Consider the following 144,179-nt stretch of genomic DNA (forward strand, 5'->3'; position numbering starts at 1 on the left):
TAAAAACAGAGAAAAATGGGTGCCTTTTACAGATTTTTTTTAAGAGTAGGAAACAAAAAGAAGTCACAAAGAGCCAAACCTGGACTGTAAGGTGGATGCCTAATGATTTCCCATTTAAACTCTTGCAAAATTGCCCTTTTTGAAGAAGCAGTAGCATTGTGGTTGTGGAAAAGGACTCTCTGGTGAATCTTTCCCAGGTGGTTTTCCACTAAAGCTCTGGCTAACTTTCCCCAAACAATCTCATAATAGGCAGATATTATCATTGTTTAGCCCTCCAGAAAGCCAGCACAGAAAATGCCTTGAGAATTCCAAAAAAAAACTGTTGTCATGAACTTTACTCTTGACTGGTCCACTTTTGCTTTGATTAGACCACTTCGACCATTTGGTAGCCACGGCTTTGTTGTCCTTTCTCTTCTGGATCATACTGGTAAAGCCTTTTTTCATTTCCTGTTACAATTCTTCAAAGAAATGCTTTAGATCAAGAAATTTGATCACACTTGTCTAAAATTTCCATTGAGAGATCTGCACATGTGTGCAGATGATCTGAATGCAACAGTTTTGGCACCCACCAAAAAGAAAATTTGCTCAATTCTAATTTGTCTTAGAATTATGTAAGCTGACCTGATTACAATGTCTATGGTGTTGGCTATTGTTTCAGTTGTTAATCATCGATCCTCTTCAATTAGGGCCCAAGCAAGATTAATTTTTTCCTTGCAAATTGATGTAGATGGTCTGCCACTGTAGGCTTTATCTTCAACATCACCTTATCCCTTCTTAAAATTAGTTATCCATGTGTAAACTGCTGATTTCTTTTGGGCATTGTCCTCATAAACTTTTCATAAAGCATCAATGATTTTGTCTTTCTTCCACCCATGTTTCACCATAAATTTAATATTTGTTCTTGCTTCAATTTTAGCAAAATTTATGCTGCTCTGATAGGGGTTCTTTTCAAACTAATGTCGTCTTCTTCTTAGTCCCTCAAACTAGATCCTGCTCATACAAGTTAGTTATGAACAGGATCTAATTTGTTATAACAAGTTAGTGTTAGTTTATTTTGATGCAAAAACAAAATTGAAACCCATGCATAGTTTTTTCACGATATACATTTTTCACAAACTATTTGAAGGCCTCTTGTAAAATCAGAAGTGAAAGTGGAGACATTACAATAGATGTCTAAGAAATAAAAAGTAGTGTAAAGGACTGTTATAGGCCAATGAATTTTATAACCTAAAGGAAATGGATAAATTTCTAGAAAAATATAACCTACCAAGGTTGAATCAGGAAGAAATTGAAAGCCTGAGCAGACTAATAACAAATGAAGAGACTGAACTAGTAATTTAAAACCTCCCAACAAGAAAGTCCAGGATTATATGGCTTAACAGCTGAATTCTACCAAACTTTCAAAGAATTAATACCAGTGCTTTTTCAACTCTTCTGAAAAATACAGCTGGAGAAAATACTTCTAACACATTTTACAAGGCCAACATCATGTTGATGACAAGAAAGACAAAGACACCACAAGAAAAGAAAACTGAGGCCAATATCATTGATAAATATTGATGCAAAAATCTACAACAAAATATAAAATCAAATTCAGCATGTCTCAAAAATTTATCCATCATGATCAAATGGGATCTATCCCTGGCATGCAAGTCTTGCTTAACATATGCAAGTCAGTGTGATACATCACATTAACAGACTGAAAGCCAAAAACCACAAGATCATATCAATTGACCCAGAAAAAGATTTCAACTGTAGTGGGTTAGAAATCTTGATTCTCCTTTTATCTTAGAACAGGATTTTTAGGTAATGCATTAATGAGCCAAAAGGCTCTTGAGTAGGGGACAATAGTCCACAGATAAGTTTGGCAAAAGCCATCTAATCAATTCTAATCACTGTTTAGGGATGGGATTGTATACTTGGACTGTTTTAGGTTGCTGGTTTGATTCCGGCTTGAATGACTATTGACTATTTAACCTAATGATTGTTCTTAGGATATGTAAAGGAACTGCTTGAATGCTGTTTAAATATGCTAAAGAAATCACTGTAGAAAGTATGTGGAAAAGAAAATGTTTACTAAGGGCAAGCTGTTTGTTGGTGGATCAACTTAGCTTTTTACAAATTGCATTCTGGAATGTCACATTGTTAATTTTACTGCTATTACTAGTTTTAGTTGTTTAAAGCTATACTTAGCTATAATTCCCTTCTGTAACACTACCTGTTTTTATGTCCTTCTTTGATGATTGAATCAACTGATTTTTCTTGTGAAACTTCTTTGTCTTGCTAATTTTAGATCAGGGCTGCAGCTCCCCTGATGGGCGGCAGTCCCTCCAGGCCTCATTGATGGTACTTTGAGTGAATTTTCTCTTTCTCTTTTTTCCATCTCGGTTACATAGAGGGAAGTATAACATTCAACAAAGCTCAACATCCTTTCTTGATAAAAACTCTTAACAGTTTAGGTATATGAGGAAAGTTCCTCAATATAATGAAAGCCATTTACAAAAACCCCACAGCTAACATCATAATCAATGGGCAGAAATTGAAAGCTGTGTTCTAACATTTGGCACAAGGCAAAAATTCCCACTCTCACCACTCCTACTCAAAACAGTACTGTCAGTGCTATCAAAAGCAATTGGACAGGCCAAAGAAATAAAAGGTATTCAAATTGGGAAGAAAAAGATAAAATTATCTGTATTTGCAGACAATATAAGGCAATATGTGAAAACCCTAAAGACCACCAAAATACTGTTATTTCTTTTTTTGTGTGTGACCAGTAAGGGGATCATAACCCTTGGCTTGGTGTCAGCCACACCGCGCTCAGCCAGTGAGCACACCAGCCATCCCTATATAGGATCCGAACCCGCAGCCTCCGGGCTCCCAGCGCTGCAGTCTCCCGAGTGAGCCACGGGGTTGGCCCAAAATACTGTTATTTCTAATAAATAAATTAAGCAAAGTTTCAGGATATAAGGTCAACATACAAAAATCTGTGGTATTTCTATACACAAATAACAACCAAGCCAAAAAAGAAATCAAGAAAACAATCCCGTCTATAATACCATCAAAAAATTCTGAGGAATAAATTTAACCAAGGAGGTGAAAGAGCTGTACACTGAAAACTATAAAACATTGATGAAAGAAATTGAAGAGGACACAAATAAATGGAAAGATATTCCATGCTCATGGACTGGAAGAATTTATATTGTTAAAATGTTTATACTACCTAAAGCAATATGTAGATTTGATGCAGTCCTATAAAAACCTCTATTCTTCACAGAAATAGAAAAAATAATTCTAAAATTCATATGGAACCACAAAAGACCCCAAATAGTCAAAGAAATTCTGAGGGGGAAAAGATACAAAGTTGGAGGCATCACACATCCACATTTAAATTATATTACAAAGTATTGTGCTGGCATAAAAATAGACACAAAAACCAGTGGAACAAAATAGAGGACCCAGAAATAAATCCAATAAGTCCAAACATATATGGTCAACTAATTTTCAGCAACGGCACCAAAAAGGCACAATGAGAAAAAACTAGATTTTCACATGCACCAAAAAGGCACAATGAGAAAAGGACAGTCTCTTCAAAAAACAACACTGGGAAAACTAGATTTTCACAAGCAAAAGAATGAAATTGGACTCTTATCGTACACCATACACAAAAATCAACTCAAAATGCATTAAAGACTTAAACATAAGACCCGAAGCCGTAAAACTCCTAGGAAAAAACATAAGGGAATAGTTTCTTGGCAATGATTTTTTAGATATCACACCAAAAGCTCAGGCTACAAAAGCAAAAATAAATAAATGGTACTACATCAAACTACAACCTTCTGCAGAGCAAAGGAAACAAACCAATGCAAAGGCAATCTTCAGACTGGTAAAAAATATTTTCAAAGCACATATCAGATAAGGGGTTAATATCCAAGGTTTATAAGAACTCATACGACTGAATAACAAGAAGATATATAACCCAATTTTTTAAATGGGAAAAGAATTTCAATAGACATTTCTCCAAAGATGACATAAAAATGGTCAGCAGGTACATTAAAAGGTTCTCGATATCACTAATCATCAGGAAAATGCAAATTAAAACCACTATTAGATACCACCTCATACCTATTAGGATACTAAGTATTAAAAAGACATGAGATGAGTGTTGGTGAGAGTGTGGAGAAAAGGGAGACCCTTGTACACTTCTGATGGAAATGCAGATTGGTGTAGCGATTATGAAAAATAATATGGTGGTTCCTAAAGAAAAATATGACAGAGCAACCCCACTTCTGGGCATATACCCAAAGGAAATAAAATCACCACCTACTAGAGACATCTGCACTTCCATCTTCATTGCAGCATTATTCACAATAGCCAAAATATGAAAACAACATATGTGTCCATCAATGGATGAATGGATAAAGAAACTGTGGTACGTATATACAATGGAATATTATTCAGCCTTTAAAAATTAGGAAATTCTGCCAATTGCCACAACATAGATGAACCCAGAGGACATTATGCTAAGTGAAATAAGCCAGACACAGAAAGAAAAATATTGCATGATCTCAGTTATATGTGGAATATAAAAAGAAGAAAAGAAAAAGATGACAGTGAAATATATAGAAACAGATAATAAAACAATGGTTGCTAAGGTTGTAGTGGAGAGAGGAAATGGAGAGATCTAGGGCAAAGGATACAAAGTAGCAAATATGTGTGATGAACAAATCAAAAGATCTAATGTACAACATGAGGACTATATTTAATAATAAAGTATTGTACTAATGATTTCTGCTGGATGAGTAGATTATAACTGCTCTTTTCACAGGGGAGAAGTGGGCAACTATGTGAGATAAATAGATATGTTAATTTGTTCTACTATAGTAACCATTTTACTTTATGTGTGTATCTTGTAGCATTATGTTGTATTCCATAAATATACACAATAAAAATATTTTAATGCACTCTTTTTAGCTATTTTGAAATATGCAATACATTACTATGTCTTTTGAGTGGAGAATCTAATCAATTTACATTCAATGTAACTATTTTCCTTCAGCACTTTGAAAATATCATTCCACTCTCTCCTAGCCTGTAAGGCTTGTGCTGAGAAATCCTCTGCTAGACTTATTGGAACTCCCTTATATGCCTCTGGTAAGCATTATCCTACTCTCAACTTCTATCAGAACCACTTAATTTATTTATTTGTTTGTTTATTTATTTATTTATTTATTTTTGATTCTACATATGAGTCAGATCATGTATTTTAATTACTCATTTAAATAATTATATTCATGGAAGAAAATTTGATTAAATTTCAGATAGTTGGTTTGGGATGCTTTTAGTATTAAGATACCCTGTTTGCTGACTATTCTAGTAGTTTGTGAGTAAGACCATGCAGTATTTGTCTTTTGTACCTGACTTACTTCACTTAATATGATGATTTCCAGTTCCATCCGTGTTGCTGCAAATAATAGGATATCATCACTTTTTATAGCTGAATAGTATTGCATTGTGTATATATATCAGGTTTTTGTTTGTTTGTTTTATCCATTCCTCCGTTGATGGGCACTGAGTTTGATTCCATCTCTTGATTATTGAGACTACAGTTGCAATGAACATGAGAGTACAGGTGTCTTGGGAGTGCAGACATATCAATTTCACTTCCCTTGGATATATACCCAGTAGTGGAATAGCTGGGTTATAAGGTAGATCTTTTTTCAGTTCTCTAAGGATCCTCCATACTGTTTTCCACAATGGCTATATCAATTTATATTCCCACTAACAATGTAGGAGGGCTCCCTTTTCTCTGCATCCTTGTCAGTATTTGTTATTTTCTGTCTTGTTGAAAACAGTCATTCTAAATGAGATGAGATGATATCTCATTGTGGTTTTAACTTGCGTTTACCTGATGATTAGTGATTTTGAGCATTTTTTTCATGCAATTGTTTGCCATTTGTATGTCTTCTTTTGAAAAATGGCTAGTCAGGTCCTTTATCCATATTTTAATTAGATTATTTTGGGATTTTACTGTTGAGTTGTTTGAGTTCCTTTTATTTTCTAGATATTAGCTTCTTGTGTGATGTGTAGTTTGCAAACTCTTTCTCTTGTTCTGTAGATTGTTTCTTAACTTTGTTGATACTGTCCCTTGCTGTGCAGAAGCTTTCTAGTTTGATGTACTCCCATTTGTGTATTTTTCCTTCAGTGGCCTGGACCTTTGTGGTCTTGTTCAAAAAATTTCTGCCACTCGCGTTTCGTGTAACATTCCCCCTAGTTTATGTTTTTTTCTAATACTTTCATATTTTCAGATCTTAAGTTTAGGTCTTTAATCCACTTTGAGTTTATTTTTGTGTATGGTGAGAGATAGGGGTCTAGTTTCAGTCTTCTGCATGTGGATATCCAATTTTCCTAGCACCATTTTTTGAAGAGACTTTCTTTCCCCACTATATTCTTGGCACCTTTGTTGAAAATCAGTTGGCTGTAAGTGCATGAGTATTTTTCTGGGCTCTCTATTCTATTCATTCCATTGGCCTATTTGTCTATTTTTATGATAGTAACATGCTGTTTGGGTTACTGTAGCTTTATAGTATAATTTGAAGTCAAGAAGTATGTTGCCTCCAACTTTGTTCTTTTTGTTCAAGATTGCTTTAACTATATGGAGTCTTTTGTGGTTCCATACGAATTGTAAGATTGTTTTTTCTATTTCTGTGAAGAACATTCCTGGTATTTTGACAGGGGTTGTGTTAAATGTGTAGGTTGTTTTGGGTAATATGAACATTTTGATGATGTTAATTCTTCCAAACCATGAACATGGTATATGTTTCCACTTATTTGTATCCTTGCCAATCATTTTCACCAGTGTTTTATAGTTTTCATTGTAGAGGTCTTTCACCTCCTTGGTTAAATTTACTGCTAAGCATTTCATTTTTTTGGTGACTATTGTGAATAGCATTACTTTCTTGATTTCTTCTTTAGCTGTTTCATTATTGGCATACATGAAGGCTATTGATGAATTTTTTTAGTACTTTAAAAAAATTTTTTTATTATTGGTTATGAATATTCATGGGGGACAAAGCTAATTGTCACCAGTCATGCGCAAGATGTGATGGCCAGATCCATACTGGCAGCGTGCCCATTACCACAAATTGTGGTTATACCGTGTCCCCCACCCAATTATCCTCCCAATTAGCCCCGACCTCCCTCCCCATCACCCTTTCCCCACTCCACTTTGTATCCCTAGGTATGTTCTCTCATTCTGCAAGTCCAACACACCACTGTGGTCTTTCTTTCCTTCCTTCTTTCTCTCTTAGCTTCCACATGAGTGAGTACATATGGTATTTATCCTTCTGTGCTTTGCTTATTGCACTCAACATAAGTTTCTCCAGGCTCATCCATGTTGTTGCAAATGGGAGAATTTCATTCTTTTTTATGAGGGAGTAGTATTCCATGGTGTGTGTGTGTGTGTGTGTGTGTGTGTTTGTGTGTACCACAGTTTCCTTATCCAATTATCCATTGATGGACATTTAGGTTGGTTCCATGTCTTGGCTATTGTAAACAGAGCTGCAATGAACATGTGAGTGCAGGTATCCCTTCAACATGATGATTTCCATTCCTTTGGATATATACCCAGAAGTGGGATTGCTGGATTGTATGGAAGATTTACCTGTAGTTTGGGAAACCTCCATACTGTTTTCCATAACGGTTGTACGAATTTACAGTCTCACCAACACTGTAGGAGCATTCCCTTCTCTCCACACCCTCGTCAGCATTTGTTATTCTCTGTCATTTTGATTACAGCCAGGGTGAGATGATATCTCAATGTGGTTTTAATTTGCATCTCCCTGATGACCAGGGATGTTCAGCATTTTTTCATGTACCTGTTGGCCATTTCTATGTCTTCCTGTGAAAAATATCTATTCAGTTCCTGTGCCCATTTTTTAATTGTTTTTTGGGGTTTTTTTTTTACTGTGTAATTGCTTGAATTCCTTGTATTTATGGATATTAATCCCTTGTCAGATGCATAGTTAGCAAAAATTTCCTCCCACTCTGGAGGTTATCATTTCACTCTGTTGTTTCTGTTGCTGTGCAGAAGCTTTTTAGTTTGATATAGTCCCATTTGTTTATTATTTCTTTTGTTGCTTGTGCTTTCGGGCCCATGTTCATATAGTCTGTGCTCAGACCTAGTTCCTCAAGTGTTTCACCTGTATTTTCCCTTAGTAATTTTACAGTTTTGGGTCTTATATTTAAGTCTTTAATCCGCTTTGAGGTGATTTTGGTATATGGTGAGAGGTGCATGTCTAGTTTCATTCTTCTGCATATGGATATCCAATTTTCCCAGCACCACTTATTGAAGAGGCAGTATTTTCCACAATGTTTTTGTTGCCTTTGTAAAATATCAGTAAGCCTGAGGGATGATTTCTGGGCTCTCTATTCTGCTCCACTGGTCTGAGTGTCTATTTTTATTCAAGTACCATGCTGTTTTGGTTACTATAGCTTAGTAGTATAATTTGAAGTCAGGTAGTGTTATGCCTCCACCTTTATTTATTTATTTGATCAGTATTGCTTTGGCTATTCAGGGTCTTTTGTTGTTCCATATGAATTTGAGATTGCTTTTTCCATTTCTGTGAAGAATGTCATTGGTATATTGATGGGGATTGCACTGAATCTGTAGATTGCTTTGGGTACTATAGACATTTTCACAATGTTAATTCTTCCAATCTAAGAGCATGGAATGTTTTTCCATCTTTTTGTGTCTTCTTTAATTTCTTTCAGTAGTGGTTTGTAGTTCTCATTGTAGAGATCTTTCACATCCTTGGTTAAATTGATACCTAGATATTTTGTGTGTGTGTCTGACTGTTGTAAATGGGCTTACTTTCTTGATTTCTCTTTCTGTTAGCTCATTATTGGAGAATATAAATGCAACTGATTTGGGGGCATTTATTTTGTATTCTGCAATGTTACTGAAATTATTAACCAGCTCTAGGAATTTTTTGATAGAGTCTTTACGTTTTTCTGTTTATACTATCATATCATCTGCAAATAGGGATAGTTTGACTTCATCTTTTCCAATCTGGATGCCCTTTATTTCTTTCTCTTGCCTGATTGCTCTGGCTAGTACCACCAGTACTATGTTAAATAGAAGTGGTGAGAGTGGGCATTACTGTTTTGGTAGAATTCTTAAGGGGAAAGCCATCAGTTTTTACCCATTCAGAATGATAGTGGTGGTGGGCTTGTCATATACGGCTTCTATTATGTTGAGATACTTTCCTTCTGTACCTAGATTGTTGAGAGTCTTTATCATGAAGGGATGTTGAATATTGTCAAATGCCTTTTCAGGGTCTAATGAGATAATCATATATTTTTTGTCCTTTAGTTTATTGATGTAATGTATCACATTTATTGACTTTTGTCTGTTGAACAATCCTTCCATCCTTGGGATGAATCCCACTTGATCACGGTGTATAATTTTTTTGATGTATTGCTCTATTGTGATTGCTAATATTTTGTTGAGGATTTTTGCATCTATGTTCATCAAGGATATTGGCCTGTAGTTTTTGTTGTTGTTGTGTATTTATCTGGTTTTTGGTATCAAAGTTATGTTGGCCTCATAGAATGAATTTGGGAGAATGGCTTCTGTTTCAATTTTTTGGAATAGTTTGAGGCGAATTGGTAGTATTTCTTCTTTAAAGGTTTGGTAGAATTCAACTGTAAAGCCATCTAGACCTGGGCTTTTCTTTGTTGGAAGAGTGCTGATTACTGCTCAATCTCACTGCTTGTTATTGATCTGTTCAGATTTTCTATCTCTTCTTGGTTCAGTCTGGGTAGTTTTTATATGTCCAGAAACTTATCCACATCTGCCAGGTTTTCATATTTGTTGTCATACAGTTGTTTATATTAGTCTCTAATGCTTCTTTGTATTTCTGTGGTATTAGTTGTAATGTCTCCCTCTTCATTTTGGATTTTTGTTATTTGGGTCTTTTCTCTTCTTTTTGTTTTTGGTTAACCTAGATAATGGTTTGTCTATTTTATTTATCTTCTCAAAGAACAACTTCTTGTTTATTGATCTTTTCTATCTTTTTCAGGGTCTCTATTTCATTTAGTTCTGCTCTGATCTTAATTATTTCTTTCTGTCTACTACCTTTAGGATTGGATTGTTGTTGTTTTTCAAATTCTTTCAGGTGTAATGTCATTTATTTGAAGTCTTTTCATTCTTTTGATATAAGTGTTTATTGCAATAAATTTGCCTCAGTACTACTTTCACAGTATCTCACAGGTTATGGTATGATATGTCTTTATTTTCATTAGTTTCAAGAAATGTTTTGATTTCCTGTTTAATTTCTTCTTGGATCCATAGGTCATTCAAGAGCCTATTCTTTAGTTTCCATGTATTTTTATAGTTTCCAGCATTTTGCTTGTTATTGATTTCCAGTGTTAGTCCATTGTGGTCTGAAAAGATACTTGGAATGATTTCAATTTTTTTAAATTTGCTGAGACTAGATTTGGGGCCTAATATGTGGTCTCTCCTGGAGAATGTTCCATGTGCTGATGAGAAGAAAGTATATTCTTTAGTTGTTGGGTGAAATGTTCTGTATATATCTGCCAGATACAGTTGGTCTAAGGTGTAATTTAAATCTTGTGTCTCTGTTGATTTGTTACATGGAAGATCTGTCCCCTACTGAGAGAGGAGTATTCAGGTTATCCACTATTAACGTATTAGCGCCTATTTCTTTCTTTAGGCCTATGAGTGTTTGCTTTATATATCTGGTTGCTCCAGTATTGGGTGCATACATATTTATGATTGTTATTTTTTCTAGCTGGATAGATCCTTTTATCATTATATAGTGGCCTTCTTTGTCTCTTTTTATGTTTTTTGGTATGAAGTCTATTTTATCCAATATAAGAATAGCTATTCCTACTCATTTTTGGTTTCCATTTGCATGGTATATCTTTTTCCATCCCTTCACTTTAGTCTGTGTGCATCTCTACAGGTGAGATCGGTCTCTTGAAGACAGCATATACTTGGGTCTAGCTTTTTAATCCAATCAGTGAATCTGTGCCTTTTGAATGGGGAGTTTAATCCAATCACCTTTTCGGTAGTTATTAACAGGTATTGTTTAATTCCTGTCATTTAATTGCTTTTTATTTAGGTGTTTTAATTATCCTTTGATCATTACTTCCCCTTTTATTTCTCTTCTTCAATGCTAGTTGGAAATTTGAGGTGGCATAATTTAGCTTCTTTCTCTTTCTCAATTCCTTTTGTATTTTAATGGCAGGTTTTGCTCTTTCTTGTGTATCCATGATAGTGATTATCATTATTCAGATTCCAGATGCAAGATTCCCTTGAGAATTTCTTGCAGGGCTGGTTGTGTCATAGTGAACTCCCACAATTTTTGTTTGTCTGGGAAATACACTATTTCTCTCTCATTTCTGAAGGAGAGCCTTGCTGGGTAAAGAATTCTTGGCTGGCAATTTTTTTCTTTTAGTGTTTTGAATATATCATTCCCCTTTCCTTTGGCATGTAAGGTTTCAATTGAGAAGTCTGCTGTTAGTCTGATGGGCATTCCCTTGTAGGTGACTTGATGCTTTTCTCTTGCTTCTTTTAGAATTCTCTCTTTGTCTTTGAGCTTTCCAAATTTGACTATAATGTGTCTTGGAGAGGATCTTTTTGGATTGAATCTGTTTGGGGTCTTTGAGCTTCCTGGACCTGAAGGTCTGCAAATAGGGATAATCTGACTTCTTCCTTTGTGATTTGGATGCCCTTTATTGTTTTCTCTTGCCCTATTTTGCTGGCCAGAATTTCTAATACTATGTTGAATGAGAGTGGGAAAAGTGGGCATCCTTGTCCTGTTCCAGATCTTAGAGGTGAAGCCTCCAGTTTTTGCATCTCTCCCCGCACCTGGCAAGTTTTCTGTTCTTATTTTCTTGACTAGGTTTTCAATACCCTTTCCTTTATCCTCCCCTTCTGGAATACCCACAATTCAGATGTTAGAGCACTTGAAGTTGTCTGCTATCTCTCTTAGATTTTCTTCATTATTTTTAATTCTTTGTTCCTTTTTTGTTGTTGTTGTTGTTGCTGTTGTCTGCCTGGGTTATTTTGAAAAGACCATCTTCGAGATCTGAAATTCTTTCTTTCACTTGCTCTAGTCTGCTGCTCAAGCTCTCTGTTGTGTTTTTTGTTTCATTCAGTGAAACTTCATTTCTAGGAGTTCTGCTACACTCTTTTTTAAGGTATTAATCTCTTTGTAAATTTCCTCCTTCATATTCTGGATATTTTTTCTTGTTTCTTTGTGTTCTCTAATTGATTCTTCTTTTATTTCTTTGAGCTTTCTTAAGATCATTGCTTGGAATTCCCTTTCAGACTTTTCAAGGATTCCCTGTTCTATGGGGTCTGGAATTTGAGCATTACTGTATTCCTTTGGTGGTGTCATATCTTCTTGTTTGTTTGTAGTTCTAGCATTTTTTTTTGTTGATGTTTGGTCATCTTGTGGAGGACTTGCTTCTTCTGTTACTGTGCAGTTGGCTATGAAGATAAAGATTTCCTCCTCTATTTGCAGGCTCTACTGGTGACTCTTCTTATATCAAGGTAGTCTAGTGAGTAGCAGGTTGCTTGTAGAGTGGCCCTGGCTGCTACTGTGGTGGTGAACTGTCCTTGTGGTGACAGAAGATGTGGCAGTGTCTGTATTATACCACGTTGGCTCCTGTTCCAGCTTTCCGTGGCCATAGACTGAGCTCCTGGTGTAGAGTAGGTCTCAGCTCACTTTGGCGGCTGCTGGGCTGTGGGCACTTCCCTTCCCCTAGAGCCTTACACTGAGCCCTGGTGCCACAAGGGTCTCAGCTCACCTTGGCAGCTGCTGCAACTGTGGGCACTTCCCTCCGGGCCTTAGACTGAGCCCCAGTGCCACATGGGTTTTGGCTCACCTTGGCAGCTGCTGTGACTGTGTGTGCTTCACTGTGGGCCTTAGATTCAAGGCTGTTGATTGTTGTGCATTGATTTGGTATCCTGCCACTGAAATCATTTATCAGTTCTGGTGATGTTTTAGTATAAGAGTGTTTAGGGATTTTTATGTATATGATCATGTCATCTGCAAATAGGGATAATTTGACTTCTTCCTTTGTGATTTGGATGCCCTTTATTGTTTTCTCTTGCCTTATTTGCTGGCCAGAATTTCTAATACTATGTGGAATGAGAGTGGGAAAAGTGGGCATCCTTGTTCTGTTCCAGATCTTAGAGGTAAAGCCTCCAATTTTTGTTCATTCAGTATGATATTAGCTGGGGACTTGTCACATATGGTCTTTATTATGGCGGGGTGCATTCCTTCTATACCCAGTTTGTTGTTTTTATCATGAAGGGGTGTTGGATTTTATCAAATGCTTTTTCTGCAGCTATTGAAATGATCACATGTTTTGCCCCCCTTCATTCTGTTTATGTGATGTATTTTGTTTATTGATTTGCATATTTTGAATCAACCTTGCATCCCTGGGATGAATCCCAGTTGATCATGGTGAATGATCTTCTTAATGTGTTGTTGGATTCTGTTTGCTAGTATTTTGCTGAGGATCTTCACATCTGTGTTCATTAGGAACATTGATTTGTAGCTTTCTTTTTTGCTTTGTGTCTGTCCAGTTTGGGTATGAGATTGTTGGCCTCATAGAATGAGTTTAGAAGTATTCCCTCCTGTTTAAGTTTTTGGAGGAGTTTAGGAAGAATTGGTATTATTTCTTCTTCAAATATTTGGTAGAATTCTGCAGTAAAGCCATTTGGTCCTGGGGGGGTTTTTTTGGGAGAATTTTTATTACTGCTTCAATCTCATTAATGAGTATTGGTCTGTTTAGGTTTTCTTGTTCTTCATTATCCAACCTTGGTGAGTTGTATGTGTTCAGATATCTATCCATTTCTTCTAGGTTTTCCACTTATTCACATATACTTGTTCATAGTAGTCCTTTTATGATCCTGTGTATTTCTGTGATAGCAGTTATAAAGTCTTTTTTCTCACTTCTAATTTTATTTGAATCTTCTCTTTTTCCTTCATTAGTCTAGCTAAAGGTTAAACAATTTTGTTTATCTTTTTGAAAAGCCAACTGTTTGTTTCATTGATTCTTGCTTGTTTGTTTGTTTGTTTTTAGTGTCTTTTCACTTATTTCTGATCATTGTTATTTCTCTTCTACTGATTTTGGGTTTGGTTTGTCCTTGTATTTCTAGTTCCTTGAGGTGTAATGTTAGGTTGTTTATTTGAAGTCTTTCTTCTTTTTTGGTGTAGGCACTTATTGCTATAAACTTCCCTCTTAGAACTGCTTTTACTGTAGCCCATAGGTTCTGGTATTTTGTGTTTTCATTTTCATTTGTCTCCAGGAATTTTTTAATTTTCTTTTTTATTTCTTCTTTTATCTATTCAATTGTTTAGGAGCATGTTGTTTAATTTCTGTGTATTTTTATTTTTTCTGGTGTGCCTTTTGTTGTTGATTTCTAGTTTTATTCCATTGTGATCAGACAAGGTAGTTGACATGATTTCAATTTTCTTAAATTTGTTGAGAATTGTTTTGTGACCTAAGATATGGTCTGTTCTAGAAAATGTTCCATGTGCTGCTAAGAAGGATGTGTATTCTGCAGCTGTTGGATGAAATGTTCTATATATGTCCATTACTTCCAGTCAGTCTAGTGTAGAGATTAATTCTGATGTTTCCTAGTTAATTTTCTGTTTGGATGATCTGTCCTTTGCTGAAAGTAGGGTCTCAAAATCCCCAACTACTATTATGTTGGAATGTATTTCTCCCATTAGGTCTATTAGTAATTGTTTGACAGAAGTGGGTGCTCCAGAGTTGGGTGTTATATCAACTATTTATAATTGAGAATTGCTATATCCTGTTGTTGAATTGATCCCCTTATCATTATACAATTCCCTTCCTTTTCTTTTTTTCTTTCCTTGGTTTGATGTCTATTTTATCTTATGTGAGTATAGCTACTCCTGCTCTTTTTTGGTTTCCATTTGCATAAAATACTTTTTTATTCTTTCGTTTTCAGTTGGTGTGGGTCTTTATAGGTGAAGTGAATTTTTTGTAGGCAGCATATTGTTGGTTCTTGTTTTATAATCCATTGAGCCACTCTGTGTCTTTTAATTGGGGCATTTAATCCATTTACATTTAGAGTTGTTAGTGGTATAGGAACTGGTTACTGCCATTTTGTTACTTTTTTCTGGTTATTTTTTGATCCTTTTTTCTTTTATCTGATCTTATTGTCTTCCTTTGTGATTGAGTGGTTTTTCTCTAGCAGTGTATTTTGATTTATTTTTAGTATATCTTTTATGAGGCTTTGTGTTATGGTTACTATGAGGCTTACAAAAAACATGTTATAGTTATAACAGATTATTTTAAACTAGTAACAACTTAACTTTGATATCTTGGGGAAAAATAACAAAAGCCAACTCTGCACTTTAGCACCATTTGCACACACATTTTCTAACATTGCTTTTTCAAGCTATATCTTTTAATATAGCCTATCTCTTATACAGTTGTGTTTTTCATTGTCTTGTTAGGTTTGTCTTTTACTCTTCATGCAAAGTATGTAAGCAGTTTATTCACTACCCTTATGACATTGAAGTATTCTGTTTGTCTGTAAACTTACTTTACTAATGAATGATGTATGTTCAAATGTTTTCTTGCTGCTCCTTATCATAGCCTTCTTTCAGGCTGATGAACTCCCTTTGGAATTTCTTGTAAGGCAGGTCTAGTGTTGGTGAATTCCCTTAGCATTTGTTTGTCTGGGAAAGACTTTATTTCTCTTTCAAGTTTGAAGGTTAGTTTTGCTGGATACAGAATTCTTGGCTGACAGTCTTTTTCCTTCTGCACTCTTAATATATCATCCCATTCTCTTCTGGACTGTAGGGTTTCTACTAAAACATCCACTGAGAGATGTATTGGGACTCCATTGAATGTTATGTGTTTCTTTTTTCTTGCTGCTATCAGTATCCTTTCTTTGTCTTTGGTTTTTGATAATTTTATTATGCCTTGGAGTATTCTCCCTTGAATTGAATTTGATTGGTGGCCTCTGAGCTTCCTGAACCTAGATGCTGTCTTCTTTCTCCATACTTGGGAAATTTTCAGCCATTATATCCTCGTATATGCCTTCTACATATCTTCCTTTTTCTTTTTCTTCAGGTATGCCAATTATGTGAGGTTATTTTGCTTGATGGAGTCCCATATTTGTTGTATTTCTGGTTTATTTTTCTCTTATTCTTTTTCTTGCTCCTCTGATTTGATAATTTCATGTATTTTACCTTCAAGCTCACTGATTCTTTCCTCAATTTGATTGTTAGCTGTTGGTGCTTTCTATCAAGTTTTTCAGTTTAGGTAATGTAGTTTTTTATTTCTGTAATTCCTAATTTTCAGTTGACTCAATTCCTTTGTCAAGTTTCTCATTCTGCTCCTGGATTGTTTTCCAGATGCCATTTAATTTTCTATCTGTATTGTCATGTGACTCCTTGAACATCCTTAAGAGAGTATTCTGAATTCTCATTTTATAAATCCACTGTTCCCCTGGGCCCACTGCTGGTACTTGGTTTCTTTCCTTTCATGGTGTCTTAATTTTTTGCTCTTTTTCAGTCTTTGTATCTTCACATTGATGCCTGGGTATTTGAGGGGACTGCTACCTCTTCTAGGTTTTATAGGTGTGTTCTTTGGTGGTGTTAGATCTTTACAGGTTAATATCAGAGCCTTGTCTCTGATCTGTTGGGGGGGGGGTGTCTCTATGTTTTGGGGGTTTTTTTGTTTCTGTTTTTGTTTTTTCCATTGTGTGTTGTATTTTTAGCTACCACCACCACTTAAACTCTGTACTGGAACTAATTTGTCATCCTTTGGTTAATTCCAAAATTCAGAGAACTTCCTGTGGTGACCAAGCACTTGAGACCTATGGTTGAGCTAAATCATTGCTTTGTTGCTGAATCACTGGAGAAGGCTTTTTGTGTGGCTCAGGTTTTAATTGTTGGCCTTTTAATCACTTCAAGGTCTTGTGAGGTCACATACACCTGGGTTGTGTGGAAATTCTGGCCTGGGATTGAGTCTTTCCAACAAACTACACCCCCTATATTTCTGTCTCCCCTACCAGCTGCCTCTGAGTGGGCCTGTACCAATCAGAAGGCAGGTCAGTTGCCCAGGCTGTGCCCCAGTGTTCCCCTGATGGGCCAGCCTCCCCTGTACTCCAAATACTTCCCATGGGGTGGGCCAGGCACTGATCCCTCATGATGACTCACTGGCCTCTGAGTGGTTTTTTCCCACAGTCAGCTATAGCCCTTCACTCCTATGTGCCTCCACAGGAACCCTGTCAGTGGTCTCACTGGCCTGGAGGCTAGTGTGGTGCACTCCAAGGCCATCTTCTTCCCTGTAGACTGCCAGCAACTTCATGCAAAGGGCACAGCTACAGCTTTTGTTGGCTCCTGCTCTATGTGCCACAAATTCTTCCTGCCCTTTACCAGGGCTGGCTCTGAAGCAGCCAGGGCTTAAAAAGGTCAGAGTGGTCCCATTTTTCTCTCATTGCAGCTTCTCCTGCCTTCATGAACTCTGTGGGTCTCTCCTCCTTTTCACCCAAGTCCAGCAGTCCTAGGTTGTCAGTCTTTGCTTTTTAATAGTTGTAAATTCATTGGTTGTGGGAGAGAGTGATGCTGGGGACTGTCTGTTCTGCCATGTTGATGCCATTGTATTGTGTTCTTTTGGTAATATGTCTCTGTGGTTTTTTGTGATACTTGTTGCCTTACATTGATATCTGCACCTTTAGTAGAGCAGTCATCTCTTTCAGACTTTATGGGCTAGTTTCAGTGTACAGAGACCTTCTCCAATAGGGTTGATGTGAGGATGCTGGCTGATGGGGTGCAGTGGTTCTGGTGACGGTGTAGCTATATAGTCTCCATGCAGCTCTGTCAGCTGAGGTCAGTGTTGACAAAAATTGCAGGGACTTTTAGCAGCCAGGGCTGTGAATGTCCACAAGGTGATGAGGGTTGTTGAGCTTTTCAGTGGCAGTGGCTGCTAAGGTCCTCCCAGTCTTTTTCTGCCCACCATGGAAGTTGTGGCTGAAGGGATTCCTCTTGGCACTGGGTTCAACTTTCAGGTCCTTTCACGGTGACAATGGCACCAGTATCTGATGAGTGGCACCCATGGAGCAGCTATGGAGCTGAGTCCTAAAATATGGGCACAAATGGAGTGATTACAGATCTGGGTTTTGGGGTGGTAATGGCACAGGGGTTAGGCACCCCCACTGCCATGTTGGTAACAGTATGCAAGGCACAGGTGCTTGTAAAGCATCTGGGGAGCCAAGAATGGGAGCACAGGCATGCAGAGAGTTTTAGTGGCTCTGAGGTTGGGGCAGGGGCTTGATCTCTATGGCAGCTGAACTGGCACCTGGAGCACCAGCGTGCTCAGAGAGGTCTTCGCTCTGGGGCCTGATGTGCGAAACTAGCTCACTATGGCAATGGCTCCACTGTCTGAGATGTGGGTGGGGCAGTACACCCACAGAGTACAGGTCTGGAGTATGGGCACTTGTGGGGCAGTTGTAGCTTGGGGGTCAGGGCACAGGGAGTTGGGTGAGATGGAGGGGTACAGGTGCAGATATGTCTACTTCTTGTAGTTCCCAGGTGGGAGTGGCTGTTGGTTACCTTAGTGGCAAAAGATGCTGGCGTCCCATGAAAAGCAGGCTGCTGGGGACCACTGTGCTGTGTGGCTGATAACAATAGCCTTTGCCTTTCTTCTTTACTCCTAGACATCTCCTGGCATCTCAGGTACACTGATCTCACCAGTGATCCTTTCTGTATGGATATTCTCCACCTTATTTTGCTCCACTGTGTTGCTGAAGATTCTTTAGTGGGCTCTTGAGCCCTTTCAAGGCTATTTTGGTTTGTGGATAGCTGTCTATATTGGGATTTTGCAAGAGGATGAAGGCTTCAATCTCCTAGTCCACTGTCTTGGTGACATCACTCCCTCAACCTATGTTGTTTTTAAACCTATGGAATGTATCCTTCTGAATATTATTTTTTTCACTCAACATTATACTTTTGATATCTTTTTTAATGCATGTAGTTTCAAAAGTCTAACAAAATCAAGTTTGCTGGTCTGGGGGATTCAGGAAGTACCTTGACTTTTAAAAACTCTTTATTATGAAAATTTAAAATATGTACAAAGTAAACAGAACAGTATAAAGAATCCCCATGTACTACATTACCCAGCTTCAATGACTATTATTACTTTGTCACTCTTCTTTCACCTGTATCTCCTACTACTTGCTATATACCTATATCACTATGTATACATTTATGTTATAAATACATGTTTTATATATATATTTATCCTCTTACCCTCACCCTATGATGACAATGAAAATGATGATGATGCTGTTTACAATTTTTGAGATAAAATTAATGTACCTTAAAATGCACAAATATTACGTATACATTTCTGACAAATGGGTACACACCTTTATCATGATGTCACTGATGTGTCATCACTGTTCACTTGAGAACAGGAAGAGAGTGAATACATAATATGCACAGCATCAACCTTATAGGTAAGATTTCTGGCAGTATTTGATGTTTAATTTCAACACAATATTTCAACAGAAACATTATAACAGAATTCTGTAAGGTCTTTCTTTGCCCTTAGATGATAGCCTACACTGATGGGAAGGATAAGAAACATTCAAATAAAAGAGAAATGCAGCTGTGCCTGTTAAAATGGGTTTATGCTTAGAAATACACAGCAGTAAAAATATATCCATGTCTTGGTCAGAAGAAATAACACTCTTTATTGAACGCATTGCGACTCAGAAGTGTTTCCAATAGATTTCCATGAAGCTGTATGAGTGAGCAGCTAGAAGCAAGTGAAAGGGGTGTGAGCAAGCATCTCCTGTGTGAGGGCTTCAGGAGGGGAGATTAGGTGGGGCCAGAGAAGAGCTTGGAGGCAGGTGCTTATTCCTGTTGTTCTGATTTCCTGTCCCATCCACAGCACACCTTTCCCCCAACCATGACCAATGAAATACTTGTGATTTTTCCTTTCCCTGAAATACTCCTACTCTAGTAGGAAATTGACGTGTGCTTGAATGGCTGACGTCTCTGCTTGGGAGACCTTATGAAAGTCTGAAACTGAGAACCCCTTTTGCCTGCCTACTCATATGTTTTAGCTACTTCAGAGGTTGCAATAGTTGCTTCAGATGTTCACAATAGTTCACCAATGACTTGTCCTAAACTTCCAGTTCAGAGAAGATGACCAGCTGGAAGGTCCATTCAGTGTTCTGTGTTTTCCACAGCTATTGAATTCAAGAGACACAACTATCCATAGGTACAAGCTTTATCCAAACCCCAGGTGTCTTTTTGTTATCTCTAGTTTGATATAGGTAGCATCAATTGGGCTGCTTTCAAAATTCTTAGTTCCTTGAAGATGAAAATTAAAACATTGTCGTGGCCAAATTTCCTCTGGAGTATTTTAAGATGTGAAATTGTCGGGTATCTCAGAACCCATATTGGGTTTCTCACACATCTTTTTTCAAAATCACCTTGGTGGCTAAAATTGATGCTACCTTCAGCTCAAGTTAAATCTTCATCAGAAGTAAATTAATGGTGTGGGAATGGTTGGAAAAGAAGGAAAACAGTCACCTGTATTCCTCAAAGCCTGACCATATTACCCTGACATTATCTTGACAGCTTTTCATATGCCTCCCTTATCACATTTCAATGTCAACCAATATCTCTAACCCATTGACTTTCACATATATTAAACCGCTACTTCCTTACCATTTTTTGAAACCTTCACCAATCTACCATCCTAGATTTCCAGTCCTTCCCAGGACGCAATTTCATGTAACACATCCTGAACTCTGTTCTCCTGATACCAAATTACATGTCTAAACCAGCTCAGGGTCAGGGTCTACCTCTGCCTCATGTGCAGACAGAGAAGATCCACAGAATGCTGTTGACTGCAGATGAAGTCCACCAAGAAAAAAACTAACCAAGGTTAGCACTCCATCATTCAACCCCATGACACTTATGGATTGAGAAATTGTGGACCAGAAATGTCATCCAAACCTCAGACTCAGTGATGCCATTGAGTCCTCATCAGTGGGATATAGATTTCCAGTTGCTTTTATCAATAGTCATGATGCATTTGTGCTGCCCCAGCCATACTTCTTATTGTCATTTGATTAGCCACCAGAGAAAAAAGTTAACACAGCAAAATAAACTAGCCTGCGAGGGGATCCCAATGGTCCCTGGAGTGGGGGTGGGGGGTTAGCTGCCCCAAACAATCCAGTAGCTGAACCCTGGCAGCTATTCTTGGGTGTCTACTGTCAGAGGCATTTGAGTCAGCTCCATTCCTTCATGAAGTTCTATTTTTGCCTGCTTCTTATTTTCTAGACCTCTCTCACTGCCCCTTGCCCCCAGCCACTCAGGCCTCCTAGTGTACCTGCAACCCAGGTACTGCTCCAGTCATCAGAAATCCCAGGACTGACCCAAAGTTACCAACAGAAAAATCAGCAAAGATACTAGTCAGCCCTGAAGAAAATACTAGAAACTTCTATCTGGGAATTGGACAGTTGGTGGTATACAAGGTATTCCTGAAATCTTCTGTGGTATCCACAAGGCCAAACATAAGGGAGCATTTCCAACCCTCTCACAGAATAGACACACTTCAAGGTCAAGAGACACTGCAATGCCTGAGAGTAACAGGTTTTATTTAACAATATTTTCCCAGCAAGAGTTTCTTTCTTACCCAGAATGGTGGAGCAGAAAAAGAATCTGGGTTCTGGCTAGTGTCTTTAGAATACCTCATTTGAACATTCATTTATTAAAATTGTTGAAGTCTATAAAATATATTATGAATTTCAGGTGGGTCATATTTAGATTATATTGGTTGTGGATTATTTTTGCAATCTGAGTCTGTTCCTTCCCCATCTTCTTCTAACCCATGTCCTTCTAACCCCACCCTAGGACACTTCCTATGGCTCTGAGACTGGAAATATGTGATAATTTTTAAAATTACTTTTGATTTTGACTTTGTCACTTGAAAAGAATCCTGCTAGGAATACCAAACACAAAGGTTTTAGTACAAATTACAATTACCAGATGAAAAACTTTAGGTAAATCACAAAGGGCCTCTATCTTCTCAACTGTAATGGGGGCTTAGATGAGACAATTTCAAAGGGTCTTCCTTCCCTCTTTAACATTTTTGACTATTACTTCAGTATTTGTCATTAAAACTGCTTTGAGTAGCTTATGGGCACTGCTATAGTCTTTACGAAGTGTAATAGGTACCACACCCTAAATAACCTTCAATGTTACCACAAACACAAACTGAGTTGGGTGGAATACCATATAAACTTGATTTATTTGTAATTTTAGACCTTGATACATTATTTTTGTTTTAACTGGGAGAACATTTCTCTCATTTAAATATGAATTTAAAACATTTAAAACACTTAGGTATTGCAATGTCATAAACTGCATTTTTGCTATTATAAAGTGATTTCCAAGAAGGATCTTTCTGCTGCAGAGAATTTCTGGACCCATATTTATATCTTTAACTATAACCTACACTACACATACAACTAGAGGAGTCTCTGCATTGCTTTGGCTGAGCCAGCAGTGTCTTGGGAAGAGGACAGCCACATGGAGTGGGGTTAAGATTTTTTTCCCCAACTTTGTTTCTAATCACACAAAGACATTGGGTGAGAATACCATTATTTTAATCTCTAAATTCTTGTTCATAATAAGATCTTAGTTTCTTATCCTCTTAATATGCTTCCTTATATTTATTTCCTCATTCTTCTTGTAATATTATAAAAATTTTGGATGATTATAAGCTAGCTGAACAAAGACTGGATAAGGGTCAGTTTGGAAATGTCAGATGTCTAGTTGGTAATACAGGCTTCATAATAATAATGTGTATACAAGAATAAAACTAACATAATGACTAAGAAATAAATTAAGAGCATCATAGCAGAAATGTTTGTACTTTCAATAAAAAGGGTACTGTATTAACAAAGGGAAAGCTTTAGATAATCAGCAACACATTCAAGGACAATTGGAAGATGTTTTAATTTTTAATTTGTAATTGCACCACAAAGCCATTATTTAATAGTTCTGTTTTGACTTTTGCCTCACTAATACCACAGATCTAAAGGAGCCCCACCCCATTTTCCCAATCATTCTCTTAACCTCCTGTGTTGTTCCCAATGAAGCATGTGTCACCATCAGAAATGATCTTGTTTATCTGTTGCCCTCCATAGTTCTTCCACCTCTCACTAGAACATATTCCTCTGCCAGGATGTAGGGGCCTTGGCTACTCATTCACTGATGTAGCTCCCAGACCTACAACAGTGCCTGGCAAATAACAGGTATTAATAAATATCTTTGGAATTAGTGTATTATATGTAGAATTTGCATCTGGAGAAATAGGTGTACATAGGAGTATTTTATGAGTAGAGGTCCTAATGAGTCTAAATAATGAGTCCTAATCAAACTCCCCCTCCTTCCCACCTCTCTTGCAACTATGTCCTGAGTCAGTATTTGAACGTTGTTACCTTTTCTCTTTCACAGCTATTCTTTGCATGCTACAAATGAGTCAAGGCCTAAACTTTTCAAGGCCCTTTAGAGCACAGACACTGGAGCCAAACTGTTTAGATTCAAATCCAAGCTCTGCCCTTGTATGACCCTGGGCAACTAATTTAACCTTCCTGTGCTTCAGTTTCCACCTTCACAATGTGATGCATGCCTCATGGAATTGCTGAGATGATTACAGGAATACATATGAAACACTCAGCCAAAGTAAGTGCAATATATGTGTTAGTCATTAATATTAGCTATTTTCTGTCATGTGGGAAGAAGACACAATTGACAAATCCAAATAATAGGAGCATCTGTGGGAGACAAATGTGATATGAAAAGCAGCAGGACATTTGATTCCAGGAATCCAAAACATATAATTTATTAATTTTATACTTAGATATTTGTAAAGCACACAGAGGTACAGGAAATCTGAAAGTTGTTTGGATTAACTTCATGATTTTGTGTTGAATGTTATAAATTTTATTTTTAAATAGCTCAACAAAACATGTTGCATTTTAATATCTTAAAATAAAATCTGTTATATCAAAATCTCAAACATTTTAAAAAATTATAAAAACCATGATTCAAGCCAATAATTCCGTGCTTTCAGATTTGGTGGGTAAGCATAATTTCATTTGTCTATGAAGAATTTACTCTGTTCCCTTCTGGCTTTTTCAAGGCTTTCAAAAGTGATCATTTCTCCTGGCAGCTGCAACTTACTCTTTTCTCTTTCCAGTATGTCCTCAGCTTCACCTTAAATAAAGTACAGAAATATACAAGGTGACAAAGGGGCCATCAGCATTTTGTGAGAAGGCCTAATTGCTATATTCCAGTGACAAGCTGTAACACTTAGTGGAGCCATGTTTCCAAATCTCACAGTTAAACATTTCACCCATTTTTCTCAGGAGAAGTAATGTAACTCTCAGGGGAAAAAGTGACGAATTCTGAAAATTCATAGACAAATCAGATGCTATAGATTTTTTTTTTTTACAGAAGACAGCATTTTAAAACACAGAGGAGAAAGAACACTAAGATAAGTAATTTTTTTTTCCTTAACAAAGTCAGTATGATCACAATTAATTGTGTTTGGAGGGGTTTGGTGGAAAAACCACATACAGATCTTTGTATTACCCTTTAATACATCATAAGTGACAAGAGAAAAAATAAAGTTTACTATAAATTCCAGTTTTTCAAGAAAACAAATCTTTGACCTAAAATCACTTGTAAATACCCAAAATAATATTAAATGTTGTTTAGTCTGTATACATACATATACACACATATATACATTTTAATAAATAATTTCTCTTTCAAACAACAGCTAGCAATGCAGTAATTTCTTGGTCCCAGTGACATTTGCCACATTGTTGAAGACTAATTAACAAAATTATTTTTTAAGTTATAATCACATTGTTGACATTCCATAAACCTGCTCTGAAAGTGAAGGCTAATGCTTTCTATAAGTACTCCTCTTTTAACACAGTAAATTATACCTCAAACCCAACAGAGCAGGCTATAATTTTAAAGTTATAAGAATATTTTGACCATCTGCAAACATCTTCTTTTTTTGCCTCAGTCTTAAATAATAAGTTGAAATCATTATAAAATTACATATAATTAGGTGGGCCATTAATGACAGATTAGGTGTTTTCCACATGAGAGTGCCTTGCATGTGATATATTTTCGGTATATGTTTACAGAATGGCTGATGATAAATTCAGTCAAACAGGGATTGTATATTTTGGGTCATCACTATTAACAGGGAAAAACCTATAGCCTAAACTTTCTAATGTAGTAAGTTTCCTGATGGATTCTGAAGTTTCGGGAGTTTTATTACAGGAAATTCCCACAACATGCTTGAAAGTATAAAATTTTATATTCTGTAGATGCTGATGGATTTGTAATAAAATTACTTTCCCAAAATATAGTCAATCTTTCCTAGAAAATAAACTTTAGTAATATGTTCAAATGAATGCTGTGTAATAGAGTTGACATTTTTGAATTCTATATATTAATTTTTAGGAGGCACTGAGAATTCTAATCTCCACAAAAACAATGAGACATAGTTGAGCTCAGACTAATCAATTCTTAAGCAGATGAGTAAAGTGAAACAGGTTGTTGAAATGAGTTTAACATTAGTAAATCAACTGTATACAGTTAGTTTCCAGCTTAAAATGGGTTTGTACTACAAAAGTTAATTTGTAGATCAGTGTTTTGGAACATAGAATACATTTTCCTATAATAATAATAATACTGTAAATAAATTTCTAGGTCATCAACCAAAAAACTGTTTAGCCCACAATATAGCTGAACCAATATTACTGATATCAGAAATACCTGACCCCAAGTGGATATTTTAACATAGTGTTTATGTGAAAGATGCATTTCCACTTTCAAATGGGATTTTTTTTGGCGGTGGGGGCAGGAGGAGCAGGTGGCTGATATGGGGATCCAAATCCTTGACCATGCTCTAACCAACTGAGCTACCTGGCCAGCCCTCAAATGGGAATTTTTAAGAACATATGATCCCTCTGTGTCCCTAGGCCTGGGAATGACATGTTCTAGTCCCTATTCCCAATATCTGGAGAGAGGTCTGCACCATCTCCTTTCCCATACCAAAACAGTCCCCACAGAGCTTCCTCAGGGATGATAAGCCCATCATCCAGGAGAGGACAAGATAGCAAAGATGAAGGCCTGGGAAACCACTGTTTCCAATATGATCTGGGTTGAAGGCTTGAGAAACAGGGACATAGGGATCCTCATGAGAGTGTAGCTCCCAGAAAAGTGGTAGGAATTTGGAAGACATGGATGTCTTAAACTAAGAGACAACTCTCATCTCCCTGAGACAGAAAGAGCTTCTGTGGAAGTAGTGCCATCTCCCCGGTCAATAAGAGCCAGGATTCTGTGACAGCAGTGTTATGCTGGTGAATATTTAACAACCAGCTCTCTGGGGGAAAAAAGTACCTAAATTTATTATGTATATAAGTTTTGTATAAATTTTACTAATATAAAATATTTATAGCACATAACAAAACATACAATACTTTAAATCTTAAATTCCATATGGCGAATTGATTCTCCTAGGATGCTTTCATTGATTTTTGCTGCTCTTGAATCCATAGCCAATCTGTGAAGTTGATGAGACAGTATAACTCCAGCACGAATGATGGCTGGTCTTTTCATTCATATTAATGAGTAGGACTAAAGTAAAACAATGATGACATATAAGAGGTCTTCAAAAAATTCATGGAAAGGTTCGTATTATCTTTTAATTCAATTTTTCTACGAACTTTTTGAAGTATCCTCGTATGTTGGGCCTTCACTTGTTTGAGAATGATGTGAAAGACAACTCTGCTGAATAGGATAATAGTTTTTAAATACTGAAAAACATTTCCTCAAATTTTTATGCTACTCACAATATAATGGCTACAGACACAGCACACTTTTAAGCTAAATCTGCATTATTAGCATTTTCTTCACCAATTTCTTATGTCTAGATCATGGGTTGGCAAACTTTCTTAAAGGGTCAGACAGTAAATGTTCTAGGTTCATGGGGTCTTAAGTCTTTGTTTTAGTGACTCAGCTCTGTCCTGGTAATAGGAAAGCAGACAGACATCAACAATACACAGATGAATGGGCATGGCTGTGTTCCAATAAAACTTTAAGAAACAGGTGACTGGCCCACAGGCCATAGTTTGCCAACTCCTGGTCTGGACAGTCAACAAAATAAGAAGTCAAGCCCTGATTTGGCATTTGCAGATTTCCATATTTAAATTTTTCCATAAATTTAAATAATAAATTTAAGTACATTTTTTCCTCAAAAAGTTGGTTGTTAAATATTCACCAGCATACCCACCATGACCATCTTCAAGCTACCAGTGAGATGTCACTAAAGTTGAAATTGTAGCTGTATTTTGTTGTGTCTGTATATTGTATCTGCATTTCTATCATACAGATACAATTGATATAAATAGACTGAAAGTATAGATACTGTAATAGTAAAATAGAAATGGATGAGTTCTGAGTATATATTACCTTTGTTTTTAATATAACTTAATAATATTTAATTATAATCTACTTAATTATAACTTTACATATCAACTTTTCATAGAATATAAATGACTGTGTCTAACAACCAGCTTATAAAATTCCTGAAAATCTAACAACTGGTTCTTGTGAGCTGGTCTGAGCTGGCTCCAGCATACCAATGTGTGAGATGGAGCAGAAATGTTAGTTATCAGAGGCTTGAAGAGAGGGTCTTGTTGGAATCTTCATAAGTCAAGGGGTGATAAGAAGAGAACCCTTAAATAAGAAAATGAATCAAGAAATAGAAACTCTGGTTTATCAAAGACTTACTTTTCATTCTTTGTAAAAGGTTTCCATAGCCCAAGTCATACTGGTAGGAGAAGATAAAGCTTAATGGAACAATAGGGAGGATGAAGGCTGGCTTCTTTCTTTTTATTGCTCTAAGCCAAGAACAAAAAAGAACCAATATCAAAAACAAAACAAAACAAAACAAAAACCTGTAAATACACATCTCTATACTTGAAGGAAAACATTTTACCTGCTTTTTGGAAGACTATCCTCTATTTCAGAAATTACTTAATTCATTGGAGTCTTCTATGGAAATAAAATTTTCTTACCCAATACCCCTCACCAGATTCTGCAGTTTTTGAGGGCAGGGTCTATGACTTGCTCATCTTTATTTGACATTGAGGCTCAGATTCCTCATTTTAAAATGGTAAGGATTGATATCTACCACTTGGGGATTGTAAAGATAAACTTGTACAGGCCTCCTATCTCAGTGTCAAGTCAATTCTCTCTCTAACTTATAAAGTGGAGAAAAGGACAGAATAAATATAAGAAACTAAAGGTAGAATTAACTATTACGACTGTGATTCTACAGAATTACCCCCAAGGACTAAACTACAAGAGGTAACTTTGTTTACATATACACTATCTAGACCAAAGTGCTATCTTGGTCAACTTAATGTAATAATATGATAATGGTAAAGACAAAAAGAATAAATTATTTATGAAAATTTTAAAGTAAATAGCAAACATACCCCGCTGTCAAGGAGATGGTTGCAATGCCAAAAAACGTTCCAAAATATTTGAGGAATTCCCGAGACCAAGCAACCTGCATGGCCATTTGTCTTTCCCTCATTTCATTCTGCATTATCAGCTGCCTTTCCAGCTGAGGACAAAACGAAAGACAAAGCATGGTTATTTGTCTTTTGAATCTGAACACAGAGTTAATAATCTGCTTTTCCAGTGGATTTTCATTCTTCAATTGCTTTGATTCTGTTTTTATTGTTATTTCAATAGACTTTGACTAAAGTCTCTCTGGACAGCCATCCCCAACTCTTATCTTGGCAGTGAAATCTTCCTGGAATATAACAGTATAGATACCAATATTCTGTTTCTGCATCCTGACATATTTGCAGCATGTGGTCTAGAGCTTCTAGCCAAGCCTCAAATACATGTCGAGTTTTTCCATTACATGTGAGGAAATATCTGTGGGTCTTTAAATACAAATGCATCTTATTGGCCTTTGTTATTACCACTTGCACTGAAATCATTTTGCTTTCCAAATACATCCAACTTCAAACTGAAATTCATTTGTAGTGGATTCATGATATGGATCACATCATGATATATAGTAGAGGGGTGCTATCTTGAGATATCAATAGAGATTTTTCTTTGCTACATTTTTCCTGTTGCCTCAAGCCCTTTGCCACTTTATTCAGTGCCTTTCACTACTTTGGAGCAGAAGGCAAATACAGCCTAGAACACAGAAGGAGACTGAGACTGAATTTCTGAATGGATTTTTAGAAAATACACGGGGGTGGGGAAGGGGGGGGATGCTGGTCAGTTAGCTCACTCAGTAGCGCATGGTGCTGATAACACCAAGATCAAGAGTTCAGATCTGCATACCAGCCAGATGCCAAAAAAAGAAAAAAAGAAAATCCACAGGAGAGGCAACAGTCTAAAAGCCCAAGCCCGTTTTTTGAAGAGAGTCAGATTCTTGAGAGAGAAAAGTATTGTTGCTCTTAAATTTTAAAGTCTTGGCACTGAATATCAGCAAAGCTAGAGAGCATCAAGCATAGAATCCATGATACAAATCTTAAGGTGGGGAAGAAAGACTAATAATGTGACTCAGTTTCCCCTCCATGACCTCTTTCTACCATGGGAAGGAACTGGGAGAAGAGAATGAGAGTTTAGATATAAAGATGGGGCTCAGCTCCTTGTCCCCTCTTGGCAGTTGAAGCCCTGGGGGATGTGATGAAAACCCCAGATAGGCCTTGAGAATACCCGGACAGAAAAGACTTGTGGCCCTGCCTCCTGTTGAGAAGGCAGCTATTGCAGAGCAGAAATTGTTGCAGGGCAGATCTAGGCACAGAGCAGGCCTGAGAAAGCCCACTTAAGTCTCCCACGGCTTACAAGGGGTGTGAAGAAAGTCTGCAAGATTCTCATGTCACCTGGAGAGGGGCACAGAAGGTAGCTGAAAATTGAAAGCAGGTGTTCTACCAAAGTCAAAAACCCTAGGATCAGGGAACCCCATAAAAGACATTTGAGTAGTGAACATAAGCCAGCGACTGGGTGGGGAAGGTGGCTGGATCTGCAAAGATCAGCAGTACGGAGATGATGGCCAAGCCATCTGGAACATGGTCAAACACCATCAGAGCAAATCACCTAGCACTGCCCAGGTTCATCCAACAGAAAACAGCAGAAAAGCCTCCTCCAACAAGATGTGCCTTCCCTAATGCCTGTGCCGCCTAAGATCACCTGGACCCAAACCTAGATCATTCCAAGGAAAAAATGAACAGAGAAAGGGAGAGAGTGAAGCTGAATTCAACTACTTACTCCCAAAGAAATGAGTTTTAAACCCAAAGTAATAAGTCATTTGTCAATATTAAATCTGCCATCGCCAGTAGAAATTGAGGTTCATTTTGAGTTCAGTTAGAGAGTGAACAATAAGTTGTGTTTTTGCACACACGATTACTTAGTGTGTGAAATTCACCCTTGCTACATTACATATTCGCAAAATTTACACGATAATTCATAATATCCCCCAAAGTGATCTAAATGCAGCAATTAATCATTTGTGTCTTTATCAAGAGGCATGGATTCAAACAAGACACAGAGGAGCCCAAAATCAGTGTTTCTAAACATCGGCTGCACACTGTGAGCACCTGGGGAGCTTTTCAAAGTCACAGTGTCCAGACTCACCCCAGACTGATTAAACCAGGTGGGACCAATTAAATCAGAATTTGGAGGTAGGATTGGGCATCAGTATTTTTTTTTCCAAAATGACAATAAATCATTTAATTTTATGACATATCTGGTGTTAGCATTTGTAGCTCAATAGAACATATGTTAACTCCCTAAGAAAACCTCAGTGATGCTGTATCTGTCACCTCTTTCTGCACTGGGAAGTAGTGCACAAGGTATTACCTCAAAAACAGTTGTTCCCATCTCCTGAGGCACTAGCATTTTTTAAGCATTTCCAGGTAGTTCCAGTGTGCAGTCAGGATGGAGAACCACTACCTGAGATGAAAGAAGTCACAGCCTACATTTTTTTCCACCAAAAATCAAGGTGAGATAGTTTGAAAGTGGATCCCCTGGGAACTCTCAAAATATTGTAAGCAGAGGGCTATTTAAGGGCAGTGGAATTAATCTGCATGGTTAACTGTTGTGGTGGATACATGACACCCTGCATTTGTCAAAACCCATAAAAATTTACAGTGCAGAGTGAAACTTAATGTAAACAAATTTTATGAATCAGCCAAGAGGTCAGGGGATGCACAAGATGAAGTGCAGACTGTAACAAAATAATCTGATTGCATTACAAATGTGTGATATAACCTCGCTGAAGGGCATGGAGGAAAGGGACTTATCTAACTAACTTTGGAAAATGGCATTTTGACTGGAAACTGTAAAACTAAAGACAGAAAGAGCTGTATGTAAACACTACTCTAGTTGGTAAAGCTGTTTCTCACAGGGTAAAGGTTAACAATTTTGAATCTGCCTAACATGTCTACCGGAGATGAACAAACAAGTAAATTGATGGCAGATGGTGGGAGCCAGGTTTCTAACTATTAGAGAGAGAAGTTACAAACAAGCAAGGGGAAAAGATTAGAATGAACTGGTACTAGAGTAGAGTCAATGACATCAGTATGAACTCATGTTTAGCTTAATATAGATACAGATGGGCAAAGGTAAATTCATAGATATGCATGTATATGCATATCTGTATGCATGCATGCACATGTATGTTATGTAAGTATATACATGTTACTAACGTGTAAGTACATACATTTCCACTGAGAGGGCAAAGAGGTGATGCCAGCCTCTTGTAAACAAGCACAGCCAGCACCCAGACCATGGTTTCCAATACTACTACTCTCCAATAAAGGGAAGCAGGGCTCCTTGGAGAAATGGCTGACCTGGGACTGGGGAAAGGAATTATACAAAATGAGTCTAGGGTATCTTGTTATGCCAGAAAGCCAAAAAATGCTCAAAAATCATATAATGGAGTATATCAAAGGGACACAGGAGCCTATGCCAATGAGTTCTCAATGACCAAAGCTGGAAAAAATTGATCAGCAAAATAAATAACAATATTGGATTATAACCCAAACTACAAAATAAATATCCATGAGTCCATACTAAGATAAATGGAGAAGAGACAAATATCTGGTACAGAAGAATTACAAATCATTTATGTACATACTCCTCCACCCCCCTTCAGAGATGGAACTTAACTCCTCACCACTTGGTTGTGGGCTTTCCTTAGTTACTTGCTTCCAATGAGTAGAGTATGAAAGGGCAGTGGGAGGGAGAGGGAAGCTAAAGAGACAAGAAGACTAAGTGTAATGTGGTATCCTGGATGGGATTCTGGAACAGAAAAAGAACATTTGAGAAAAACTAATGAAATCTGAATATGAAATTTATTGACTAGTAATGCACAAATGTTAGTTTCTTAGTTGTGATAAATGTACCAAGGTAATGTAAGACGTTAACAGTAGAGTATATTGAGTGTAGGGTATCCAAGGAACTTTATACATCTTTTCTGTAATTCTAAAACTATTCTCAAATTGAAGTTTATTTTAAAATATGGTCATAAGCAAATCTTATACTCTGGATCTCTGCTCTCCTACTAAGAATAGAGGCAATTATCTCAATATGTAATAGACAAATTGTAAAAATCAGCACGACTGTTTATCTGCAATAAACTCTGAAACTAGAGTTTAACAAAATCCATGCAGACCCTTTCCATGAGCAAAAAATCTTGATGAAGGATATCACTGAGCTGTATGTTAGTTATCAATTAAATTTTTTTAATTATCCCATACCTCATAATATTATGTTTAAAGTCACAAGTTAGGTCCATATATGTTTTAAAAATCAAATCAATAAACTTGGCCACCAAATTTTCAATAGCCATAAAGGGATAATTACATTAATGCAACTATTGATTTACCAATAATAGACATCCTTTAACTAAATGTACATTCATTTTCACCTTTCTCTTCCAAATACTGATGCTAACAACAACTAATGAAAGCAAAACATGTACAGTAAGTTCTCTTAACAGTTTTTAACCCAAATCATAAATATGAAATTATTTATCCTACATTAAAAGAATTATAGACCTTTTTATAATAATAATTTTCTTATCTCTGTTTCTTTTGATATTGCTTTATAGAACAATTTGAAATTAAAATGTTCCTGATTATGATTTCACACTCTGATAATCTCACAGGCTTATCTGATGCTAGTTTAACAATTAGAGAACCGCAATTAATTTTAAAGAGAACATGATACAAGCGAGCTAGCTTATTAGAAATAATTGTACATAGTAAGAGTAATCATTCTAAGTAAACATTCTAACCATCTTCATAAAACTGCTGCATCTGCTCTTTCCTGTGTATTTTCATTCTTCAATTTCTTTGTTTAAAAAATATTAAGGACAGCTACAAAATTACTGACCTCAGTAATTTGCCAATCTTTTGAGTTTCCAGAGAGGCAATTATGTAAAGGTCCACAGACCACTTAATACAATTTTCCTCTTATTAAAATATTAAAATGATTAAATATCATTTAAATGCATAAAACAATCACACGAAGGCAGCAATGACATTGTCCTACAAATCATCCTCACTGTAGTTTTAATTTTGTTTTAATTGAAGCCTTCCTTATTTTTGAGTAATAATTAGGCCACCCCTGAGAAAAAAATCAGTTTACTTCTGTGGTTTTAGTTTCTAATGGTCTTTTAACTTATGCATAATATATTCACATGTGATAGAAAAGTTGTCTTTTCATTTGCTTAATTGGGCAACACCAAAAAGTTATTCTACATGTCCCGCCAAAAAGCAGGATTTTTTGGGGGGGGAGATCAGAAATTAGAATATTTTATATTTGCCTATGCCTTTGTTAAATGATTAGAGACATTATTACTACCTTTTAAACCAAAGGCAAAATTGTTTCAGATAAAACAAAATATAAACAAACATTTTTCAAATAAAGCAGCCATAATGAAGACTGTGATAAGTGGCATTTAACCTTAACTTGCTCCACAGATATTTTCTTTATTTATTTTTTTAAAGATTTAGAAACATTTTTTATTGTTTTTTGAAATATCTTGCCTAATTTGCAAAGGCATTTTTAACGGGCACCCTTCTGCATGATGAGTGAACGAGAAGAGAACACAAATGCTGATTGTGTGGCTAAAACTCCACTCCACTGTTCCCTTTACTAGAATGGCTAATGAGCCACAGTCAAAATGATTAAAAAATAAAATAAAATAAAATAGGTGTATTTCAAAGCCATCAGGTAGTTATTCTTAAGACTTTCATTTGAATTAAATGACAAAGCAACAGACCAAAAAACAACAACAACAAAAACACAACCAACCAAACAAAAGCTACTACTCAGGTCTGTTCAGGGTCTATTTCCTTCCCTGATTTTAGTTCACTCTGGATTATCTGAAAGATTATTATTATTTTTGGATTATGAAAGCTAATAGTTCTCAAACTTTACCACACTTAAAAGTCCATCTAAAGCCTGTTAGAAATGTAGATTCCTGAGCTCCACCTTGAGGTATTCTGATCCAATTGGCCTGAAGTAGGGCCCAGGAATATGCATTTTAACAGGCACTTTGAGAAGCCTTGATCCAAATACTTTAAAGATTTTTTTCAGCTATTGCCTAAAACCCCATCCATTGGGAAATCTTGTTGCCCTACTGACCAAGAATGGGCATAGAGCTGCAACTGAGATCAACAATTCGACTATTTTCTATCGATGATTGACATTTTGTGGCTCTGGCTGTAAAGCAATGGCCACACTTATGAATAATGGGTATGATATTTTAGAAATCATTTAATGTATTTTTTATTCCCCTTAAATCGAGATGCCATATGGCTCCCCATCCTTTTAATCAATGAGTTTCAGTGCTTCAAGGGTAGGGTAGTCACCGGCTGGAACACCAAAGTCATCACTCAGCTTTGACTGTCAAATGAAGCCTTTTATGTCCTGTATCCCCAGGGAGAAAGTGCTGTTGAAAGCTAGGCTGCATCAAGAGAGAAAAGGAATTCCTAATTTTCCGAAGTTCCCTTTATGAAGCTCCCTATATCATTTATTTCTAATCTTATTGGATTCTTTTTAGAGAATGAGGTCTGTAAAATCTCTACTTTTCATATTTTCTTGAGGTTTTCTTTGCAGCCAAGTACATGATTTTGTAATATGTCTCTCCTTCAATGGATATCAAGTTCTTCAGCTATTAAAACAAGTGAGTTGATTGTAATGTTCAGTTCCTCTGTGTCTGTATTCTTTGTCTCCTAGATCTCACTTATTTGAAAGAAGTGTATTAGACTCTCCCACTCTGTATTTTATTTGTCCTTTTTGAATATTGAATATTCTTTTTAAAAAATTTTTATTGGTTACAAATATTCATGAGATACAAAGCTGATTGTCACCCCTCGTGCCCAAGATGTGAAGGCCAGATCCATAGTGGCAGCATGCACCTTACCACAAATTGTGTTTATACCCCATGTCCCCCACCCAATTATTCCCCACCTCCCTCCCCCTCCCCCTTTCCCCCCACTCTGCTTTGTATCCACAGATATTTTAAACGCTCAATGTACATTAAGTAATTTAGGAAGAATCTGGATGAGAAAAATGAGTAGGAAATTGAAGCCTTTTTTTTTTACTGTCATTTTTTACTAATGATATAAAATAATTGAATGTAAACAGAATTCTAGTATTATTTAGAGCTGTAAAAGCTTGGTGACAGCATCTTGCTATATATGATCCAATAAAGATTACAATATAATTATATCCATTCTTACTCTCAGATGTAAACATCTTCTTATAAACAATAAGGTTGCCATAAGCAAAACTAAGAATTTCTGTTTGGCAAAAACCTTTTATATTAAGTTATAGATTTTGAAATATTTGGACATTTTTCAACAAGATCATAAGATGCCAACAAGTTGAGCACATGCAGAGCCTGGGAAGGAAACAATGAAAGACCATGAGCTTCTCAACCATTATCTAAAATTCTCTAAAGCCATAGCTCCTTACAGTGTCTGGTATGTTATGAGAACTGTTAACTGAAGTTGAAGACAGTTCCAGAACTTAAATAAAAACAATGATATTTCATTTATCCTGGATTTCCTTATTTTAAAGAATACACATTTCTTAGTTTGATAATTAATTTTCCACTATGTCAGTCCTAACAGTACACAAAGCTAATACTTCTACTGTTCAATACTTGGACCTAAGAATCGTAGAACCAAGATATGCTTCAAAAGAATAAATTCAGAAAATCCTTCAGAAACTGAAGGATGCTTGTTTCTACTTTACTGTGGCAGCTGATACCCCAATAAAAATAATAACATGGCTTACCATGTGCTGTGTTAAGTACTATACATAGTAACTAGACTTTCTCCCCAAATCCTATGTATTAGTCAGTGAGTTACAGACGAGTGTACTCTAACCAGTAGTTTAAACAGAAAAATAATTATTGCAGGGCATTTGGCAGCTTAAACATTTCTGGAGGAGCCATGGAAGTAAGTTTGCCTCCTACATTATATAGAACAACACAGCCAGGAGAAATGTTCGGCCAGAACATGAGACATTCCTAGGGGAACCCCACAGCTTCTGCCTCCTGACACAGATGATCAGGACCAAATACTGAAACTCCATCTCCAAGATCTCTAAAATACCAGTCACCTCCACTACAGTGCTTACAAGAAGATCCAATGTCTTCTAGAAGCTTTACACCGCCCACTTTCACCTCCCAAGTCTCCTTCAGGGGTGCCTACTTGGCAGAACCAGGTCAGATGTGAAACTCAGCTGCAAGGGGGTCTGGCAAATTTGTGCTTGGCTTTCCAGCCTCTTGTGTGTAGGCAGGCATGCTATAAGGGAATTGGAATGAAATGGAAGTTGATTAATCCAATCAGTATTACCTGCCACCAAAGGTATCATCACAGTTTACTGTTGAAGAAACTGAGAATCAGAGTTTGAGTGATTTACTCTGTGGTCACAGTTATTAAGCGGCAGATCTAAGATTCAAACCCAGGCCTGCCTGTTCCAAAGCCCAGCCTTGCAGTCTACTATAAGTAAATGTGTAATAATCAAGTCAATATGGAAAATAGGGGTAGAATGGACAGAAAGCCTCTAGCTTTCTATATAATTAATACAAGAATTTTACAAAGACAAACATAATGGACTCTAAATTGACCTGCAGTGCAGACTAACCTGAATTATTGTTAATGTCTCTTTGAAAGAGCCTGTACACTCACTGCCTCCAATTTCTCACCAGCATTTCATGTCCCTATCCCCTGTAGTGTGATTTCAGTGACCACCACTCTCTGAAACGAAGCCTCCCAAGGCCCCTGCGATCTTTTTCCTTTCCATATCTAATTCCTCAGAGAACTAACTGGGAGCAAGCACAACATCCAAATAATGACCATGTCCTGCAGACTCAACATTCTAAATATTTCTTGAGGTCCGGCCTTCTTTACCTTGCTGCACGAGTGTGGGTTTGGGGCTCTAAGCCAAGGACCCTGGGAGAGATTAGGCCCAGGCTTTGGCTCTATAAAAACTTAGGGTCTGTGCTCAGTGAGGGTGTGGAATAGGAAGCTAGGAAGTTCTGAAAGATAAGGTCTTGTTCCCTTCCCACAACTGCTACTCAAACGAGAACGATAACTCCTAGGAATAGCCAGACGGGGTCCTTCTTCAAACTCTACATTTGTTCACTTCCCCCAAAATTTCCTTCTCAGACATTTTCTCCTCTTGGTCTTCTCAGTTCCTGGTAATGTCATCCCCTTCCAGGCTTCAACTGCCACGTCTTGCTGATGACTTCTAAACCTAAATCTCCATCTTAGAAGAACTCTTTTCAGTGGTAGATTCCTATCTCCAGCTGCCTTCTGGACATCTCCACTGGGAGAGGGATTGCCAAACCTTACCAAAATGTCTCTGCATTTCTTGTGAACCCAGTCTCCCTCCTGCTGCCCGTGCTCCAATTCAGATCATCATTACCCAGTAATAGAACCACTGAAATTATCAGCAACTTGCACTCTCTGTTCTTGGCTTCCTCTCCCTCTAATCCACTTTTTACACTCCTGCCAGATTCCTCTCTCTAGAATTGATCCAATATTACTTTCCTTAAAAACTTTCAGTGGTTCTTTAACTCCAGGATGTGACATGGCCTTTAAAAGTCCTGTCCTAATTCACCTCTCCAGCTGCGTGTCCTGCCAGTCGTCCCCTTGACCAAGCCTCCAATCCTCACCAAGGCCACTCACTCTCCTTTACACACCTTTTTGCTTACTTACAGAAAAAGCACAGACTGTAGAGTTGCATGGACTTGGGTTTAAATTCTACTTCTGTCATGTGATTGTGGTCAAGGCCCCAATTTTAAGCAAGACTTAAATTAGAAATTTCTTTTTTTAAAACTGATTTTAATACACAAATAAAAGAAGATTGTGGAAAGAATTTATTACTAAGTTTTCATTTCTGGGAAATAATTCTTCCAACATTTACGTTCCCATATAGTCTCAAAAATAATACATCATCTCATTATTACTAGAAAATAGCCATTAATTCCTGAAAAGGAAAAACAATTATTTTATTTTGTCATGTTCTGATTTGTATGGGTCTAAGAGCTATATAGAAAGGTCAGCCTGACTCAGTCATAACCAATAAATATTAGATTTGCTGCTGTTTAATTCCTGTAGTGACACTCATTCCCTCTTCAATACAATGTAAAATAAGAACCCAAACTAAATAGCCACAGATAGGAAAAGAGGTAAAATTGAGAAGTATAAACATAAATGTAATTAAAATTCTATACCACAAAACTTTCTTTTTTAATCCACATGCAAGCTAAGATATGAAGTATTGAAAGCAATAATGGTTCAGTATCAGCCCTGTGTGTGTGGAGTTCAGAGGCAGACAGAAAAGACAATGTGGTGGAAAGGAAGATGCTTGAGCTTTCAGGAATGACCCTGGCATCACTGGCTTTCAGTCTAGAAGAAGACCACCAATAGCTAGAAAAGAGGATCTAGACATTAATCACCACAAAGAAAAGATAAATGTTCAGGTGATAAGTATGCTATCTACCCTAAGCAAATCATTGCACAATATATGCATGTATTGAAACAACACACTGTACCCAACAAATATGTACAACTAAAAATTTTAAAAAATAGGAAATGAATTCCTGATGAATCAAAGCCCTAAATGCACCAAATGAAATGTAAATATAAGTAAAATTTGGAAACTGCCATATAACCTTAAGGAAGCAAAGACCTTTTTCAAGAAACGCGGGAAACATAAAAGACTGACAAAGGTTATTACACATTAAATATGAAAAACTCACCACTTCACAGCCATTAAGATGGCTATTATCCAAAACAATCAAACAAAACACCATTAAATATAATAAAATAAAAACAAAAGAAGAAAATAACCACTGCTGGCAAGGACGTGCTGCTGGTGGGAATATAAAATGATGCAGACACTATGGAAAATGGTATGGCAATTGCTCAAAAAATTAAACATAGAACTAACATATAATCAAGCAATTCCACTTCTAGGTACATACCAAAAAGCAATGAATGCAGGAAGTTGAACACATTTTTGTACACCCATGTTTATAGAAGCATTATAGTAGCCAAAAGGTGGAAGCAACCCAAGTATGTATCAATGCATCAACTGACTGGATAAACAAAATATGGCATAAACATACAATGGGATATTATCCAGCCTTAAAAATTCTGACGCATGGTGTGACATGGATAAACCTTGAAGACATTATGCTAAGTGAAATAAATCATCACAAAAAACCAAATATGATATAATTTTACCTACATGAAGTACCTAGAGTAGTCAAATTCATAGAAACAGAAAGTAGAATAGTGGTTTCCAGGGGCTGGGGAGAGAGAGGAGTTGGTGTTCAGTGGATACAGAGTTTCCACTGGGGAAGGTGGAAGCGTTCTGGAGATGGGCAGTGGTGATGGTTTCACAGGGCAGCACAAGGGACAGACACAGTGAAGGGGCTGAATGTGGGCCTTGCAACCAGACTGCCTGTGTTTGCCTCCTGACACTACCACTTATTAGCTTTGGCAAGTCCCTTAATCTGTCTGTACCTCAGTTTCCTCATCTGTAAAATATGGATAATAATAGTAGCTACCTCATGGATTGTTTTGAGGACTTTATTATTAATGAGAATAGCATGTAGAAGTAGTACAACACTGTGGTTAAATTTAGAAACATCTGGTGAAATTTAAAATGCACCTACTCTTTGATCTAGTAACTCCACTTTGTAAAAGAGTCAGCACTCAATAATACTAATTGTATTTCCTTTTCTTCTTCTTCTTATCATCATCGTCATCATTCCTATGCAGCTATATGTTCTGATGTGGAAAAAATCTGTAAGGTGTTGTTAAATAGAAAAAGCAAGGTGTGGAAGAGGGTATAGTATGTTACCATTTATCATTTGTGTGTATACACACATACATACATACATATATATTTATATTTATGTTCACATATGCCTAACTATGTATAGATTATCTTTGAAAGACTGTTCAAGAAACTAGTAATAGTGGTTTCATCTGAGGAGATGAACCAGGTGGCTGGAAACAGGGGCAGAAGAAAGTTTGCAATCTATACCCTCTTGTTCTTTCAGAATTTTGATTCATGCACACATATTAACTATTCAAAAAATTTTATGTTTTTTAATAAAGAAATAAAGACTGCCTGTTCAGTAAATGGTGCTGGGAAAATTGGACATCCATATGCAGAAAAATGAAACTGGAATTGTACCTCTCACCATATACCAAAATCAACTCAAAATGGATTAAAGTCTTAAATATAAGACCTGAAACCATTAAATTACTAAAGGAAAACATAGGGGAAAGACTTCAAGAAGTAGGACTGGGCAAAGACTTCATGAATAAGACCCCAAAAGCATAAGCAACAAAAGAAAAAATAAATGGGATTATATCAAACTAAAAAGCTTCTGCACAGCAAAGGAAATAATCAACAGGGCAGAAAGACAACCTACAGAATGGGAGAAAATATTTGCAAACTATATATCTGACAAAAGATTAATATCTAGAATATACAAAGAACTCAAACAACTATACAGTAAAAAAACAAATAATCCAATTAAAAAATGAGCGAAGGAGATGAATAGACATTTTTCAAAAGAAGAGATACAAGTGGCCAACAGGTACATGAAAAAATGCTCAGCATCACTAGTCATCAGAAATGCAAATCAAAACAACAATGAGATATCATCTCATCCCAGTTATACTGGCCGTTATTAAAAAGACCAAGAATAACAAATGCTGGCGAGGATGCAGGACTCTGCTACACTGTTGGTGGGACTGTAAATTAGCATAGACATTATGGAAAACGGTATGGAGTTTTCTCAGACAACTACAGATGGAGCTACCATATGATCCAGCAATCCCACTACTGGATATACATCCAAAGGAATGGAAATCAACATGTCAAAGGGATACCTGCATTCCCATGTTCATTGCAGCTCTATTTACAATCGCCAAAATATGGAACCAACCTAAATGTCCATTGACAGATCACTAGATAAAGAAAAGGTGGTATATATACACAGTGAAATACTACTCAGCCATAAAAAAGAATGAAATTCTGCCATTTGCAGCAACATGAATGAGTCTGGAGAAAATTATGTTAAGTGAAATAAGCCAGACAAAGAAAGAGAAAAACTGCATATTCTCACTCATAACTGGCTGCTAAGAAGGGAGGGAAGGAGAGAGGAAGAAAGGAATAAAGGAAAGAAGGAAAAGACCACAACAATACGTTGAACTTTTTGAAAGAGAGAACAAACCTAAGGATACTAGAGATTGAGAGATGGGGGGATGAGGGAGAGAGTTTGGAAAGTGATTGGGTAAAGGGCATAAAGAACTATCATGACTTGTAAAAATGAATATGCTAATAATAAATAATAAAAATTTAAAAAGAAAGAAAGGAAGAAAGAAAACAAAGCCCTTAAGCCTTTGTTTCAGAATGGAAATGTACGTAAGCTGCTTGGGATCTTAGATGTCTATTTTCCTGCCCAACAAGAGGGGAATGAATAAGGAGATAATGAAATATTCATTCAATGAAATATCCTACAGCCTTTACAATTACCATCTACATTGTGAAGGCCATTCACAATACTGGAAAATGTTTAGACAAAATTTTTATAGTGAGTATGATAGCAAACTGAAAACATATAGCCCAAGAAAAAAAGGCTAGAAGAAATGTTAAACATGGTTGTGTTAGGGTGGTAGCACTATGATAATCTTTTTGTCTATCTATGCATATGTATTACATAATTTTGTTTATGAGTTCTTTCATTACTTTCATTTTAAAAATATTTTTAAAAAGGAAAAATGTAAGTAGGGATTACTGGGTAGTGAGATTATAGACTATTCATTTTTTTCTGACTTGTACTCAATTACATAACAAATAAACTAATAACATTTTTTATAAAGAATAAATCCATAATAGTGCTGGAAAACCAGAAAGAGTGGCATCAGCAAGAGAGAAGCTCTGAGGAATTTCTGAAAGAGAGAAAGCAGATGGGATCAAAATGATGGTAAAACCAGAGTAGAAGAACCTGCGACTTAAAATAGACTTCAGGGAAGATCATACTGCTTTTAAGAATACTGGAGAAGCTCCAACTTGGGAAGTAATTAAATAACTAACTGTGTAATGACAAATGGTACTCCTCCCCTCCAACACACACAGAGGTTGAGGTGTTTGTCCCCAGCCAAATTTCCTCTAAATGGGAAATCTCGTGGGGGAAGCTCCTATTCTGAGGGATGAGGCCAGAGAAAAAAGAGCTAATATTGAGGCAATTCTGGACTTCAGTAAGAGGCAAGGAAGAAGAAAAAAAGAGAATGGCCTGAAATATGACACCATGCTCCACCCCAGAGTAAAGCTTTGTTCTTTGTAATTGTGGGGTTCTTAAGCCTGCTTCTTGCTCATCCAACCTAAGAGATGCTCTTGTGTTGGCACACCTTGTCCACTCCAAAAAGCCCACAACTGCAGAGAAAATCCACACTAGCTACTTCCATTAATCAGCCTACTGCATCATACATAAGAAGACAACCAAGGGCCACCAGACATTTGATGGAAACCAAGAGCATAACAGAGGAGGATCAAAGCACATAAAGAAAATGCCTGGAATGGGAGATAGAAGAGATAATTCAGGACAGAAGAAAATAATGTAGTCCATGCAATTACAATCTTCTTTCCCTATTTCCGGATGTGTCTCTGAAGAGGAACTGCTGGCATGGTTTCTCTAGTTGACTTGCAGTTTTAGGTCCTGCTAGGTTGACCAGAGAGGGTGATGGCACTGAATACAATATGAATGAATCTCACAATTCTAAAGTTGAACAAAAGAAGCCAGACGCAAAATTGTACAAACCATAGGATTCCAGTGACAGAAAGATCAAAATTAGACACAAAAAGCCTGTGCTGTTGGAAGTCAGGATAGTGGCTTTCCTTCGTTGGGGGTGGGGGGCTTAAGAAATATGTTTAGTAAGTGCAAATTAATTGAGCTGTACATTTTAACACTGACAAAAGGCATAGAATACTGAATCAAGGAGATGTAACAGTTATGAACCTTTTGTACATCAGACAATATAACTTTAGAATATATAAAGCAAAACTGCTACAAAACAAGGAAATTTTTACAAATTGTAAACAATAATGGTAGGATTTAACCACCCCCTTCAGAGGTTTACAAATCTAACAGGGAAAATGTAGGGATAATTAAAGATTGAGGTAATTAAATTAATAAGCTTAACAATGTAGACATGTGAATAGTCAATAAACATAAAAAAACTTTATGGGAGTTTCAAGATGGCGGCGGCTGCGGCGGCTGGCGCGGAGTAGCTGAGGTGGAAAAGGTGGCCACTGGGCCTCAGGCAGCAGGGAAACTTGTGGACCTTCCTCTGGCCATCTCTTAAGGGAGGACTGCTGCTGCTGGCCAGTCGTGGGGGCTCAACGCCACTTTGCTCCCGGCAGGAGAGGCTGCCTCATTTACAGGCAACAGCTTTGAAGTGTGGAGCAGGAAAAGAACTGATTCTTAGCTACAAAAGCGAGTCTTGAAACAGGGAACACGGCGCCAGGGCTGCTGTGGATGCAGCCAGGATCCCGGAGGCTGGGGCCGCACTGAAGGCGGCCAGCTGCCCTATTCAGGATTCGAGGTTTCAGGCCGGCATTAAAGAAGATTCCTGGGAGCGCCCGAGCGGCGCCGCGACTGAACAGCCCGAGGCGGCAGCGCCGAGAACACGGAAGGCAACAAACCAGAGACAGAGCGAGCGCCCGACCTGGCACAGCACTGTGAGTGATCCCTGGCACAGCTCTGTTCGGGGGGTGGATGCCCACGCGGCTCCCGCCTGCACCACCAGGCCACTCACTGCCACGGTGCTGCCTACATTTTCCCAGGTGCGGGCAGCTCCGCCCTACTCGGACATCACTGAGCCCATTTGCTTGGCCTGGCGCGGGGCTTTCCGGACCCTGCGGGCCGACCTCCTCTCCCACTCCCTCCGCGGTTCTCTGGCAGGGCTGGGGGTGTGGGGCGTCCCGACCAGTTTTGGGAGGGCTAGGAAGTACGGGCGGGCCGACTGTCACTCCACCACACCCTGGACTCCGTCCCGGTAAACTTCCTGTTACTGGGAGACAGATACCATCTCTGCGACCACCAGTTTGGAAAAAAGCCTAACGAATTTCTGGTTGGGAATAGTGTGGTAGGAGAGTTCCCAGGTCCGCTTGAACCTGCCGGAGAGCAGGCTGCAGGCGGGCACTAGACTCGGTTTATACCGGGGGGATACAAAGGTGAACAAGACCCGAGAAAGATCTACACAGTGCTACAAAGGCACCCAGAGAGACCGGTCGTCTGTGCCTAGCAGAAACCTGGTAGACTTCCTGGGCGAGGCGGTGCTGAGCAGGGTCTTGAAGGCCCAGCTGATAGACGAGGGGTGCAGAAGACACGCCCCAGCCCAGCACAGTGTGCACAGAGGGGGGAGACGTGCGGCCAGGGAGGCGGAGACTCGACAGAAACCACACACCCGGTGGGGTCGCCACTGCACGATCTAACAGCCTGGGCCAGAGCACACGGAACGGGGAGAAGTCCTGTACAGAAAGTGAAAGCTCAACAGAGATCACACACCCTGTGGTACGTGATCCACCAGCCCAGCAGAGTACAAGCTGACCAGAAAGGTGGATCCCCGGAGAAGCCCAAGACCCGAGGCAACCACACACACAAGACACTAGAGGCCAACTGAGCAGTCACGGCGGGAGCCATACCAAATTGGCAACCACAGCAACATCCTAGTTAGTCATTAGTCTTAAACCGGTGGACTGTGAAACCCCCTGCCACAATGAATAAACACCAAAAAAAAGACACCAGAAATACAAAAAATCAAGAAAGTACACCACCAAAAGTTAATAAATCTCATACTCTAGATCCTATAGAACAAGAAGCCCTTGAAATAACTGACAAGGAATTTCGAGTGATAATTCTAAGGAAACTGAATGAGATACAAGAAAACTCAGCTAGACATCATGATGAAATGAGGAAAAGTATACAGGATCTGAAAGAGGAAATATACAAGGAAATCAATGTCCTGAAAAAAAATGTAGCAGAACTTGCTGAAATGAAGAAGTTATTCAGCGAAATAAAAAACACAACGGAGAGTTTAACCAGCAGGCTTGTCGAAGTTGAAGAGAGAACCTCTGAACTTGAAGATGGGCTGTTTGAAATAACACAAGCAGACAAAAAGAAAGAAAAAAGAATCAAGGACATGGAAGAAAATCTGAGAGAGATATCAGACAACCTCAAGCGCTCAAATATCCGAGTCATGGGTATTCCAGAAGGGGAGGAAAATGGAGATTCCATTGAAAACATATTCAACAAAATAGTGGCAGAAAACTTCCCAGGTATAGGAAAAATCACAGATCTTCAGATCCAGGAAGCTCAACGATCTCCAAACGTATTCAACCCAAAAAGGCCTTCTCCAAGACATGTCATAGTCAAATTGGCAAAACTCAGAGACAAAGAGAGAATCTTAAAAGCTGCAAGAGAGAAGCGTCAAATCACCTATAAGGGAGCCCCAATCAGGTTAACATCAGACTTTTCATCACAAACCCTAAAAGCTAGAAAGGAATGGGATGATATTTTCAAAATACTAAAAGACAAAGATTGCCAGCCAAGAATACTCTACCCTGCAAGGCTATCCTTCCGAAATGAGGGGCAAATAGTATATTTCTCAGACAAACAAAAACTGTGGGAGTTCACTACCACAAGACCACCCTTACAAGAAATCCTCAAGGGAGTACTGGGTTTGGTTCCTGAAAAATAACTACCACTGCCATAAAAACCTAAGAAAAATCTAAACCCGCTAGTACAATAAAAATGGCAATCATGAAGAGAAAACAAGCTAACAAAAACACTATCTACAACCTAAGGAACCAACAAACACAGAAACCAAACAGTAAATCAGAAAGCAAGGAACAAAAGACACCTAAGACAACCAAACAACCAATAAAATGCTAGGAATAAATCAACACCTTTCAATAACAACTCTTAATGTTAAAGGCTTAAATTCCCCAATTAAAAGACACAGACTGGCTGACTGGATCAAAAAGCAGGACCCAACTATATGCTGCCTACAAGAGACCCACCTCACCCATAAAGATTCACACAGACTAAGAGTGAAAGGATGGAAAAAGATTTACCATGCAAACAGAAAAGAAAAACGAGCTGGAGTGGCTATTCTTATATCTGACAAAATAGACTTTAAACTAAAAACCATAAAAAGAGACAATGAGGGACACTACTTAATGATAAAAGGACTGATCCATCAAGAAGACATAACAATCATAAATATGTACGCACCCAATGTTGGAGCAGCCAGATTTATAAAACAAACTCTATTAGACCTAAAGAAGGAAATAGACACTAATACCATAATAGCAGGGGACCTGAACACTCCACTGTCAATATTAGACAGATCATCTAGGCAAAGAATCAGTAGAGAAACACAAGATCTAAACAAGACTCTAGACCAATTGGAATTGGCAGATATCTACAGAACATTCCACCCAACAACCTCAGAATATTCATTCTTCTCATCAGCACATGGATCATTCTCCAGGATAGATCACATATTAGGTCACAAATCAAGTCTCAATAAATTCAAAAAAATTGGAATTATCCCATGTATCTTCTCAGACCACAATGGATTAAAACTAGAAATTAATAACAAACAAAACTCTGGAAACTATACAAACACATGGAAATTAAACAGCATTCTACTTAATGACATATGGGTCCAAGAAGAAATCAAGCAGGAAATCAAAAAGTTTATTGAAACTAATGAAAACAATGATACATCATACCAAAACCTGTGGGATACTGCAAAAGCAGTATTGAGGGGAAAATTTATTGCATTAAATGCTCACTTCAGAAGAATGGAAAGATGGCAAGTGAACAACCTAACACTTCACCTTAAAGAACTAGAAAAACAAGAACAATCCAATCCTAAAGTTAGCAGACGGAAAGAAATCATTAAGATCAGAGCAGAACTGAATGAAATTGAAAACCAAAACACAATTCAAAAGATCAACGAATCAAAAAGTTGGTTTTTTGAAAAGATAAATAAAATTGACAAACCATTAGCATGGCTAACAAAAAAAAGAAGAGAGAAGACTCAAATAACAAAAATTAGAAATGAAAAAGGCGATATTACAACTGATTCATCTGAAATACAAGGAATCATTCGAGACTACTATAAACAACTATACGCCAACAAATTTGAAAATCTGGAGGAAATGGATAAATTTCTGGACACACACAAGCTCCCAAAACTGAACCGTGAAGACGTAGAAAATTTGAACAGACCAATAACAATAAAGGAGATTGAAGCTGTTATCAGAAGGCTCCCAACAAAGAAAAGCCCAGGACCAGATGGATTCACAGCAGAATTTTACCAAACATTCAAAGAGGAATTGACACCGATTCTTTACAAACTATTCCAAAAGATTGAAACGGACGCAAATCTCCCAAACTCATTCTATGAAGCAAACATCATCCTGATACCAAAACCAGGTAAAGATATAACCAAAAAAGAAAACTACAGGCCGATATCCTTGATGAATATAGATGCAAAAATCCTCACTAAAATACTAGCAAACAGAATACAGCAACACATACGAAAAATTATTCATCACGATCAAGTGGGATTCATCCCAGGGATGCAAGGTTGGTTCAACATACGCAAATCAATAAATGTGATACACCATATTAATAAACTCAAACACAAGGACCATATGATCATCTCTATAGATGCTGAAAAAGCATTTGATAAAGTTCAGCACTCGTTCATGACAAAGACCCTCTATAAGTTAGGTATAGAGGGAAAGTATCTCAACATAATTAAAGCCATATATGACAAACCCACTGCCAATATCATCCTGAATGGGGAAAAGCTGAAAGCTTTTCCTTTAAGAACAGGCACTAGACAAGGATGCCCACTCTCACCACTCCTATTCAACATAGTGTTGGAAGTACTAGCCAGAGCAATCAGAGAAGAGAAGGAAATAAAGGGCATCCAGATTGGAAAAGATGAAGTCAAACTGTCCCTGTTTGCAGATGACATGATCCTATATATCGAACAGCCTAAAACCTCTACAAAAAAACTCTTGGAATTGATAAATGATTTCAGCACAGTAGCAGGATACAAAATCAACACACAAAAATCAGTAGCATTTCTTTTCTCCAATAGTGAACATGCAGAAGGAGAAATCAAGAAAGCCTGCCCATTTACAATAGCCACCAAAAAAATAAAATACTTAGGAATTGAGTTAACCAAGGAGGTGAAAAATCTCTATAATGAGAACTACAAACCACTGCTGAGAGAAATTAGAGAGGATACAAGAAGATGGAAAGATATTCCATGCTCTTGGATTGGAAGAATCAACATAGTGAAAATGTCCATACTACCCAAAGTGATATACAAATTCAATGCAATCCCCATCAAAATTCCAAAGACATTTTTCTCAGAAATGGAAAAAACTATTCAGACATTTATATGGAACAATAAAAGACCACGAATAGCCAAAGCAATGCTGAGCCAAAAAAATAAAGCTGGAGGCATAACACTACCTGACTTTAAGCTATACTACAAAGCTATAATAACCAAAACAGTATGGTACTGGCATAAAAACAGACACACTGACCAATGGAATAGAATAGAGAATCCAGAAATCAACCCACACACTTACTGCCATCTGATCTTTGACAAAGGCACCAAGCCTATTCACTGGGGAAGGGTCTGCCTCTTCAGCAAGTGGTGCTGGGATAACTGGATATCGATATGCAGGAGAATGAAACTAGATCCATACCTCTCACCGTATACTAAAATCAACTCAAAATGGATTAAGGATTTAAATATACACCCTGAGACAATAAAACTTCTTAAAGAAAACATAGGGGAAACACTTCAGGAAATAGGACTGGGCACAGACTTCATGAATACGACCCCCAAAGCACGGGCAACCAAAGGAAAAATAAACAAATGGGATTATATCAAACTAAAAAGCTTCTGCACAGCAAAAGAAACAATTAAAAGAGTTAAAAGACAACCAACAGAGTGGGAGAAAATATTTGCAAAATATACATCTGACAAAGGATTAATATCCAGAATATATAAGGAACTCAAACAACTTTACAAGAAGAAAACAAGCAACCCAATTAAAAAATGGGCAAAAGAGCTAAGTAGGCATTTCTCTAAGGAAGATATCCAAATGGCCAACAGACATATGAAAAAATGCTCAACATCACTCAGCATCCGGGAAATGCAAATCAAAACCACATTGAGATACCATCTAACCCCAGTTAGGATGGCTAAAATCCAAAAGACTATGAACGATAAATGCTGGCGAGGCTGCGGAGAAAAAGGAACTCTCATACATTGTTGGTGGGACTGCAAAATGGTGCAGCCTCTATGGAAAATGGTATGGAGGTTCCTTAAACAATTGCAAATAGATCTACCATACAACCCAGCCATCCCACTGTTGGGAATATACCCAGAGGAATGGAAATCATCAAGTCGAAGGTATACCTGTTCCCCAATGTTCATCGCAGCACTCTTTACAATAGCCAAGAGTTGGAACCAGCCCAAATGCCCATCATCAGATGAGTGGATACGGAAAATGTGGTACATCTACACAATGGAATACTACTCAGCTATAAAAACGAATGAAATACTGCCATTTGCAACAACATGGATGGACCTTGAGAGAATTATATTAAGTGAAACAAGTCAGGCACAGAAAGAGAAATACCACATGTTCTCACTTATTGGAGGGAGCTAAAAATTAATATATAAATTCACACACACACATACACACATACACACACAAACCGGGGGGGGGGGGGGAAGAAGATATAACAACCACAATTATTTGAAGTTGATACAACAAACAAACAGAAAGGACATTGTTGGGGGGGAGGGGGGGAGGGAGAAGGGAGGGAGGTTTTGGTGATGGGGAGCATTAATCAGCTACAATGTATATCGACAAAATAAAATTAAAAAAAAAAAAAAAGAAAAATAAAGAATAAAATAGATACATAAAAAAATAAATAAATAAATAAATAATAAAAAATAAAAAAACTTTATGAATATTCAGGGCAGGGAACATTGTATTATGCCACAATAAAATATCACAATAAATTCCTCAAAGTAGAAATCACATAGGCTATTCATATATATTATATATATATATTTTTTTTAACCACATGTAGTAAAAGTAGAAATAAAAACAGGTTAATGATTGTCTATGTTTAAAATTCAAGAAAATAAACTGAAAAAAACTATTAGACTCAACAAGATAATTTAGCAGAATGGCTGGTTATAAGATCAACACACAAAATTTAAAGATTTTCTGTATGCCAGAAACCACTAAAAATTATTCACAATATTACAAATATTATATAATACCCAAGAAAATCCTAATCGGAATACTAATCAGGAATTATTTTAGTGAACTTGACAAGCTCATTGCAAAATTTACTTGGAGGGAAAATATGCAAGAAGAGAAAAGACATACCAATACTTAGCCACTCTGGAGACAGTGTACTTCTTTAGACTGAATCATCTGTGTAAGAAAAATCAAACTGCATAGATGTAAGATGAAGAAAGACTGGCCATGTATAAGCACAACATGAGAAAGATCTAAGGTCATGATGGATTAAATTGAAACACAAGTTAGATATTCAGAGCTACCTCTTAACTATCCACACAAAAACCACGGTGAGAAGACGTATCACAAAAACCCAGCATAAGCCCTAGCACACAAAAGGTGCTGAATTAATGTGAATTTCTTCCCCATCTCCCAAAGTCTCTAGCACTAAAATTCATAAATGAATTGTGATATATGATTTAATTTTCCTCTGATATTTGGCATTGTTCACACCTTTACTTAACAAGAACAACTACGACAGTCAAGTTGAGGAAAGATGAGATCAGAAATGAGGACACAGAGGTGAGATAAGGTCAGATGGGGGCAGGAAGGAACAGATTATGTGGACCCTATAGGCCATTATAAGTGCTTCAGATTTTATTCCCAATTGTTGGGAAAATATAAAAAATTCGTCAGGGCCACTCCGATGTTCAGAGTCTTGCCAAGCATCCGTTGTGTGTGTGCGTGCGCCCGGGTGCTCCTTGGTAATGTGGTTGCGCGTGCACGTACGGGTGTTTTGGGTTATGGACTAAAGTACAAAGAACTAAGGGCTCTGATTCGCGGAGCTTTTTCGAGATGCTCTGGGAAGCTACTAAGGCGGCTGCTCCTATCTCAGAGTAAAGCCTGTTAATTCTTCACCCACGGCTCCCAGGACCTTTTCCTATTACTGAGCTCGTAGACCTGCGTGTGGACGGTTTGTGACCCAGTCTGGACAATGGGCTCGAGGGGTCTGTGAGCCCCAGCTCTACACCAGTGATAAGGAAAGCCTGTGAAAGGTTTTGAGAAAAAATATGATACAGTATGATTAATTATTATTTCAAAAGCAGTACACGGTTATGTCTCAATGTTTTTAAAATCCATTAAAATTTAAAAAGCAGACACAAATGTACTATATGATCCCATATATAAAAAGCATTAAAAGAGGCAAAAATAATTTATGAGGATAGAGTTCTGAATGTGGTTGCCTTTAGCAGTGGAAGAGGTAGAAGGAAGCTTCCTGGGGGGCTGGAAATGTTCTAAATATTGATTTAGGTGGTAATTATACAGGTATAAACACCTATAGAAATTCATCAAGCTGTACACTTAAGATTTGCACACTTCACTCTGTCTGTGTTATACTTTAACATTAGAAGAAAAGAAGAGGAAGTTGTAGAAGAGCAAGGGAGCACAGTAAAGAGGCTATAGCACTCATCCGGGCAAGAGATGGGGATTTGGAGTAGAGTGATAGCTGTGGAAGTAGTTGGAAGTGGTGGGGTTCTGGATGTACTTGGAATTTAGAGCTGAAAATGATTTCCTGAAGGACTGGATAGAGGGTGTGAGAGACAGGGAAGAGTTAAGAGATGACTCCCAGGTTTCCAGCCTGAGCACAGCATGATGGTGCCATTTACAGAGAAGAAGACGACGCAGGATGAGCAGATCTGATGGGATGAGAATGAGGGATTGAGTTTTGGACACGTCAGTTTGACATGTTTACAGACATCCAGGTGGATGTGGCAAGTAGGCAGTTTGATATACCTGTCTGTAGTTAATGGCCAAAGTCAGGGAGGATTATTAATTGGAAGGCATCAGTTATATAGGTGGTATTTGAAATTATGAAACTGGACAAGATTCCCTAGGAGGCAGGTATAGATGGTGAAGAGAAGATAATGCAGTATGAGCCAGGACCACTCCAGGAATGTGTAGGGAGAAGAGGAGGCAAAAGGAGACAGGGACGGCACAGTCAGGGAGGTAAGAGAACTAAAAAAGATCGCTTTCCAGAAACAACTGAGGAATGTTTTTCAAGAAGGGAGTGATCAGTGATAAACTGATCACATGTTGCTGAGAAATTGGGTGAGATGAGCACTGAGATACTATGCTTAGAGCTGATAAGTAAACATCTAAAATTGTGCCTGTCACAGAAAAAGCATGCAGTAAATATCATAGGATATATGGAGAATATGCATAAAAATCTATATAAAGTCATTGTTCTTGGCAAGAGATTACATTTTTGTGTTGAATAAAATAAAAGTTCTTCACAAACTAGCTCACCCTGTCACTCTTTCCCAAGCCTTTGAGGTTTTGACTTAAAATGAGCAAAAATAGAGTATCTTCTCCCCGTTCAGAACAGCCCCAGGGAAAGAGGCTAGCCCTCAGTCACCCCGGTCCTAAAGATCATGGAGAAATGAAGTGTTCTCTTGGCCTGTTCTGTAATTTAAAGACTGTCCAAACTTGTCATACAATGTGTCTCTTCAAAGAAACAGGACTGCCACTTATTCAACCTCTCTGTATTTCAGTTTTCTCATCTACAAATTGGGAATGATAACCGTGCTAATTGTCACAACAATCCCAAGTGTTATTATATGCAAAAAGCTTACAACAGTGCCTGATATATAGTAAATGATAAGAAAGCATCAGATTATTATATCATCATGGTATTGCCAATGTCCTTCAGTAAAAGACACCAAGAACATACCTATAGTTGAAAAAGTTGGAAAAAGTTGGGTTTATTAACTTGTTGCATTGAAGGTCACACACAGCATGGGAAACTGTGGGGCATCTCAGTAAGAGGGTATTAGACAGAATTTATAGGTTGTAGCTAGTGTTAGGTGATTTGGGAGAGGGGTCAAAGATGATCTGTATTAGGAGCTGTAAGGAAGTAGCAGTGATTCTGTAACTGGAAATCTTAAGACTTATCTAGAAGCAGGAGGAACAAAGACAAAAATGATAAATAGTAAAGATGCAGCTTCACTCATTAGTCAGCATGGAGAGACGCTTCATCATTTTTGTGCTTTGAACAACATTCATGTTGTTGTCTGACATGACTACAGAATGGTGTTGTTTTTTGTCTTGCTCCATCATGGTCACAGCATGCACTTGTCTGACAGTCATCATCTATGAAATTGCTTATATTTTATAGGAGACCATTATGACCTAGCTGATAGCAACAGGTCAGCTTCCAGCTGTCAGGAGTATGTTATCCTTTTTCACTATGTATAAAAATGTCACATGCTTTGAGGGGGTGATTAGAAGACTTCAGAAAGACTTTCACCATTTCCTCTACCACCACCTGAGTAATGAATCATCAGACATAACCTGGGCAGGTGTGCAGAGAGGATAAATTGATCTGGGAAAACCCTAATTGCTTAGTCCTAGACATGTCCATCATCTCTGCTTTGCAGGTTCATTCTCTGGAAGCTCTCAGAAAGGGCTGGGAATTTCAGAGTGACCCAAAGTGAGACCAGAAAGAAAACAGGAAGAGATAGAAGTTTGCTTCTGGCTCCTGGAGGGAAGTGATCCTGGCTCACATTCTAGGATAGGATGGTTTTCTCCCTAGTGGCAGAAGGCCATCACAAAGACAAAGTGGAGAAACCACCCAGTTTCATAGTAGGTGAAACTGACCTTCACTGAAGGACAGAGCCCATGAAAACTCCCAGCCAGAAGGTGCGTCAGGAAAATGGAACTGCCAGGAGAAATATGGAGGAGTGAGAGTAAGGATGAGGTTTCCAGCGGCCTGATATGTAAAATACCCAGAAAGGTGGGTGTGGCACGGCCAGAAGCCCTAGGAAGGTGTCTTTGGGGCCAGATATTCATTGAGGAAACCTAGTGGAGTCAGAGAAACCAATGCAGTAGTCTAGAAGGTTCTGAAACCCAGGTGCCAACCCTTGTCTGCCTCAGGCTGGGAGGGTGTTTTTGTTGAAGATCACAGCAATTGCCAACCCTGTACCTAGTTCAGTCCTTGCTTATATTCTGTTTGCCTTTCTTCATGTAAATTTAGCTCTGCAAAACCGTGGGACTTCAGGGGAAGACCTGGACATGATGACACCTTTATCAGAAATGATCAAGGTGTCCTGACGCTAGACCAATTTTGAAATCTGAAAGATCACAGGAGGGGCCAGACAGAGTGGCCTTAGGCAGAGAGAGACAAAGAGGCCAGTGATGGGGCCTGGAGACACTTCCTGCTTGGGCTCTGTCCCCACAAGTTCCAAAGACAGAAGGCGAATGCTATTACATCATCCTCACCTTTCCTCTACAAACAATTCTCCTTGGCATTCCATAATTCACCAAATCAAGTTGCAGTTTGCACCTTTGGAGCCAGAATAATGCAGATCTTGAACTCAGGCTCCTTTGTGTACTAGCCACCTGATCTCAACCATGATACTTCTTTTTTTTTTTTTTCTATTGAATGGTAAGGGGATCGTAACTCCTGGCTCAATGCTGTCTGCACCACACTCAGCCAGTGAGCGCAACCCATGGTACTCCTTTAAGATGCCGCTTCCTCCACCTGTAAAATGCACCCAGTAATACCTACCTTGCAAGATTGTTGTGAAGCTTCACGTGTGTTAAAATGAAAGGCCAGATGTAACCAACAAAGAGGGATGGTGCTGAGTCAAATCTACATCTGTGCTGATTTCCACATCTTAAGTCAAGTGGGGATGCTCGAGGGGAGAATTTTTAAAATGTCTTCGAAATAGAAAATGACTAAATCTTTTATTTTAAAAGTTATTTTTACTAACATAATGCTCAAACTGTCAGAAAATTTTAACAAAGGGGACATTTGACTTTTTTTTTTTTTGCACTATTAGATCTCTCCACCCTAAATATCAAAGCAGCAGGATTTTCTAAGAACAACAACTAAAGGATACATAGCACATCCCAATAGCCAGAAAAAAACTTTGCTGAATTGATGTTGTCCACACAAGACCTTAAAGTTTTGACTCAAATGGTTAAATTTATGTGTGTGCTTAAAGCAACCTTAACTTTATCTAATATCATTGGATTTGAGGCAACTTTGGATGGTGCAATGTGGTTTTGATTTGTGCTAAATCAAAATAAGATTACTTATCTTTGAATCAATTGCAATTTATGGCTTTTGTTTTCTCAGGGTGCAATAGAAAACCACCAAGATGTCCAAAAACATTTCATAAAAGCTAAGATAAGAGAAGGAAGTCATAAACTGTTGCAATACTAATTTCATCTAGATTATTATATTTCTCCTGAGAATAGCACACTTTGGTTTCATATCAGAAAATTCTACAAAACTAGTTTGTCAACTGTAATGAGCTATGCTCTTGGGTACAAAGATGATGCCACATTGGCCATTTCTTTGGTCAGAAGCAGCAATAAACTGGTGTAGATCCAGCTCTGCTTTCTCCACATTCGCCCTGTGATAGTGGCACACAGTTTGAAGATGTGAAAGGCAGGGTGTGTGGCCTTGAAGCAAGACTAAGGCTGGCCCTTCAGCATGGCTGAACCAAGAAACAAAGCAGGCAGCTCCACGGGTGTCTGGCTAGGCTATGGCCTGGAATCCTCACAGCACCAATTGTCTAGCTCTTAATCCTGTTCGTGACGCCAATTGTAAAGCTACTCGACCACGACTATGCCAGTTGTGGTGCTCTTTTACCTGCTGGTAATTCTGTACCAACTGGGCTGATTGTCGAGCTAAGGCTGGGTCTGGAGCCCACAGACCCCTCAAGCCCATTCACAGTCTGGGTCACAAACCCTTCACATGCCAGGCTGGGTCCCTAGACCCCTCACACACCAGGCTGGGTCACCAGACCCCCTCACGCAGGTCTATGAGCTAGGTAACCAGCCAAAAGGTCCTTGGAAGCCATTGGTTTGGAAAAGCATGGCCACACAGGGCGGACGCCCAAGGCCAACGTCCGCCGGCCTGCTTCACTGAAACTCCTCTCTCTCTCTCTCTCTCTCTGAAGAAGAACACAAGAATAGCAACAAAACTAAAAAGATACATTGGCGAGCATGCGCACTAACTACACACACACGCACACACACACACACACACACACACACAATTTGCTTACAAAGATTGTTGAACTACACCCAACTGGACCCAAGGTGAGGGCCCTGACCAAACTATTCTATTTTCCCAACAACGAGTGTCCTGATATGTTCAATCCTATTCATGTATTCATGCTTTGTCTAGTTCAGCTGTCCTCAAACTTTTAGCAAGCCAAGACACCCTGAAGCAGGTGACTGATTAAATTCACTGTAAAATTTGAGGGAAAGCATTGGTTGAAAGAGCCTCACAGGTAATTTGGATGCACCTCCCCTCCCCCACTGCTACCATACAGAAAGGAAAGGGGCATGTTCCTCTCAGTTAGGCAATCCTAGGATGATTTCCTTAGCTGCAAGGATGCACAGAGGTGAGGAGTTGGCCTGGCCTGGGCGGCACTGAGCTCACCTCTTAGAGCTTTGACATTTGTACTATGAAATCTAGAGGGGGAAATTGTGTGAGCAGCAAATCTCTTAGAACAGCAATGCTGGGGAGATAGTGTTTAATCAAAATGAGGTGTAACATGCTGAACACTTTGGGACAAATTTCTAGATTTTTCTGTGCCTTTGGATTTTTCCTTTTAAATTTTAGACACTGTAATAACAGTTATAACATCTGATCTCCTCAGGGCTGCTCCAGGGATAGTATAAAGTGATACTCATCAAGTTGCTCTAGATGCTCACAATAAAGATCCTATCACAATTCTGACTAATTGCTTAATGTTAATATACTCATATAAATGAGTTGCCATTGACAATCAGTCCCAGAAAAGTATATTTCTTATTTCCACAGCTTATTCTAAACTTTTTCTTAATATCTTACTCATACTTCTTGTTCATTATATCATTACTGTGCAATTATTATAGTTATTCATCAGCCAAATTGTTTAAAGTTAACTCACATTCTTATATTAGCTAATGCCTCAACTTTTGTATATGTTTTATGAATAAATCTTTGAAGCAGAAAGAGATAAGTATTCAAAAGCTAAAGTCAAACTCCCTGGTTTGAATCTGGACTACACAATATACTAGTTGTGTGATTTTAGCAAGATACTTTACCTCTTCAGATTTCAGTTACCTGTAAAATGGGAATAATAATTGGATCTCCTTATTGGGTTATCAAGAAATGAAATAAGAGAATACATAAAATGCTCAAAGTAGTGATTGACATTTAATAAACACTCAGTAAAAAATAGCTATTATTAATAGTATTGTTTATATGTCGCTTTATTAAAACAGTTTCTGGATGTTGAAAACTATTTGCAACATTATAATAAGAAAAGTTCACCCTGTCATTTTCATTTTCTCCCTCATTGATTGGAGTATGGGTGAACATCCTCTTTTTTTTCCCTCTAACATCTACACAATAACAGGAAACAGCTAGTTTGAACAATGGATACCTCATGTGGAGTATACTAACATTTATAAAGCAAATGTATTTCACAGGGCCTAGTTTCCAAAGCCCTGTAGTTTCAGGTATAACCTAACCTTTTAAAATTACACGTAGAAATGTTAAGCTTGCAAAAGTCAAGAAACTTTCCCCAGGCTAATGTCTCTGTTGTGGATAAGAATTGTGACACAGCAAAATTGCTGGCTCTAAGGACAGATGCCCTTGGTGCAATTAAACCTAATGACTGTTGCCATGACAATTATCTTACTGTTCTTTTTGTAACCACCTATGTTACTTTTCTGTAATTTTCTGGCCTGAAGAATAAATCCTGAGAGAAGACCCCAGTTCATTGTTAATTTTCCAAGGAGGAATGCCTCTCTCTTAAGGGTTCATGGAAATTAACCCCTTCGGGGCTTCTCACTGCTCAGAAGACATGGGCTTTGAGTAATCTTTTTGCATCTCCGTCACCCTGGGGGAGAGATGACAACCTCATAATAATATGAAATAAATAAAAAAGTCTTCTGTATATTTTTATACCTCCTGTTGATCTGTAGCAAGGTTACTGTGAAAGTTGTGGGGTTTTTAAAAAGTAGCAATAGCAGTTAAATAATGTTGCTGTAAAATCTCAATAAGGCAAATGTAGATAATTCTAACATTACTTTCTCACCACCATACCTCTCAAAGCAATTTCTTCTATAACTGAATAAGATCTCCCAACATTAATCTGACTTCTTACTTAGGAACAGATGATATGTGCTTTCTCAAAGGGAATCGTAGAGCAATAGAATCAACATTTTTATTTATTTTTTTAAAATCTATTATTTTCTTTACTAGTCAGTAGAGAATCCAGAGATTTGGTCACTAGTTTGTAATTCATACTCAGGTTTATTTTATTTTTTTCAGGTTTATATTTCTTTAACAAGTTGATAATAAGGACCAGTGCACTCAAGGAATCAAACAATTTCCTTTTAAATATTATTAGAAGGATACAATATTTAACCATTTGCTGATTTAAAGTAAAACTAGGTTTTTTCTGAGTAGGTTCCAAAGAGAACAGATTTCCATTTTAAAGTTTTCTAAGATTGAGGGCTGGCGGGTTAGCTCAGTTGGTTAGAACGTGATGTTGAAAACATCAGGTTCCAGGGTTTGATCCCCGTTACCAGGCAACCAGCAAAAAAAATTATTTTTTTCTCTAAGATTGGTAATAACAAAAAGGCTAATTAAACACAAGTCTGTGCCTTCACGGAAATGACCGTTAAAAACTGAGTTGTGATAACTATACAAAGATGTTTCATAATTTGGGAAGAAAAGCATCTTACATTTTACTGAGATGCATTCTCCTTTGACTGGCGAATCTATAAAAATGAACATCTCCCTAGCCCAACATGCTATTTAGTGTTGCTATTTTTATTATTAATACCAGGTATCACATACTTCCCTTTCCTAACTATGAACACATTAGTTATAAGTTACCTTTGTGAAGTGAAATTTTCAAAGGTCTAAAAATCTAAATTTATTGATGTAGTGACTGAGATTTTTTTTTAATTCCCAGAAAATAAAAACAGGAAGCCTACATGACCTGCTGATCAATTGAGGGTGGGAGGAGAAGGTTGGGGAGGCAAGATACATTTGCCAGTTTCTCAACATAGCCATTAAGAAAAGTACAAGATGAATGGTCCAGATGTAGGAAAATAAAGAATGAGGGGGAAATCATGGGTGGTAATATAACTGAGTGAAACTTCCCAATATGGGGACTCTTTCATGAGCTTTTTTTTTAAGGAACTTTCCATTTAGGAAAAAGATCAAATATTGAACAGTATAAACAAAATTCACCATCAGTTCCCTGTAGCACTGATTTAAGTATTGTTTTTCATCAACTCTCTTTTTGCCTGACATAGAACCTACAGTTGAGCTATTTCCAAACAGCAATCTGGGGTGTAGCTGGCTGGAATAGGTGCCTCTTCGAACACAATGACTGTACAGAGGGTGGGGCAGGGGGGCAGAGGCTTCTCTGTTCTGCAAGGCTTTGCAGCAAGGCTACCAAGCTATCTTGAAAGATTCAGACATTTTTATTTTATAAATGATTTTGTTAGTAAGCATTGTAACAATAAAACACGATACTGAAAGCACTACACTTAATTTTTCCCAGCTGTGAAAAAACATTGCTGAAAAAAAATGAAAGATTATCTTCAAATGGGTGCAATATACAATATTTTCATGAGAAGTATTCAAGAACTAATGGTAAAGTCCATGTACAAACACATTAAGCTAATAGACTTCTCTTAAGTGTTGGGTAAAGTTACTCATATAAGCTATAGAAACATGAAACTTAAAAAGGAACCTTCTCTGACTATGTGATCATTACTCTGAGGCATGACAGTTTATTTATAATTATTGGCAAGAGAGCAACCCAGTTAATTACTTAGTCCAGAAGTCACTGAAAGGCAGTAGTTCTGACCATCTCTCTACATAGATAACTTTGCAGAATCATAGAGCAAGGTTCATTAGGAAATAAGAGCAACATTCATTGGCAAAAAGGACAGTATGAACTCACAGAGAAATAATATACCAGAGAAAATAATATAACACCAGGTGATAGAAACATTAAACTTACAATCATCTTTAAACAGTACACATTCCTTTGTATAATGATCACTATTCACTTTGGGCATTGCATTTTCTTTTGTACGTCGATCTCTGTGACAGCATTATAATTTGGAAGCCTGTCTTGTGGAATAGGCAGTAAGAACCAAATGGAGATGGAATTTCTTACTCCTAATTTGCATGGTTTTCATTTAAACACTGACCAAAAAAAGGTGGATTTTTCATTTGGTCAGATACTATTGAGAAATGCATTGGGATGCTTTCTTTAACATAACAATTTTAATCGTACTTTACAATTCTAAAAGAATCTATCTGGTGGATTATGGGCGCTAAGGACACAAAAAAGTATTTAAATAAAAAACATTTTTACATATGAAAGGCTATTTTTAGTATTGCATTTAAAGGCTCTTTATATTCAGAGGGTATTTTGAAATATTAAATAAAGACTTTTTTAGGGACAAAAACCTAGCAGAAAAATAGTTTTGCCCTCTGGGTATTCTGTGCTGTGGAAGACTGTGTAGAAATAAGTATTATTTTGTTGCATTTTATCATTATGGTCTAAATGTAACAAATGAAAGACAGCAAGATTGAAACAATTTATTTCATCAAAATTAGACTATTTTATAGTGGATTAAGGGATCACAAAATGATTCTCACGTTAAAATTGTAAATTTCAAAGTGACATACTTCATAGTAAGAATAAAGAAAAATAAGAATATTCTATTAAGCAGAACTTTTAAAAATCAGTTTTAATCAAAAGTTTAAAATTAAATTTCCATCTTATTTTCTCTTATGAGTACACTTCTACCCTGGAATTAAATGTCTTAGTGCTGAGAGTGAATGTGAGGCCTACAAAACAATATCGTGGGCTAACTATTAGTGGCAACAAGTGAACTAACCCATCAGTAAATGAGCTCGTGTGCTTTCTTCCAGGTAAGACAAATGAAGCAGCTGTGCTTACTGTCTCTTCACCTGGCACATGGTTTTTCTCAGGTAAAGACCTCACTTTACTCAGGTCTCCCCTCAAATAACCTCCTCCTCAAAGACAGCTCTCTCCTGACCCCCCACATCCTGTTTTAGATTTCTTCATAGTGCTTATTCTACCCAACATTAGAGATTTCTTTGCGTATTCTATCTTCCCTTTTAAAATGTAGGCTCTATATGGGCAGTGACTCTGTTCATTGCTGTATCCCTATAACCTTAAATAGGTGTTCAATAAATATTTGTGGAATGAATGAATACATGAATAGATAAACGAAGAAATAAAGTAATGGTCAGGCAGTTAGGGGCTTGGGAGTATCTCCCTTAACAAGTCCATTGTGGCTCCAGTAGAAGGAGGAAGTGCAGTCACTGCAGGCAGTTGTCCCAGATGCTGCCCTGAGGTTGCTGAATTCATGGGGTGTAAAGACACAGCATCAGCTGGCCCTGGTGTCAGCTGTACTCAGCACACTCTCTCAGGTTTGTGAGCTCCTTCCCCATCTCTATCCCTATATCTGAGGCAGACCTGAGGATCCCTGGTCACTTCCTTCTCCACCTTACTTCCATTTATTTAAAAAAAATAGAACTGGGAGACATAGAACTTGAAAGAAGACATAGTTGATACCTGTAGAACTTTGTATCTTGGTGCCCAAATCTGAATGGGTGTGCAGACCACAGCCTGGACCATATCATCTAAGGACATGTAACAGGGAGATTAGATTATCCAGAGGACTGGGAGCAGAATGGGAGCAGAAAATGAATAAGGTCCCTTCCAAGCGTGAGGTTCTTTGACTCTGGGTAAGCTGGTGGAGCTGCAGCTGCATTCCTGCCCCCTCCCCACAAAGGGGGAAAACCAAGGCAGGTTATCATCCAGCAATGCTTTGCTGTTTAGATTTAGAAAGAATGAGAAACCTACTGCCCAGCCATGGGACTTCAGCATGCCAGGGACCCTCCAGAAGTAATATGCTTTGAATCACAGAGGAGATGTAGATACTGAACCACCTAAAAATATCAAGTCAAGTGATTCAAGGAGAAAAAATAATTCTTTTAACCCACAGAATTTGCACATGGCTTCCACTGGAGGAAGGAAAACAGAGATGTGAGCAATGATTTTTCCTCTCTATGGCAACTGCTTCAAGTCCCCTTGGTGAAGGAAGTCCAGAGATGACAATTTGATTTCTAAGTGGCTAATATTTAGATTCTTTAAGTTTTCATAAAACTGTCAACAAAGCTATGAACATACTGCCATTTCTCCCCCACTGTGCCCCACCTCATGTAGAATGTGAGGGGCGTAAAGCAGGGATCCTCTCACTGGAGAGGTCCACATCTGAGATACCTCATTTTACATCATAACGCTTTGAAGAAATTAGATTTAAACATTTTTTTTAAAAAAGCACTATGTGATATGATGTTGGGTGGCAGGTTTTCTTCTTTTACAAAATGTATGAAAAGGACAAACCCACTGCCATTATCATTTTACTTTATATCCCTTGTATCTGAAGATTACTTGTTCTTCCTGATATCTATTACAAAAGGTAGATTTTTTTTTTCCTTTTCTTAATTGTTTTTGAGTTTGGGTATCCAGTTCTTGCAAGTAACAGCTCTTGACAATGAAATTTCTAACTGTGCTATTTATCAAAGGGGCATATAAACAAAGTACTATTTAGAAATGAAATAATATTAAAAGGTTTTTACAACTCTAACTGAATAAAGTTTCCTTTGCTTCTTAGTGTCCTAAAGTCATTAAATACACAAATATTTAAATACTAAAAGTGTGAGAAAAATATTGAATTAAAATATACATTGCCAATTAGATCATATGGTGGTTTTAATTTTTATTATAATATGAGCAGGAAATAGTTCACCAAAAGCCTTTGGGCAGACTAGCAGTTGCTGATGTTAAGCTTTGGGGTCTACAAGTGCAGCTCTCACTGTGCCTTTTGTTTGTTTGTTTGTTTGTGTTCATTACAATGATAACATATAATTGCAGAAAGCTTTTCAAGAGAGGAAAATCACTCATAACCCCCTACGCCAATATTGCTTTTAAAACATTGAGGTCTTTGTGTTCAAAATTTCTTCACGACTAACATGGTTTCAAATTAATATTTTCCTTTTACATAATTAAAAATAATTATTTTATAATAAAAATTGGTGTCTAAGCCATAGACAATAATTTAGAGCTCAAGTGGATATGCCAACATATAACAAAAATTCACATCCTAAATGATATATTTATATTACCATAATGAAATAAATACCTAATATAATGGTCCACATATTTCCAAATTATTTTCAATAAATAATATTTGAAATGAACCAGTAAACCTAAAACTAACATCATTAATTTGCCAAATGGATTCAAAGAGAAAACAAAATTTTTGTTTACTGAACATGATCCAAATGTTTCTTTTTCCAAGAAAAGAACTATGTAAAATAATTTGAAACATTTCAGAACATGTAAATATTATAAAAGTATTCGACCTGGTCTTTTCATCTTTATATGCTCATTGATTAGCATGGGGCCTGGAATACTATCAGTACTTAATAAGCAATGAGTAAATAAGTCAGTATTAGAATATCCTCTTTGGAGTTCTATTCTTTACATGGTCATTAGTAGAAGAAGCAAATCAAAATGCTAACATGTTTAATTACACTGCTAGGTAGCAGTATAATGTCATTCTAATATTTTTTCCCGGAAATATTCTAAGGAATTTCTTTTAAAATTCTTGCCTAAATTTAAGGACAAGTGTAGGAAAGGTGAAGAAATTTCACCCTCAGAAATACTAGAAAACAAGTAGATAAGATGATAAAATAATTAGCTTTAAAATAATATAGTATTTTGACTTTAAAACTTTTCTTAAGCAAGAAAAATTGCTATTGCTGGCCTTAATTGTGCCTGTTATTTTTTATTTTATTTTTTGTGTATGTGACTGAAGTGAGTGTTTAAGACTATCATTTCCAAGTATAAAAGTTTATGTTTTCTTCTGTAATCTGTGCAATTGACATTGCTATAAGCTTAAGACGCAGAAATTAACAGAAGACACCAAAGATATACACAAATCATAATTAAGGCAATAACTAGTTTAAATGTAGGAAGGGCTGAAATGTAGGAAGGGCTGAAAAAATTGTGTTTTAGATTATGCTTCTCTATAAAAATACATTAATTTGTTCACACTGAAACTTTTCCTAACACTATTGTCTGTTGTGTGGCTCTTGGAATAAAGCAGATCCACAGCAGAAAATTGAGTAGTTCACCTCTTGCACAGTTCTAGTTTCATTCTAGAACATGGGCCTAGTTTCATTCTTCTGCATATGGATATCCAGCCTTCCCACCACCATTTATTGAAGAGGCATCCTTTCTTTTTCTTTCTTCCTTTTTTATCTGCCTATGTTATTTAGAAAAGACCATATTCAAGATCAGAAATTCTTTCTTATGCTTGCTCTAACATGCTGCTTAAGCTCTTGGTTGCATTTTTTATTTCATTGAGTGAATACTTCAATTTCAGGAGTTCTGCTACATTCTTTATTAAGGTATTAATCTCCTTATAAACGTCCTCCCTTATATCATGGATACTTTTTCTCATTACATTGTGTTGTCTAATTGTGTCTTTTTGTATCTCACTGAGTTTCCTTAAGATTGTTGCTTGGAATTCCTTTTAAGGCATTTCAAGGTTTTCATGTCTATGGGGTCCAGTACTTGAGAATTATTCCTTTGGTGGAGTCATTTGTTTGTTTGTTTTTTCATATTTCTGTATCTCTACACTGATGTCTGGTTATCTAATAGAGCAGTTGCTTCTTCTATTACTCTAGAGAGGGCTTTAAGGAGAGAGACTCCCTCCTGTAGATGTGTTTTATATCGACCATTGATGAGGGTGTTTAAATATTGGTTCTGGGTAGACACAGTAGTGTAGTCTCCATGTGGGTACTTCATCTATTTTCATAGTTAGAGCTGTGCGTGAGTGCCTTCATGGCCCAGGCACTGGGGTACTTAGCTGATTTCTTGCTGAGGTTAGTGACACTGTGATGGTTCATCTAGGTTGTGGGTAAGCTCTTGAGTTCTTGATTTCTTGGGAGAAGTACCTGCATGCCCTTTTGCTTTTTGGTTAGGATGAGTGCCCCTGGGTGGGCTTGTTGTCACTCTGGCTAGTGTCCTGTGACCCTGATGGGTGTACTGGAGCTCCTTGGTTTGGATGGTGACCCTGAGCACTGTTTCTCTTCTTTCCTATAGGGCAAGAGGCTCCTCCTGGGTCCTTGCTTCCCCCAGCTGGGGGATAGGTTGATGATTGGGAATTTTCTACCTTACACTATTTGGGTATCCTGAGTCACTGCACACTTGTGGGTTTCCATGTGTGTCTCCCCCCGAATTAAGGCAGTCACATGGGCTGCTCACATACCTCCCACTCCCAGGTTTGCCAACACATGTGGCAGTGTAATTCATCCTGTGGGTTGGGCCACTAGGTCACTGGCCTGCACTCACTCAGCTCTTTCCCTGGGCCCACTGGTAACTCTCCTCGTGTCAATGCAGTTGAGTATTTGGCAGGCTGCATGGTGGCAGTGGCTGCTGCTGTGGTGGCAAACTACCCTCGTGGAGGCTAGTGGCTGTGGCAGTGGTTGTGGCAGACCACCTGTGCAGAAGCAGTGTCTGTGGCAGTGTCAGGAGCTATCCATGGCTCATCAAAAATGGGTATTCGGAAAAGAGTGTTTAACTTAATTTATTTTCTAGGTATGTACATAGGTTGTAGTTCTATAACTTCTCTGTTGTTCCAATATCTATATCTGAAAGAGGACATTAATTTTATTAAAGAAGCAGCTGCTCTGTTGTAAATTCCATGTTACATGCTTGAGGTCTAGGTCTTTTCTCTTTGGTCAGCATGTATACTAATTTAACTTGATGTACATACCAGATGTGGGAATTAAAAAAGAAAGTACCAACTAGGTCAGAGAGCTAAATTGACTACACACTTATAACAAAGTCTGACCCAAATTTCTAATTTGTAATTTTAGCAAGTATCTGAAGCACTTTGGGGAACATCACAGTAAATCTACAATTGACAATAGCACTGTTACAGTTTAATACATATTAACTTAAAATTGTGCATTTTTAGTGTTTCTGATAAATGCAGTTACCTTTTAAATTCTAGATAGCTGTTCATAATAGAAACAGGAACATACCCATTATCTTGTTTGAGTGGAATCACCTGGAAATAGAGAGCAGCCACTCCCCCTTAAACTTAAAAAGAGCTTTACTAAAAAGAATTTAATGAAAGGACTGGGTACTGACTGTGAACAGGGATTAGGTAACCACAAGGGACGATGAGGCACCTGGGGGCTGACAACAGCAGGAAGTCATGAACACTTCCAGTCTAGAAGGGGAAAGGGGAGGAAACAATATTAATGAGACACAATGAGGCTGGAGCTTTGGAAGAGACAAGGCTTAAAAGGATCTGTGGCTTAGGAGCCCACTGCCACTGCCAGAACCACAACCCAACCTCACTATCTCCCCACCCTCCAGTCTCCTGTTGGTGCTTCCCACTGCTGACCCCAACCTGAAGCCAGAGGGCAAAGGAGTCTGGGAAATACAGTGATGAGGGTCAGACCCAGGGCTCAGGGCAGAAAAGGGCAGGGAATAAAAAGGGTCACCAAGAATAATCAACAAATTGGATACTTATTTATATGAAATAATTATTTGAGTCAGCATGAGAGGATTTTTTAGAGCTCTGGTTTGGATCACATCCAAAAGTCTTAGAAAATAGTAAAGTAGGCAACAAATTTTAAATTAACTTTAAAAAAAGTTAGCAAGAAATTATAGTTACATACAAATCAGTATTAATTATAAAGTAAATACTAAGTATTGGAAAGGATGTTAAATCTCTGGACAGGAAAAATTAAAAACAAGAAATATTTTTATTCAATGATTATAGTAAAACATACCTTAAATTTCTGTAACAGTCAGCCAGATATAAACACATGGTTTTTAAGAGAGAGGAACTATTTTTCCAATTACTCTGGCTCTCCAGAATAATGTCTACTCAGTAACTTCCTAAATTTGTACTAATTCCTTTGCAATATTCCACATACTTCCCAAGTCAAATTGTTATTTACCGAACTCTTCTTTAAACTGGGATTTTTTTTGTTCTGAAACTTCCTTGAAAAGAAATCACAGGAACCCTGAAATATCTATGCAAAAGAAATAAAGAAGCAGGTATTCTTTTTTGTACAAGGTGGGCACATAGGAACACATCTGTGTCCTTTAGGTCAGTTCACAGTAACTTTTTGGAATGACTCAGTTCTGCCATCTCTTTAGAGGGGACACTTACAAATGCTTCAGGATTGAGCCAGCCCAGTGGGATCTGGAGATCCTACAAAAGGCTGTGGGGCTGAGTGGCCCCACAGGCAAAGTGGCCCCCTGTCTCCATTGTCAGGATTGATTATTTAAAATGTTAAACATCCTGCAAAGCAGCAGGAAGAAGAAACTAGAAAAGTATATGGCTGACCACAGAACTGAAGACAAAGGGGTGGGAAGGATAAAAATGGTGAAGAACAAAAAAATATGCAGAATGAAATGAGAGATGGAAGAAAAAATAAAGTAGTGACTATGCACAAATAAAAGAGAAGAAAGTAGATAAGAAAAGCAGGGAACGTGACCAAGTATCTACTCTGTCACATGATCTAGCACTTAAGTATCCTTGTCTACATCTTAGAGATGAAGAAGCTGAGGCTCAGAGAGCCTATGTCATTTATCCAAGGTCATTCAACCAGTAAGTGATGGAGTCAGGGTTTGACTCAGGTGTGCCTGACTCCATTGCCTGTGAACTTTTGATTGTACACAAAGGAGAATGAATCCAAAGTCCTTAGCAGGGGCTGAGCCCGTGGCGCACTTGGTAGAGTGCTGCGCTGGCAGCGCGGCGACGCTCCCGCCGCGGGTTCGGATCCTATATAGGACTGACCGGTGCACTCACTGGCTGAGTGCCGGTCACGAAAAAACGACAAAAAAACAAAACAAAGTCCTTAGCAGCCATACCCTGGCCTTAAACCCCTGTATACAACAGCCTGGGGCCTGGTTTCCCTTTCTAGGTTTTCCGCTATGCCACCTGAACCTGCCTGGAAGTTCTACCATCCTCTCTTTCTATTCTTCAGTCTTGTACACATTTCACAGTAAGACTGTCCCCACATCCTATGCACTGCTAACACAGTCCTTTCCCAGTTATGTAAGCAATACAACTTAAGAATACTTTTATAATTATTTACTAGACATTCCATTTTTAAATTTAACTTTTTTACCCAAAAAATCTTGGTTAGTCTGTAATTTATTTATAAACTTCTGGAACATATAAAAATAGAGTTAAACAAATGGGAAAACACTCCCTGTTCTTAGATAAGAAGACTCAACAGTTCTTCCTAAATAAATATATAAATTAATGCAATCCCCCCCAAATATCAACAAACTATTTAGTAGAGTTAGATAAATTGATACTAAAATTCCTATGGAAAAGCAAACATGCAAGAATATCTAAGAAAACACTAAAAAGAAAAACTATAAGAGTATACCTACTTCCCCAGGCATTAAAATATACTAAAAAGCATATCTTATTACAACAATGCGGTACTAGTACATGACTAGACAAACTGACCAGTAGAATAGAATATCCAGAGACAAAACCAAGTACATATAGAGACTTAGTATATTATAAAGGTGGTATCTCAAATCAGAAGAGGTAACGGTGGACTTTTAAACACCCACCAATAATAGGTAGCCATTTAAGAAAAGATCAAATTAGACCCCTATCTTACACCATATATGAGCATAAACTCCAAATGGATTAGAAATCTAAATATAAATAAAGTTATATATGTACCATATGAAAACATGGGCAACTATGATGTAGGACAAGTCTTTTTAAGTAACTGCTTACTATGCACAGGCAATAAAACATTAATAATTGGACTACATAAAATTTAAACTTTTTTATGGTGGAAAAAAGTCATCATAAACAAAGTGACAATCTGGGAGAAAATATTTGTAAAATATTCTGCAGACAAAAGGCCAATACCCCTAAAATAAAGAACTCTTAAAAATTGAAGGAGGGGACAAAAACCCAATGAATAGATAATTCATAAAAACAACATATATAAATGACCCTCAAACATGTGAGAAAATGTTCAAATTCACTCATAATTAAAAGCAAATTAAAACAAGACTGAGATACCATTTCTTGCCTACCAGACTGGCAAAAATTAAAAAGCAAGACAACACACTCTGTTAGTGAGACTTTGGGAAAACAGGCAATTTCAAATTGGTACAATCCTTCTGAAGGGAAGTGTGGCAATATCTAACAAAACTTGCATAAGTATCTACCTTTGACCCAGCAATCCTACCATGAAGATATACCTCTAACAATACAAAAATATAAAAGTACAAGTTTATTCACTGTAGCACTGTTTGTGGTAGAAAAATAGCAGACATAACCTAAGTACCTGTGGTAGACAGAATAAATGGCCCCAGAAAAGCCCTTGTCTGACCCCCAGAACCTGTGAAGATATTACCTTAAATGGCAAAAGGAACTTTGCAGATGTGGTTAAGTTAAGGATTTTGAGATAGAACGAGTATCCTGTATTATCTAGGGTGGATATATAATCACAAGTATCCTTATAGGCAAAAGATGGAAAAAGAGAGTCAGAATTAGAGAGAAATTAAGATGCTATACTGCTGGCTTAAAGATGGAGCCATGAGCCAAGGAATGCAGGCAGCCCCTAGAAACTGGCAAGGGCAAGAAAAGACCCGCCAGAAGGAATGCCTGCCTGGCTTACACCTTGATTTTGGTCCAGTGAGATCCATTTCAAACTTCTGTTCTCCAGAACTGTAAGATAAGAAATGTATGTTGTTTTAAATGACTAAGCTTGTGATAATTTGGTACAGCAATAGAAAACTAACACTGTGCCCATACATCATTTGAATAAATTATGATACATTCACACAAAGGAGTACTATGCAACCATCTTTTTAAAATGAGGACGCCCTCTATGAAGTGATTTGGAGTAATTTCCAGGGTATACTGTTAAATGAAAAAGCAAAGTAAACAATAAGATGCTACCCTTCAGATAAGAAAGAAGGGCACATAAGAAAATACACATGCATCTGTTCATTGTGCAAAAGAGGAGGAGGAAGGATTTGAAAGATGTGACCCTATAGAAAAGGGGTATTATAAAGAAGAGGGGGAATAGGAATGGCTTAGTAGGGTTGAGGAGGGAGCAACATTTCTTGGAGAGTACTTTTTGTATAGTTTTGAGTATTATAAACATAGTAATGTATCATATACTTCCCCTGCCCTATAACTAGAAAGTCAACCCAACATGGAGAGAATACAAAGTATAACAAATAAATCTAACTGTACTACAAATGAATACCTAACCACACTGAAGGAACCCAGGAAGAACTAATCTAATTAGCCTACAAAAACAGTATTTTTACTGGATTCTGTAAAAAAAGCAAAAAATGTAAGAACATATAAACAATGTACTCTCGTTAGTCAATCTGTTTCTCAGAGGGGTATGTATTGGCAATTCTGAAACAACTTTATGGGCCTACTAGGATTGAAGTGAATATATTGTAGATAATGAGAGCCAGACCTGCAAGAAAGGATTTACAAATAAACAAAGGGAAAAGGCTAGAATGAAACTTCTCATACTAGATCAGAATTGGAGGTATCAGTACAAGCTCAAAGTTTAGAATATATGAGGGTACTTCAAAAAGTTCATGGAAAAATAGAATTGAAAGATAATATGAATCTTTCTATGAGCTTTTTTAAGTACACACATATATACAGATAGATAAATATAAAATAAATGTGGGTCTGTGTTTACGCATGGGTCAGGAAACAAAAGTTTCAATGGGCTGAGAGGACCTAGGAACAATGACCACAGCAATGAGCACACCTACAGCTCAGATCTTGGTTTCTAAATACCATCCTCTGATCAAAGGAACCAGAACTCCATGCAGAGTGTTTAATTACAGACCTGGGGCAGGGGCAATATTAGGCGAGCCTGGCATATCTTATAATCACAGAAAATAAGCAAGTACTCCAAAATACAAGAGTACAAGAATGTCAAGAGAACATACAAGCCAACTGGAAGGAGCTCCCAATAGCCATATCAGGAACAATTAGAGCCACAAGATAAACATTGATGGTACTAGATTATAACCCATAGACTAAAATGTTCATGAGACCATATGGATATAAATTATTGAAAAATATATGGAGAAGAGTCAGCTCTTTCAATTAACAAATACAGATGGAATGAAGTAAACACAAAATCACCATTAAACACCACAGCAATAATTGATGCATATAAGATTCCACTAATGGATGCCAAAATCAGTATGCAAAAGTTCAAGGAGAAGCAGGATATTAGCAAAGTCTCAAAGTATCTCTCCAAACACGTTTATTAATTAGAAAAGAAAAAATAGTAACTTTATAGTGGAGAAACTTAGTGGACACTACTTTAATAGGTGATCAAGATTAACATCACTAGTGATAAGACATATCGATGTCATGTATCCTCTGGTATGACACAATAAGAAAGATGCAACAGCATCCTATGGCTTAATAACAATATGCGAAACCATGCCCAACCTCAATCTAATAATGAGAAAACATTGGACAACCCAAAGTAAGAGAAATTCTGATACGTAGCTGTCCAGAACTTATCATAAGTACTTATTGTAAAAGCTGAGGAAAGAATGAGGAACTGCCACAGATTGCAGAAGACTAAGAACCTACAACAACTATATGCAATGTGAGATGCTGAATAGGATCCTGGAACAGAAAAGGAACATTAGGAGAAAAACTGGTGAAATTTCAAAAAGATCAGTAGTTTAGTTAATAGTGTTGTACCAATGTTAATTTCTGGGTTTTGATCATTGTACAATGATTTTTTTAAAGTTGTTAATATTAGAAGAAGCTGGATAAAGGAAATACATGAACTCTCTGTACTAGTTTTGCAACTTTTCTGTGAATCTATAATTGTTTCAAAATAAAACATTTTTAAAATGTGGTTTCACATTTAATTCTACATGTAATGTGTATCTACATTTGTGGATTCACTTTTATTCTGCACGTAATGAATTTATTCAAGTTTAAAGATACTTTGGATTGTTCCCTTAATACTAAACATTAAGGATATGCATGAGGGCTTTTATTTCTCTCTAGAAATTCTCCTCCTACTCCTGCCCTAAATTCTTAATTATCTTAAGGAATCAAGTAAAAACAAGACACATATAAGAGAAGTCTAAAGATTTTAGTAGCGACAAACTTAATGACTTACAACAACCCAAATTATTATCTTAAGTTTCTGGACATCAGAATTCCAACACAAGTTTCAATGGGCTAAAATCAAGGTGTCTGCAGGGTGATGTTACTTTCTGGAAGGTCTAGGGAAGAATACACATTCTACTGTTTTCCAGCTTCTAGAAGCCACCTGCATTTCTTAGTTCAGGAGCCCTTTCCTCCATCTTCAAAGCCACCAACATCACGTCTCTCAGACCTTTCTTCTGTCTTCGTATCTCCATTCTAAGAACTCATGTGTTCAGAATGAGTCCAAATGGATAAGGGATAACTTTCCCATTTCAAGGTCTATTCTCTTAAACACATCTGCAAAGCCCCTTTTTCCATATAAAGTAATGCAGTCATAGGTTCCAGGGATTAGGGGCATGGACGTCACAAAGGGGCCAATATTCTGACTATCATGTACACATACACAAATACATGCTTATTTGCAACATATCTCCCCTTCCCCCTCAAACTATATAAAAAGTCCTTTGAATATAACGCCACATATCTTAGCCATTGCTAAATCCCACTTAGCATGGAGCAGATTATTTTACACATAGTAAATAAGTATATTTTTTGGTTTACAGCTATGCCTTATTTTCTTAACATAAAACTCTAACAATATACACACAGATCAAATTTTGGTTCTCTCTCTTTTTTTTTTATCTTGAATTTGTTGCATAAACTCAGAAAACAATGAATAAACATTTATTCACTGCTCAACTAATCTTTACATTGCACTGTAGTTTATTTGCACTGCAGCAACAGCATGGACCTGTGTAATCTATTCTTCCTTCATTTTCTTATCTTTACACTTCCAGTTTCCATCCTGTTTTGTAACATCAAAATGCTTTTCTGCCACTCAGGTGATAGAAATTAGTTTAGGTGTGCCATCTAGTGGCATTTTAAGAAAGTATTCATTTCTACATGAGTGATCCGTACTTTACTGAATATAGCCACCCATTCGCCATCCTCAGTAACAGAGGCTAGGAAAAAGCAGTGAATTGAAGTTTGACAATGATCTGAAAATATATAAGTAGTAGTGTGAATCCCCTCCATCATGATTTGAACCAAAGTTGTTAATAATAAAATGAAACTTTTTGATTTGATGCCTTTTATAAAACATGATTAACCACACCCCAGTGACTGATTTAATTTCATTCATGATTAACTTATTATTAATCAAAAACTTATTTGGTTACATCTCTAATATAAATTACATCAAATAACTACCAATCACCAATTAAGATTATGTAGCATTACAGAAAAAGAAGGAAAAGACAAAGGTTCTCAACCCAGACTTTGTATTACAGTCCCCTGAAGAGCTTAAAATAACAATGACATCCACACCCATCCATGAACAGATCCAATTGGTCAGGAGTGGAATCCAAACAACCAAAAGCCCCTGGAGGAATGGAATGTATGGCCAGGAATGAGAACCTGGCCACTGGTCTAAGAGATGTAGCTGAATCTCTTTCCTTTCCTCTGAAAGAAAAACAACAAAAAGGAATTACCGAATTTGAGTGATAAACACTCTCATTATTAGACTTTTATAGTTTGGCTTTATTTCTTCTATTTATCCTTTTATTGGGATGCCATTAAACAGCCAAAAGGCATGCCATCACAGGCTAAAGATATCATTTAGGCATGGTATTTCAACCAGGACTTTTTTTTAAACTTCATCTTTGAAGACCTTATAAAAACATGTCATCTTCCACCCTAGGGACCCAGTCCATCTCATTTGCAGAGTCTTCTCAGTCCTGGGGACTTGTGGGGCATGAGGATAATTCCAGCCCAGCCTTAGCTGTTTGGATTCACTCAACAAGTAGTGAGGAACCCACGGGTAGCTTCAGGGGTATTGTGATAGCATGATTCTTAAGTTTAGTGGTGGGTTCTTTGGTATTCATTTTATTACGCATCATAACTTACATTTATTATAAATATATTCTGTTGCATGTATCAAATATCTCATACTTTTTAAAAAAAAAAAGAAAGAACAGCTCCGAACCCCAAGAATGATGCTGGAAGTTTAATTCCTTTAAATAACGAGCATTCAAGGAACAATCCAATCATCCACAATGGCCACGGATGAGAATGTTTCTCTCTAGGCTGCCCTAGTTAGCATCAGAGCTCAAGTAGTTTCAGGGTTGGAAGGCTGGTTCAACTGTGTTGATTTCTCCTGGTCATCCTTCCATGAAATTAAAAGATAAATAATAAAGTAGATCAACAAGGAAAAGCTAGTCACCTTAAGCAACACATTGCTGGGAGAATCAATCCACCATGGGCCCTGAGTCTTCCTGCACATTCTTGAGGGGAAGGCCAAGTATGCAAGCCCTGACTGCTCTTTACCATGGTCTCTTCCCAGAGTTGTGTCTGCAGTGAGCAGCCTTGAGCGATGAGGGAACATCTCCCAGTCAAAGAGCAGGCTTGCTCGCAACTCATGATAAAAGTGGTAGGTTCCACAGTCTCGATATTCCTCAGCTATGTCACAAACCCACTGCACCCATCTCAGCATCCAGCTAGGCTCACCCACATCTGCTCCATGGGACTTGCAGTGCATGGAAAACTGGAGCCAACACCATGCTTGCTGCTTACTGTGCCGTGACTAAAAAGTCCTCTGCCAGCATCCATGAAACACTAGAAGGCTAATTTGTTAGGTTGCAAGTAGGGTAAAATTTTAGATACTACACAGGGCCTGACAGTTTTGTTGATAAGGATGAGATGCTGATAGAGAAATGGTTTTCTGGAAGAGAAAGGACAAGGTTCCTCGTTGGCTGGATTAGAGGATACGAGAAGAATCCCTGAGATCTGGTAATAAATGTTCTTGCCTAGGAGGTGGTGAGGGTGGAAGGGTTGAGTAAGAATCCCTCACTGTCCTACATGTTAAATGAAGTTGAGAACGAAAGGTGGGGTTTGGGGTGTGGCATGCGCTCTTCTGGAAGGATGTTATGACAATGGGGTAGCAAGCCCCGATCTCCAGCAGAAAGGCAATGCAACATGGCTGTGGCTGCTGAGTCAAGGGGCCCCCAAAGCTGAAATAAGTGGTGTCAGCAAGGAAGATATAGCACTCTGGGTGGATGAAAAACAACAGACATTTGTTTGTTAAGCAGGAGGCCACTTGAAACTGAAGCTAAACACAAAGACTTGCTTATTGGCACTGAGCTGGTCTCTCCCTTCATGACCCCGCCTCTCCCCCAACTTCAGCTGCTTTAGGGAGGAAAGCTGTGCTGCAACTTCAGGGAGGGGAGGAACTCTAACTTTCATGGTTCTGTTGGATGCAGGCACTGAAGTCTTCTTGGTACCATGGAAGGAGGGTGTGATAAGCACTGAGGTGGTCCCGAGTGCCGAGGACGGCAGGCAGTGCTGTGGTATCAGCAAAAGCTAAAAGAATGACGCCCCTGAATGGCAGTGCTCTCCAGAGGCCAGGGGTGCCCAGGGGAGGAAGCAGCTCCCATTTTAGATGAGGAGCCAAAGGACAAAAGCCCTCCCATCCCTTTGCACTCCCAATCTCCCCAGCTGAGAAACAGCATAATCCCCTGAAACTACTATGATAAGCCCTGAAGTACTTAAATTAAACTCTTTGGTTATCAGGGAGGAAAGCACCTGAATTCAACTGACAGAGTTTGAGTAAAGTTCTCAATGAGGAAGGAAAATTAAAGGGACCTTGAGCCAACTCAAGATACTATGATATTTGTACACAGTCCCCTGCCCACGCATATAAACGTATAATGAAATTGATGTGTTACATGCTTGTATTGTAAAACTCATAGTCACCAGAGGAGAATCTCCCATTCAGGGATGCCTTGACCCCTCCCAGGTGGTCTAATTAATAGGAACAGAAGAACCCCAGGGAGAAAAAGGGAAGGTCACAGCAGACCTCCAGAGAAGCCATTGCTCAGTACAGCAACACCATCTGCTGGACACAGGCACCAAATACACCCTGCACTGCTTTGCTAAGGCTGCCATAACAAAGGACCACAAACTGGAGGGCTAAGTACAGATATTTATTGTCTCGGTTCTGGAGGCTAGAAATCCAAAATCAAGGTGCCTACAGGGTTGATTCCTTGCTAAGGCTATGAGAGAAGTCTCTGTTCCAGGTCTTTTTCCTTGGCTTACAGATGGCCAACATCATATTCAGATTTCACTCATCCAATATGCATGTCTGTGTCCAAATTTCCTCTTCTTATAAGGCCACTAGTCATATCGAATTAGGGTCCACCCTAGTGAACTCATTTTAACTTGATTACCTCTGTAAAGACCATATCTCAGTAGAGTCACATTCTGAGACACCAGGAGTTAGAACTTCAACATGTGAATTTTGGGCAGAGAGACACAATTCAACCCATAACACACCAAAAAGGAGAAGCAATTATTGGTCTGCTGTGGAGCTCTTGTTAAAGATAAACACTAATTGTGGAGGCCTTCTGACTTTCAGGACTGATGTCCCCATGTTGGGGTGGGTCAGCTAGGACACAACAACTCTAAGGAAAGGGCCCATTTCCTGGTCAAATGGAAATGATGTGTTTGAGGATATGGCTGGCCTGCCCCTATTGTTGTCTCACTTTTTGCATTAAGGAGCACAGGTTGAGTATCCCTTATCTGAAATTCTTGGGACCAGAAGTGTTTCAGCCTTCAGATTTTTTTTTTTTTTTTTCCAGATTTTGGAATATTTGCAGAATACATACAGGTCAAGCATCCCAAATCCAAAAATCTGAAATCCAAAATGCTCCAATGAGCACTTCCTTTGAGGTTCATATCAGCATTCAAAAAGTTTTGGATTTTGGAATATTTCAGATTTCAAAGTTTTGCATTTGGGATGTTCAATCTGTAGTAGCTACCTCTTTGGGGAAAACTTTACCTCCCTCTCTGCCACCTGAAACAAAGCTACTGGCTCAACATGGCCCTGGATTCACAGAGATTCTCCTAAATGCTTGGGCCTGGTTTGCCTTTGGTTCAGCTAAGCTGAAAACTGATGGTGCTGATAGTGCTACTACTGCTGTTTGACCTCAGCACCAGCTATATAAAACCTGGCTGCTGGGATGGGTGGGCAGAACTCAAAGCTCTTCTCAGAGCTCTGCACAATCAGGCCAAGGGACAGGTTGTTCGGAGGGGCAATCCACAGTGGGCCCTGAATGTCCCTGCACATTCTTGCTGGGCAGGTCAAGAATAGAAGGCTCTTTACTCAAGTCATTTCTCTGGGTTGTGTTTTAGTGAACAACCTTGAAGAATGAGATAAAGTAGCTTCCACCCATCTTCCCCTCCACCCCTTGCTCATGGCTTACTATAAAAGCAGTTGATTCCCCAAGCTCAATGTTCCTCATATGTGACACAAATCCACCGAGTGCACAGCACTTGTGTAAGCCCATGCCCATCTTTTTCACCTCTGTGAGTCTTGGAGGTCATGGAGAATTGACACCAATATCATGCTGATGCTGCTTGCTGTGCTGTGAGTAATAAAGTCCTCTGTTTCTGACATAGTTGTCTCTGGTCTTCTGCAACAGGCTAACTTGTTAGCTTGCAAGTAGGGTAAAATCCCAGAACCTGTACAGACTTCATGGGGACTGACATAAGAGTAAAGCCTTATAATTTACAGAAGTCTCTGACAGGATGCTCTTAGCATCTGACACACCTGGCTGATTCACATACCTAATATCTGGTCTCCTCTAGTCATGACACTCTGTTACAATAATTCAGTTGCCCATATTTTCAATTGTTTCATGAGACACTCTTGTCAATCTTAAACAGCAATAATAACAGCAACAACTAATCCTTGCAGAGTGAGAGATTTTTCTAAAGATATGAGGCATTGTTCTATACACTATATGTCATCTTTACCCCTAAAAACATCCCTCTGAAGGGGATATTAATACCTCTAGTGTACAGGTCAGGAGACTGAGGCATAAGTCATACAGTTAGTCAAGGGTGGGGCTGGGATTCAAATCCAGGCAGTCTGGTTTTGGTCCTCATTTGTAATCACTAGCTCTACTACCTTGCCGTAGGACCCTCTACTCACAGGGCCATAATGGACCACAGATGTCTAAAGATCTTTGTCTGAAATCTTAGGAAAATAGTTCAGGTCAAACTTTTAACTCTTGATTTTGACTTCTGACATTGTAAAATACTTTTTGACAATCTGTAGTAGGCAATTAGACCATCTTCTACTGTGCTTGGATCTTTTCTATCCAGCCACTGTATAAATCCAGCGTCAAGTTTTCATACTGCCTATTACTTCCTTATTGCTGCTGTAACAAATTACCATGAACTTCGGGCTGGCCAGTTAGTTCAGTTGGTTAGAGTGTGGTGCTGATAACACCAGGGTCCAGGGTTTGGTCCCTGTACTGGCCAGCTGCCAAAAAAAAAAAAAAAAAAAAATTATAATGAACTTAGTAACTTAAAAGAATATGAATCTAATATCTAACAGTTCACGTTTTCACACTCCCTATTACTTTCTTATTGCTGCTGTAACAAATTACCATGAACTTCGGGCTGGCCAGTTAGTTCAGTTGGTTAGAACATGGTGCTGATAACACCAGGGTCCAGGGTTTGATATATAACTGGCCAGCTGCCAAAAAAAAAAAAAAATTATTGTGAACTTAGTAACTTAAAAGAACATGAATCTAATATCTAACAGTTCTGAGGTCAGAAGTCCTAAACGTGCTGGCAGGATGGTGTTCCTCTGGAAGTTCTACAGGAGAATCTGTTTCCTTCCCTTTCCCAGCTTCTAAAGGCTGCCTGAGTTCCTTGGCTCATGACCCTTACTCCATCTTCAAAGCCAGCAGTGTAGCATCTTCAAATCTCTCTCTTACTCTGACTCTTGCTTCCCTCTTTCCCTTACAAAGACCCTTGAGATTACAATGGTCCTATTTGGATAATCCAGGATAACCTCCCCATCTCAAACTCTTAAATAATCACACTGAAAAGTCCCTTTTGCCATGTAAGGTAACACATTCACAGGCCCCAGGGATTAGGATATGGATATCTTTAAGGGTCCATTATTCTGTCTGCCATACACAGTAAGCAGTTATCTCTTCCTGCACTATGGAAAATTTTATACAAGTATCTAGATTGGAGATTCAAGCAAGCCTATTGACCAGGTAATTAGTAGTCTACTTCATCTTGGCTTTGAGGATGGAGCCCCAAGAGCATTTTATCTTTGGGGGTCAAAGAGAATGTATTGCTGGAGCACATGTGGTAGGCATGTTAGCCATTGCAACATAATAGCTTAATTATTTTAAAACATACCTGAAGTCGAGCATTCATTAGCATAAGCTCTTGTTGCTTTTTCATGGTTTCATTCATAGATTTTGAAAATATAAACCCCATCTTGACCTAAAGTGTAAAAAAGCAAAGAGACATAAAACAATATACTACAAGCATCTTTGTATGCTCTGCTTTTGGCAATCCTGAGCTTATAACAAAATAAAAAAAGAAAATTTTCTAACTTAGGAACATAGTGTGAATTCTAGTCTTTGCTCCTAACTAGCTGTCAGACCTCAGGTATACTTAATCAGCCTGGCCATCATTTACTTACCTAAGACCAGCTGATTGAACTAGATGGCTTCCGAAATCTTTCCAGGTTCTTTAAGTATATTACTCCACGTTTTCTGATTTTTCTTCCCACTATAAATCTCAAAGAACTGAATACTTAAAAGAAAAAAAAAATGTCCTTTTTTGTGAGGGGTAGGTTGGATACCATTCATCCTCTTACCTTCTGTACAGTGGAACAACAGAATTTTTGCATCTGAAAAGAACAGATTTCTCTGTGCTCCTTGCATTTGTGTTTTAAGAAGATTGTGGTGTCTCGAGATCAGGTCAGTATACCAACATTCTTCCTGCAGTCTCACCACATTCCCTGCCCCTCTCCTACATGCCCTTTATTTCTATCCACCCACTGCCAACATTCCTTAGCCATCCTCCTCCAGCTTCTCTTTGTTCTCTCCAAGCTAGTACTGAAGTTCACAAAGGAGAAAAAACATACGGATTCTTAAATGTCCTGGGAGACGCACTTTTGAAATGAATACCTGGTACTGTTCATCTTATCTTACCTAAGAAGTTCTTAAGTGGGCTGTCAACTCAAAGTGGGCCAGAACTCCAATTTTAGTTCTTAATCCCATTGGGTAAGTACAGAAAACCTTCAGCTCGGTATTGATTTTACTTCCAGAAGACTGAAAAATTCAGGGGAAACTTATAACTGCTCTACCCTCTTCAGCAATGTCCTATACCTCTCCTCTTTTGTAGGCTGTTGAGTAGGGTTGTGGAACCTCAGGTCAGAATGGCCAGTCTTATGCTTTATAGCCAGGATTCACAAGTCTTCTGTGCGAAGCCCAAACAGAGCTCCTACTTTCTATATCCTCATCAAGAAATCCTGGGTTCTGGCTAACTGAGGCAAAGATGGGGAAGAGAGAGGATATTTCATGTCAGATGGAATGAGTTTCCCCTGCTAATGGGGCTCCAGGTGAGTGGGAGCTGCAAGCCAGATTTCAGTGACTTCCCTGTACTCTGGCCAAAGACACCGTGGAGCTACAGGGGCCTCTGAGTCAGGGTCAGCTTCAAAGTGGGGCACAGGAGACCAAATCACCTACTGGTGAGTAAAGACACCGCCCTAAATGGGCCTGGGAGATCATGCGGTTCTCCTCCCCCTCTGTCACTGTCCCACTCCAGCATCCTGTGACCAGAGTTAGAGGCCACTCACTGAGAGCCAGGAGATCTAGCAGTTCTCTCCTTTCTCCAGATTTTGACAACCCCATGTGAATGTCTCCAACAGCATACCAGAACTTGTCTAAAGGCAGAAACAATATATTATCTATTTTGACAGTGTCTGTGGTGTCTGCTTCCCATAAATGTTGGCACAAAGCACAAGTGATACAAGAAAAACTGGCTCAGGCCACTTGCCCTTCCTCATTTTTTTTCTGCCACATACGAATGAATAATTGAATTTTTATATCTGCCACAAACACTTAAAAAGAAAACAAGTGTCCTCTAGTCTCATTCTTCCAGGCCAACACCCTATGTGCCACACATAGAGCTGTTTCACTTAGAGTGCTCTTGTTTGTGAGAAGATGGGATCTCCCCTGAAGTAAAGGGACAGTCCTCATGTCAATCACCTGGGGAAGAGGAACTATCTGGACAGTTAGGATTTAGACTTACCTTTTTCTGGGCTTTGCTCTCTTGGGTTTGGACCTGTAGTTCGGATGCGTTTAGGGGACACTCCCAGGTGGAAAGGTTAAAGCAGGAAGAAGAGCTTCCCTGAAGGAACCACACCTGAAAATGAGCACACCACACCTTGTGAACTTCACCTGGAATTTCAGTATTTTCAACTTCTTCTTCTTCCCAACTTCTACCAAAGCCATTTCCCAAAGTCTGGGAATATTCCTTAGGGTGTCCAGAATACTCTGAGCTTTCGCTCTCCTGCTCACAAAGTATATATCTGAAAATAAATACAAGTGACCTTGCAATAGGGATAGTTTTGATTTCACTCATTTGTATAAGGTCTTTTAAAAATTTTAACAACTTATCATGGGTAACAAATTTCTTGCTACTTATACGGCTTAGACATCAGTGTATCTCAGAGGGCTGAGAATGGGCCTCTTCTCTCTTCATTTTTCCTTTGAAAATGAAAAATTTCAAGACCTTGGAAGGGGCCTTTAATGCCCTAGCCCTGCCTCACTTGTGCTACAGATCACTATAGGAAGGTGTTATTTGTGCGGAGGAAAGTTGGGGCCGCAAGTTCCAACCAACCTTTCTCTGGTTACACCCTGGGAACCTGGATTTGATCTTACTTTAAAAATAATAATAACAATTTCATGACGTCTGTCATCCACATTTCTGCACTGACTTATTTCCTGATCAAATGACACATTATCTGAATTCTATGACTCGTCGCATAATCACAATCATTTTCAATAAACCTGTGCATTCCATTCGAACTAGGCCACTTCTCCCTGCAAATTCCAGCTCACACCACAGCTTCCAGTGGGTTTTCTGTAATTAACTCCACCCTGGTTCCTTGGACCCAATTACTGTAATTTGGGTATTTTCCACAACGGTATGATTTCCGTTGATTTTACTCTGCCTACTTTTGCCAACTCGGTTATAGAGATACGGAGAGATCACGAATTCATGCGTCCAGAACGGGCTCTCGTGAAACGAGGTTGGCAATACCCTGTCAGCACCACTAGGGACGGTAGGAGAGTCGAGGGAGGGCGTTCAGGTGCAGCGCGACCCCGGCGCGGCCTGGCAAACCCGGGGCCCGGGAGCTCCCCACCCGCCCGCGGCCGGCGCTCACTCACTGCACAGCGGGCGGCGGAAGCGCGGGGACAAAGTGATCCCCGGAGAGGCCTCCAGGCCCGGGCTCCCTTGGACGGCGGCCGGGACCGGGCCTTGTCCCGCAGAGCCTCGGGATTGGCTGGCCGTGACAGCGGATGACGAGCTTCAGCCAATCAGCACGGCTCTCGGCTTCCTTAAAGGGCCCGCACGCCTGAAAGAGGCGAGGTATGTCCTTCCGGAGCAAGGCTCCCTGGGACCGGAGGTGGGAGGAGCAGGTCAAAGCGGCAAATTCAAAACCGAAGCGACTCTGCTGTCGAATTTTGAGGGGAGGCAGAGAAAGCAGAATGGAAATCTCAATTAAGTCTCCTCCTCAACTATAAAATTGCCACCATCAAAGTGGCAAAAAAGTGGGACAGGAATTGAAAAAGAATAGACGGCCAGCGTTATTAATTCTTCCTTGCACAGAGCCATCTTTCTCCCCTACGGCTCCGAGAGATGTCCATTTCTTCTCACCCCAACAGCAGTTTCTATCTTGAGTGAGCCAAGTCTCTCTCCCAGCCTTACTGAGAGAGCTACTGGCAGTCTGTCCTTTGCTACCAAATGGCTTGGGAGAAGAGCTTAGACTTCATCAGTCTCTGGCCTTGAGGAAGGTCCATGAAGAAGGTCCCTGCATTAACCGTGGCTGACCACCACATCAGGGGACCAGGCGCCTCACCTCCTCCAGGCTCAGCATGTGAGTGAACACCGTAACGCCCTCCTGGCCTTGTCTTGATCCATGTTCTCAGCACCAGCCCTCAGTATTCTAGAGCTTGGATCCCACACTCTAGGCACTATTTGCTGACTGGCTGGCAGGGGAAATCACAATAACATATCCGTTTCCAGTCGTGAGAGCGGGTGGGTTGCCAGGAGCAAAGCTATGTGGAGCTTTTTTAGGGGAAGTTAAGTTTTTTAAGCGAAGTTAAGTTAAGAGAAGTAGGGAACAGCATGAGTGCACAGACTCTAACATAAACACACCTAGATTCAGTTTCCAGTGCTGTCACTGTCATCCTGTGGCTTTGTCACCTCTACAATAGGACTAAAGCCATCTAATTTTGTGGGTCGTTAGGACTAAATTAGATAATGTATTTAGACACTTAGCACAGTGTCTGGCACATAGAGTTCAATAAACAGTAATAAACAGTGGGAAGCTGTTACTAACTCTAGGCCTGAAGAGACAAGGGGGAAGGAGCAGTTACTAAAACCAGGTGACAGCTGCAGCTGAAGAGGGTACCCAACAGAAGCCATGTTGTTCAGTACAGAAAAGTAGAAAAGTAGTCATCAATGCCAACCTTTGGTCAAGCAGGGTGAGATCCTATAGTTGTAGCCACTGCTGGGACCTCAGCCCAAAGCAGAGACAGAATGGAGAAGAAAGACCCATGTCTGTCCTCCTATGCTCTGATATCCTGCTGTGGTATTCCATTGGCTGGATCCACCAGGAAGCCAGAAGACAAAGGAGCCATGTTGATACAGTCTATATTGGTCACCTCCTAGGCACAATGCCTGGAGGTAAAAATAGAAAATATCCAACCTTGGATTTATTATGTTTGAAAGTTCTAGTTCAAGAGAGAAAAAAAATGCATCCACTAGAGGACTCAGAAATGGTTGTATTGAATTAGAAGCTGAAACTGCATTCTGGTCATTTTGGTTCCTCATCATGATGGAATTGGAATGATTGATCCCAATTACCAAGGGAGGGCAAGGAGAACTATGCATGACTCCTGCTATGGTTTGAATGTTTGTCCTTCCAAAATTCATGTCCAAACATAATCCCCATCATAACAGTAGTAAGAGGATGGGAAGTTCAAGAATGGCACTTGAAAGGTGGGGCCTTCAAGAGGTGATTAGGTCACGAGGTCTTTGCCTCATCTGTCCTTCTCTTGTATCCATTCTCCTTCCTTCCCTGCCTTGTACTTGTACCCCAGAAGCTGACCTCTTTGGGAAGCATCACCTGGGCTCTCCTCAGCTGGTTTCCATTTTGGTTTGGACAGTAGAAGGCACTCGCAGTAGATGGGAGGCAGGAGAAAAGAGACATCAGGGTATGTTTTTTTCATTCTTTCTCTGTTTTTGGCTAGAGATATGGTGGTGGCTGTGTTCCTCCACAACTGCAGCTCTTGACAAGTGGTCCCTCCTCCATGTTTCCAGCTCACTGGGCTCTGGAAATGCTTTCCTCTCTTGATCTATATTCTACCATCGCTAGACTGGATGCCTCAACTTGATGGTTCTCTTAACCCAAACTTCATCCCTTTAAATTTGTCTTCATTAACATCTCTTTAGTAGAACCAACTGAGTAAGATTGTGATTCCTGATGGAAACCCAATGGATACACTTTAAACTGTACACACACAATATAAGTACTCTTGTATGTGTGATATTGTTCATAATTTTAAAATATAAGTGAAAAAAAGAAGTGACCATGAGAATATATGCCCAGGGAATTAAGAAAATTCTTAGCATACATACTGAACACATTCTTATAGGATGTAGAGTAAAAGGATGTAAAGGAAATTTATTTCAATATCAAATGGCCTATAACTTTAACTGGTATGTGGTTTCTTTCCAATTGTATTTTCATTACATACCATTCATATTTACCATTTTTAAAAGCTATATGATTTTCAGCTAGATATTTCTGGGTTTTTGCCATTGTCAATAACATAATGATGACCATCTTCATACAGATAGATAGCTTTTCTTATTAGAAATATTGGGTTAAGTAGTATAAACATTTTAGAGATAATTGACTTAAAATCCTCCACTCATTAAAAGCTCCCTACCCCAGTATGGTAAAATTGTTCAGTATTTCCCTGTACCTCCATAAAGTAGCAGTTTTTCAAAAAATAAAGATTTGAAAGTTCAAGATGTGCTTAGAGATATTTCCGTTAAAAGAGATGCTTTCATAAGGATGTGAATTTCCTCATTAATCTGGGAACCAGGGTTAGCCATGAACCTCAGCCTGTGAAAGACTACAAGTAGTCACACAGTATGGGACTGAGGCTAGAAGTTCTTTAATATTAAAACATTCCAGGATGGTGTTCCCCAACAACTGAATTTTAACATTTCACTCCAATCCTGGGACAAGTCTGTAGCCTAGGCACAATCTGGACCAGCCAATCATCACTGGAGCTTTGTACAAGCCTTGTTTGGACTTTGTCCATTCCTCAACAGTGACACCATGACAGTGTAATACAATGGCAGCAGTGGACTCAGAGCCTATTCTCTCCCTACCTAGAGATTTTTTTTAAATTTAGATTTATCTTTGTTCACATGCCTGTCCCGCAGGGAACCCTTCTTCCCTGATCCTCTCTCCAAAATAACCCCTCTCATCGTACTCTTGGCCCCTCCTGGTCTTATGTTTCTTCGTAGCACCCAGCACAGATATTTTTTTGTGTCTAGTCTGTCTTCTTCACTGGCTTGTCCACTCCCTGAGTGTGGAGACTGGTTTGTTCACCATGGTACTCCAGAACCTACCATGGTACCTGTTACATGGCAGGTCTTTCATAAGCATGTGGTGAATTAATGAATGCTCATGATTCCCAGAGGTGGGTTCCATTGTCCTCGTTTTACAGCTGTTACTCCAGAAGTAGACATTGGAGGGCTGGGGCTGACTCACTTTTTAATTCAAGTGAATAACTTGTTCAATAACTTTAAATCACTCATGTCAGTTATTATCTGGCTGGAGGTGTTGGGTGGTCTGGAGAAATTGGAAGAGGTTCCCTTAGAAAGGGTAGTGGAGTTGAAGAGTGAGGTAGGTGTCACTCAGTGCTTTTTTGGTCATCCTGTGCCCTTGGCCTATAGTCCGTGTGGACCTCCTTCAACTTCACAGCTTAAGTCCCAGCTCTGTGCTAGTGTGTATTTTGTCTTCATATTTCTTGGTGAGAATGTAAATTGATATAGCCTTGGTAGAAAACAGCATGGGGGTTCCTCAGAGAACTAAAAATAGAACTACCTTATGACCTAGCAATCCCATTATCAGGTATATACCCAAAGGAAATGAAATCAATATATTGAAGAGACACCTGCACTCCCATGTTAAGAAAATCAGGGTCACCAAGATATAAAATTGACATATAATATTTACTGTTGCACCATCTAAATTTCTCTCATATCACAGACCAAGCATTTAGTACATTTGGAGAGATTTGTCTAAACACTAATCCCAACATTTGAACCTGGAAAAAGTTGTGTGCTAAAGGGGTAATACTCTACCTTCAAAGGCAAGGTTATCATTCCACTCCTAGGTTTTTATCCAAAAGGAAGAGAAATATATGTCCACAGAAAGACTTGTACACCAATGTTCACAGCAACATTGTTTGCATAAGCCAAAAACTGGAAAAACGCAAATGGCCATTGACAGTGAACAGAGATAGAAATTGTTGTATGTTCACACAAAGGAATGCTACTCAGCAATAAAGGAATGAACCACTGGTACACTTAGCCACATGGATGAATCTCAAAATAATTATGCCGAGTGAAAAAAAGTCAGACCAAAAAGAGCATATGCTGTATGACTTCATTTATAGACGACATTTACAGACTGAAAGGAGATCGTTGGTTGCCCAGGGATAGGGCATAGGAGGGAGGAATTACAAAGGGGTCTGAGGAAATTCTGAGAGTGATGGATGTGTTCAGTGTCTTGATTGTGGTGGTGGTTTCACAAGTATAAATATATGTTGAAATGTACTAAATGCACTTTAAATATGTACAGTTTATTGTATGTCAATTATACCTCAATAAAGCTTTTTTAAAAAAAAATGAGATCTAATTCACATACCGTAACATTCACCACTTTAAAGTGTACAGTTTAATGGCTTTTTTTAAATTTTATTTTATTTTGTCAATATACAATGTGGTTGGTTATCGTGGCTCATTACCAAAACCTCCCTCCCTCCTCCCTCTCCCCCCTCCCTCCCAACAACCTCATATCTGTTCGCTTTTTGTATCAACTTCAAGGAATTGTAATGGTTGTGTCTTCTCCCCCCGCCCCCAGGTTGTTTGTGTATTTATTTATTTATTTTTAGCTCCCACAAATAAGTGAGAACATGTGATATTTCTCTTTCTGTGCCTGACTTGTTTCACTTAATATAATTCTCTCTAGGTCCATCCATGTTGTTGCAAATGGCAGTATTTCATTCTTTTTTATAGCAGAATAGTATTCCATTGTGTAGATATACCACATTTTCCGTATTCACTCATCCGATGATGGATGTCTGGGCTGGTTCCAACTCTTGGCTATTGTAAAGAGTGCTGTGATGAACACTGGGGAACAGGTATACCTTCGACTTGATGATTTCCATTCCTTTGGGTATTTTCCCAGCAGTGGGATAGCTGGGTCGTATGGTAGATCTATCTGCAATTGTTTGAGGAACCTCCATACTATTTTCCATAAAGGCTGCACCATTTTTCAGTCCCACCAACAGTGTATGAGAGTTCCTTTTTCTCTGCAACCTTGCCAGCATTTATCATTCACAGTCTTTTGGATATTAGCCATCCTAACCAGTGAGATGGTATCTCAGTGTGGTTTTGATTTTCATTTCCCAAGTGCTGAGTGATGTTGAGCATTTTTCCATGTGTCTGTTGCCCACTCGTATATCTTCCTTTGGGAAATATCTATTTAGCTCTTTTGCCCATTTTTTAATTGGATTACTTGGTTTTTGTTGTAAAGTTGTTTGAGTTCCTTGTATATTCTGGATATTAATCCTTTGTCAGATGTATATTTTGCAAATATTTTCTCCCACTCTGTTGGTTGTCTTTTAACTCTGTTAATTGTTTCTTTTGATGTGCAGAAGATTTTTAGTTTGACATAATCCCATTTGTTTATTTTTCCTTTGGTTGCCCGTGCTTTTGGGGTCATATTCATGAAGTCTGTGCCCAGTCTTCCTGAAGTATTTCTCCTATGTTTTCTTAAGAAGTTTTATTATTTCAGGGTGTATATTTAATTCTTTAATCCATTTTGAGTTGATTTTAGTATACAGTGAGAGGTATGGGTCTAGTTTCATTCTCCTACTTGTGGATATCCAGTTATCTCAATATATTCAAAAAGTTGTGCAACCATCACCACCATCTAGTCTTATAACATTTTCATCACCCCAAAAAGAAACCTTGTACCCATTAGCAGTCACTCCCCAGTCTCCCCTTTCCCCCAGCTCCTAGTGACCCCTAATCTACTTTCTGTTTTTATAGATTTGCCCATTCTGAACATTTCATATAAATGTATGCCTACAATATATGGCCTTTTGTGTCTGGCTTCTTTTACTTAGCATAATGTTTTCAAGGCTCATCCAAGTTGTAGCATGTATCATATGTCACTCCTTTTTATGGCGGAATAATATTCCAATGTATGGGTGTACCACATTTGTTCACTTTAAATTGGCAGACATTTGGATTGTTCCCATTTTTTTGCTGTTATGAATAACACTGCTAAGTTTTTGCATGAACATGTCTTCAATTCTCTTGGGTATATACTAGCGTGTATGAGTGGAATTGTTGGGTCATGTAGTTAACTGTTTAACTTTTGAGTATTGAACAAATACATAATTGCCATCAGCAGTGAATAAGGATACTAATTTCACTGCACATTTGTGTAATAGTAAGAGCATAGACACTGGACCCAAAGCACTTAGGTTTGAATCCTAGCTGCACCATTTCCCAGCTGTGTAAGCTTAGAAGAGTTCCTTAAGCTTCGTGCCTCAGTATCAACATCTCTAAAATAGAGGCAATAATAGAACTATTATCTTCATAGGATTTTTGTAAAATTTAAATGAGCTAATGTATGTAAATCACCAAGACAGTATCTGACCTTTTTAAAATGGTATTTGTTTTACTATTAATGCTATTTTTAATCTTTATTATAATTGTTGCATTTGTTCTATTAATTTGATATTTGATATAGTAAAAAAAGTGCTGATATAGTCTGTTGAGGTTTGTCATTGAAATGGAGTAACTGGAGATGATGTAAGGTGGTGGTAAATAAAGGAAAGCCTTTGGAGCAGGGGGCGATTATATTTCAGAGAGTAAACTGAATAAAACCGAAGCTTCACATGGTTCAGTCCAAGCATATAATAGCATTCTCAGAAAACAGAAACTGACTGCTAAAGCGCTGAATAATAATGAGGGTCTTCATTCCTTAAGCTTTGTTAAGGAGTCCCTGCAAATGTTCTGCACAGCATATTGAAAAGGAAACTCCTAAAATCTTTGCTAGACATTTCTCCTTCCAAATTGTTTGCGCTCATAGTAGCTGCTTATATTTATCTTCCCCCTCAACCATGAGGTCACCATACCACTAGACTAAACCCCTGTTAACTTCTCCTGAAACCCACGCAACCCACATGACCTTGTACTCAGCCTATGAATCTCAGCCTACTGCACCCCTGAGAAATTCAGCCTGGTCTCCTACCCTGAACGCCTTTATTTTTACATAGAACAGTTCCTGAACTCTATGAGTAAAATGATCCACCTTATATGTGATATTGTGATGTAATAAGAAATATACATTTGGTCTCCAGCCCCATTGACTGGCACACAGTTCCTAAAACTCTTGTAATTTCCTGAACAATAGGGTGCCGGTACATCTTTTGTTCTGATTTGTGATCTTTGACCCCAGTTCCTGACACAGAACTCCTAATCCCTTGGAATTTCCTGAGTGATAGGAGCATCCTTTTTTCTAATGAAGTGACTCTTTGTGGGTTCCTGGATGGGGGCTGGTCACCAGAAAGACCAAGCCATGATTAAAGTCTCCCAGTTTCCGTGAATGTAAGGCCCCTCTACACTCCATTTTTCAGACCACAGCCGGAGTGATATTTTTAGAATATTCATCAGGTACCTCCCCTTCTGTAAACCATCCAGTGGCTTTTCATTGCAATTAGAATCCAATCTCTCCTCTTAGTCCTCAAGGTCTTTGTGATAAGATCTGACCCACCCTTCCATTTCTCACTCTATGCTACAGCCACAATGGCCTTCTTTCCATCCTTGGAACTTGCCAAATTTGTTCCTCCCTTATGGTATTTGCACTTGTTGTTCCCTCTACCAAATATGCTCTTCCTGCAGATCTTTTCATGATTATCTTCATAATTTACTTCTCAAATATAACCTTGTAGGTATTCCCTGACCACCATAACCAGAGGAGCCCACTCCTACATAGTCTACCATACTGTCCTGCCTTGTTTTCTTTTCTTTTCTTTTTTTTAGTAGGACTTTTTGATATCTAAAATTTTTGCCTACTAGTTTATGTTTGGAATATGTCTCTCTCAGAACAGAAAAGTCTTGCTGTTCTTTCAGGAAAGGGTGGGAAAAAGAAAAAATGACATTCTTTTATGATGAGCCTACAATAATAAATAGCAGGTTAATTACGTTCTCCATCCAGTTTACCTGGATGTGACTATAACTGGTCTCTGAATAAGCACTTACTCATAACAAAAAATAAAAAACAGTTGCTCCTTTCAAAGTAGGAGTTTTACAGACTTTCAGATTTATAAGTCATATAGTTTTTGGCTTAAAGCCAAGAGTGAGTATAAAAAATGCTCTGGAGGAAATTCTACAAGAGACATTTGAGCCAAGTTATGTCCTTATGATGAATGAAATAATTCCCAAGGTGGCTATATCATTTGTACAACACTCATTCAGGTTATTTATTTCTAGAATATTAAATCAATAAAATATTTCTCATTGTCTCCTGAAAGAGTATCTCCCAATTATACACTTTATTTTTAGTGGTCTTCAGTTGATTTATTGAGATATCCTGGAATTAAAATATTTATCACAGTGTTCCCGAACTCACAGCATTTATCTGGGTCATGATTATTTGTGTCTGACTTTGGGAACTCGTTGAGGACAGGGGACATTGTTGGAGGCCTCATCTTTGTTTTAAAGTACCTGTGATGTGTACCTGCCCTTTGAAGGCAAGAGCTCTTTACCTGGCCAGCTCTTCCCCAGGTAAGAACAGGGAGGAAGGAGACAAATGGGCATTGCATAAGACAGTGGTTTACAAGCCTACACAATCAAAACTAGAACACGGGGACAAATCTGGATATTGTCTTTATTCACAATAAAATGCATTTTTAAATATTCAATGCAAACAAACCAGTCTTTCATTGTTTTTTGTTTTGAGTATTTTTAGTATATCCTGCTTTTGAACATCAAGAACATTTATTGGAAATTGCTGCTTCACTAAAAAATTGCTCAATCACTTCAGGCCCAGTTGTTAGACCTTGAAGTCTATCCTTCTGAGATCAGTACAACAAGGATCATCTCTTATTGTTTTAGGGTGAAAAGTGATGAGTGGGGCAGGCAGAGGCAAAGGAAAGTGTGGTATTGATATAAATCAGACACATTTGATGGAGGAAGGGGAGTTATAGCTGTACTTCCAAGGAACTCTGGGCTCACTTTTTCCTTAAACATTAAACCATCAGTTTTCAAAACTCCAACATGAACATGACTCACCTGGGGACAGTATTAAAATGACAACTCCCAAGACCAACCCCCAGAGGTTTGGATTCAGCAGATCTATGGCAGAGCCCTGGAATCTGTATTTTAAACACCTACCCCAAGTCAACTGTGATTTAAGTGATGCTCAGAGATACTCTGAGAACCAATGTACTGGCAATAATGAGTTTTTGCCTCTAAATATGAATAGGTTAGATAGTATATGAATGCAAAATGGTGATATTGGAGATGACCAGGGTGTCTAGCTCTTCAGCTCTGGCTCTGCACTGCTCTTCTCCTATCTCAGCACTTCTCCATCCACTTTGCCCAAATCATAAAACTCACACAAGTTTTCAGGACTAATGCCACTCCCATCCCTTGCTGTTTTGACTTACACATATTTTTTGAGGTGATAAAATAAATTTCTTTTTTTCTAAACCCAACCTGTTTTCTATCTTTGGAGGATACCAAAAACTTCATTAAGAAGTTCATTAAGGAGTTTGATCATTGCATGAGAAAATGAATGGCTGAAGGGTGGAAACAGATGGGCAAGATGAACAAGAACATTAATCCTCAGATTACTAATATACAAATCACTGAGCATCAGGCTGAGTAAATTGCTTCAATTCCCATCAGCAACTTCAGAGAAAGGCAAATTCCATTTGCCTCCTGCCTTCCCTGCCTCCCTGTTGATCATTTATGTAGACCCTGAACATCGCTTTCATAAAACAATTAAAAAACACTCCCCCGTTTAAAAAAATTATTCATAGATTATAGAGGCCATCCAAGAGGATATGACTTAATCCTGCTGCTCATTAAATTATTTGCCCAACATGACTCAGTGGTAGATAACTCTAGAGCCAGTTTTTCAGACCTCAATAGTTATGACTGCATTAGCAGATCATGAAGCCTATGGTCCTGGGTCTTGACCCAGATCCTGGGTATTGACCATCATTTCTAGAAAAATGAAACATTAAATAGAAAATGTCAGAGAGTGTTGTACATAGTAGGTCTGAGTATTATTGCATAAAACTTACTTGTTTTATGGCAACATACACACACACACATACACATATACATGTAAACTGTATTACCAAAAAGTGTATATTTCACTATTGGTCCCAGTCACTAAAGTTTGGAAAACTGCTCTGTTCTACTATGTGGCCTCAAAAGAGATTGAAAGAGGAAGCATCTGAGCTTGGTCTTCAAAGATTATTATAATTCTATTGAGGCCAAAGAGAATTCCACACTCCCTACCAGATCTTTAAGGCAGTATCATCCTCAGTATTTTCCAAGTTAAAAATAAAAATCTGTGATACTCTAAGAATGTGAAAATTCTTGCTTGGGTAGCAAATGTCATAACCAAGCCAATGGACATCTCATTATTCATTCATTATGCAGTATTTTGAATTGCAGTTGAATAGGCAGGAAAAGGAAATCATGAAGAATTCTATTTATTAATTTGAAAATGAAAGAAAGAAGGAAAGAAGAAACAAAGGGCAAGAGAAAGATAGGAATGCTTCCCCAGCCTAGATCCCAAGGATGGCAGGATAGCAGGAATCCAGAGCATTCTTAAAAGGTGTAGCTCACAAGGGGAAGTTCTTTTAAAGACACAGTAATTGAAGTTTCATTATGTCGAGGAACTTTGAGGAAGTCACAAAATCCACAATTTAAAAATATATTTCCTGTTATACGCACACACCTACTTTCTAGAATTAAAATCAAAGCCATACAGGTCTATCGTTTACTCTCTATACATTGAAGAGTTATATCAAGTTATGTCAATATGTTCAGTCATCTTAAAAAGGCTTTTATCAGAAAGAGGGAAAATCTGATGGCAGAATTTATTAAGGTGTCTGGATTCTGAAGGTAAAATCAAGGTCTGAATTCTTTGTAATTTCAGATGTTGGTTGGTTTTAAACCTTTGTTAAAATATACCAGATTGCATTTGTTTTCATTTTTGGAGCCCTTCTTGATAAAACCTGATTTTGGGGAAAACCAGACTGGTAGGTTTCACTTTTGCTTTCATTTTTATAGATAGAGAGGACACGCCTACTGCTGACCTACCAGTCCTGGGCACAGCACACTGAATCTCAGTGCCTGCAGCAAGTGTCCACACCCACAAGTAGGGAGCATTCTATCTAGAGAGGTACCCACTGTCTAGAGTCTCTGGCTGTCTCGCTAGGTACTTTATTTTTATTTTTATTTATTTATTTTTATTGAAGCACAATTGATTTTACATATTTTGGCGGTACAGTGTTGACTATCATTATTTGTGTACAATATGTGATGATTAGATCAATATTATTAGCATATTCATTATTACAAATAAGGTTATTCTTTGTATCCCTTACCCAATTTCTCCCTAAGACCCTTCCCCTCCCCTTTTCCCACCTCTAGTAACCGTAGGTCTGTTCTCTTCTTCTGAAAATTCAGCATATTATTGTGGTCTTTCTTTCTTCCTTCCTTCCTTCCTTCTTTCTTATCATCCCCTTATGAGTGAGGACATGCGGTTTTTCTCTTTCTGTGCCTGGCTTATTTCACTTAACATAATTTTCTCCAAGCTCATCCATGTTGCTGCAAATGGCAGAATTTCATTCTTTTTTATGGCTAAGTAGTATTCCATTGTGTATATATATCACATTTTCCTTATCCAATCATCCATCAATGGACATTTATGTTGGTTCCATGTCTTGGCTATTGTAAATAGAGCTGCAAAAAACATGGGAGTGCAGTTATCTCTTCGACATGATGATTTCCATTCCTTTGGGTATATACTCAGAAGTGGGATTGCTGGATCATATGGTAGTTCTATCTGTGGTTCTATCTCCATACTGTTTTCCATAATGGCTGTACTAATTTACAGTTCCACCAACAGTGTAGAAGAGTTCCCTTTTCTCCACATCCTCACCAGCATTTGTTAGTCTCTATCATAATGGTCAATCTAACTGGATTGAGATAATATGTCAATGTGGTTTTGATTTGCATCTCCCTGATGATTAGTGATGCTTACTCTCACCATTCCTATTTAACATAGTATTGGCAGTACTAGCCAGAGCAATCAAGCAAGAGAAAAAACTAAAGGGCATCCAGACCAAAAAAGACAAAGTCAAATTGTCCCTGTTTGAAGATGACATGATCCTACATAAAGAAAAACCAAAAGACTCTACGAAAAAATTCTTAGAGCTGACAAACAATTTCAGTAATGTTGCAGGATGCAAAATCAACATGCAAAAGTCAGTTATGATTTTATATTCCAATAACAAACTAGCAGAAAAAGAAATCAAGAAAGTAAGCCCATTTACAATAGTCACCAAAAAAATAAAATACCTAGAAATCATTTGAACCAAGGAGGTGAAAGATCTCTACAACAAGAACTACAAAACACTACTGAAAGAAATTAAAGAGGACTCAAAAAAGTGGAAAGACATTCCTTGGTCTTGGATTGGAAGAATTAATATTGTGAAAATATCCATACTACCCAGAGCTATCTACAGATTCAATGCAATCCCCATCAAAATACCAATGACATTCTTCACATAAATATAAAAAAAAAATCCTAACATTCATATGAACAACAATATACCCAGAATAGCCAAAGCAATCCTGAGCAAAAAAATAGGTAAATAACTGGGGGCATAACACTACTGGATAAATTATACTGCAAAGCTATAGTAACCAAAACAGCATGGTATTGGCATAAAAACAGGCACTCACACCAATGGAATAGAATAGAGAACCCAGAAATTAACCCACAATCTCACAGACAACTGATCTTTGAGAAAGGCAACAAGAACATGTATTGTGGAAAGAACTACTTCTTCAATAAGTGGCACTGGGAAAACTGGACATCCTTATGCAGAAGAACGAAACTAGACCTATACCTCTCTACATATACCAAAATCAACTCAAAATGGATCAAAGACTTAAGTATAGGACCCCAAACCACAAAACTACTGAAAGAAAACATAGGGGAAACACTTCAAGAAGTAGGATTGGGAAAAGACTTTATAAATAAGACTCCAAAGCACAAGCAATAAAATAAAAAAATAAACGAAGGAGATTATACCAAAAAACTAAAAAGCTTCCACACAGCAAAGGAAACAATCAACAGAGTGGAAAGACACCCTAGAGAATTGGAGAAAATATTTGCAAACTATACATCTAACAAGGAATTAATATCCAGAATGTATGAAGAACTCAAACAACTTCACAGTAAAAAAACAAACAATACAATTAAAAAATGGGCAAAGGAGCTAAACAGACATTTCTCAAAGGAAGACATACAAATGGCCAACAGGTACATGAAAACTAATCATCAGGGAAATCACTAGTCTCTTCAAAAGTTTAAGGTCTCTAGACTCTTTCTTTGGGATGGAGAGAGAAGGAGGGAAAGGGGAAGCACAAGAGTTTGGGGGACCATTACTAGTTAGCATTAATAAAAACAGGCAATATACCTAGGCTTTTGCCAGGCATGATTCAGTTTTACTTAATGTCAATCTTATATGTGACTGCATGTTCATGAATATTAGTCCGTTTTTGTGTTGCTTATAACAGTATACCTGAAACTGGGTAATTTATAAAGAGAAGAGGTTCATTTGGCTCATGAATGTGGGACAGCTATATCTGGCATGGGCCTCAGGCTGCTTCTTCTCATGGTGGAAAGTGGCAGGCAGCCAGCTGTTGCCAGCACATCACATGGCTGGAGGAAGCAAGAGAGAGAGGGGGGAAGGTGCCAAGGTCCTTTAAACAACCAACTCTCCTGGGAACTAATAGAGCAAGACCTCACTCACTACCCACCCCCCACCCCCCCACCGAGGGCATTAATCCATTCATGAGGGATCAGCCCCATAACTCAAACCACTCCCAACACTGCCAAGTTGGGGATCAGATTTTGACATGGGCTTTGGGGGGACAACACATCCAAACTCTATCAGGTGGGTAGCTGGGTAAGAGAGAAATTCCTAGGCTGGAGGTCAGGACACTTGGGGCCTAATTAACCTTTAGCTGCCCATTGGCAATACGATTCTGTGTAAGTCATCCCACCTGCAGCATCTCCTAAGATCCAGGATTCCTGAACCTAAGTTCTCCTACCCATCCTCCTGTTGGAATATAGAGTAGTATCAGTTCTGTAGTGTCATACTGGGCTTCACCCAGGGACAAACCCACTTCTCCATTCTGAAGGAGTCATCACTTCCCCAGTTCACATCTCATTGCTCTTTGAGTTTCTCCATTCTTGTCTGGGAATTCACACATGGCCATAGTTTCTTACCTGAAGAAGGGAAGGAGTATCAGTGTTTTCTTAGACCAACTGCTCTGATCTGGAGTTTAGAAGTCAAATATCATGTTTATTTACATGGTCCCTGTACTCCCCCACTGATGACAGATGCACTCCAAGGGAATGAAGCCTTGGAGGAGAAGGTATGATGAGAAATTAGGTAAATATCAGATCTATCCCATCACCTTCCAGAAAATCTTTATTACCCCTAAAATTTTCAACCAAATTCATTAAAGGATAAGAACTCCATCCACCAGAGTATGCCATAACCATTGACAAAATTAGGTAATCCATGAGTGGATTTAATGTCCCTTTGTTTTACTTAACAGTAATTTGCTTGGAGTTAGGGGTATCTTAAGTTTCGTTCTGCCCAATAAGTGTATTTGTATTTATGTGATCACATTAATATCTTACAATTATGGTATAATCAACTCTGGCCCAAGGAAAAGACAGATAGATTCTGCAGCTTCATTTCAACAGCCTTTGTATCCTCACAGGCCTGGACACCGTCCTTATTCCCTATCTACAGAGTAGATGGTAAGGAGAGAAAAAAGAATTATGTACCTAACATTAGCAAGAGGATAATTACTCACATTATTTTACCTTTTTTGTGTATGTCTTTTTAACATGAAGAGTTCATACAGGTTGATAAGAAACCAGTAACATAAACAGATGAAAAAATAATCAGATAATTCACAAAAGAACTAAGCAATAAAAAAACCTCTGAAAAATTCATATTGTACTTTTCAATAATAGAATTAGAAAAAAATATTTTTAAAACAATACACAGTGCTGAGTGAAGATAAAGTATAAAGGTACCAAGTATCAACATGTGTCAAGAACAAGAAAAATGTCCTTTTGCCTTGATCAGCAATTCTATTTGGGGAAATCTATCCTCAGGGACTAGCCTGGGGCCTGACACACAGTAGGCACTCAACAAATATTTGTTGAATATACAAACACTTAATGATATTTTAAAAACTGGCAACAATCTGATACCTAACAATAGAGGAATTAATTATTATGAGGCCATTAAATAAGATGCTTATGAATATCATGTAGGAAAATAGAAAATATGAGTATTTATGCTATAATCTTAAATGAAAAAAATGAGTATTAAATATATGATAAGGTTGTAATTATTTGTAAAAAGATTCATAGCAAAAAAGACTGAAAGAGAAATATGTGCTGAAGTGTTCACAGTAGTTACAGAATTTCTCAACCTTGGCACTATGGATATTTCAGGCCAGATGTGTCATTGCCCTGGGCATTGTAGGGTGTTTAGCAGTATCCCTGGCCTATACCACTAGATACTAGTAGCAACCCTCTCCCCCAACCCCTTGCAAATCCATTTTGACAACCAAAATGTTTCTAGGCATTACCAAATGCTCCCTGGATGACAGATGGAATAGTGGGTTATTTCCCCCTTCCTTTCATATTTTCTTTATTGTGGTTTTTATAATGAAGAAAAACAAAAATAAATGTCATTATTCTCCCTCAATCAGATATTTGCACTCCGCTTCTGGGGCTCTTTCCACTATTCCACTTAGTCTACCATGCACTGCAGCTTTGCAAAGTGAAATGATTCATTAAATTTTTTAAAAAAATTTTTTCTGATAATAATAGTTAAAAACCTTCATTTGTGTGAAAATTTGGACACGGAAAAACATCAGAGGAATCAATCACAACCTCATCTCACTTTTCCTTTCTATCTTTTCTTCTTTTCTTCCTTTTAAAAACTATAAAGGGGTAAAACTTGCCTGTTCTCCCTCTAATGTCACTCCTAGAGATAATCACTGTCAGCATTGTGGACATTTCCTATGTCTAAAGATACACACATATACTTTTTCTTTTTTTAAACAAAAGTGGATTTCTGCTACATATAGTGCTTGCAACTCACTTTCTTCATCTTTGCAAAATCAATACATACACATGTACAGAATTCAGTCCTTAATGGTATTATATTGTATGAAGATACCAAAATTTATTTAACCATTTAGGCTGTCTAGGGTATTCCCAGTTTGGGGATACTATTAGCAATGCCATTTCTTTACATATATTGTTATATGTATGTGTATTTGTTTTTATAGGATAGATTTCTAGGCGAGGAAGTAAAAGGTCATCTGACATGTACATTTAAAATTTTAACAGAGATAACCAAATTGCCCTCCAGAAAAATGTCAACTTCACATTTCTACCATAGGCAAGAAGGCCTATTTGTCCACATCCTCACAAATCCTAAATATTAGGAATATTTATAACTTTGATCAAGCTAATAAGTGAAAAATGGTGTCTCATATTTTAAATACATACTTTTTTATTAGTGAGATTGAGCATCCTCTGTTTATATGCCATTTGCAGCTCTTATTTTCTGAATTGTATGTTAGAGTCTTTTGTTCATTTTTCTCTTGGGTTATATGCAGTTTTCTTATTGATTTTTAGGAGCTGTTTATATATTAGGATCATTAATCTTCTGCCTCACATATGTGCAACCTTGATTAATTGGTCATTTGTGAGTTTATGTATATATACAGAGGTTGGAGAGACACTAAGAGGGAAAATTTTTTATCAAACTGTGTAAATATATGTATAACATAAGAGAGAGAAAATATGTTAATAATTAAACAGATTGGCTGAAATACAGTACGAAACTTCTTTTACTCCCCTACCTGAATATAAACTCTGAGAATGACTTTCCTTTCCTGCTCACTGCTGTATCCCCGTGGCTAAAATAGTGCCTGGCATAGAAGAGGTTCTCAATCAATGTTTGCTGAATGAAAAAAGTAGTAAAATTTCAGGCAGGATGAGAAAATGAAAAATAGAATCTAGGCAGATATCTCGGGAAGAGTGGCCATAAGTCATTCATGTCTTAGTATGAACTGGTCAAAACCAACTCTCTCTCCTTCCCACTCCCCCTGTTACTAGTTGAATCTGTTCACAGAGGGAATGGGATTTATAATTTGGAATAAATGAGAAGCAGAAGAGGAGATTTTGAAGGATGGCACCTGAGGGAGAGCTGGCATGGTTGGGATAATGAAGTGGAAGTCTTCAATAGCTAAAGGGTAGATTGAAAGTATTCACAGTAAAGGGGGAAAGAGCACTGAAAGGTTGGAGAACTGGAAATCATATTCTCCTTGCTTTGAAATTTTGCATAGGTGAGGTTTGGATTTCTAGATAAATTGCAATGCATAGAAAAACATGAAATAGTTGAGAGGATTTTGGTGTGATATTTTCTCCCTGGCTTCTTTTGAATGTGCAATACAAGTAACTAAATTTAAAAATTCTCATCATAGTGACTTTTTTTCACTTGACTTTATATGGCTCTAGGCTATTAAATGAAGGTACTGAACTTCCAAATTCTCTGCTGCATTTCCAAATTTACAAATCAGTCATTGGCTGGTTATTAGAAGACTATTTCAGTTAGAACTGCCAAGTCCCATACTGTCATACTGTGTTCAATTATTGAGTAAAGGAGTCTCCTTTTTGTGTTTTCTATAATTAGGTCATTCCAGAAAGTTGAGGATATTTAATGTCTTTACATTCACAGCCTACCACTGTGGAATGGTAAGACACCAAATCCTTTCATCATGTTTTATATTTTAAATAATTAACCATGAGTTTAAAACTAAAATAATAATTTTAAATGGATGTAGATTTTTATAGAGAGAATATTCTGTTTTGTCTTCTTTATTTCACAAACAAGTCACCTGTGTCATTGTGTAATTGTATAGAGAATATAGGCAAACTGAATGAAACAAAATTAACCCATTACTCATTTCCCAGGGTAACTACTGAAATATTCTGAGAAAATGGCCTGTATGTATAATTTTATTCATTTGTTTTAAACAAGGCCAGGGTCATTCTATCTATGTTGCTCTGTGACCTGCTTTTCCTGATGAAGATATTCAAAGGAGGAATTTTAGTGTACATGGAAATTGTCAGTGTAACACAGTGCCAGCATCGTCTTGAGGCCCTCCCAAAATCTCCATACCCCTGCACCTCTGGCCAGAGAACTCATTAAAAGTTTAGGGCAGTAAGAAGAAATGACTATTAGAATCTACCATTCAGACTATGGAGGAAGCAAATAGATGTCCTAGTCAAAAGACTTCTGAAGATGTCTACATAAAACCAAGTCTCCCTGGTTATAAGTACTCCATCATCAGATGATATGTCTGTGATAATGTATGTTTATGAATTGTGGGGTAACTTGTTTAACTAATTTTATCATTCTAACTCAGGGTAAGATATAGTATCCCAAAACATGTTTCAAGACCACTGGATAAAATACATATTTTAGGGAAGTTAAGTCCTTAAATATAATTATCACATAACTGACCAGATAAAGTCATTGTAAACCCTATACCCATTTTGTAAATGTTTTGAGAAATTTTCCATCTTCTGAATACTGGTCATCTTTCTTTTCAGCATTTACAGTCACAGTTCGAAAGGACCTGTATGTGGTAGAATATGGCAGCAATGTGACAATTGAATGCAAATTCCCAGTGGAAAAACCATTAGACTTGGTTTTATTAATTGACTACTGAGAAAGATAGACTGATAAGAATATTATCCAGTTTGTGCATGGAGAAGAAGATCTGAAGGATCAGCACAGTAGCTTCAGACAGAGGGTCTGGCTGTTGAAGGACAGGCTCTTTCTGGGAAATGCTGCACTTCAGATAACAGATGTGAAATTGCAGGATGCAGGGTTTTACTCCTGAATGATCGGCTCTGGTGGTGTGGACACGAGTGGATAACTTTGAAAGTCAATGGTAAGAATTGTTATAGACAAAGAGGCCTGACCTTTATTAAAGACATATCCCATATTGAGAACTTTTCATTGCTGAAAGTTCAGAACTACTTTCTGACAGAGCAGCAGCAGTCTGTAATCGTTTATTTATTCATTCACACACTCATTCAATGAGCATTTTCTTGAGCACCTCCTATGTGACAGTCACTGGAGATCCAGAGCCAAACAACACAGGGCCAGTTTCTACAGTTTGTTCAGTTTCCCAAAAAATAAATTTCTTGTGTTTACTTTTTTATTATTTTACGAGTAATGCATGCACTTGCAAATAATTCAGATACTATGGAAGGGAATAAAATGAATTGCAAAAGTGTCCCTCCTCCCTTCACATCATCTTCCATGGCAAGCAAAGATAGTCATTGCTATTACTGTCACTATTTGTAATAATAAACACTACTTGTGTGTGAATAAAAAACTTTTTTTGTTCTTCAACTACTATTTTCTTATTTTATTAGTTCTGCTACATCTTCCTTCCTTTGAAACTCTCTATGTCAAACCCAAATAAATATAGGAAAACCAAACCCAACTGTAAAGGTTCACATTCAAAAAGACTTGAAGTCAATCTATGAAGGCAAAAAATAATCATATTAAGTACAAAGGAAACCATTCTTCCTCAGAGACAGTAAAAGCTATGCTCACTGGACATACATTCATCTTGAAAATCTATACCAATGTTATCTCAGAGTGTTGAAGAGGAACTGTGAGTGTCAATTCCTGGGCACTGACCCACAAATATGTCATAAGGTCACTTGAGTTCAAGGTTTGGGGTTGGCACTAGTAAGTACAGGAAAACACCTTAGCTGACCACCTCTGCTTGCATGATTGAGTTTCATAGAATTGAGAGCTGGAAGGATCCCAGGCATGAGCTGCTAATCCAAACTCCCGCAAAGAACAGAAATCCCCTGAAGGATCTTCTGCTCATCTACTTCCCATGATAGCATCACTGTCATTTGGACCACCCTTCCGTGGCCTGTTGAAATTATTCCCTGGTATTGAGTTGAAATCTGCTCTCTCTAGTCATAGTTTTGAGATTATCTGCCTCCTTCTTTTGTTTACATGATGACCTTTTAATATTTGACTAGAATTAAATCAGTTCCCCTTAGTCTTTTCATTCCTAGAGTAACTACCATCAATATGAAGGTCAATAATATAAGTACAAAAAGTTTAAATTTATCATAAAAGATCCCTGAAAATTACAAACTCAAAATCAAAATTATGTAGGGAACAGGAGAAATGCATCCGTTTTATGGTTTATTTTTGTCTCTGATTCTGGCTCAGTTAATGCTACTGTTGTCAAGAAAATGTCACTTGTCTTGTGAAGTAGATTTAATTTTCATTATATTTTACCACACACTTCTGCATTCATGACATTCATGAGAAAAAGCTTGAGATGTGGCGGTTTATATTTTCAACTTTTCTTCAATCCATCAGTAAATATCAGGCATCTACTATGTTGCAAGGCATTGAAGAAACAATCAAGCCTTAGCACCATGAACAGCCAGCATTGCTAGATCTGGGATGGGGAGGAAGAGCATAATCCTGGCAGGCAGGAAGAAGCAAGCATGGAGTGTAAGTTTCTGCTTCCAGAGAAGGTCTCTCATCAGCCTGTAGGGAGTATATGGGGAGGAGACAGCTGTCCCTGTAGTGAGGAAGAATTTCTTCTAGGTCATCTGGTCTCCCTTGTGGACCTGAAGTTTCTGTCGCTATTATTGTTCAACACAATAGAAATCCTCTTGCACTGATGTTTTTTCCAAAGAGGGGTCTTTGATGGAGCAAAGCAGATGACCAACCAGGGTTGGGGATCTGATTCATTTGACCATTCCATTTTGTATCATAAATTACTAAATTGGCATTCTAGTCCCAATCCACTTATTTGCATACAGTGGTGTTGGGAGTTGAGTTGAGCCATGCCCAGAGTCTGAACCTTCTGCATTGAGAGCAAGCCAGCCACCAAGCTTTGATAGCACTGAAGCAGTGTCAACAATGGAGCTTTACAACTTAAGGAAGTAGAACTCCTGAGTCACCCCTATATGCAAATGATTTCACAGTAACGCTCTTGGGCTTCTCTTCCCATCACTGCAAATTTGTGGTAATACAGCTTCCCCACTGGGAGTTTACTCACCATGGAATTTTAAAGGTGAAGCATTTCAAAACTGAAATTTGAAAGAGTTTAGTTTTGGATTAACTCAATTATCATTGTGACTTTGGGGATATTGCACCTTTGTGTTTGTTAGTTTAAATACCAGACTCTGAGGCATCTAACTTTTAATTGAAAATGTTTTACCTTGGCTACTGATCCTAACAGCATGAAAAATGAAATGTGCATTTTTACTTTCAAGATCTTAAATGGGATTAGGCAGCTGAAAAAAAAACAAAGTGTTGTTTAATTATCCTGATAAAGCTACTTTGATCATACAGACCAAAGATTAACTGCTGTCATTCCCCACCAACCTCATCTCTCCCCCAAATTCCCCAGCCCCGTTTAAGTGTTCTCTATAGCATTTATTCCTAATTAATATATTGTGTAGCATATCATAGAATTGTACCATCTATTTTATTGTTTCTCTCCTGCTTCTAAAATATAAATTCCACATGGGCAGGGATTTTTGGTCTGTTTTATTCATTGTTGTATCCCTAGGGCTTGACATATAATAGAGTAGTAGTGTGACAAGAGCACACAAAAAGTATTTGTTGAATGAATGAATGATTTCCTCAAATATGATTAGCCTAAAATTTTGGAAACAGGAACAGGTTTGGATATGTGAAATTTTATTTCCAAAACTGTTCATCAGGATTTCTCAGCACTTTCTAAAGAGAACCAGAAGAGTATATTTAAGCAGTAGTAGTAAAAAGAGGAAGAGGAACAGCTCTACTGCAACTACTATCCACTGCTACTTATTCTTTGCTAGCCCCTGTACTAAGCTTTTTGCCTATGTTAACTCATTTAATACCGAAAATGACTGTATGGGGTAAGTGGTTGATCATGTCTCAAATGAATTTTTTTACATTTTAATATCTCTGAAATCTGAGCGTGTCTTTCAATAGATGGAATCTTAGACTCAGTGACATTTGCTATTATTCTATACATTTTAAGGATGAGGAAACTGAGGTCCAAATAAATTAAGTAATTTGCCCAAGTTCACCAAGCTTGTAAATGGTGATGCCAGGTTCTCATCCCAAGCAGTCTGGCTCTGAAATCTGTGCCCTTAATAACCATGTTTTACTGCCTGTATATGTACATCTGGAGTGTGTATCAAGTTGTATATTGACTTTAAAACTATCATGAGCTTTTCTTGGTCTTGATTGACCAACATTGGCACGGTGCTCTAGATCTAGTAAACCAAAGGTGTGTGCAAAAATTTTTTTATTACCCACGCCACCTGTAGAGCATTTTGTGAATGTGCATTTAAGTAATTGTAAATAGTTTACTTTCTGGGGGTGGGGGGAAGAAGACACACAATCACGACAATTCTTTGAACTTGTTAAGTGAACAGATACGATGTTGATGGGGAGGGGGAAGAGGGAGGGAGGAAAAGGAAGAACAGGTAAAGGGACACAAAAATCAACTGTATTGTGTACTGATAAATTAAAATAATAAAAAACAGAATTTACTTTGCACTAATATATAGTTTGTATCATAAGAAATTTCCATTTTTTTCTGAGCGTCCTGAGCTTCAAAGAAATTTCTATTTTTGAAGAGCTAAAGCGGTTGAGTATTATCAATTTCATATGGCTCAACCTAATATATTGTACATTCTAAAAAAGCACAAAAATAGACATTTTAAGAGGATTAAATATAAATTTAATAACCAATATTGTCAATGTTGTCCTAATTCTGATGCTCCAATATCATTAGCTAATAGTTGAGGCATCATATATCTTGGGGTGAAATTCATCATTAATGAAGGTGGATGGTCTCGATAATCCTGAGGGTTTTTAACCAACACTTTTTTAGGTGCAGTTAACTATTTATTGTTTTTAACCTCATAGGTGTCTGACAAAAAGTGTCACTTCTGCCATTTCCTTTTAGTTTGCACTTGAATTACTAATATTATCTTCAATTCTTAGTTTCTTTGTGGGAAACTTTTTAATTAGTTGTAAGATGGTTAGTTTAATTAACATTAGATAAGAGAGTTTGAAAACTTCATAATAACCCTAAAGTGAGTCACTGTCCTCCCTTCAGTGTTGTAAAGCTCCCCTCTTCCTGTAAGACCCTCATGTGGCACACAAAGTGAGAGTGTCAATCAGCAAAGTTTATTAAGCTTAAACTATTTCTTAATTGTTATGATAAAAACACATGTAAGTGGAAGTTCTAATATTTTCTTACTATACCTGCATGCATGTGCCCCACTTTAGAGACTAACGTGGTGGATATTTAATCAATTCTTGTGGAATGAATCCTCTCATCCATTGGGCCTTTAGAGGTACAGCATATTTATACATGTTCCTCAGTATGCAACAACATTCTCCTTTCTTCTTCTTCCATTACAAATAATAGAAGAGTAAAAAAACAAACATTTTACCATTAGCAGTGGTTTTAGGCTTAAAATTTTAATTATCCAGAAATCAAGCTGTGTGCTATGTGAACTAGACCCCATCGTCATAATATTTCATATTTATTTCATGAAATATAATCAGCGAATTCATTTTTAAATATTTCTTAAACATGACAGATGCAAAATTAAGGACTCAAGTACTCATAAGAGCCATTATTTCTATGTTTTGAAATCATAATTATGTTGATTTCCAGTGTTTCCGTTGGTGGTGGTTTCACTGATTTAAGAGCACCAAAATATCACATTGTTATTTATTTCAGTTTTGTTTGATTCAAGCTGTTTTATGTTAAATTTCTGTGCATATATCATATCATGAATCTGCTGTTGTATCTTTGGTAAAGGAATGGAGAGTTAAGGCTCTAGACCATTAGTGGTTACACTCAAGTATTAGGAGTAAAATAAAAATTATACCAATAGATAAAAACATGGCAATGTACTAGTAATGAATAAACATGAATAAAGATCTTATGCTTGTAAATGCACTAAACAATCTACTAGAATAGTCAGCAAACTGGATATCTTAATCCTAAAAGGATCTCAAACCAATTATCTAAACTTTAATTAAACTTTCTTCCTTGAGTATAATAACTATTTAAATGACTTATTAAAATAGTCAGGCACACACAACAATCACAACCATTCCTTGATTTTGTTAAGACGTGAACAGATACGATGTTGATGGGGGGGAAGTAAGTTGATGGAGAGAGGGAGGGAGTAAAAGGAGGAATTAGTAAAGGGACATGAAAATCAAATATATTGTATATTGATAAATTAAAATAAAAGAAAATAGTCAGGCACAGAAAGACAAATACTGTATGATCTTAATCATATGTGGACTCTATAAAAAACAGTTCTCATGGAAGTAGAGAGTAGAATAATGATCGTTACCAGAGGCCAGGAGGGACAAAGTTGGGGAAGAAGTGGTCGACTAACAGGTACAAAACTATGATATCTACCCTAAGCAAACTGTTGTGTAGTATGTGCATGTATTGAAACAACACCCTGTACCGCACAAATATGTACGAGTAAATGTTAAAATGTAAAAAAATAGTCAGCATAAATTGTTAAAAAAATAAGTATCATAATGAGATACCTTAGATGTAATCCTGGAACAGAAAGAGGACATTAGGGGAAAACTTGTGGAATGGAATAAATTATGGACTTTAGTTAACAGTAATGTAATAATGTTAGTTCCTTAGTTATGATGACTGTACCATGGTGATGTAAGATGTTAACAATAAGGGAAAATAGATAGGAATATACAGTATTCTGTATATTCTCTGAACTATCTTTGCAACTTTTCTGTAACTCTTAAACTATTCTAAAATAAAAAGTACATTTAAACTTTAAAAAGTATCACCAGGAACATGTACCAATTTTTACAAATGACATAGTATGTATGTTCATATCCAATTTCTAATCACTGACTTAAAGTCAAAAAGTGAATGGCCCATCAAAATCAGATTTTCTGTTTATCAAATAAAGTCTAAGAAAACAGTGCCTGCCAGCTGAAGTTCCTGTTTACAAAGACAACTTTACAACAACAAAAAGAAAATAATCCAGAAATAAATTTGAAATTAAAGGGGGTCCTATGTAAAAGCAATAGCACGTGAGTAAGAAACATACAAAGATTAGAATAAATGGAGAGACATATTTTATATTTGCATTGAAAGACTACTGATTTAAAGATGACAATTCTCTTTAATCTATACATTGAGTTTGAGCCCAGTAAACTTACCAACATGATTTTTATAGTGAGACAGTTGTTCTATACAGCCCAAATTCAGCCCAAATTTGAACAGAAAAGTTCAGGCAGAGCTCTCAGGGGTTCCCCACTGCTGAGGCATCTGAACATTAAACTTATTTCTCTGTGAACCAGCCTGATTTAATACTCTTTAATGTAGACAACACCAAGCCACATGTCTAGTTCTGTGCTAAGCAAGCAGAATCCCTAACTTCTTTTTGGCTCATGACTTTGCCCCATACCGCAAAATCAACGGAAGAATTCCAAGGATCCAGTCACCTCTGAACATGAACTAACGTTGTCAGGCTGAGGGTTACCCCGAAGCTGAAGTCATCTTTACAAGCAATAACCACTGAGTCCTGAGTGGCAACACTACTACCAATTCCAAGAGAAAAGAGAAGCTTTTCAATGTGACCAGCATACTGAGAATCAACACAAAAGCTAATGAGATTTTCTACTGCACTTTTCAGAGATTAGGTCCCAAGGAAAACAATATGGCTGAGTTGGTCATTCCCGGGTAATATTCTAAATGTGTCCATTAAAATGTGCCCAACACTGTTTCCTAGCACATAGCATGATGCCTGCTAATCATAGTCATTCAATGTTTGTTAATAAATGAATGAGAGAATAACACTATATTTTACAAAATGCATCTTGCTTCCCCACCTCCAGTCATCTAAGTTATATTGTTAGGTAATAAACATTCAGCAAATATTGATTGAATATGCCCTACATGCCAGGCATTGTATTACACATTGGATGCCCATAGAAGAATAAGACAAAGTTCACACTGTCCAGGAAATAGATAAGAAAAAGACAATAGTTCAGTGTAGGAAATGTTCTTATAGCAGGGGAACCTGGGGCAATACCAAAGAGGAATACAGTAGTCTGCCCTTATCTTTGATTTTGCTTTCCATGGTTTCAGTTACCCCCATTCCATTGCTCTCCCAAAATAGGTGAGTACAATACAGGATATTTTGAGAGAGAGAGAGACCATATTCCCATAAATTTTATTACAGCATATTGTTATAATCATGGGTTTTTAAAAAATTTTTATTGAAACACATTGATTGTACATGTTTATGGGGCACAGAGTTGCATTTCAATACATGTATACAATGTGTGTTGACCTACTCAGGATAATTAGCCTATTCATCTTTTCAAAACTTCAAGGATATTGGTCTATAGTTTTCTTTTTTTGTTTGTCTTTGTCTGATTTTGGTATCACAGTGATGCTGGCCTTATAGAATGAGTTTGGGAGAACACCCTCTGCTTTGATTTTTTGGAATATTTTGAGAAGAACTGATATTAAATCTTCTTTAAAAGTCTGCTAGAATTCAGCAGTGAAGCCATCAATCCTGGGGAGACAGTTGATTACTGATTCACTCTCATTACTCATTATTGTTCTATTTGGGTTTTCTATTTCTGCTTAGTTCAGACTTGGTAGGGTGTATGTGTACAGAAATTTATCCATTTCCTCTAGGCTTTCAAAGTGTTGTTGTATAGTTGTTCATAGTAATCTCTAATGATTCTTTGTATTTCTGTAGAATCAGTTTACTGTCTCTATTTTCATTTCTGATTTTTTATGTTTGTGTTTTTTCTTGGTTAGTGTAGCTAACAGTTTGTCAATTTTGTTTATCTTCTCAACAAACTTTTTTTTCATCAATCTTTTGTAACTGTTTTTGGTCTCTGTGTCATTTAGTTCTGCTCTGATCTTTATTATTTCTTTCTAGCTACTAATTTTAGGGTTGGATTGTTCTAGCTTTTCTAGTTCCTTGAGTTATGATGTTAGGTTGTTTATCTGGGATCTTTCAACTTTTTTGATGTGAGCACTTATTACAATAATCTTCCCTCTTAGTACTGCTTTTGCAGTATCCCATAGGTTTTGGTAAGTTGTAGCTGTATTTTCATTTGTTTCAAGGAATTTTTTGATTTATTCCTTTATTTCTTCTTCAACCCATTGGTTGTTCAGGAGCATGTTATTTAATTTCCATGTATTTACATAGTTTCTCAAGTTTCATTTGTTGTTAATTTCTAGTTTTATTCCATTGTGGTCTGAAAATATACTTGATATGATCTCAGTCTTTTTAAACGGAGGATGATCTGTGTGCTGATGAGAAGAACATATATTCTTCAGGTGTTGGATAAAATGTTCTGTACATGTCTGTCAGGTCCATTTGGCCTAAGGTGCTATTTAAATCCAATATTTCTGTTCTAATTTTTTGTCTATATGATCTGTCCAATGCTGAGAGAGACATGTTAAAGTCCCCAATTATTATTGTGTTGGGGGGGTCAATCTTGCTCTTTAGATGTAATAACAATTGCTTTATATATCCGGGTGCTCCAGTGTTGGGTGCATATATATTTATGAGTGTTATATCTTCTTGCTGCATTGATCCTTTTATCTTTATGTAATGTCCATCTTTGTCTTTTTTTATAGCTATTGATGTAAAGTCTATTTTATCTGATATAAGTATGGAACTCCTGCTTGTTTTTCGTTTCCATTTGTGTGGAATATCTTTTTCCATCCCTTCACTATTAGTCTATGTGTATCTTTACTGGTAAAGTGAGTTTCTTGCAGCCAGCATGTAGTTGGGTCTAGTTTTTTTAACCCATTCAGCCAGTCTACATCTTTTAAATGGGGAATTTAATCCATTTACATTCAAGGTTGTTATTGAAAGGTATTGCCTTATTACTGCCATTTTATTAATTTTTTGTGGTTGTTTTATATTTCTTTTGTTTCTTTCCTTTTTATTGTTTATCTTTGCTGTTTGGTTTTTTTTTGTAGTGATAAGATACGTTTTCTTTCTCTTTCTCATTTGCATATCTGTTCTATTAGTGGTTTTTATTCTTTCTCATGTTTGCATGATTACAATTATCATTCTTTGATTCCAGATGTAGGACTCCCTTGAGAATTTCTTGTAGGGCCAGTCTTGTGGTGGTGAATTCCTGCAGTTTTTGTCTGTCTAGGAAAGATACTATTTCTCCTTCATTTCTGAAGTTTAGTTTTGTTGAGGATAGTATTCTTGATTGGGAGATTTTTCTTTTAGCACTTTGAATATATCATCCCACTCTTTCCTGGTCTGCAGAATTTCTGTTGAGAAGTCTACTGTTAGTCTAATGGAGATTCCCTTATAGGCAATTTGATGCTTTTCTCTTGCTGTCTTTAGAATTCCTTTCTTGTCTTTGACTTTTGACAATTTGAGTACAATGTGTGTCAGGGAGGTCCTTTTTGGGCTGAATCTGTTTGGGGATCGTTGAGCTTCTTTGATCTGGAGGACTATATCTCTCCCAACTTAAGAAGTTTTCAGCTATTATTTCATTAAATAGGCTTTCAATGCCTTTTCTTTTCTCTTTCACTTTCTGTACACCCATTATATGGATGTTTGTACACTTAAGGTTGTCAAACAGATCTTGTAGGCTATCTTCATTTTTTTTAATTCTTTTTTTTTTTTTTTTTGGTCCAACTTGAGTTGATTCATAAAGCTTTTCTTCTAGTTCAGAAATTCTTTCATCTGTTGCTTAAGCTCTCAGTTGTATTTTTTATTTTGTTGAATAAGTTCTTCAATTTTAGAATTTCTGCTTGTTTCTTTTCTTATAGTTTCTATCTCTTTGTTGCATTTCTCATATATGTCCTGCATTCCCTTTTTTTGTTGTTGTTACTTTGAGGGTTTTTTTTTTTTTTTTTTTTACTTTTTGTGATTTCTATCTATTTTTCAATCATCATATTGAGCTTCCTTAAGATTGCCATTTGGTATTCCTCTTCAGGCATTTCACTGATTTCCTCTTGTTTGGGGTCTGTTATTGGAGAATTATTGTCTTCTTTGGCAAGAGTCATGTTTCCGTGTTGTTTTTTTTGTTGTTGTTGTTGTTTTTTGTGCTCCTTGTATTTCTGCATTGATTTGGGGGCATCTGATGGTGTATTCACTTCTTTTAATTTTTGGAGTATTTTTTGAGGGGATATACTGTTACCTATAGGAGTGTTCTATATTAATAGTCATTGTATTAGTACATTTTGTGTTGCTGTAACAATACCTGAGACTGCATAATTTATAAAGAACAGAGGTTTAATTGGCTTATGATTCTGGACAGGGACATCTGACTTGGGCCTCAGGCTGCTTCTATTCATGGCAGAAAGAGGCAGGTAGCCAGAGAGTACAAGCAGATCACATGGTGAGAGGAAGAAGGAGAGAGAGGGGAGGTACCGGGGTCTTTTAAACAACCAGCTCTCATGGGAACCAATAGAACAAGAACTCACTCACTACTTGTCCCCCAGGGAAAACATTAATCCATTCATGAGGGATCTGCCCCCATGACTCAAATAGCTCCCAACACTGCCACATTGGGGATCAGATTTCCACATGAGTTTGGGGAGAGACAACACATCCAAACTCTGTCATCAGGTTGGGCAACATAGGTTTGGTTGTGGGTGAGTGTGGTAGTAAGAGCCAACTCTCCCTCTGCACCCTTTCCACTGGTGCAGGTGGACCTCTGTGTCAGGTGGGACTCTGAGTTCCTGGGGAAGGTGGGTGTGGATCCAGGCAACTGGCACAGGGGACTGCCACAGTCCCTGCTCACAGTCCACTGGGGCTGGGGTGGGGATCTGAGATCCCAGGGGAAGAAGGGTGACCAGGCTGCTCTCCCTCCTCTCTGCTGGTACAGGCTGGCCCACTATAGTAGGTGGGACTCTGAGTTCCTGGGGAAGGAGGGCATGGATCCAGGTGACCAGTGCAGTCTCTGCTTACTGTGCCCTGGGCAGAGGAGTGGAGGACGTTGAGTTTGGGTGGGGTTCTGAGCTCCTAGAGGATGGAGGGCCTGGGTCCAGGTGGCCGGCTTTCTCCCCCCATGCTCTCTGATGGGAGGGTAGGGCTGGGTCAGTGGGACTCTGAGCTCCCTTGGCTCCTATCCCAAAATGGCAATGTCCAGCAACAGTCCAGGACCAAGGGGTGTGGGGGAACTCAGGTGTACTTCCTCTCTGGAAAAATACAACTGTGTGGGCTGTTAGCAGCTCCCTAAACTGTGCTCACTGCCCATGAGGTCCATGCAGTGACTTTACAGCCTAATTTGCAGGCATCTGTGGTGGGAGCACCAGACATCAACCCCTCCCCTGCCAATAGATGTTGACAGAAAAAGTCCAGGTACGTCAGAAAAAACAACTAAAAACTGGATAGAGAAGTCAACCAATAGGAAAAGACAATCCCGGATGATCTTGAGAACAAAAAAAGGCAAGAAAAAAACCCACCAAATTTATAAAGTTAAGGAGATGTTCCTACTAGGATATGAGTCCTAAGGTGCTGGACTGGCCCTCAGTAAGAGCTAGATTAGTGGGTTCCTGCCATTTAAAGCTGTTTAATGACAACTTATTTGTGGGGTGACCTAGAGTATCTCACTTAACTGTTCCAAGTCTGTTTCCTCATCTGTAACTTGAGTATTTTTTTTTTAATACCTGGGATGCCTAACTCATAAAGTTGTTTTGAGACTAATAAAATATATATGAACAGGCTCTGTAAACTGTAAGCTACTAGACAAAGTCAGGCTGCTGTTGTGGCTTTAAAGCTTGAACTAGGTAGTTAAGGATAATGGGTCTCAGTTGACAGCTGAGCCAAGTGGGAATGGACTGATGGTGAGCAGTGGGAGACAGCAGTCTCTGAGCACCTGCATGCTGTGGGACGCCTTTTCCTCCTGCATGGCACTGCAGACAGAGAGACTGGTGAGAGGGGCCAATGACTAGATGTCCGGAGATGTCCAAACTGCAGAGAAAGATATGATAACAAGCACTGATCCCAATCGTGACCACAGATGTGGGGAGGTAGGAGATGCTTAGCTGTGCTGTTGGCCCTCCATCTTCCACTGTGGGCCATCTTTGCCACGTACAGTGGGCTGCTGGCTTCTATATTAAAGAATGCAATAGGAAGTAACATAATCAAGGCTGCCATTTAGTGTTAAGCAGCTGCTCCCTGTGGTACTATGGTAAGCACTTTACAAACATTAGGCTTGCAAGATATTTATTCGCTTCCATTTTGTAGCTGGTTAAAGGGCTTGCCCACAATCTCAAAGCTTGTCAATGGCAGCAGAATTTAATCCCAGGTCCACCTGCCCAAAGCCTGGGCTTCTACTTCTCCATGCTGCTCTCATTTTCTTGTCAGAGGTATCTCACCATTCCAGCCATTCACTGGCCAGGAACTTTTAGTATTTAAGAAAATTAACCTAAATCTAAATTAAACTAAATTTCAAGGATGATTATTTTCTTGACTCATACCCATCAAAATTTTTCTTTAGTCTGTTTCTTTTTGTTTTGTTTTGTTTTGTTTTTCAGAACCACCTAAGGTATTTCCCTCAAATATGAGGACTCACTTGGTGTTCTGGGAGCTGTCCTGTTATCCTTTGGGGTAGCATTGACAATCATCTTCTGTCAAAGAAAAGGTGATATTTATTTTATTACCGTGGTCTCCACTGGGGATGTAGGGGGATGTATGAAGGTGTTATTGTCATGATGGCACTTAGTAGGCAGAGCCACAGGTGCTAAATATCCTGCAACATGCAGGACAGAACCACATAACAAGGAACTGTCCTATCCAAAATGCTAGCAGTGCCTCCGCTGAGAAACACTGATTTATACCATGCTGCCCTCCTGTTAGCCTTCCCTTCCAGGGCCAACTTTGAATTATGCGAAGTGGTTTTTAGCTGTATCACTGTGTGAATCATGTACCACCTCTTCCTTCAATACTGCTCGCTTTTCTGCAGCATCACCTACATTGGACGGCAGCAATGAACACTTGCAGTAGCTTTTCCAAGGGAGTGAGAGTTGGATCATGGCTGCAGGGAAACCTGACTTACTTTTGCAAGGTGGCATAAAGACATTCCACTGTCCATTAGCAATTATAGTGAAGGCGAGTGGGATTGCTGGGTGAAGATCAGGTGAACAGGGGTGAGGGGTGGGAGAATGGGTGCGTAAGGAGGTTGGAGAAGACTCAGTGTCATACAGTTTCTTTCCATCCTGCAAATAACTACAGATTTACAGAAGAGAGAGGGTTAAGTTTCTTGAAACCTAAGTAATAAAAATAGTACCTTCTGTAGAGTGTGGTATTTTTACCACAGAGTATTTTGCAAGATTTCTAGTGGAAGGTGTTACATACTTTCAGAAATAATTTGCACATGTTTATTTCTCTATTTACCCATAGGAGCAATTAAAATTTAGGAAAATGAGTATGTTCAAATCATTTCCTCCCATTTAAAAATGATTCAGAGGAAACATTTTCCCCAGTACTTTGAGAAGTGTACCGAGGGATCCAATGATGGTCTGCATTTACAGTGTCTGTTGTCAAATAGGGAAGTAGAATATGGAAGGGGAATTCTAATAGTTGTTGAGAAATTCCCCACAACCCATTAAGGGTGAGTGAATCTGGGAACGTAGTGCCAGCTTGCATTTTGAATATTTCCCTGGAATAAAAAAAAAAAAAGATTACTTGGCATTAGGAATGGCTAGAAAACCAATAGGTAATGAAGTACCTCAGAATCTGGTCCATCTCTGAAGGAAGGATGGAAAATAAAAGTATAAGTATACTCCTAGGGAAATCTAGGAGCAAAGGCATGTGCCCTAAAGTGTTGAATTAATCTACTTCAAGGGCTGGGACCCATGGAATAAGCAAGTCCAGCAGACTTCCTAGGGGATTAAAAGTATTTCATGGGTACCTAGAATTTAAAATTGAGTCACTGTGTGGATGTAGAGTTGTGCTATATGGAAACAAAAATGACTTTTTCTCAAGTAAGAATAATGGATGTGGAAAATGTGGCATTCATGATACAAACTCAAAGAAACAAAATGCTGAGAATATCAGAAGGGATCGGAAGTTGAAGGAAAAGGAAACAAAAAGCTAAATCAGTAATAAGGAAAAATCCAGCAGTTGTAATCTCTCCTCCTTTTGAAGAATGCTGGTTGTTGGAACAACTGGCTCCTCTTTGCCTCCCAGCTCTAATCTAAGAACTCCTCCCACAGTCCAGGCAGATCTAGGGATGGCCCTCACAGTACAGCGTGGTGAGCAGCTTTGTGGAAAGAAGAGGAGAGAGGGGAGTGGGGGAGGAGGCAGCTTCTCTTTGCTGAGTATCTATTGCCCTGCATCACAGCATCTCTCTGCAACAGAGGACAGAATTGACTTAGATGGATGGATAATTAATTAATTAATTAGTTCTAAAATGTGTGTGTCAGGCACTGTGATAACTGCTTCATGTGCGGTATCTCATTAAATCTCCCCACCAAAAAAAAAAAAAAAGAGATAGATATAAGAGTTATCCACCTTCTACAGAAGAGAAAACAGAGGTCAAGAAGGTAATGTAAAGTGCCCTAGAACACACAGCTGATGACAAAAATCAAGCTTGGGGGCCCGCTAGCCTGACCATGGAAACTTATTCTTAACCCATCCACTTAAATCCATTATGCTACAAATGTCTACATGTATAAAAGACCAGGAAAACCTCATCCAGCTGACTGAACTAAGAATAAATTTACATTAAGTTTTCTTATTCTTCTTAATGTAGTTAGAAACCAAACTTAACAATGAGCCCAGGTTTAAAGTCATCTAATGAACTCAGACAAGCTCGGTCAGGTTTCGTTATGTGATCCCTAGCATTCATTTGTGTTATAAGGCTAATTAGTAAATTTTGGGGGGTCATCCTAGGGGACCAACCATCCCAATTTGCTCAGGACTGAGGGGTTTCTCAGAACATCAGACTTTCAGTTTCAAAACCAGGACAGTCTCAGGCAAACCTGGATGGTTGGTCCTCCTTCATGGCTTAAAGGTAATTGGGCATAAATATAATCTGCCTCTTCCTCTTGTTGCAAACTTATTACATTGTTTAGCAAATGTAAGTTTCTCATTAGATCTTTTGTTACTTTTTTCCAGATCCTTCTCCATGAAATTAATGTACTATTATCACCCCCCAGGTACACAATTTGAGGAGACATCATCCAGCATTGGAGCTTCTGATCTTCAAGCAGGGATTCTCAGCCTGTGGTTTGGGAGTTTATCAGGGCTAAGCATGACCAGAAGAATGAATGGACCTGTGGGATGCAGAGGATCTAGGACTTACAAGTACCAAGCACTGAAAACGGAACCGGGGAAAAGAAGAGGAGAACAAGGAAAGATGGAGTAGAAAGCGGAACCAGGAAGGAAATCTTGGTACCTCAAAATGACTGAGACCCATCGGTGCATGTGAAAGGGAGAAAGGACATTTCTGAATGAGCAGCCTCCAAGCAAGTCACACATCCTAGGAAAATGGGTTGAGAATCCCTGATTTAATGGTCAGTTCCTGCAGAAGAGCCCTGTGCTTCCACTCAGCGCCTCCCTTTGTCTTCTGCGTGACTGACAGCCCCAGTGTTGGAATAGTTTTTCAGTATGAGTTGTTTCTACTGATTGTGAGTCTGTGGGGCTTTCTTGTCATGTGAGTGTAATTGTGAATGACTTATTTTGAAGATGTATTGTAGTAGGTGTTAACATGTTATCACCCAACTAAACTTGCTGCTCAATGACTTGCTCACCTCCAGTAAGACATACACTATTTGTAAGGTGCTTTGTATCCTCTGGAACTATGAATACAAATAGGGAGCATAGAGAACAAAACATGGGTTTGTTTAGGACCTTATCTTATTTTTAACCCATTAACATTCTGGTTGACTTGAATAATCTTGTTCTCAGACCTCAAGTATCTATTACGGTATCTGTTCCATTTAAATATCAGTTTTACAACCATGTGGTATCCCACACACAGTCTCATTTCATCCTTATAACAATCCTGTTGTGGTAACCACTATTATTATAATACCCATTTTACAGCTGAGGAAGCAGAGATGTTAAGTAACATGCCCAAGCCAGTAAATAGCAGACCTCAGATTTTCACAACTGTCATCCATTTTCCTTTTAGAATACAATTAATAGCTGTATTTCATTTTAAGGAATTCACTTGTTCTAAAACTATTTATTGTGTCCATGCATATCAATTACTGTGCCAGGCATCAGTTCTACAGACGTGAGCAAGACAAAGTAGCTACCCTCAAGGAGTTCATAGTACAATGATATTGATAAGAAAAATTACTATTACAATTTAGTACAGTATCATAGCTTTAGTTATTGGAAGAGAATAGTATGAGAAGGAAAGTCCAGCAATGTTGCAAGAAGAGGGGACAGGCCAGTCAATGTGTTCCAGGACAGTTAGATATACTTAAACATTTTAATAATCAAAGCAATTTAAGTTCATGTGAAGTCAGCGTTTAAAAGAACTGTGGAAAATAACTCTTGAATTTCTTTTCTAGCATTATATTTGTCCCTGATGTATTTGCCTTTGCCATATAATGTGATTCTTGTTTATATAGTGTCTGGTATTATTTAATAGTTCTTTCTTTTCTATTTAAATGCTATTGAATTTTGAATTCATACCTTTGCACCATTCAAAATTCAAAAGGTGTAATAAGAGACAGCTAAAAAATTTTTATTCCATCTCCCGGTTTCCCTTTCCAGAAGCAACTACTGTTGCCTTTTGTTCATGTATTCTTCTAAAGATAGTCTAAATATGGAAACGTATGTTAAAAGTACATGCTTAAATTTTTTTTCCTAAGTGGTAACACATTATGCATCTGCTGTGCATTTTGCTATTTTTATTTAATGTATTATTTGTTCTTAGCAGCTAGAGCAAATCTGAAGTTCCTAGTGGTCAAGAACTGTGTCTTGTTTGTTTCTAGATCATCTTTTCCGTGGCCTCTTAGTCTTTCATATGATTTAGTACATGCTAAACATGTACTACTTATACATTTAGACAACCAGCATTTGTTGAGTCCTTTCTCTATGACTGAGTTTGGATTTAGTTTATTTTATGTTTGCTCAAAAAGAGATCCGTGAGTTCTCCAGAGTACACTGAGTCAATCTAGTCTTAAAGGGCAACCTTATTATCAACTGACGAGTTTTTTTGTTTGTTTTTGCTTTCTATCTGTTTTCTCTTGAGTATAAACTTCACTTTGATGTTGGACTTGCAACATTACATGTTCTTTCTGGAAATTACAGCAGTGTACCTTGACTACTGGCTGCTCTAGACCCTCATCTGTGCCAGAAAAGTCCCATTAGCTGTGCTTGAACCCTTGAATGCCACCAACTCTCATCACTACATGGGCCTCCTCAGATGTTGCTTTCCAGAGGCTTTGAGACTCTGGTGACCTCTCAGGACGCCCCAGAATTTTCCTTCTCTCCTGGCTATTTACTGGGGTCAATGATGAGGAAAAGCTTCTTTGCTTTGCCACACATCAAGTTTGAAGAAACAGAATCTTCAACAGAACTCCTTCAGTTATCCGTTTGTACATGTTCACCTATTTAATAATTTGTGTGACAATGTCCTTTTTGTGAATTACAAGAAAGGATTCTGGATGAGCAAGACATATAGTCTACTCGCTCCATTCCTAAGTCTTAACACCTTTTCGTGGTGCTGGATTTGAGAGGCACTTTATCGATTTTGTCTCGTTTCACTATAAATGACACAGGCAGAGATGATATCTAGTTGTACATTTGATTGTCACTGTTTGCACCTGCATTTATTTAATAAAATATTCTTTTTTGTTCCTCAGTACACCAGCATGTCCATTTTCTTGTTTTCTGTGTTTTATGAAACCATTCCCAGTTTAACATCCCAGTGGAGAAAGTTGCTTACAATTTCTGCAGCCCCCTTCCTCGTTCCTCGTTGTTGTTTTTTTTTTTTTTTCTCATTCATAGCTTTATGTTTACATAGCAGGGTCTTGAATCATGCATGATAAACAAAAATTAAAATCACCTATTTTTTAAAAGATAATTTATTGAAAAATGTCATGCTCTCTCACTCGGTAGCTTTTTTTTTTTTATAGAACAATATTTTTAAAAGACTCGAAATTCTGTCATGCAAATTGAAGATCTGAGGGGGAGAGGGTGGGAGAGAGTGGAACTCAGGAAAATTATAGGGAAACAAAGGGGCTTTCCTCTGACAGAGTACTCTTCTCAGATCTGTAAACATGGATGTGCACGCCAAGGCTATGAAGCTAGACATATTTCAATCTTCAGCTTCTAAAAAGGAAGTGAGAACTAAGCCAAGTTGAGGATTAAGGCCTAGTACCAGGTAAGACCACAAAAAGATCTGTGGTTTTAAAACAAATATGACAACATCTATCATTCAAGGAAATGTATACTTTTCAATATGTTTGATTAGTTATCAAATTCAGTTTAAAGAGACTTTTGATTGTTTCTCTCAGACTCCAGATGTTTTTAAAGGAAAAGGATCAGAATCTTTGTGGTAATAATGATGTACTATTTATGCGAGCCCCTAGGCAACTGAAACAATAAAAATAGGTGCTAGTCATCAAGGTATCTCACCTTTCAGATCAGGGAGGGACACAGAGAACCAGTCCTTCTGGCTGGCTTTGGTGATCATGGTTCCATCTAGAATTTTGTGACATTGGAGGTGTTGTACTATAAAGAAATCAGGTTGAAAGTGGACCATAAGATTTCATTAAACCTTTACTCCAGTCCATTTTGCAGCATGTGACTGTCTGCCCCAAGTGAACCAAGTATATTTTTTTCTAAATATTTTAGAAAACATATACATTATCACTATTTTAAATCTGAGAATTCAAAATTAACTTTTGCACTATTGATATCCCTGGCCAAATTTGTGAAGACAGATATATCCTGTTTTTAGAATTTTTCCCTAATCCAGGCTCCCAAAGTTTCAAGGAAATTGATATAATAAACCAACTTCCTCCTATTATAATTTAAACATTTTCAGAATTATTTACAATTTAAAAGAAGTTAAAGTTTGACCAAAGAAGCAGTTGTCAATGGTGGGGTTTTATCACTGATTTAATCATGATATTCACCATTTGTTGAGCATGCCCTCTATGCCAAGCACTGGGATTACATACATCATTTCATTTAATGCCATGGTCTGGCAATGAGGTAAACCAGATAAAGGCATTGCGTTTACCCAGAGGGCTACCAAATCAGGAAAGTTAAGGAAAATTGGAGCATTAAAAAGGCAAAATTTAAAAAAAAAAAAGAAAAGAAAAACAAGTAAAAAATGATATTACCAGAAATCTTTTAAAAGTTTTTATTGTAATTCTTGCTGATAATTTACTTACATCATTTCCCTCAACAGAAAAATATAAAATGGTCATTTACAAGTAATGCATATAAGAATGACATTAATTTTGAATGGAAAATAAGTGGCCAAACATTAGCCAACATACGCATATCTCAGTTTCTTAACTGTTGTGAAGCTATTATATTTTGGCTCCAGTTTTCACCAATTTAGAATCTGATTGTGTGGAGATTCCAAAGTAGAAAATTGCAATTGGATGGACAGGAAATTCGTAATACACATTTCCATTCAGATAGGCATTATCAGTAAACTCAGATTCCCAACCTCTTCCTTCCAGTCAGTGTGATCTTTCTAGGAGATCTCCCCTCACATAGGATGACAGCAGCTAACCTTACCTTGCCAAGGACAACCAGGTTGGGGAGTCAGGCAGCAGTCAGTACTGTGGAGTGAAATCTCACTCACGGCCCCAGGACTCAATCCGGCATCAGAGCCTTTCAGGCCAGGAGACAAACCATGGGATGACCCGAAGAGGGTGGGGAGGGCAGAAATGTTGAGACTCTGGCCCCTACTGCAGGAATAGACCTGAGAAAATGGGTAGCAGTATCCTGATTAAAGGAGAGAGGGGGAGGTGAAGACCTACCAAATCTGTAAACTTGCATAATCTCTAGGCTGGGGACCAAGCAAAAGGATCACACACTCTCACATTCAGTGCTTTGAGACCCCTGCGGATGACTATGATACTGGTGAAACTGAGTTAGACAGTGTGCCAGTGCTGATATTTGTGGGGAGGGAAATCCTCAGGATATGAAGTAAGTGGGTTTATAAGAAGAAGGCTTTGTGGCAGGATTGTGGCATATCTCAACATATTAAATTGATGTTTGTCTGTGTATTTTCTGACACCTCTGATCTTCCTCTGTATAGCCTGAGGGTTAATTTCCTTCCCCCAGCCCATGCCAAAGCTGAAGCATAGAAAGCACCACTTTAATACCTAAAGTTTCACTTACATTTCTTTTAATTTCACTACAAACATCTCAATGAGTCGCAATTACTCATTGGGCATCTTCTACAGGCTGGGCATTTACTGGGCATTGTGAAGGATTCAAAGACATATTCAATGTGGTTCATGCCCTCATGAAGCTTATCGTTTAATTTCTAAATTCATGAAAAATTAATCAAGAGTTAGAAATTATGAGACTTTAGGAAAATGTCTCAAGACAGTGTGAAGAGAAGACAGCAAATTCTGTGAAGTCAAGGAGGGAGAGAATCCTAGGAACTAGGGAGCCTTCACAAAGGAGGCAGACTCTACTTGGACTCTGGAGGATTGAGAAGATGCCCACTTCTGATGTGTGGAAAGCAGCTTCTTTCTTTTTAGTAAAAGATAATTTTAACAACCAAAGAAAATCTATGACCCCTTACGTTGTTAGGGGGAATGTAAATTGGTACAACATCTGAGGAAGATAATTTCACAATCTCTACCAAGATGGTAAATAACCTAGCAATTCCACCTAGCTATAGTCTCATATATGCAAAAATGACATATGTATAAGGATATTTACTACATCTTTGTTCATAATAGCAAAACACTGGAAACAACCCAACTGTCCATCAATAGGGAACTGGTTAAATAAATGTGGCAGTATATCCAAACAACAGAGTACTACAACAGACAGCCACAAAAACAAATAAGTTTTTTCTGTACTGATATGAAACAGAGTTCCAATATATATTTACTATTAAATAAAAGAGAAATATATAGAACAAAGAGTACAGTACACTACACTTTGTACACCATATTAATTACATATAGAACATGCATGCTATGAACACTTAATTTGCACTCTGGGTACTTAGTATGAATACTATGTACACTTAATTTGTATATTATGTACACTACATATATTTCCAGATATCAATTTTGAACTATTTGAAAGGGAAAAACAATAGATGCATATTTGTCTTCCATATATATCTAGAAGGATGCATGAGAAACAGATTTGTTTGCCTCTGGGGTGGCAAATTGAGTTCCTAGTGGAAAAACTTTACTGTATAACCTTTTGCACCTTTTGATTTTGAACTACCAAAAACCTATTCCAAATAAATAAATTATACCTTTTAAAAGTCTCAGTTCAGGCACAGAAAGACAATTATCACATGATCTCACTCATCTGTGGAATCTCAAAAAAAAAAAAAGTGGTTCTCCTAGAAGTAGAAAGCAGAGAGCAGAAAAATGATTACCAGAGTCTGAGAGGTGGGGGAGTGGGGCAAGAAGAAGTGGCGAACTAATGGGTACAAAACTATGCTATCTACCCTAAGTGATTCATTGTGCATGTATTGAAACAACACATTGTACCCCACAAAAGTGTACAAGTAAATGTTAAAATTTAAAAATTTTTAAATAAATAATTAATCAAATATGTCAATTATTTGCCTTCCAGGTGTGGGAGTGAGCAGGACTGAAGCCATGTTGGAACCTAAAGCCACCTGGGCTGCAGAACAGGGTGGGGTAGGAGAGGTGGGGTTACAACCCCAAAAGCACGGACAACCAAAGGAAAAATAAACAAATGGGACTATATCAAACTAAAAAGCTTCTGCACAGCAAAAGAAACAATTAACAGAGTTAAAAGACAACCAACAGAGTGGGAGAAAATATTTGCAAAATATACATCTGACAAAGGATTAATATCCAGACTATACAAGGAACTCAAACAACTTTACAGCAAAAACACAAGTAACCCAATAAAAATATGGGCAAAGGAGCTGAATAGGCATTTCTCAAAGGAGGATATACAAATGGCCAACAGAAACACGAAAAAATGCTCAACATCACTCAGCATTCGGGAAATACAAATCAAAACCACACTGAGATACCATCTCACCCCAGTTAGGATGGCTAATATCCAAAAAACTGAGAATGATAAATGCTGGCGAGGTTGTGGAGAAAAAGGAACTCTCATACACTGTTGGTGGGACTGCAAAATGGTGCAGCCTTTCTGGAAAATGGTATGGAGGTTCCTCAAACAATTGCAGATAGATCTACCATATGATCCAGCTATTCTACTGCTGGGAATATACCCAGAGGAATGGAAATCATCATGCCAAAGCGATACCTGTACTCCCATGTTTATTGCAGCACTAGTTACAATAGACGAGAGTTGGAACCAGCCCAAATGTCCATCATCAGATGAGTGGATAAGGCAACTGTGGTGGATCCAGACAATAGAATACTACTCTGCTGTAAAAAAGGATGAAATACTACCATTCACAGAAACATGGAAGGACTTAGAAAAAATTATATTATGTGAAATAAGTCAGGCACGGAAAGAGAAATATCACTTATTTGTGGGAGCTAAAAATAATTAAATAAATACACAAACAAACGGGGGGTGGGGCGGGGAAGAAGACACAACAATCACAATTCCTTGAACTTGTTAAGACAAGTGAACAGATATGATGGTGATGCGTGGGAGGGAGGGAGGAACTGGTAAAGGGACACGAAAATCAACTACATTGTATATTGGTAAAATAAAACAAAATAAAATAAAATAAATAAAAAGGACAGTTTATTTTTCTCTCCACTCTTTCTTCCCACCCCCTGATTTTCTTATTTTGCTTGCTAAATAGGAGAACAAGACTTAGAAGCTGATCAGTACTTTGCAAAGCTAACAGTTCTGTCTTTGAGACTTGTAGAGCTTAGAGGAGTTATCAAGGCCAAATGACTGGAAGCTTGCCTTGGGCACGGGCTGTGTCAACCAGAGCTCTGTGAAGCAAAACTACGTAAAAGACTTTGCAGAAAAGATAATTCTACATGGGAGCAAATCAAAATCTTGCAGAGTTCTGAGATAACAGCAAAGATGGGAGCAGAAACCAGACAAGGCCTTGGTGAGACCTTGTACCTGACTCATAGACATGGACCCCTCGTAGCTCACGTGCCCCTCACTCCTACTTTTTTGTTTCCCACATTCCATTCCCTTGTTCCCCTCTTTAAAAACCTCTCAGTAAACCTGAGCCTTTGAAATTGGCTTGGCCTGGTCATTCTCCTTCAGGTTTACCCTGGGGAGATGGCTTTAGCCTGGCTGTTGTCCTTCAGGTTTTCTGGAGAAAAGGGTTAGCCCAACATCTCTCCGCAGGGCACTGGTATTCCTGAATAAAAACTGACTTCCGTTTTCACCAACATTTGACTTTTGATTGGTTTGCTTTTGTCTGGGTGCAGGCAGCTGGACCTGTGAGTTTGATATCAATTTTAGGGAGCATTAGCTGGAGCTGAGTGTGCCCTGTAACAATTTTGGTGAGCCTCAGCCAGGAGTTGAGTGGTCCCTGTAACACAGAGACTTTCATGCACTTTTAAGGAAATGGTAACTCTCATTAATGTATAAGGCCAAATACAAATGTCAGAGGTGAGGGAGTTTAAACTAAATTCAACCACCCCTGGATTTCAGTCTGGACTTGAACCCAACTGAATCAAATAATTTTCTTTCATTTAATTTTTCCTATCTTTGACTGGTCTCACTCCCAGCACAGGCTCTAATATGTACAAGCATGATCGGTTTATTCATGGCCTCTGATTCAGCAGCTGTGTGTTTGGATCTGCATGGTAACGAACAACTACTGTAAAAGAATGAATAGATCAAATCAACTCCTTGTTAATGCTTTCATAGACATGAAATAAGTAAGACATTTGGACCTTGGGAAAGTTTGCAAGAATAATCCCAACTTATATTTACCCAGTCTGAGAACTGAGTTTATCACACCCTTGCTAGTGAAGTTTTTGCATAACTGAGAGGTGGAGGTTTTGGTCAGCATTTTGTGGGATATTGGTGACTATTAAAATCCCCCAAACCTAGGCTTTCCCTCTAAGCACCTTGGCTTCTTCATGGGAAACTCTGGCTGCTTGCCTTAAGGTCAAACATCCAGGCTTTGACAAGACACAAAAAGTTGTTTTCTTCTGATGAAGAAAAACGAAGGAAGATCACGAAATTCCTTAATAAATGACAAAGTTTGCATAACTGAAACTGATTAGAAGAACTTTTCTTGTTGTTGTGAGAACTGAAGAAAATGTCATGTGAAGCCTAAATAATGAAAAAACTAATATTAGCAACAGGAAATGATTGAGAGCTGTCAACCGTCTCTTCTTTCTGAACATAGATAACTCAGCAAGCATGGGATAAGATATGAATGCTAATGAATATGAGATCAGATAAAAAGGTCTCTTTCTAGGACACTGAAGGTGTTTGGGGATTTTAAAACTTGATTAAAATGACTCAGGCATCTAAGAGAAAACTGCAAAAAAAAAAAACCAAAAAAACCCAACTTACTTGTACATACCAAGAAACTCACTGCTCTAAGAGTTATTTCATTCCAGTTGACTATGAAAGAAAAAAGAAAAATCTAGCTGCACTGAAAAATGTATAGATATTTGGGAAAAAATGGGTCAGTCAGATACAAGTTTCAGTCTTCTTAGCTGTGTGTAATTAACTTCACTGAGCCTGTTTCCTTGTAGGTAAAACGGAGTAAATAAGGCAACATGTCTACAGTGCTTAGCACAATGCCTGGCACTTAGGAAGCCTCCAAAGAATTTGTGCATGGATATTATCAGTGTCAAGAAATAGCTTATTAAATTATTTTAAGGTCCAAGAGCTGTGAATCTAGCCAGTTTATTACTGTTATGGATGACTTGAAAACTGATTTTTAATTTTAAAAAATTATTTATTGATACTTTTTTATTTTTTAAATCAAGATGTTTAAAAAGTTAAAGTGATTAATTTTTCTATCTATCTTAAAAAGTAAAATAATTGTGAATTAAAGTTGTGACAGATCAAAGATCCAAACTGATAGACTTAATAATTTTGAAGTCTTTCATATTGTCAAAATTAACTAGAATTTCTTTTCTTTTTCAATTTGCACATTTAAAATTCTGGCATTAGTTTCTTTTGGAGTCATCTGGGTCCCTCATGTCAGTAAATGCTAAGCCAAAGTTACATAGCATGACATACTTGTTTAGGGACAATTTAGTAAGTGTTTAGTTTGGATAAACAATGTTTTGTTTTGTTTTTAAGAAAGATTCCTCATTCTTTGCTAATTTCAGAACAAACAGCTTTCTAGTGGAAAGCAATTCCTCTTTTTATATCTTAAGTTAAAAATTTCTGTCTGCTCTTTAGTCAAATTGAAAACAAAAACCTAACAAAACCATGATCCAGCTGGTGTTCTAACCGTGCAGAGGTGAGCACACCATAAATGATAACTTACCATCTTAATCAAACATTCATTGGGTACCTCCCATATCCACTAGGCTTTATAGAGAATACAGAGATAACTTAGACAATCACCCTGCCCTTAAAAACAGGAAGATATACTATCATACACTATGATCCTGGGTTGGACAACCCCAGAAGCAGTCTGATGTTTGTTTGCCTACATATTTTTATTTTTCTAGGCAATGGGGGCTAATCTGACTAGTACTGCTATAGATACTCCTTTTTTTTTTTTTTTTTGGTGGCTGGCTGGTACAGGAATCCAAACCCCTGACTTTGGTGTTACAGCATCACACTGTGACCAACTGAGCTAACTGGCCAGCCCCACTATAGTTATTCTAGTATGTGTCTCTTGATGAATCACTCACTTTCTAGTTGGCACATACCTGGCACTACAATTGCTGAATTATTGGTATATTGATAAGAGTAGAGTTTCTTGGTCATAGTATAAATCGCTGGAAGATGTATCAATTTGCATTCCACCCAGCAATGTGTAGGAATTCCAGTTGCTCCTCATTCTTACCAACATTTGGTACTTTCTGTTTCTTTCATTTTAGGTGTTCTGGTGGAAATGTAGAGGATATGGATTGAATTCTGTTCCTCAAGTTTTATGTATTTACTGTCTTAAGCAATATGGAAGATGATTATTTCATAAAATAAGAAATCCACAGGTAGAATGGCTCTGTCTCTGTTTCTCTGCAATTTTCTTGGCCTCACCCTACTGGTGGGTTGGCTCTATACTCAAGGTGGTAGCAAGATAGCCGTGGCAGTTCCAGGTTACATCCAGTAAAGCACACCTCATGTCTCGTTGGCCAGAATCAGGGCACATACCCACCCCTAAATATGATATTTATAATAGCCCTAAAACAATTGTAGGCAAGAATTTTCCCTGGAGTCAGGGATGAGATCGTCTTTCCCTGGGTCACATGGGGAAGGATACCTGAACGAAATCATGGTCTTGTTACCATGGAAGATGGCGCCTGAAAGCTGGTAAATAACCAATAGTGTCTGTTCCAGACCCTAACTGTGTCACTTGGAACAGATCAGCTACCTCCTAACCGTTGTCCTGCCTTACATTTTTAGCCCCATTTTCTCAGCATTTATAATGAAGCCAGACAATTCTCCTTCTGTTGTCATAGCACTTTCCTGGTCAGGGGGCCCTAGGTGCTTCCTTCACTCTGACTCCAAACAGCTTGGACTCTCCATTCAAGATCCCCACAATCAGACTCCACCCTATCCCTTACTCTTCCTTCTCTCTAGTCCCTTATAACAGGGGTGGACAAACTTTTTCTGTAAAGGACCAGATAGTAAATATTTTAGGCTTTGTAGGCATATGGTCTCTGCTGTAATTATTCAATTCTGTCCTTGTAGTACAAAAGCAGCCATACACAATACAATGCAAAATGAATGAGTGTGGCTGTGTTCCAATAAAACTTTATTTACAAAAACAAGCAGAAGACCAAATTTGATCAACAGGCCACACTTTAATAACCACTGCCTTCTGAAAACCCCCTTACTCCACTGGGCCATAACCTGGTATAAGCAGTACCCCATCAGAGCCACAAAGATGACAAGGTAATGGTAAGGGTCAGTCCCACATATGCAGGATGTCTGTCAGGGTCTGAATTTCACATCTGACACATCGTCAAAAGTTACTATGGCAGTGAGACTTTTTTGTAAATGTATTAATTCAATTAGATCATTTGACTGATTTGAAGAGCAAGAGATCCTCTAGGGCTGTGTTACCTGGCCTTTTTTAGACTCTGGTACATGGATTTGTTAGGCTAACTAAGAAAAATAAGTGGACTTATTTCCCCCCATGCAGATAATATCTTGGCAAGTCATCGGTTCAAGCTCTTCTTCCCACCTTATCACCAGACACATACCTCACTCAAACAATCTTATCACTGTCTCCATCTCCCTACAAAAGAACTGAAGAAACAAAAGGAAGAAACCCAGAGGTAGCGATACAGCCAAGATTACATGATAGACCCCCATGTACAAAACACTGGTTGAGAAACAATGTTCTAGTGACCCAAAATAATTCATGCCAAATGTCAAAGTACTTCACACGATCCTAGGAAACATAAACACGTTGGAAGAGACCAAAGTTTGGTTTATTTACTTAGTTATCTTGTACCTACATCAATGAAGAGTTTAACAAAATAATATTATAGAAATAGAATAGTAGAGAGATTAAGAATGTGAACTCTAAAGTTAGTCTGTCTGGGTCTGAATTCTGGCTCTGCTACTTTGTATTTATCTGACCTTCGGTAAGTTACTTTACTTCTGTGTGTCTCTATTTCCCCATCTATATAATGGATCCAATGATAAAATCTGACTCAGAGAGTCCTTAGGATGATTACATGAAGTAATAATATGTGAAAAAACTTAAAGCAGGGTCTCTCACATTGTTAAGAGCAGTATATGAGTTGGTAAATATATACATATATACATATACATATGTACAAACAATATATACATATATATATGTTCTGTCTTGGACATGAAGTAAAATTCATATAAACAAAGGAACAGAGTCAATGTCCACTTAGGCAGACAGTCTGCTCCATGCAGTCATTCAAGGACTCAGATGGTCAATGGCTCTGCTATCTTCAACGCATGGTTTTCAAGTTTTCCCTGGAGGTCTCCATGCAGCTAGTTGGACTAGAAGAGTATAGAAAATCTCAGTGGGAGGCTTTTGCAAGTCCAGTTGGAAATGGTGCACCTAATTTCCTCTGATATTCCATTAGTTAGAATTTAGTCACGTGACCCTATCTAATTGCAAGGCACACAGGGAAATGTAGTCTAGTTGCCCAGGAAAAAGAAAAGAAAATGGGTTTGGGGGAAGAGCTATCAGAGTTGGCTATAGTTGAACATCTAGACAACAACATATTGGTACTGGTATCGTAGCAAGAAAAGAGTATGTTGGATTGCAGTATCTACAGTGTCATTAGCCTCTACTGAAGTTATTTTAATAAAACAACTTTTTGAAACCGCTTATTGAGTATAATCTAAGAATATGAGGAATTTTTCATTTCATCTGATAGTGTGCCTTCTAAAGAACACTAGGGGAAATTTCCTTTGAACTTAATGCCAAAATAGTGTGTTTTCCCAAGTGACAAGTTGCTTTGCTTTGCTTTGTCCCCCTCCCCCCTCCCGTCTTGGAAATATTATTAACTGTTTAACTGTCCAAGGTTCAAGGTTTGCTTAGAAAGCTTAGAGCTGATTTTATTCTTTCATTTAAGTAATATTTACTGAGCATTTACTATGTCAAGCTTCGAGCTAGGTAGAGAGGATACAAGAGAGAACAAAGCAGACCTCTTGGGGAACTCACATTCTAGTTGGTGGACAGTGGGTGGGTGTGGAGATACATAATAAACAAAAGAGTGACCATACAAGTGCAACAGTATCAATCAACAAGGAGCCAAGCTAAATGATAGCAGAGTTGGAAACCAACTTTAAATAGGATGGTCAGGACAGGGGCGTCTCTGAAAAGGTGACATTTAAACTGCACTAGGCATACAAAGGTGGTGTAACACAGCAGGGGCTGCAACACCCACAGAAGCTTTGAGGTAGGATTGAGTTTAGTGAGTGCAAAGGATAGAAAGGATGCTAGGTGACTCCAGGGTGACAAGAGAGTGGTGAGCAAGGTGGGGAGGGACCCAAGATAAGACTAATTGAAAGATCGTCATGCAAGTCCCACAGGGCTGTTGTAAAGAGTTCTGATTCTGTTGTAAATGCATCAGGAAGTGGTTGAATGTGTTAAATAGGAGAATGATTGGTGTTTCTAGACACGTTGACTAAAAAGATTAAGTTGTGAAGACACTTGGGGCTTTTAGAGAAAGTGAATCCAGAAAACCCAAATTGCTACTAAAACCAGTTGATGAATGTAGGTCATGGAGCTCAGAATGAAGGTTCTCTTTGATGTTTTTCCCTGGATTATGTGAAAGAGAGACACTGGGGAATTCTGTGGACAGAGTCATGGAAGCCTTGAATTTGGTGGCTATGAAGGGAGGGGTTACAAGTGGGGAATTGACGGGCACATGTGCAGAGGGTAGAGTAAGAAGAGGCTACTTCCTCAAAGGTCAGGATGATTATGAGAATGCTCTGGTTTGAACTTCAAGAAGTTACTGGAAATAAGTTCTTACATACATGTGTGCATGCACGCACATACACACACGTCTACCAGAAAGAATATATATAGCAACATCTTTCATGAGTGAGAGCTTCTGTCAAGTTGAAGGTCCATGATTATCCTTCAAATCTCATGCTAGTGGGGAAGAGGTATTGACTGCCCAGTGTGGGTATGGACAGGGAGTGAATATCCTGGCTGTTATATCCATAATGGAAACCAGCCCCTCCAGATATCCCAGTCTTCTTCCTGTCCACCGCATGATAGCTTGCTGACCCTGTCCACTCTGTGGTCACTTCCCTTGTGCTGTGGATTGAATGTTCCCCCTGAACTCAATGAAGCTTAAATTGTGCCCTCCAAAGTTCCAGGTATTGGAAACTTCGCCCCCACTGTGACAGTGTTGAGAGGGTAGGAAATCCTATTGCAATAATTGAAAGGCGGGGCCTTGGGAAAGTAATTGCATTGTAAGGGCCATGCCCTGGTTCATGGACATGGTTCTGAGGGCTTTAAAAGGACAGCACGTGAGGAGCTAGCTCTCTCTCTCTGCTCCACCATTTTCTGCCATGTGAGACCCCTGCATTGCTATAAAGACACCACCAAATAAGACCCTCACCAGATGGGTTCCCTGGACTTTGGACTTCCCATTCTCTGAAACTGTAAGCAATAACTTTTGTTTTCTTACAAAACACCCAGTTTCAGGTATTTTGTCATAGGCAAAAGAAACAGACTAATCCACCTGGGCATCCCTGTCTCATTCTTAGTGTGACGAGGTAAATTGATTTAGCTTATACCATTTTTACTGTTTAAAAAGTGTTCTTGTTTGAAAGCCCCCCCACACCTGTGGTGAAAATTGAAGGTTAAAAATTGTCCTGTACTTAGAAAAATTTTAAGTTCTGCCTGCCTTTGCTGTTTCCTGTCCATGCTGTCCCTGACTGATAACACCAAGAGCTATATCTGGATGTATCTAGACAACATAAGGAGGAAACCGCCCTGTGAAAGTTTTTTGCCGTCACTAAGTGATTAACTGGCTTGTTTCAGCTTCTGTTATCAGCTTGCGCTAGGCCTCCCCAAACCCCCTCCTCATGCCAGGAGGGTATGTGTGTACGTGTGTAACTATATAACTATAAGTGTGCGACTATATGATTTTTTGCCTGTGTGACTATGTGCCTTTAAAAGACCCCTTAAAGGGCTGGCCCGTGGCTCACTCGGGAGAGTGTGGTGCTGATAACACCAAGGCCACGGGTTCAGATCCCATATAGGGATGGCCAGTTGGCTCACTTGGGTGAGCGTGGTGCTGACAACACCAAGTCAAGGGTTAGGATCCCCTTACCGGTCATCTTTAAAAATAAATAAATAAATAAGTAAATAAGTAAGTAAAAAATAAATAAAAGACCCCTTAAACTTAAACTCAGGGCTGCTTCCTTCCAAGGCTTTCTTCGAGGAACAGTTGCCAGCCGGCCAATAAAAACCCCCTTTTAAATTCTCAACTGGGTATTCTGGTTCCTTTTCCGTGTGGTGCCTTACCACATGAGTATAGTCAGCCCTCCATATTCCTGGGTTCTGTTTCCAGGGATTCAATCAATCAGGGACTGAAAATATTTTTAAAAAAATATAATAATACAATTAAAAAATGCAAATTAAAAATATAGTATAACAACTATTTACATAGCATTTCTATTGTATTAGGTACTGCAATTAGTCTAGAGAGGATTTAAAGTATATGGGAGGATGTGGATTGTTTATATGCTATTTTATATAAAGGACTTGGGCATCCATAGATTTTTGGTATACTTGGGGGGAGGGGGAGGGATTTCTTGGAACCAATCCCTGACAGATACTAAGGGACAACTATACATCACATCATGGCTCAAGCTTCCTGACTGGGCCCCCAGCAGTCTAGATGCTTCCTTTGACCCAAATATTTTCCTATTTTCCTGAGCAGTGAGGTCATAATTTCATGACCTTGGACATACATTGCATGGAGTAAAGTGATTATTAAATCAGATGACTTAATAACATTTTTAGAAAATTAACAATCTGTGGAGACAAATTGTATATGTATGACACACACACACGCACACACAGAGATGAACAGTGTGTATGTCTACTGGATACAAAGCAGTTCAGCCTGTAAAGAAGGGACAGAAGAAACAGGCAGGAAAAGGTGAAGGAACTAGAACTGATGAAGAGTGAAAGTAAAAATGCCTGCATACATCCTACCTTTAATGCACAAGAGTCAGTGTGGATAGCACAAATCCCCCAGCCAGAATCGCCATTGTTCCCAGTCTCAGGCCAGGAGGGGCTCCGTTCAATCCTCTTTTGTTTAATCAGCTTTTGATCACTCTTAAGAGCTTTCATTTTGATCAACTGGTTCAAGATCCCTTTAGCTTCTCTAGAATTATCCCTGATATATTTACTGTATATACAAGTATATGTATTTTTTCTGTTTATCTTAGGAGTGTCTGGTTGAAAATAGAATCCCATTATTACAAGAACTATCATAATAATGAGGAGAAGCAATCGTAAATAAAGGAAATCCAAAGCCAGATTATGGGGTTAAATCTCAGTTACCCCATTACTCTGTGTGTGACCTTCAGCAAATCATCTACCTTCTCTGTGCCTCAGTATCCTATTTATAAAATGGTGACAGTGAAAGTACTTACCTCCTAGGGTCATTGAGAGAGTTAAATCGGCTCATACACCTAGAGCACTTGGAACTGCCCTGGTAATATTTAGACCCCTGTGAATGTTAGCCCGTATTACTGCTTTTCTCTTCAGTTAGGAATCACTGAAAGTAGTAGCAGATGACACAGTCCACGGATCCTTCCAGGTCACTCCTTACCCACCCCAAGCCTGTGTGATAAAATGTTCCACCCTAGAACTTTTTCTGATGTGGTCAGGAAGGGAGGCAGGAGGGAAATGTGTAGACAGCCTGACCTCTTGGTTTAGGTTGGGGTCCAAGCAGTTTTTCCTCTTCTTCAGCCTGTGAGAGGAGCCAGCCCAATCTCACCAAGCCTTAATGTACTCCATCCCATGGCCATTTCCCCGCCTTTTACTCATCTTTTGCTGCTCTCTAGCCAGCAATGCTGGTGGGTTTCCTGGTCACCACTCTTGTTTGTTGCCTCACATTCCAGCTTCATTTGCTAAGCAAAATGCTCAGGATCGCTGACAGGTGATAAGGAAAGTTTGGGGCCTAGAAAAATCTGCTCCAAGCCTAACTGGAGCAAAATACCCCTAGGCACTATACCTCAGAAGTTTCCTTAAAATTACGTAACATTTTCAACCAGTTAAACTTCCCTATCCTGATTTCCTAGAAAAGCAAGAAATTCAGAGAAATTGTAGGGCACTGGCAGTCTAACAAAGAGGTCAGTAAATTCTCCCTCTTGGGCCTGAAAAATGTTGCTTGAAACCTGTGGCCAGGAATAGCCTCTCAATATTTGCCCTCCCACAAACTGGCCTCGTTGCCCTCCCAAAGCTAGGTCCAGAGTTGTTGCAAAAGCCACATCCACATAAGTCCTGCTAAACCAGCTGCCTAGCCAATCTGTTTTCCCACCATATGAGTTATTCTACTGGGACATGTGTCTTCAGATATACACCCTTTGATCCACTTACACCAAGTTGACACAAGGAAATAATCAGACAAGGGGCCAGAGCTGATTGTCCAGGGTCATTCATGGCGCCATTGTTTTGCAAAAGCAGTAGTACTGGAAACAACCTAAATGGCCATCCCTAGGTGTATTAGTCCATTTCTGTTGCTTATAACAAAATACCTGGAACCGGGTGATTTGTAAGAAAATGAAATTTATTGCTTACAGTTTCTGAGGCTGGGAAGTCCAAAATCCAGGGAACACCTCTGGTGAAGGCCTTCCTTGGTGGTGGCTTCAGTGACACAAGGTATCACATCACAGTGAGATAGCAAAAGCAGAGAGAGAGAGACTCTCGCGTTTTCTCCTTTTAAAGCCCTCAGAACCACATCCACTATTCCAAGAATGTACCAATCCATTCACAAGGGTACAATCCTCACAATCCAATCACTTCTTCAAGGCCCCACCTTCCAACCACCACAATAGTATTTCCCACCCTCTTAACAATGTCACAATGAGGATCAAATTTGAGGGGGGACATTCAATCCAAGGATGGCTTAAATAAAGCATGGTGCACCCACACAATGAAATACTTATCAGTCTTTACTAATTATCATGGGTTCTATAATTATTGACATAGAAAGATGGCCCACAATGTCTTTGATGAATGATAAGAGAAGTTTACTGAACCACATTCTGATGCAATGGCACTTATTAAAATTGCATTTATATAGGTGTATCCAGAGAGCTATAAGGAATTATGTGCACCAAAATACTAACAGCAATTATCTCTGGCGTTGGATATTTGGGTAATCTTTTCTTTCTTCTTTACTTCTTTTTGGGTGTGTTTTAAAAATATTTTATGATACAATGTGTTATTTCGTACTCTGGAGAAACTAAGCTTTTTAAATTTTAATTTTGAGGGGAAAAAATAAACTAAGTTAATTATGTTTGGGGAATGCGATCTCAGGTTGGCCATGCCAACCAGCTAATAGCATAAGGATAAAGTAATTAACATGTATTGAGCACTTACTATGTGCCAGCAGACTCTGTTCTAAGCACTTTCCATGTACCAACTCATTTAGTCTGCACAACAATCCTATGAGGCAAGTCTTTAGTGACCCCCATTTTACAGATAATGAAACAGGAGGCCTTAGGGCTGGTAGGTGATGAAACAGAGATTCAAACAGAGGTCTGCTTCCAGAGTCTCTGATCATGACCCCTGTGCTGCTTGGTATACAGCTCACCTGCTCCTTACCTGCAAGGGAGGAGGGAGGAAGGAGCTGGGGTTTGAGAAGGATGGCGGGGGGCCGACAGCGGAGAAGGCAGAGGTGGCTGCTGACCATGGGGAGCAGGACTTTGTCCTCTTCCCCCTGCTGTCCCTGAAGGCTCTTCGGTCTCCCAGTGGTCAGGTCATTTGTTTATACTTAACCCCGCTAAGCCTCAGTTTCTTCTTTGGTGAAACAAGAGAACTTTCTTAGGCCACTCAACTTAGAATTAATTAGTCCCCTCTGTATGCCATTTATGGACCTAGCAGCTACTTCTATTGTGGCACTTATACTGTCCTACTGTCACCACCAACATTCCATTTCTGGCAGAGAGTCACAGGCCCCAGTATCCCCTCATGGTCAAGTTGTCAGAGCAGGAAGACAGTTGGGCATTCTCTGTCACTGCATTTACCACCCTCTAAGATAATTCTGTTCATTTGTCATTTTCTCCACTGGACATGAGCCCCTGAAGGCATGGGTAATGTGTATCTCTGCATCCCCAGAACCTGGAACCTAATGTTCAGTAAGTACGCATCCTCTGTTGCGTAAATAACTGGAAGTGACAACCAAGTGGCTTCATGATTCCAGAGTAATAGGTAGAGAAAACAACATTTACATATTAATTTCTTTATTATTATTTTGTTTATTTGTTTCTGTTTTCCACCTCACCTGTCACAGAGTTCAAAGTAAGTATGGTCACAAAGTAAAGAAGTCACTAATTTTTAATATGCTACTTAAGTAAAAGGGATCAGGAGGCCCTATTTTATATTAATTACTACATTCAAGAAATTCTAGAAAAGAATAGAATTTGCAAAACCCTGTGTCTTAGTTCAGACATTTTACTGCCAAGGCTCAAAGTGGTCTGGTCTCAGAGCTACTAAGGAGTGGATCCTGGTCCAGAGTTTCTGTTCTCTGTGTCAACCTCTCTTTCTACCTTCCGTATAGCACCACCCCTAACCAGTTGCCATGGTCTCTAAAAGTAGAGCTGCTATTGACTCTGCCACCTAGGAGAGATCAAATTACATCTGAGTGCTTTTGTTCCCCACCCTCCACCCCCGCTCCCCCCACCCCATTGGTAGATTAAGAATCATGATGTCAGCTTTTCTCAGTGAAAGAAAATCTAAGCAGCATGGACAGATGTAAGCCACGTCTTAAAATAGCCAAGGTTTGCCTTTCAGTTCTCACCTTCCTTTTCTCTCTCTTGCTCACTTCTCGTCAGGGATTGCTGTCACCAGTGTCATCAGACCCAGGGGTTCCCTAATGCTGATCCACCAATTAGAGCAGGGCTGGTTACTTCAGAACCACCTGATGAGTTTTGAAAAATGCAGATTCCCGGACCCACCCCCAGAGAGTCTGAATCAGAAGGTCTGGGGTAGTGTCCAGACACCTCTATGTTTTCAAACTTTCCCAGGGGATTCTGATGTGCAGCCAGGTTTGGGAACCACTGACATGACCTCAAAACATGAGTCAGCTGTCTCTCCCCTACTCTTGACTGAATTAGAAGAGATAAATCATCATTTCACTTTTTTTTTAACCGATCACCAAAGAGTCACTGTGGGAACCTCCTCTTTCCTTTACCTGAGTTTGAGTTCAGAAGTCGGCCCCTCTTGGTCCAAGCTCTTCATCTGCTTCCCCAGGTCTTAAGGCCAAAGGATGTCAGCCTGGGCTTCAGGAGATAGATTCCTTCCTCACTTTAGTCCTGGGAACATGGGGTCGTCCTCATCAACCCTCGTTAGGGAGTCCTGGGGAACTGGCTGGCTCTGGGGATCCTTCAGTCCAAAGTTGCCAGGGGCCACAGCAGGTTCAGCTCACAGCATGCCCAGGGGTCGGGGTCCCACAGTCTTACCTCTCTCTGGCTTCCCAGAGCCAGAGCCAGGAAAAAGAGAAGACCTTGGGAAGGATCTAGCCCATTTAGTTCTTTAGGTCTATCTTGTCCTTCCCCGCCCCCCCCCCAACTACCCTGCAAATGAGGTCAGGCCCGCGTCAGCCTGCAGCAGTAGGTCGCAGGTACGTCTGCCCCTCTGTACTGTTAGAATTGTCTCTGGAACAGGGACCCACTTGAGCAAACATCATAACCACACGCAGGTATCCAGCCAAACCTGAGGCTGAGACCGCAAACCAGCCTGCGGAAGGGACTGGAACAATGACCAGGACTTTAGTCAGGCCTGTCTGACCAGGACTTTAGTCAGGCCTGTCTCTCTTTCTTTTTTTTTTTTTTTTGCTTGTTTTTTTGGCAGCTGGCCGGTGTGGGGATCCAAACCCTTGACCTTGGTGTTATCTGCACCACGCTCCCAAGTGAGCCACGGGCCAGCTCTGTCTCTCTTTCTCATCTTATTCTTTCTTCAGTGTCTCTGGTAAGAGCTTCTCCAGGCTACACGGTTAGAGGTGATCTCCACCCTGCCCACCTCCAGCTCCCACGTTTATATTCTGCACCTTCTTTCACATGAGGTAACTAACTTGCTATCTCTTAGATCTACTCCAAATGCCCAGGAGAAAGAATCTGACGAGCGTGGGGTCAGAAGCCCACAGGGGTAGGAAGGGAGGTTACACAGGACAGATACGGCTGCCAGGGGCCAACCTTATGGTCTGGGGCAGTTTCTAGACAGGAGGTGGACTGTCATGACCTGAGAAGACACCAAGGTATCTTTCACCCTGAACAGAGATGAAGGGGCCTGCCCAGGCCCCTGTGCCCTAAGCCAGGAGAGCTGCTGGCAGTGGCGGAGCCCTTCTAAGTACCTGAGCAAACACTCCAGCCCTGGTCTATTATTCAGGCCTAAGCCTCTGCCAGGGGCTTCTACCTTCCTCCCCACTCTCTCCTTTAGTCAAGCTTCAGAGCGCCTGTCCCCTTTCTGAGAAACTGTCCTGCTTTCTGCCCTACTCAAAGGGTCATCTCAGGAAGCCAGGTTTCCCTCTGTGACCCACCTCAAGGTTGAGTCAGCCAGCCAGAGTCTCAGGACCAAGGTGAGCAGACCTGACCCTGAAGGCTCAGGAAGTTCCTAGAATCCATGATGGGCCAGGTATGGTACTAAGGCAGCAGAAATTCCGAGAAAACAGATGCCATAGGATGAGAAAAGAGGTTGAGAGTAGAGGGAAAGAATGAGGAAACCGGCAGCGAGAACTGAGCAGAGATGTGCAGAGACCAGCCGAGGGGGACTCCGTGGACCATGAAAGGCGGGCGAGGACAGCGGCCCGTGCTGATGTCGCCTTGGTTCTAACAGTTTTGGATCCTGCCCATGTTTCTGCCGCCAACGTGATTGTGGAAACTCAATTCATTGAAATGTTTCATTTTCTAATCACTGTTGCCAGTCATATTCTGTGAAACCCTCTAGCCCACTGGGTAGTGTGTGACCTTCATCATACCTTAAAATGTTTTTTTATTCAGCAATCTAACTATACTCTCCATCACTGCTCTTTAAAAATTATTTCTATGTCTTTACAAAAGTAATTTGTGTTCATGGCAGGCTAGTTAAAAAGCAAAATGTTAAGCAAAAAAAGAAGATACTAAAAAATCACCTGCAAGTCCACACCCAGAAATGCCCCTTTAGCACTCTGGTATCTGTCCCTCCAGCGTTTTTTCTAGGCATCTAGATTTATGAGGCAGAATAGTGCGCTGAGGCATGACAGTTTTATCTGTGCCCTGTTGTAAAAACACCTGGGCCTTCCCTTGCTCTGAGGTGACTCTTTGTTTTCCCAGACCTAAGAACATGGAGAAACAGAGCCAAGTTGACCAAAGGAAAGAACAGAGAGGAGAGGTGGGCCGAGCAGGAAGGGAGGTCCCAAGATAGAGGAAAGGTAATAGTGGGCAGTGTCCCTAAAGAGGGACAGGAACTCTGGTGGAGTGGCATGTGGATTCCATAGGTACTAAACTCTCAGAGCCACACAGGGGACATATGCCCATCCCTTGGCCAGTCTCTGTGGCCAGAAAAGGAGAGTCAGGTAAGAACGTGGCGATGCTCACCAAAACCACACGCCTGGAGCCATGGGTGGAGAAGCAGGTGCCCGGAGCAAGGACGGCTCCCACGGACACAGCCCCTGTTCTTGTGGTCTAGGCAGCTGCTCTCCTGTGTGGTTCCTACAGAGCTTCATTCTTCTTGTTCAAGCAATGGAGTAAAAAGAAGATGCAGAACAAGAAGGAGGAAAAGAGAGCCCTGCTTTTCCAGAAGAAAAACAAGGAGTCAGGGGAAGCTTAGAGGAAAGGCATGGAGCAGGACAAGAAAACATTAGAGAAACGTGGCTAAGAACACATGTCCTGTCTGCATGTTCAGACCCTGGTCTCTGCTGACCCCACCCTCGTGAGCCCAAGAGGAATTGGGAGAAGGGGGTGTCAGAAGGGGATGGTTCAGCCAGACCTGTACTCAAGTTGGCCTTTTCTTGCCACCTGGTTTTAATCTCACCACTGACAAACTGCATGTTATAATGGGGCCACAAAGGCCTGAGTTCAAATTCAGCAAACATGGCTTGCTCTCAACTTTGTTTTCTCATGTGTAAAATGGGTCTAACAGTGTCAAGATCACAAAGTGCTCTGAGAATAAAAGGAGGGACTGTAGTGGGTCGAATAAGTGCTCTGCCAAAATTCCTGTCCTCCCGTAGCCTTGGAATGTGACCTTATTTGGAAATAAGGTCTTTGTAGATGTAATTAGTTTAGATGAGATCATATTGGATTAGGGTGGGCACTAATCTAATGGCTGGTGTCTTTATAAGAGGAGAGGACATAGAGATACAAGGAGAAAGGCCATGTGAAGGTGGAGGCAGAGATCAGAGTGACCCCACTAAAGGCAGTGCGTGAATGCCAGGTTGCTGGGAGCCACTGGAATAGTTTGCTGGGGAGAGACAGGGAAGCATTCTTGCCCTGGGACCTTCAGAGGGAGAATGGCCCGTGAGACCTTGACTTCAGGCTCCCAGCTTCCAGAACTGTGAGAAAATAAGTGTTGTTTTAAGCCACCTAGTTTGTGGTAATTTGTTACAGCAGCCCTAGAAAACTGATAAAGATACCTGTACAAAGTTCCTGGCATGTAAGGAGGCCATGCTGGTATCCTTTCCTTCCCTTTTCCTTATTTCTAACGTGCACCATTTCACAGTTCAAGGAGAATTGTCATGCAATGAAGCATTGTGAAAGTAAAACCAAAACTTCCCAGCAGACTGGGCTTTCGTAAGTTCCTCCAGAACCAGTTCTGGTTTTATTATCCTCAAGTTGCAGCAAAGTCTGAGCTGGATGGACGTGACCACGTCTTTTCTTCTCTTGCTTCACAGTATCTTAACCCCAAATTCTGAAAGCTTTTTCATGACCCATCCTCATACGTCCCAACTAAAAAGAATCCCAGGTTGGAGCTACTGCTTCTTGATGGTTTTTTGTTTCTGCTGTTCTTTTTGTTGACTTCTCTAAGGGAATCTGACACGAACATCAACTGTTTATTGCTTTGTTTTCTTTTACATCTTTGAGGAGCTGTGCCAAGTCCTTCTGTAAGTATGAGATTTTCTTGTACTTTGTGAGTTTGTGTTGTAGACACAGTGGAGGAAACGTGGGCATAACTTCTCTCCGAATCATTCGTGGCAGGAGACATTCTGCCTCAGACATTGTGCTTCGGGGCACAAACCAGCCTATTTCCTCCTGTCCTCCAAATAGTAGGATTTCTCTCACTTGTTCCTATTCTTTTTATTCTTGCTGGGCAGTTTTACAAAGTGAGATCTTTTCTGTACCAACAGTATGCACTGTAGAACAATTTATTCTTGAGATGGGTTTTAACTATTCTTGAGATGGTTTTAGAGTTTTTGGAGAGTTAATGGTTAGAAATTTCATAATCTCTTTTCCTACAGCTGACATCTGTTTGTGGTTACCCCTTGGCAGGCAGTTAACACTCCAGCTGGCCTGCATTTATAAGCTATGCTCTGAGAGTAAGCTGTTGGGGGGGGGAAACTTTTTTCATTAATTTACAGAGGTAAGGTAACCATTACTTTAAAAAAGTATGATTTGGGACCAACTGAAAGGCTTATTTTTCTATATAAAATGTTCAAAGAAAATATATCAAAATTAAAGAAAACTGCAACTATCTGAACACACAAATTCTATGGCTCTGTGGAAAGGAATGATAAACACAAATTGGCAAGTGAAATATGCAGTGTGAGCAGTGATCAGACGGCTGCATCGGGAGTCAAATACTGACTGACCTGGATGTTCTCTGAACTGCTTTCCAAGCCTAAGACCCTGTGAGTGGATGAACATATTGCTCTTGCCACTAGGAACCTGGTCTCTTCACCTTCGTTACCTGAGCTCTCACCATCAACAGGTTCTTCCTTGCCTGCTGC

The 144,179-nt window shown here is 38.6% G+C and overlaps 1 protein-coding gene across 5 annotated transcripts; it reads right to left on the bottom strand.

The window, feature by feature from the left end:
* Positions 1 to 24,006: 24,006 nt before the first annotated feature.
* On the bottom strand, positions 24,007 to 83,827 carry PLGRKT (plasminogen receptor with a C-terminal lysine). 5 transcript variants are annotated; one of them, XM_063081131.1, is made up of 6 exons: positions 83,723 to 83,827; positions 82,581 to 82,694; positions 80,676 to 80,762; positions 28,637 to 28,767; positions 27,927 to 28,036; positions 24,007 to 24,323 (listed from the first exon to the last, which is right to left on the bottom strand). In XM_063081131.1, the coding sequence occupies exons 3-6, from the start codon at positions 80,754 to 80,756 to the stop codon at positions 24,202 to 24,204; spliced, it is 444 nt and encodes a 147-aa protein (XP_062937201.1). In that variant the 5' UTR covers positions 80,757 to 80,762; positions 82,581 to 82,694; positions 83,723 to 83,827; the 3' UTR covers positions 24,007 to 24,201. The 5 variants fall into 5 exon arrangements, with proteins under 5 accessions (XP_062937201.1, XP_062937202.1, XP_062937204.1 ...); XM_063081132.1 differs by having other exon boundaries at positions 83,719 to 83,816; XM_063081134.1 differs by lacking the exon at positions 83,723 to 83,827 and adding an exon at positions 83,595 to 83,712.
* Positions 83,828 to 144,179: the final 60,352 nt, after the last annotated feature.

This window comes from Cynocephalus volans, chromosome 16, assembly GCF_027409185.1.
Source record: "Cynocephalus volans isolate mCynVol1 chromosome 16, mCynVol1.pri, whole genome shotgun sequence".
Taxonomy (NCBI): domain Eukaryota; kingdom Metazoa; phylum Chordata; class Mammalia; order Dermoptera; family Cynocephalidae; genus Cynocephalus; species Cynocephalus volans.

Bases quoted from the DNA above. Each gene is read 5' to 3' on its own strand.
- PLGRKT (XM_063081131.1), bottom strand. From the start codon at position 80,756: ATGGGGTTTATATTTTCAAAATCTATGAATGAAACCATGAAAAAGCAA. The intron at 28,768-80,675 runs GTATGTTTTAAA...TTTTGTCCTCAG, and splicing joins TAATGAATGCTCGACTTCAG to CTGGAAAGGCAGCTGATAAT. The intron at 28,037-28,636 runs GTATGTTTGCTA...TTCTTGGCTTAG, and splicing joins ACCATCTCCTTGACAGCGGG to AGCAATAAAAAGAAAGAAGC.